Genomic DNA, 144179 nt, shown 5'->3' on the forward strand with positions numbered 1-144179 from the left:
TGGAAAATATCGTACTATAGAGTTTCCCAGACCGCAGCGCCATCTGTTGTTGAAAATTGTAACTACTGTAATTTCGAAAGTTTGTCTGCCTGAAAATGTACTGTTGTCCCAAGCATATTGCAACAAACGGTGTATTTCTATCGCTGCTCGTTTAGTTTTTATTGCCGTTTCAAATATACCGGTCATTTTTGAAACACTCTGTACTTTAAGCATGGCGGCACGCTAACAATTTACAGGCTTAACTGTTTCGGCAAATGCTTACACCCATGTCCCGAAAGCCAGTAACCATGTCCTTTTCGACGTCAGAAAAATCACTTCTTTTCCGTATTATGAGAACGATTTTACTGTTTTCCGGGTCCCCCGCGATACACTTTATATACCCTCCACTGCTAGTGTTTCCACCTGCTGTCTGTGAGTGGTTGTTGCATTTAACGTCGAACACGAGCGGTAGTCGCATTAATGTGATTGACCCGTGTGGAACTTAAATGTGGTGTCCGAAATGGTACAAGAACAACGCCATCGATGGCCGACTTTAAATTCAGTGTCACAGGACAAGCTTATGACTCAAAATTGAATGTTCAGCTATGCTGCTAAGAGAAAATTATAAAAGTGGAAACAGACTCTTACAACAAGGAAACTCGCTGAAAGCGAGAGGTCTTCAGCAACTCCAAGAAAATAGGAAGCGCTTTTGTAGCTTGTTGAACCGCTGGTAAAAATAAGAACGCGTCAGTCGTCACAATGGGAATCTACCGGGTGATCAAAAAGTCAGTATAAATTTGAAAACTTAATAAATCACGTAATAATGTAGATAGAGAGGTAAAAATTGACACACACGCTTGGAATGACATGGAGTTTTATTACAACAAAAAACAACAACAAAGTATTGTTAGACGCGTGAAAGATCTCTTGGGTGCGTAGTTTGGTGATGATCGTGTGCTCATCCGCCACTTTCGTCATACATGGTCTCCCATGTCGCCACACCTCAGTCCGTGCGATTATTGGCTTTGGCGTTACCTGAAGTCGCAAGTGTATCGTGATCGACCGACATCTCTAGGTATGCTGAAAGACAAAATCCGACGCTAATGCCTCACCATAACTCCGGACATGCCTTACAGTGCTGTTCACAACATTATTCCTGGACTACAGCTATTGTTGAGGAATGATGGTGGACATATTGAGCATTTCCTGTAAAGAACATCATCTATGCTTTGTCTTACTTTGTTATGTTAATTATTGCTATTCTGATCAGATGAAGCGCGATCTGTCGGACATTTTTTGAACGTTTGTATTTTTTTGGTTTTAATAAAACCCCATGTCATTCCAAGCATGTGTGTCAATTTGTACCTGTCTATCTAGATTATTCCGTGATGTTTTCAGTTTTCAAATTTATACTGACTTTTTGATCACCCGGTACTTTGAGGAATGCTAATTCAGAACAACAAATGGTATGTAGTTCTGGAGAACGCGTACGCTGTATAGAAGCAAAAGAAGAAGCAATGCACCGAAACAGATAATAATGTAGTTGGGAGCGGTTCATTTACACTATTCTCAAAAGCATTTGTAATACCGTTTAGCAACATTCTGAAAAATAGCAGTTCCGTGAAATCAAAGGCTTCGTTTAGAGCACCTGCTGAAGAAGTGTGCTTAAATCAATAACAAGTGACAACAATTTGAAAAATAAAGGGATTACGTCGTTGTAAATGCGAGCAGTAATAGCCGCACTTCTAACACACTGTAACTCAACCTCATCCGCTTTTATCTTAACTCCGCTTATAGCTCACTTGTCAGCCATGTGATACAGGAAAATCGCTACTGTCATTTTCTCTCTGACACGAAGCACAATGACAGTTTTGCAACTCTACTGCTATGTTTGTATTTAATGTGGAAACTCAACGAGTTAACAGAAAGGCAGCTGCAAGCGTAATACGATGTGAAAAAGTATGATGAAGGTAGCCTTTACTCGCTGGATCGCAAATCAATGGAACGGAAACGAAAACAGCCAAAGGGGAGAGCGTTGGTGTACAGCTATTTTTCCTGCATTTCAGTGCACATTTACTAACACGCTGGGACATGCGTGATATAACCGAAGTGCACGTGATTGGTGCGACGAAAATGATTACATTTCCATTCGGCAATAGCAATGAAAATGTACCTTGTGCAGTCCAGGCGACCGTACAATGAAAAGCTTTGTTGACGTGATGACGATACTTCAGCCATGTATAAGTTGACAGCCGCTAGCAGCCCGTGTGCCACTGATGAATTTGTGTGTCTAGTCGGTTAACAGTCGATCTATTCTCCTGTTTACGTTCGATGAGACTGCAACGGTATAGTTCGTCAGACGTTATGCTTCCTAAACATTTTTTTATTTTCTCAACATTGTTATCGAGGGGTCTCTGCAGTACTTTTTATCGCATATTACAGGCTTATAAAGCTAGTGCACATCTAATACGAGTGTCTCTAATTGAATCGGTCTTCTCTAAAAGGGCGTAAGACAAGAAAACTAACTTAGTGGTAAATTTAAGAAAAAAGCTGTAGTAGAAGAAAGAAAAAACAGGAATAAGGGAGTCTGCTCTATAAACCAGTAGTATAGCTGCTCCTTGATTGGTGTATACATGAACTGTTACATGAATACAAATACATACAATGTTTTGGAGCCGGCCGGGGTGGCCGAGCGGTTCTAGGCGTTGCAGTCTGGAGCTGCGCGACCGCTGCGGTAGCAGGTTCGAGTCCTGCCTCGGACATGGATGTGTGTGATGTCCATAGGTTAGTTAGGTTTGAGTAGTTCTACGTTCTAGGGGACTGATGACCTAAGAAGTTAAGTCCCATAGTGCTGAGAGCGATTTGAATGTTTTGGATACTTAAAATGTGAAAACATCAGCTCTTTAAAAAAAATGTGTTCATAGGACGAAGACTCAGAACAAACTGTTAATATTTGGCCATATTAGTGAATTACATGTTATAAAAACGACTCCAAGCCACAGAAAATGAACACCATGCTTTTAAACTTGAAAAGGAAACGTGAAGAAATACTGGAAACGGTGCATAAAACTCAAGACTTTTCACTTGTGATGCACTGTTCCCCAGTCATCGTCATGTGCTGTAATACGGTCAGGAGACCAGCTCAAAAGTTGCTCTCAGAATTGTATATCCTGACTAGGAATTTACCACTGCATCATTTCTATGTCTTAAACTTTTTGCACTTTAATAGGCACCCGTCCTTTTGGGTAGGCGGGGTTTGTTGGTAGAGGCAGAGGATCTCGTTGGCGTGCCGTGAAGAATGCGTGACTCATTAACCCGTTAATACACGTCGAACCTTTCATGAATCCCGCTCTGGGATTTGCATACACAAGGGGAAAGAAAGTGATGATTGCGAAGTTATATCTGCCACATCTTTGCTCGTTCCTTTTTTCATCATCAGAAACTGCCATCTTCTTATATTTTTTCCACCAGCCATCAAAGGCCATAATGACGGATGTGGCAACTTCTATAACTAAATATTTTTTAAGTTTTGTTCTACTTCGTAGAATGTGCTGTGTTTTTTGATGAACAGCGAATATCCTGTTACTCTGTCGAAGCTTCTTTGAAACGAAACCAAAGCCTCGATCGCACGCTATAAAGCTGTGTCCTCTCACTGAGAAATACTGTTGAACAAGTCTGAAACGTCCAGAATCTTTCAGTGAAAGCGGGAATCTAGAGAGTGCTTGGTTATTATATCTGCATAGTGGAACAACCACAGAACAGTTGAAACGGTGTGATATTTTCGGATAGTGAAATAAAAGGGAACAGACTTCGTTGGCACCCTTTCCACCGCTTCCTTCATAATGAATATACTAAGTGCTTGACGTTTTATTTACGTCCTGATTGTCTGCACTCACCGGATCTTTGGCTTCTGTACAGTTCTGAAAGGGCGCATGTCGGTGACGTAAAACAAAAGGTGATTTTCAATTCCACGTTACAAGGCAACCGAACGTGTTACAGACGCTATTTTGGACACAAGTAATAGATCTACCCCCCATAGGACATGAACCGCTATAAAACGCGACGTCGATAAAGTAATTACTTACGCTCCTTCAAACAAGGAGGACTCAGTTATGCTGAAGGCATAAATTTTCCTCCAACAGATTCCTCATTGCATACACCTGAAACCAATTCTTCTTAGTTCTCTATATGTCTCTTTCTTTCGCTACAGCTGCCACATTGTTTCCTTCTATTGCCATTCCTGTTGTCTCGTCTTCTCTTCAGACTTATTTTTCTATGACTGTGGTCTCAAATATCTCTGGCTCCATGGCTAGTTTCTTCCCTAGTGCTACAACAGACCAAGGGAACAACGTATTCCAATTGGTTGTAAACATCGTGTCATAACAGATGAGATATTGGATAAGGATACAGCCCATTCACTATTTAAATTGTTGCTATTTTAGGGTTACGGATCAAGTGCGCAACCCATAGCTAGGATTTACGGCCGCATATGAAGAATAAATGACTGAAAATGGATGAAATGCATCCTCAACATGAATGACTCGTAACCGAAAACAGTCAGGTACACGAACGTCAAAAATTATCCAACGATAATGGATACATAATAAGTACTCATTCAAAACTGAGATACCCTTAGAATGGCTTTTTGGAACTTTCCTAAACATGAAAAGGACAACTGGTGCCAATTCGTCAAATGAAAGCTACACACAGTGCAACAATAAAAATCATGTCTTAAATTTCTATTTCTTAACCAAGTGGTGATTGTAAAGTTCTCGTGTTACTTTGATGCCCAACTAACGAATTAAACGAATTAAACTGTTGTTAGTAGTAGTAATAGCATTAATAGAACATCATATAACAAGAGCAGTAGTTCAACGTAATTTTGAATGAGGTGTTATCTGCAAAAAAGAATTTCAGAAGGGATGAGAACTTACACGTAACCAGGATGCCTAACACAGTGGATACGGCAGGTAAGATAAATATCCCAGTTCAGATAAAAAATGTTAAAAAAACAGGTTTTCCTTTGTCAGAGGCACAGATAAAGTATCTTTAACTTTAGTCTCTATGTTCCTTTAATATGTAGTCGTCTGCTGTGCCAATAATTCTTATCTTACGCAGTCTTTGATTCAAGCTCACCATTTATTCAAAGTACTTCACATTCTTTTATACAGGACGGTTAGCAATAGCACACAAAAACTCGCGAAAACGTTTCTATTGTATCATTTAGAGGTATACAGCAAGTTGGATTATCTTATAAAAACGTATTTCATCAGTGATATTAGTTGCCCGCGGATCGTTTTTTAAATTAAAAATTGACTCACAACATAAATAAGTATCAGATTCTTGAAATGCGAGCTTCAAATTGTTTATAAAATTTGGGTATATATCTGTTGTTTGTGATTTTTTAAACACTTCTCTACTAAAGAGCTTCGTCGTCTTACTGTATAAAGGACTTTCCTCTGTAATGTCAGGCGTCGTAGTCATCGAAGCCACAATGAGATGGTGACTATGTGGTGTGGGTAGGAAGTGTCGCGACCGGAATCATACGGACTTCAAGAGAAGAGATGGTGGCGTAAAGTACAGATAGCCAGATTTGGCGCCAATGTGGTGGGCCTAATACAGATCTCCTCACGACTGCTGTCTGAAGCTGAGTATGTGCATTAGCTCGACAACTCATTTGACACTCTTCATCAGGAGCTGGCTATGTTCCGCCACAGTGCTTCTGCCACTCCGTCTTCACTTGTTAACAAAAAAATAATCTTTTCACTTACTATTGGTTACCCGTCTGGAGTTTACTGAAATAAATTAAAGGAATTATACCTGATTCCTTTCGCTTTCATTTATAAAGCATCTTCCGTGTTTACTGATGTTTCTTTACATCTTATGCTTCTTCCCTCTTTGCTGGCAGAGGCTGACGTCGAAAGCCTACGATTCACAGTAGGAAAGAAGCAGAATATGTAAAGAAACACCAATAACCATGAAAGATGCTTAATAAATAAAAGCGAAACGCGTTTGGTGTAATTCTCTTTAATTAAACTCAAGACGGATAACCAATAATAACTGATTGTAACAGCTGCTGCCGATGATTACCTTGCAAACAAACGTATTAAATGATCTTTTTCCCCCCTAGAAGTCCTCAATGCTGTTATCTACACCTTTCATTGACGCATTACATGCAAAGACTGGTCAGAGGTGCTGGCCAGACATTGACTAGAAATCCGGTCTATGGGTTGTTTCAAAGCATTAAATTCTGGATCTCAATGGCATTCAGCCACTGAGTATCCGGACATGTATCACACAAATTGTACAAGTTTTCCGTGCATTTCATCAGAATTGGTAAAATTTAAGGCAGTAAGATATATCGAAAAAGTATCCTGTCATGCCATACATTGACTTGGAAGGCTTACAGTGGAAGATCTTGGGCTTTCAACAAACACGTCTCTTACACGGTTACTCACTCAACGTCAACTCCATTTACGAAACGATTCAATGTACGTTATCCGGCGGTTCCCGTAATTTTACCAAACTGTCAACGAACTAGACACCGACAAAGTTCTTGATGAGCATAAATAAGCCAAAAGTGATGGTTTTCGTGCAGTGTTAGACTTGAATAGGCCCAGCTATTACCTTCCACCAACGGAAAAGTTATCAGATATCTTGAGTCCAGATCGACGCTCACTGCTTTACATGCAGACTTTCTGAATAAGGAATTTCATAAGCGATAAAATAAAATTTAGTAGCTAATCCTTTTGTTTCACTTGTTTGGGTGTGAATATTAATCTAACTTCAGCACTAAAGTAATGTTGTAGACCCCTCAATATCTGAGAAACAATCATGTACCAGAGCAGCTAAAACTACTTAATTTGGGATTTTCGTGACATTCTCGAACGACACAAGGAATCTCAAATTCCTATATCCAGAGTTCTTCCGGCTCAGAGTACCGGGTCCGCAGCTCGTGGTCTAGTGGATAGCGTTGCTGCCTCAGGATCACGGGGTCCGGGTTTCGATTCCCGGCCGGGTCGGGAATTTTCTCTGCCCGAGGACTCGGTGTTTCTGTTGTCGTCATCATTTCATCATCATCATTATTCGTGACAGTGGGTAGATTGGACTGTGTAAAAAAAGTTGGAGTGTGTAAAAACTGGGCGCGCAGTTGAGCGCCCCACAAACCAAACATCATCATCAGACTACCGGACTGAAAGGTACCTAATTCAGTCCCAAAAATAAGAGACATGAAAATACATCTACTGAGAATAACTGCTACAAATTCCAAAACTACCCATTTTTTCACAGTCTTGTAAATTGTTGAATTTCTCGAGGATATCCTGCAAGCAGCAGGAGACATAGCTTTTGATGGGCTACGAGTACATTTCTTCCCTTTCATTACCACTAATGTACCTGACGCCGCTAGACTATCAGTTCCATTTCAGAGCAATATTATCGTATTAACAATTCAAATGGGTTCAAATGGCTCTGAGCACTATGCGACTTAACTTCTGAGGTCATCGGTCGCCTAGAACTTAGAACTAATTAAACCTAACTAACCTAAGGACATCACACACATCCATGCTCGAGGCAGGATTCGAACCTGCGACCGTAGCGGTCGCTCGGCTCCAGACTGTAGCGCCTAGAACCGCACGGCCACTCCGGCCGGCCTATTAACAATTTATCGATTCCTTTTGACAACGTCTCAGTGACCTTTATGCTGGCATACTATATTTAAGTCCTGTACTATATTGGGGAAACAATGCAGATAACAGAATGAACTGTCGGAATTAAATTAGTGAAAGCGGATCAGCATTCAAATTTCGAAATCTCGGTTGGTAGAATCACTGACGGTGAAGTAGTAGGTTGTTGTTCGTGCCCGATCGACTATTCAGGTTTTATCTGTGAGGAAGTTTCAAGCTCATGATTGCTTGTTTGCCATTAGGAAATAACGCACCATGCCATCTTACGCAAGGACGCTATTAATTTCACTCTTGTGCACCTTACATTCGCACACACACACACACACACACACACACACACACACACACACACACAAACTGCAGTGTTACGTATGTTCTGAGTTTAGAAGACTAACTGCGAAGGACCTACCATTCCGCATAGCAAAATTAATTAAAATAATACGGTCGTCAGCACACCGGTATCTGAAACACAATGTGCGTCTCTGACAGTGATATTTAGTACTGAAAATAGTTGGTGAACCGGACGATGTTGTGAAATGAAAACATTGGTAAAACACAATCTGGTTCGTATATTACGAGAGATGAGCTTGAGAAGGCATTAGCGTGGTGCCTTGAGAGAGATACTCCGTTATCCACAAAATGTCACAACGTACAATAAATTGCAGATTAGTTTCACCTGTAACGTTACATACTGTGATATATAAATAATCCGTAAATAATTAGATTCGAGGAAAGCGTGTTGATGATCTGTTTTGACAAAAGATACCCAGCTCTTTGCCGTAACCCTGCAAGAGTCTTATACCGTAAATGCCACGAGAAAAATCAAAGTTCCTACTTGACGTATATTACTTACGTGTTTAGAACGACATTAAGCCGTACTGACATCTGGAAACAGTTGTATCGGAATTCCGTAAATGCAGTGTGATAATCCGACATTCAGTGAAGTGTCTCTCTTTCCACCGACTTCCTAAGTATCGCATGATTCCTCTCTGCCCTAGCAGTTTTCAGATCCTTCCTTCCAGAACACTATGTTGATTTTCCATTAAGTAAATCTGAAGTACGCTAAAGAAAACGCTAAACGTGATGGATGGAGCTAATTTTTTCAACAATGTAATGAAGTATCACTAGGAAGACACTAATGGATCGGGAGAACGGAAAATGACAAATCACTTAAAAGCTCATACAGTGATTTGTTAATAAAATATATTCAAAGTTAGCCCCTGCTATATAGCAACAAAAATGTATTTAAAATTATTCCACGGTACTTAACAACAAAATTTGTACTTCTGCATTAAATACAATGTTATAGAAAATGAAATTCTCGCGAATACATTAGATACATTGCCATTGCGTTACCAGTCTCATAAGTTGTACTATGGCGAGCTACTGCAAAAATAAATGTCTTTCTTCGGTTAAATAGTTAAGAGAGTCCAAAATTACAGTAAGTCATGCTTTTGTTTCCTAATCTGTCAATGTACAACAAAATATCCAAGATACCTTATTCCGGAACAATGTAAATATATACGAGTTGTACTACACAAACTCTGACCAAAAGACGTGAGAGTTACATGTCTACAGCGTTAAATAAGCTCGTCGGAGATTAAGTTTCATAATTTGTACATCCACAAGAAAAAAATATTTTATCCTCGCTCGGATCCCGGAAAATTAAACAGGCAAGGAATATTGCATCTCCGGTTATGATATGGGAGCACATACTGCTTCGACGCTTGCTTTACGGCACATTTATCTAACAAAAGAATTCTGTCCTTCCATGGCTAGAGTACACAGTGGCAGCAGCTGTGTCGAAATGAGAGGGAAAAATATAAAACGAATTGCGAGCATTAAATTGCGCTTTCTTTCCTCCTGTTTAACCTAAAGAATGTAATTTTTCGAGTGCTGAGATAGAATCTCGCCCGCATCTCGTGGTCGTGCGGTAGCGTTCTCGCTTCCCACGCCCGGGTTCCCGGGTTCGATTCCCGGCGGGGTCAGGGATTTTCTCTGCCTCGTGATGGCTGGGTGTTGTGTGCTGTCCTTAGGTTAGTTAGGTTTAAGTAGTTCTAAGTTCTAGGGGACTTATGACCACAGCAGTTGAGTCCCATAGAGCTCAGAGCCATTTTTTTAGATAGAATCTCCATATATTGCAAAATTATACACGCATACTACGTTCGAATTTGCAAATCATCCCCTCCCCCCAACCCAAAAAAAAACAAAAAAAAACAAAAACAGAGAAATCTGTTACTTTACAGCGTACACACCAGTACTCGTTTCTGCCACAAGCGAAAAGCCTTACTACCGTCAAGCAACTTCTTTACATTCCCTGTAATCTTTTAGGTGTAATGCAATAATGTGGTTAAAAACTGATAGGCGCACTGTAGGTTCGTCATTAATGCGGCTACTTATATAGTGACTCGGGTTTTTTGCCAGTCCACAAGATTCCGAGAGGTAAGCCGCAGTGGGGATTCAGACGAGAGCGAATGATAATAGGCGCTACGGACTGCACCAAACTCTTAAGGCATCTGTTCAATAATGCAGTGAATTCCCGCTGAGGCACTCAGGGAATTTGCTCAATAATGCAGTGGCTGGTGCTGAAGCGTGCGCATCCATGCGGGGGGAGGACAATCACACTCGGGTGCAGACCCGTCGCGGACTATCGCCTTTATGTGCGACTCGCGGGTAATCTACGGGCGTTCTGTGTGTGGGCAGCACCCTACTGTTCCCCGGCGACCGCCGTGTGTGGGTGGCACGTCGCCGTGCGGCAGAGACAGCGTTTGGTGCCGCCGTCTTTGCCAGCTGAGTCGTGCTTTATTCCGCGGATCACACATTGCCGCTTTCCTTCCCCGTGCCATATGCGCGGATTTTCGTGTGAGCGGCTTGTACACCTACATCTGCCACGAAGTGTCTGGTGAGGCGAACGGAGTGGGCCGGTAAAATTTTACACCCTTTCTAATTAGAGCCTGTTTAAGGCCCAAGCGGCACTATAGTTGAATTCTTTTATCTTGGCGGCTCGCGCATGCCCGCCCAGACGCGGGAGATTGCTGCGTTGCCAGTTGCACACGACGCACGCGCCAATAGAAGCAGCGCCATAGTATAGCATAGTTCACAAGCTTACGTTTAGGGGGGAGCGCGTAGTTCATGAATTGAAGCCACCACGGCCGCATTAACCCTTTCGCTGCTTCAAAGACGTGCTCCCTGCATTCTGCGATGTGCGCGATTTTGTCACTGCTCTGCTCGCCTGTGCAGACACATCGTGTTCCGACTGCTTTGACACTCTTATCATTCGATTCCACAAAAACTATTTGGCCCAAAAATTAGATTTTTACACATCATCTTGACTGATACCTTCCCCCTATAAATGACTTAATTTTGTTTCGATGTCCAACGCAGTTATTATGCCCCATTAAATATAGTAAATTGAGATAGTGTTATACAGTAAATTTTATATGAAATTCTCATTTCATTCTCAACATTGTGGCAACTAAAATCGACCATACGGAAAGTATACGCTACGGACTTCTACCTTTGCAAACTCTTCAAAATTTCGTGCAAAGGTTTACTACATTTAATGCTGCATAATAACTGCGTCGAATATCGAAACAAAATTATGTCATTTATGGGTGGAAGGTACCAGTCAAGAAGACGTGTAAAAATCAAATTTTTGGTCCAAATAGTTTTTGTGAAATCGAATGATAAGTGTGTCAAAGCAGTGGGAACATCATGTGTCTGCACAGGCGAGCAGTGCAGGATGACAAAATCGCGCACAGCGCGGAATTTGGGGAGCACGTGTCTGCAGCAGCGAAAGGGTTAATGAAGAGACAAAGCACTAGAAATTTCAAAATTTGCATTCAAACGAATATAATTCGTGAAGTAAGGCACTTCGATATTGTTTTTAAATAATGAAAGTATTAAGCACCACACAACGTTTGAACTCACATCCTTTCATGCAGAAGCCCAACACTTTTTTTTTTTTTTCGCCAACAAACAAAAATTAAATATGCCTCTGAACTTTGTGTAAAAAAAATAAAATAAAAGGAAAAGGAAAGGGTATAATACTTTATTATTTTTTTTTATTTGTTGTTCATTTTGTTCTTATTTTGTTCTTGTGTATTTATTTGGATACGAACGCAGGTCTCCTGTCCACTTTTTGTAATCTTTTTTTATTTATATAGATATCAATGTGCGAACAGTCATAGTTAATCAAGCCTGGAAAACTGAAACAGAATGAAGATGCCATCGAAGATATGAAACTTAAATAACATGAAAAGAAAGCTACCACGTCGTAGTGAGGCTTCCTAGCGACTGCGCCCACTGATAAAGATTGTTCAAATATATGCTCGTTTGCGGTTCGTTCTGACCTCATCTGACGCTGCCGGGAACATTCCAGCTGCACGGCGGGCTGTGAAAGGCACCCCATAGATAGTTCGCGAAGCACTGTCGATATCTGGTATGCCCGGAAATAGCATGATGTCTTTCTTGCAAATAGAGCCAGAAGTCAAGGAAATTCTTGTGTCCGTCACGACAGAGGTAATGGACTGCATGTCCACGTATCCAGTTGACAGAGTTGGTTCGAGTCTTGGGGTAAAATGTCTCATCCGGAAACAATAACGTGCGTGCAGATATATGCTCCGGCCGAACTCGCAAGAGATAAGCCAGCATCTGCCGCACTAGGTGCCAAACCGCTTCCGCCTCTCCACAGCTGAGGCGGTGCTCGTCAGAATCTACTGTATTACAACCCACACAATTGGGAGATTCTGCCATGTGGATATTGTAGAGACGTTCTTGCGTCACCAGATTCCCATTAACGACTACGTACCATTGGGAAACAACATCGGAATCAAGCATGGCGTCGTGGACAGTCTTCCACACCACGCGCCATCGTACGTCAGGATATTTTAGTTCGACCACATTAAGGGGGCGGCGTTGCAGCATGTCATAATAGAGGCGTCGAGTCGTGGCCATTTGTGGTGTCGTGAGCGCGACACTGCAATAACTTTGTTCTAAATAGAAACGTCCTATATAAAAGAGGGGCGCTGGGATATCCTGCAGTGGCACCGGCGCTCTTAGTGAAGCAGGTCGTAGCGCCGTCAGAAGCAGACTCGTGAGGCTCGTAGGACAACGGCGCAGCAGACATAAATGTGAGCTAACATAGAGGGCAATGGCCCTATCATGGACTTGTACTAGGCCGAGACCACCTTTTTCCTTGGGGAGGGTAAGAGATACGTATCTGATCTTCAGTAACATACCAGCGGTGACGAAGTATCCCAGCGCTGCCATAATGCTACGAGCCAAGGGCTTCGGAATGGGTAGCGTTTGGGCGACATGCGGGATGCGGGACGCAAGGTATACGTTGGCATAATACACCCGCTGAACGATGTTGAGGGATCGCAAGCGCTGATTTGCAATTCTGGCCCTAATTTGGTTAAGAAGGCGTCGATAATTGAGCGTCGTCGCGCGTCGCATGTCGTTCATGAAATCTAAGCCCAAGCAGCGTACAGTATCACTGAAGCGTAATGGGGCAATGTGTTCCTGCGGTAGCCCAATTCCGATGCCCAAGGCGACGGACTTGTCGACGTTGATTTGGCTGCCAGAAGCTGTACCGTAGGTTGCAATCCAGTCCAATGCCGCGGCCATGTCGTCAGCTCCACGTATGACGATCATCAAATCATCCGCATATGCGGTGCAACGATAGATGGAGCCGCCGAACTGTATCCCAGTGAGCCTGTCTCGGAGACCACACAACAAAGGTTCTAAGGCCAATGCAAATAACAATGTTGATAATGGACATCCCTGTCGTACTGATCGGCGGATCGGCATGGGTGCCGTCAGTCTTCCATTGACAAGAACTCGAGAAGTTGCACCATGTAGTAGGCGTGTCAACACTGTGATAAAGGGGTCGGGGTATTCCATGCGCCGTAGAACGGCCGTGAGGAAAGCGTGGCCCACACGGTCAAAAGCCTGGCTAAAGTCTATAGACGCGAGGGCTGCCGGCAAACGTCTCACCCGTGCAAGGGAGATGAGTTCTCTGTAACGACATAACGCATTTCTGATGTTGTTGGGTCCCCCCAAGGACGTCTGGTCACCGGACAAGACGTGCAATAGTGTGCCGCGAATACGTTCCGATAGCAGCCTCGAAAAGATCTTGAAGTCGCTGTTCAATAACGTTAAGGGACGATAATCACGGACATGATTCCGTCCCTTCGGCTTATGGATGGGGACAATCAGACCTTCCAAGAATGGTGCAGGCAATGTTATACCCGGGGACATCAATTCCTGGCAAATTTCAATCAAACACGGTAGCAACAGGTGTTTAAAGGTTCGATAGAACTCTAATGGTAATCCATCGATTCCCGGTGATTTATGGGGAGCACCTTTACCAATGGCGTCGAGCACTTCCTCTTCTGTCACTTCTCCCAGTAAAGTCGGTACCATGTCTGATGGAACTGTACCGTGGACATGTGATGAAACGGTGTCTACCGTTGCCATATCAGGGAGCACTGCTGAATAAAGTTGAGCGTAATGCCCATAGAAGGCTTCCGCTATATCTGCTTGTTCCACCACGTGTCGACCGTCGTCGGTTATCATGTCGGTTACCAGTGCCCTACTGCGCCTCCTGCGTTCTAGGAGCACGTGGTGCATAGATGGCCTTTCTGATTGTATCATGTCTGGAGCACGCGACCGTATAACAGCGCCTTGTAAATGATGGCGTGCTAAGGAGACGAGCTGCGCTTTCGCGCGATTGACTATGATCTGCCTGTCAGGTGAGGGCTCCATAGCAAAACATTCCCGTAGGACGGTGTAATAAAAGTTTTCCGTGCTCCTCCTCCATGCCGCTGCTTCCCGGCCGTAAGCCATGAAGGTGCGCCTAAGAGCAGGCTTCGCACATTCAATCCACCAACTGAGGGTCGATCGGTAACGACCACGACGCTGTAAGGCCGTGTTCCACGACTCTTCGATAGCACCTTTACATGCCGGCTCGTCCAGATGGGCGACGTTCAGTTTCCAGGGGGGCCTACTGCGCCACACACGTGCAGGTTGGAGGGCAATGGTGCAAATATAGGCTGTGTGGTCGGTGAATGCAGTGGGCCAGAGCTCTGCTCCTCTCGTCGCCGTCGAAAGGGTGCTTGTGACGTAAATCCTGTCCAACCGACTTGATGAATGGCTTGTATAATGCGTGTAACCAGGAGCGGGGCCATGGATGTGGCGCCACGTGTCAATCAGGTGGAGGTCACGCACTAGCATTTCCAATTCCGCACACGGGACGTGATGTGGCTGCTGATAAGACGGAGATAATGTACAGTTAAAATCTCCGCCGATCACCATATCGTCTATGCGACCCATAAATAGACGCGTAATATCTTCCGAAAAAAAGCGGGCCCGATCTCTCCGTCTCCCTGATCCTGAAGGGGCATATACATTGATGAGTCGTACACCGTTGACAGTTATTGCCATGGCTCTTGCACTCGGTAAGTACAGTACGTCCGTAGCCGCTAAACCGTCCCGTAGCAGAACAGCCACACCACAATCGGTAGAAGAGGCGTGGGAGATGTGGGCGGTATATCCGTAGAAGTCAGGGAAACTAGCGACACAGAATTCCTGTAAGAGGGCCACGTCGATGTCCGCCGCATCAAGCATGCGTTGTAGCATTGTCAGTTTGTGTGGTGCCCTTATCGCGTTGATATTGATTGTGGCAAGGCGAAAGGTGTGCTGCCTAGCCTCTTCACCTAGGGTAGACGCCATGGCAATCAAAGCTAACCGCAAGAGATGCCGGACCCACCAAACCCGTCACAAATTATGAGTCTTTCACGCGAGGAGTGGCATCCGCAATGCCGCCCCCTCCCTTGTCACCCGTGCCCTCGTCAGGAAGTTCCTCAACATCGTCCGACCACAGTGGGTGCAACACGACGCTGTGTAGCTGATCGGCACCTAAATCTCTCTCACGTACGTCGTCTGTGTTAGAGGTAGACTGAGCGCCATCCATCGACGCGACCTGCCGCGTTTGTGGTGCAAGAAGTAACTGGGCACTCGTAGTATGGGCAAGTGAACCGTCTACACCACTTAGATCCTCAGCAGGCGCAGCATCCATGCCGTCTGATGAGATGTCACCTTCTTGACCGGCCGTGTGTAGGAGGCAATCGTCAGAAGGGGTTCGCCGACGTCGCTTGCGTCGTCGAGGCGAACGTTGCTTTCGAACGTGGACATCCGTATCCGAATGTGGGAGGCAATCCTGCGTCGTATCACCTTCCGCTAGGAAAGCCGCGGTCGGGACAACGTTCGCGTCCACGTCCATCGCGTTCTGAATGTTATGTTGCGTCTGGAGTTCGTGAGACTGTTGCAGCTGTTGTTGCTGTGGAGGGGGCGACATATGGGTTGGCACCAAGGGTCCGTCCTCTTCCTCCCTTGGTACTTGTGGCGTCGATGGATGTGTCTGCTCGCCCGTTTCGTCCTCAACTACGGTGCGCATCGTCGTCTGTGCGTACGTCAGGGGCAGGATTGTCGTCCCCATCGGGGAAACGGAGTCTCCCACTGGTATCTGCGTAATTCTACGTTGTAAGCAGCTCGATCGAACATGGCCTTCCTGCCCACATCCGGAACAGGTACGCGGTTGACCGTCGTACATGATGATTGCACGACAGCCACCGATGTTCAAATAGGACGGCACATGTTTCTTGAGCTCAAGTTTAATTTGGCGCACACCATTGTAGACCTTATACGTCGAGAAAGTTTGCCACTTTTCTGCAACGTGGCTGATAACATTGCCATATGGTCGGAAGGCGTCCTTGACAACTTCCTCTGGGACCTCGAAGGGGAGCTCAAAAACCCGTACAGTCCTTAGGCCCATGCCTGCATGATCCACCGTCACTGCACCGATATGCCCATCAGAATGTTTGAATCTGAGAGTGTTCGAGTATTTAGAAACCACTGTCGTGCACACCTCTGCACTGGTCATTTTAACATAAACCACGCTCGCCGTTATAGAAAAATGTATTCCGACGACAGTCGCCGGATCTAAACGTAGATCGTCGCGTATGAACTGTTCTATTTCATAGACTCGACGACGCGCGTGATCCGGTTGGAAAGTAATTTTGATCGTATCGTGTCGCCATGTGTGTGCCATAGTCGCACTGAACTTGGAACAAATACAACTCGCGCCGCGAGAAGGTAAACACAAGCAAGCGCTGACGGTCGCGCACGGCGGGGCGCAGCGGACGTCCTCGCCCCACCGCAGCCGAAAGCAGACTGACACTTAAACCGTTGCGCTATCGCGGCTCGTCGAACTGCACTACGCCATGAGGACTCTAACATTTCACGCAAAATACTGACAACGTCGAAGTACAATAGGAAATAAACAATTGCTGCTGTTCTTTATTGCGAAAAAGCGGTTAGTGAGATTGATACAAACACCTTTCCTTGCTATAGGCCTGAATTAGGAGTCTTATTGCTTGTTTGGTTCAATTAATTAATAGAATATGAAGCAATTGGTATAAAGAATGCTTTTTCCAAACTTTCTATAAAAGAAAGTCTGCTATCAAGACATTGCTTTTGTTCTATTACTTTATTTATGACTGAACGTTTCTAAAACTGAAGACACTCGCCCATGCTCTGCACTGCAGTCGAGATCTGGCAACGTCGTTCTCTGTTCATTGGCTGACTGTGTTTTGTGACGTCAGATGCGCAGAACGAACCTGAACGCGGCCGCCAACATAAATGACGCGCACTTTAGTGGGCGATAGCGAGACGATTGCGCTCTTGTGGATACGAGGTACCACAGATTTTAGTATCACAGGTTGTGTTACTTAGTACAACTGTATTTGGAATGTAAATTTTCGGTGAGATCCGATCTACAGTGGTGGGTAAAACATAAGGACGAAAACAACTTTCGCATTACGTATCACTTCCAATAGGTCGAAGAAACTTGCACCATAGATAGAAATATCTGCTGCAGTGAAATACAGTACAGAAGGTAACTGAAAGAAACACGCAATGATACGAATGTAAGTGACACTTTTATTCAAAAATAATAATACACTGAAATCACCACGATTTGTAATGGTGGGGCATGGTTCTCAGTAGGCTGTATGGTAACCACGGGCGACAACGGTTGCTCCGCAACGTGCTACCATGCTGGCAGCAAGGTTGGTAAGCAGTACTCGTGGTAATGCGTTCCACTGCTCCACCAGCGCGATTGACAACTGGTAAACGCGCGATTGACAACTGGTAAACGGTCGCTGGTGCACGTGGACGTACTACAGGGCATCGTAGAAGTCGGTGGAACAGGCGCGTCAGTCCATTAGCCGGATATGCTGTGGTTGGCAAAGCTTCTCCATCTGCGTAGTTCGATGCAGTCGCTCATTGTAATCCACAAAAATGGAGCCAGAGACGATTTCACCTCTGAAAAGACGCGAGTTGGGAAGGAGTACAGTGTTCGAGAACTGATTTGATGATCAGTATGACCTTCCAACTTTACGCCTTCCGCACCATAATACGAGGGCAGTTCAATAAGTAATGCAACACATTTTTTTTCTCGGCCAATTTTGGTTGAAAAAACCGGAAATTTCTTGTGGAATATTTTCAAACATTCCCGCTTCGTCTCGTATAGTTTCATTGACTTCCGACAGGTGGCAGCGCTGTACGGAGCTGTTAAAATGGCGTCTGTAACGGATGTGCGTTGCAAACAACGGGCAGTGATCGAGTTTCTTTTGGCGGAAAACCAGGGCATCTCAGATATTCATAGGCGCTTGCAGAATGTCTACGGTGATCTGGCAGTGGACAAAAGCACGGTGAGTCGTTGGGCAAAACGTGTGTCATCATCGCCGCAAGGTCAAGCGAGACTGTCTGATCTCCCGCGTGCGGGCCGGCCGTGCACAGCTGTGACTCCTGCAATGGCGGAGCGTGCGAACACACTCGTTCGAGATGATCGACGGATCACCATCAAACAACTCAATGCTCAACTTGACATCTCTGTTGGTAGTGCTGTCACAGTTGTTCACCAGTTGGGATATTCAAAGGTTTGTTCCCGCTGGGTCCCTCGTTGTCTAACCGAACACCATAAAGAGCAAAGGAGAACCATCTGTGTGGAATTGCTTGCTCGTCATGTGGCTGAGGGTGACAATTTCTTGTCAAAGATTGTTACAGGCGATGAAACATGGGTTCATCACTTCTAACCTGAAACAAAACGGCAATCAATGGAGTGGCGCCACACCCACTCCCCTACCAAGAAAAAGTTTAAAGCCATACCCTCAGCCAGTAAAGTCATGGTTACAGTCTTCTGGGACGCTGAAGGGGTTATTCTGTTCGACGTCCTTCCCCATGGTCAAACGATCAACTCTGAAGTGTATTGTGCTACTCTTCAGAAATTGAAGATACGACTTTAGCGTGTTCGTAGGCACAAAAATCTGAACGAACTTCTCCTTCTTCATGACAACGCAAGACCTCACACAAGTCTTTGCACCCGAGAGGAGCTCACAAAACTTCAGTGGACTGTTCTTCCTCATGCACCCTACAGCCCCGATCTCGCACCGTTGCATTTCCATATGTTTGGCCCAATGAAGGACGCAATCCGTGGGAGGCATTACGCGGATGATGAAGAAGTTATTGATGTAGTACGACGTTGGCTCCGACATCGACCAGTGGAATGGTACCGTGCAGGCATACAGGCCCTCATTTCAAGGTGGCATAAGGCCGTAGCATTGAATGGAGATTACGTTGAAAAATAGTGTTGTGTAGCCAAAGGATTGGAGAATAACCTGATGTATTTCAGTGCTTAATAAAACAACCCCTGTTTCAGAAAAAAATGTGTTGCATTACTTATTGAACTGCCCTCGTACCTTGGCCCACTGAAACTACTATGTTGCGCAATGTTCCAGGCTGTGTTATCTACCCTCATACTGCGAAAAATGGGAACACGTGATGCACCTAGGGAAATTGTCGAACATGATCGTTTTGGGGGTCCAGGTGTTGTATTGTGAGGAGGCATAATGTTGCATGGGAATACTGACTTCCAAATCTTCTAACATGGCACACAAACCCACGAATGTTATTGTGACATTTTTAATCGTTCTCCCTGTGCGTCTTTAGAGACCTGCCTCTGGCCCAGACTTCTTTTTTATGAGTTACAGCGTGCGACCGCATAGCAGGTGGTGGATCTCTAAGGGGACGATATTCGGGGCATCGACTGGCCTGCCGTTTCCCCCGAGTGCGTCTGCGATGCGCTGGGGAGAGGAGCCGCTGCGCAGCCACGCACACCAGCTACTGCCCCGCAGTGGGCTACCACGCTGGCGGAATAATACTGAACACTCTTCCACGGGGCCTCCTTATTAGACACGTGGTCAACATAAGAGCACGTTGCAGAGCATATGTTACCGTCCGTGGTGATCACTGATCACACAGCCTGTTACGGAACATGTCGCGACTTTTGTGATGTTTTGGGGTCCATCATACATTGCGGAGAGTTGAGTGAAAGGTGTAACTTTGAAGAAAAGTCTCATTTCCGTTCACCTCACTGCATATTTCTTACAGTTACTGTGGTGTCACAGCCAGACACCACACTTGCTAGGTGGTAGCTTTAAATCGGCCGCGGTCCATTAGTACATGTCGGACCCGCGTGTCGCCACTGTCAGTAATTGCAGACCGAGCGCCACCACCCGGCAGGTCTAGAGAGACGTAGTAGCACTCGCCCCAGTTGTACGGACGACTTGCTAGCGACTACACTGACGATGCCTTTCTCTCATTTGCCGAGAGACAGTTAGAATAGCCTTCAGCTAAGTCCATGGCTACGACCTAGCAAGGCGCCATTAACCATATCTAGAGAGAGTCTCACTTGTATCATCACGAATGCTGTATACAAATGATAGATTAAAGTTAAGTATTCCAGAAGCTACGTACTTTTCTTTATAGCATTCATTACGTATCCTGTTTCCGATTTAGCACCTGCGTGAGTTGACGCGTGCATTTCGGCCTCCTCTTTCCCCACAGTGTTGGCTCTTCTGCCAACACTACAGTTACTTTCTGTGGCACACTGTACCAGCTTCTCCATGTATGGTCCAAATATCTTCGAGATATTTTACTTGGCAGTGAAAAATCATGCGGTATTTACTTTCGTCCTTAAGTTTTGAACTCCAGTGTAATTCGCCTCAAATTTCACCCAAGAGATACCTTTAATGTGATACTTCACTGTTTCAAGCCTTTATGTTTTACGAGTTGTGTTCCATGTGTCGATCTCCCGTCAATTAATGGAATATCTCTGTGTCATATCAGACACAAATTTGCATACCAATTTTCAATTACTTTCATGGTAAATTTCCTGAAATTCAACTATTTAATGGCGATTTTTCTTGACAAGTAACTTACCATGTACGCAACTAAATAATATTCTGATATCTGAAGTGTCAATATAAAATCAAATTATAGTTTTTTTCTGTTTCTGTCCTTTATCGTGAAAAGTGGAATAATTAGTAAATTATAGGATAAAGTTGGTTTATTAAACTAAAAAGAATAACAGACATTTTATATTTTCACTTTTTCGACTCGATTCGATCAGTAGCCTATCGTTATTAAAGCTAGAAAAATAGAATAGGTATAATTGGCTTGGTTCAAATGGCTCTGAGCACTATGGGACTTAACATCTACGGTCATGAGTCCCCTAGAACATAGAACTACTTAAACCTAACTAACCTAAGGACATCACACAACACCCAGCCATCACGAGGCAGAGAAAATCCCTGACCCCGCCGGGAATCGAACCCGGGAACCCGGGCGTGGGAAACGAGAACGCTATCGCACGACCACGAGATGCGGGCAGGTATAATTCTCCTTTCCCTAAGTGCTCTTAAATGTATTTGGAATCACCTTAAGTGGAAATTGATTCTTCTTTTAATAGTTAGCAATGGAATAATATTCACAAATTTATTTGTGTTGCAGAAGTATTTCTAACTAGCAATTATTTTAAAAGAAAAAACAACCCATTTCGACGATCACTATGTTCTGATGTACACTTTGCAGCCAAAACATAGACACATCTGCTTAACAGCTTGTTTGTCCGTATTTGGTACGAAATAAATAACTGATTCTGCGTATGCGGGATCCCACAGTTTGTTGGTAGGTTTGTGGCATCAGATGTCTAAAGCGCAGGTCACGCAGTTCGCGTAAACATCGGGCCGCTGATCAGCGTACGCGGTGATGGCGCCCGGTCGCGAGCCAGGTGGGTTCCACAGGATTTACATCAGACGATGTGGCCGCCGAGTCAGCGACGTGAGTTCACTCTAATGTTCCTCAGACCACTGTGGCACGGTTCTGGCTCCCAGAGACGAATAATTATACTGCTGAAAGACGACATCGCTGTTGGGGAAGACCGGTACCGAAACGGAAGATAATAGAGAGAATGTCGAAATACTGAATTTGGTCTTTCGAAGTTGTTTCACCGCGGAAGATCGTAACACTGTCCCTCCTCTCAATCGTCGTACGAACGTCGAAATGGCAGATATTGACACAGCCGATAGCGAAATTGAAAATCAGTTACAACTACTTCGTAGTGGAAAGGCGTCAGGACCATATGAGATACCTATAAGATTCAATAAAGATTATGTGAAAGAACTTGCCCCCCTTCTACCAGTAATTTATCGTAGATCGCTTCAGTAACGAAAGGAACCTAACGACTGGGAAAAAGCGCAGGCCATTCCCGTTTATAAGAAAGGCCGTAAGACAAATCCACACAATTATAGACCTATATCGTTGACGTCAATCTGTTGTAGAATCATGGAAAATGTTTTATGCTCAAGAATTCTGACGTTTTTGGAAAATGAGCATCTCCTCTATAAGAATCAACATGTATTCCGGAAACACGGATCCAGCGAAAATCAGCTCGCTCTGTTATTCCATGAGATCCCCAGCGTAGTGGAAAACGGCTCTCAGGTTGATGCCGTGTTCCTTGATTTAAGTAAGGCATTTGGCACCGTCATGCGTTGTCGTTTAATGAAAAAAAATACGAGCTTACGGAGTATCGGAGCAGACTTCCGACTGGATTCAAGACTTCCTTGCAGATACAATTCAACACGTCGTTCTTAACGGAACAAAATCGACAGATGTAAAGGTAATATCGGGAGTACCACAGGGAAGTGCGAAAGGATCGTTGCTGTTTACAAAATACACAAACGATCTTGTAGATAGCGTTGGATGATCTTTAAGGATATTCGCAGATGATGCAATTGTCTATACCGAGGTACCAAAGCTAGATGAGAGTAAGAATTTGCAGAACGACCTGCAGAGAGTTGAAGAATGGTGCCGGCGCTGGCATTTGAGCCTGAACAAAAATGAATGTATCGTATTTCGAATACATAGGAAAAGAAATCCATCACCGCACAGCTAAACTATTGATGACAACAGCTGGAGACAGCGTCTGCCGTAAAATATCTATGCGTACCTACCCAGAGCGACCTTAGTGGAATGACCACATAAAACAGATAGTGGGAAAAGCCGATACCAGACTCAGATGCATTGGAAGAATCTAAAGCAAATGTAGCTCATGCATGAAAGAAGAGATTTATAAGCCGCTTCTTCTCCCTATTTTTGTGTATTGTTCATCTATCTGGGATCCCTATCATATAGGGTTGATAGAGGAGATAGAGGCATTACGGAGTTGTTTAACTCCACTGGCAGACGTTACAAGAGAGGCGTTGCGCATCACGGAATCACGGAGAGGTTTACTATTGAAATTTCGGGACAGCACTTTGGGGGGGGGGGGGAGGAGTCGTACAACATATCACTCCCCCCCTCCCCCCCGCACACACACACACACATCCATCTCACGTACTGACCACGCGGAGAAAATTCGAGGAATTAGAGCCAATACAGAGGCTTACCGACAGTCATTCTTCCTACGCACTACTCGCCAGTGAAACAGGATTTTAGGGAGCAGATAGTGGTACCGAAAGTACCCTCTGGCCCGCACCATTAGGCGGCTTGCGGAGTATGATGGAGATGTAGATGAACTCCAAATTCGACTATTTCTGCGACTTCACTGCCATCCTAGAATTTCAGTTTATGATTACCCACAACTCTTGACAGTAGACGTTACTGACACACCAGCATGAAGTGGTAACTGGGGAAATCACTTTGTCGGACTCTATGGAGGGCTAAAACCGATACTCTGATACGCCACCTGTCAGTGTTCGAGGAACAGATCGGCGATCGGGTCCTGCCTATGCAATGGCGGAGACACCCTGCATTAATTGTACGAACTGAAAACAATGAGCACAAAAAATACATTTTTAATAACCAGATACTGTGCTCTAATTTATCTGAATTGTCATCTCACCTTTCGAGCTTCCGAATGTCGGAATGCGTTTTGGATAACCGCGTTATTTGGCCTAATGCGCGACGTCTCTTTTGCGTACTTTGCAGTTTCTTTGATCTTCGCTTAGGATAAGCGATAAGGTGGTCTAATATGAATTACGTTCGCTGGCCTTCTTCCTCTGTGGGTCTAACGCGTGAACACAAGCGACCGCAGACGACTGGGATCAGCCGTGTAGCCCTCCCGAGGTACTGACCAGCGGATCTTCACTGGAAGCGACCAACGCTCAAGTCCGCAGCCACAGTACGGTCTCATCGATCAGTAGTGTTTTGTCCCTGAACGACCTGCAGTTTCCCACATTATATTTCATTCTACTGCCCTATTGAACTTGAATTACCTTTGTAGTAGCGCCTAAGGCAAACTGTGAGAAAGTGCACGGATTCTCACGACTACAGGAAGATTTTTGAAACCATGCCGATCCATAAAAGCTGGGCTGACTTTTAAAAAGAGCAGGGGGCGGTTTTGTATGTCGTTCTTTCCAACACAGTCTTTTAGGAGCTCTGGTCTGAAGTGTGCTATGCTGCTCTCCGACATATTTATGCTCTATGATGAGCTGAGGTGAGCATAAAAATCTCCGAAGAGACGACAGTGGATATCAAGTCGAGCAGAGGAAGCAAAAACGTTAAGATCACTCATATCAGCCTATCAGCAGGGCGGGCGCTGCTCCGGTTGTGTCATCGTTAACTGGAACACTTGTAAGTAGGCTGTTTATATTTTCTTATTGGCAACGTTACGTAGCACTCTGTATGAAAATCACTGGCTGTGCTGTGTGCAGTCTGTGGCCAGTTTGCATTGTTGTCTGCCGTTGTAGTGTTGGGCAGTTGGATGTGAACAGCGCGTAGCGTTGCGCAGTTGGAGGTGAGCCGCCAGCAGTGGTGGATGTGGGGAGAGAGATGGCGGAGTTTTGAAATTTGTAATACTGGATATTATGAATTGCTATGTATATTATTATTTTTCAACACTATTAAGTGTTGGGCAGCTGGATGTGAACAGCGCGTAGCGTTGCGCAGTAGGAGGTGAGCCACCAGCAGTGGTGGATGTGGGGAGAGAAATGGCGGAGATTTGAAATTTGTAAGACTGGATGGCATATATATTATGATTATTAAGGTAAATACATTGTTTGTTCTCTATTAAAATCTTTCATTTGCTAACTATGCCTATCAGTAGTTAGTGCCTTCAGTAGTTTGAATCTTTTATTTAGCTGGCAGTAGTGGCCCTCGCTGTATTGCAGTAGTTCGAGTAACGAAGATTTTTGGTGAGGTAAGTGATTTGTGAAAGGTACAGGTTAATGTTAGTCAGGGCCATTACTTTGTAGGGATTTCTGAAAGTCAGATTGCGTTGCGCTAAAAAATATTGTGTGTCAGTTTAAGCACAGTCCTGTATAAATGTTCGAAGGGGACGTTTCACACTCTATGCGTCGGCACCACTTGAGGAACAAATAAACAAACGTGGCAGCCATAGACTCCCAAAGGTCAAGTACCGAGTAGCTATAATTAAATGCAGCTACTCAGAGACGTCCAGTATGGGACGCAATTATCGTATGGAGGCGATACTTCGTAGATATTTTAATGCGTTGATGCTGAACCGATTTACAACATGTTCGTAGAAGATTGTATTAAGGAGGTTTCTCACTGGGACAACTACGTTAGGTGTTGCCCCAGCTTGCTTGAATACTGTGGTCTCCACACAGCTGCGCTCTTACAAAGCAGGAATCACTCGCTCTACAAGGAGGTCTCGATAACGTGCAGACTTCACGGTACCTCTGACAGACGCTCTGCGTGTTTTCTCTTCAAAAAAGAACGGACCGAGAATAAAGGTACTTGTGAGTCCACACCGCACAGTCACATAAGGCGAGTGCAATGGCTCTTTGTGCACAACACGACGTTTAACAGTACCGCAAATTCGGCAGTTATATGCATTCACTGCACCCCGTGGTGCAAAATACGTTCGTCACTCTACAGAACATTGTCCAGCCACGTGTCATAAACTTCGATCCATCCAGAAAACTAAGAGCAAATTCACAATGTTACTGCGGATCATGAGGTTTCAATTGCTGCACTGTGTGCATCTTTCACAAACAAGACCGCTAAACTTACTACACTCCTGGAAATGGAAAAAAGAACACATTGACACCGGTGTGTCAGACCCACCATACTTGCTCCGGACACTGCGAGAGGGCTGTACAAGCAATGATCACACGCACGGCACAGCGGACACACCAGGAACCGCGGTGTTGGCGTCGAATGGCGCTAGCTGCGCAGCATTTGTGCGCCGCCGCCGTCAGTGTCAGCCAGTTTGCCGTGGCATACGGAGCTCCATCGCAGTCTTTAACACTGGTAGCATGCCGCGACAGCGTGGACGTGACCCGTATGTGCAGTTGACGGACTTTGAGCGAGGGCGTATAGTGGGCATGCGGGAGGCCGCGTGGACGTACCGCCGAATTGCTCAACACGTGGGGCGTGAGGTCTCCACAGTACATCGATGTTGTCGCCAGTGGTCGGCGGAAGGTGCACGTGCCCGTCGACCTGGGACCGGACCGCAGCGACGCACGGATGCACGCCAAGACCGTAGGATCCTACGCAGTGCCGTAGGGGACCGCACCGCCACTTCCCAGCAAATTAGGGACACTGTTGCTCCTGTGGTATCGGCGAGGACCATTCGCAACCGTCTCCATGAAGCTGGGCTACGGTCAGAAAGGTCACGTTAGTAGTAGTAGACGGAAAGTCACCGAGTAAAACAGAAGTACTATCCGGTGTTCCCCAAGGAAGTATTATAGGCCCTGCATTGTTCCTGATCTATATTAACGGCATAGGAGACAATCTGAGTAGCCTTCTTAGATTGTTTGCAGATGATGCTGTCCTTTTCCGTCTTGTGAAGACATCATGTGATCAAAACGACTTGCAAAATGATTGAGATAAGATATCTGTATGGTGCGAAAAGTGGCAATTGACCCTTAATAAGGAAAAGTGTGAAGTTTTTCACATGAGTACTAAATGGAATGCGCTAAATTTGTAATACGCGATATGTGACACAAATCGGAGGGCTGTAAATTCAATTAAATACTTAGCGATTGTAATTACAAATAACGTAAATTGGAACGCTCACATTGATAATATTGTGGGCAGAGTAAACTAAAGACTGCGATTCATTGGCAGAACACTGAGAAGGTGCAACAGGTGTACTAAAGAGACGGCTTATACCACGCTTGTCCGACCTATTCCGGTGTATTACTGAGCGGTGTGGGATCCGCATCAGGTGGGACTGACGGATGACACCGAGAAAGTACAAAAAAAGGGCAGCTCGTTTTGTATTATCGCGAAATAGGGGAGATTGTGTCACAGACATGATACGTGGATTGGAGTGGCAATCATTAAAACAAAGACGTTTTTCGTTGCGACGGGATCTTCTCATAAAATTTCAGTCACCAGTTTTCTCCTCCGTTTGCGAAAACATTATGTTGGCATCCACCTATATAGGGGAAATGATCATCACGATAAAATAAGGGCCGGCCGAAGTTGCCGTGCGGTTCTAGGCGCTGCAGTCTGGAACCGCGAGACCGCTACGGTCGCAGGTTCGAATCCTGCCTCGGGCATGGATGTGTGTGATGTCCTTAGGTTAGTTAGGTTTAACTAGTTCTAAGTTCTAGGGGACTAATGAGCTCAGAAGTTGAGTCCCATAGTGCTCAGAGCCATTTGAACCACTTAAAGAAATCAGGGTGTAATGGTTCTTTATTTACGTGACCATTACGGCACTCCAACTCCAGTTCTCGATACCAGTAATATCGTACTACTTTTCTGCGAAGTATTCCAATATATTTTTGTGACAATATTCACATTTGGTTTTATTAATGTATAGGTACTCCGATGTATCGATATATTACAGTGATATGGTTCTTGTGTGTATTCATTTCTGTGAGACTGTGATAATCTTTGACTTACTTGTAACCGTTTTGGCACGAATGCGCACAGAGCAGTCTTTGTTTCACTTTGCAGAAGTTAAGCTGTTATTTTGCTTTGTAAAAGAACAGTCAAGTCTTGTGTTTCGTTAGAGTAGAAATTAAATATATGAAGATTGGTTCAAATAGTTCAAATGGCTCTGAGCACTATGGGACTTAACATCTATGGTCATCAGTCCCCTAGAACTGAGAACTACTTAAACCTAACTAACCTAAGGACATCACACAACACCCAGTCATCACGAGGCAAAGAAAATCCCTGACCTCGCCGGGAATCGAACCCGGGAACCCGGGCACGGGAAGCTATATGAAGATTGATACAAAACTGTTTTCTTGATGATGTGACAATTAAGAGGAAGTATACGTGAACTTACAAGAAGTTAAAAAAAATGTGGATCATTGTTCTGATCTGGGATTGTATGATCATTAAGAACTTCCTGAAAAACGCATTTGTTAGGTCTTCAAACATTGCTAAAATACAGATCTGGACCTTTTAGCAGTCAAAGTGTAATCACCCTAGAATCAACAAGACGAGCCATAACAACTACGACGAAATCTATGTGGGAATCCATTCTAGATAAGTGCCAAAATTAATGACTATTTTTCAGTGACTTCATTATTTCCATTCTGGCGATACCATCTACAGTTAATAACTTTGTTGGTTCCCGATAAAGCGAACATATGCTGCGTGAGCAACATTACTAGTCTGATGTCTAACCTACTTTGCAAGTGGTGGTATTGTTAGAAGGGCTGGCACAGAAAAATTTAAGTGCTCGTTTTTCCCATGTGCCGTTCGAGAGTGGAACGGTAGAGAGACAGCTTGAAGGTGGTTTATTGAACCCTCTGCCAGGCACTTTATTGTGAAGAGCAGAGTAATCAGGTAGATGTAGATGTAGAGGTTACAAGAAAGTTACGTGGGCGAGCGTTATCCTGTTGGAAAGCACACTCAGGAACGAGGCTCGTGAATAAGAACAAAACAGATAGAATCACCAGACTGACGTCAAACTTTGCAGCACCAGTGCGTGGAATAACCACGAGAGTGCTGCAGCTGTCATACGAAGTTGCACCCAAGACTATAACTACAGATTTAGGTCCTTTGCCTCAAGCATTCAGATAGGTTGGGCACAGGTCCTCAAATAGTTTCCTTCTAAAGAACAGACGGCCATCACTGGCAACGAGGCAGAACCGGCTTTCATCAGAAAACACAACACACCTCCACCTTGCCTTCCAATGGGCTCTCGCTTAACACCACTGACGTCGCAAATGGCTGTGGTTTGTGGTTAGTGGAATGCACACTACAGAGCGTGTGGCTCAGAGCTGTCCTTGAAATAACGGATTTTTAATATTTCATGGTGTTACAGTGATGCCAACCGCTGCTCAAAGTGCTGCTGCAGATGGAGGACGATGCGCCAGAGCCATACGCAGAACACAATGGTCTTCTCTCTCGGTAGTGCCACGTGGCCATCTGAAGCACAGTCTTCTTGCAACCGTACTTTCCCCTGACCACCGCTGTCAGCAGTCATGCACATTGGCTACGTTCCTGCCAAATGTTTTTCTATTTTCGCAGAAGAAACGTCCCATTTCTCTTAATCCTATTACGCGACCTCGTTGCAACTCAGTGAGGTGTTGATAATGGCGTCTTTGTCACCTTTAAGGCATTCTTGACTAACATCAGCTCACCACGTTTACTCTCAAAAGTACACTCGACAGCAAAAAATGTGGTTCACCCTGAATTCCAACGTTTAGGCTACATCTGAATCTACGCAACCAACATAGCATATCTGTGTTGCACGTCGTCGCCACCCTCCACAGTACAGTCGTCGTAAGGTACACAATGGGTACCGCTAGATACTACTAGAGAACACCAGTGTTTATGACAGTCCATCCAGATGTAAAGTAACACGATAGAACAGAAGAAATCAGACAGTCCTTAACGTTTGTAAACTAAACTTAATTACAATAAGTGACATTTCAAACGTTATGGCACAACTGATTTTGTCACACAAATCGTTCAGTAACCCTTAGGCACAATTAAATATTTGAGACAGTATATGGATTTATAAAGTTGTATGGCAATTGGAAGGAAGTTATTTGCTGTCTAAAAGGTTTACCTAACACATGCTGAATGTCGTTCAACGTTCAACGGGGAGTGGTTTCGCATCAAATTTATGTAATAATAAGCAGTTAAAAGAAAACATGATTAAAAACATGATTAACGGCGGCAAGCACTCTACGGAAATCCCTACATTAACAGCGAATCACAGGTAATATTGTTTACATTACTAATTAACAGTTACTTGTATACAAATTTGTACTTTAAATGACATGACCAACGTCTTCGATCTGGATCCAGATGCAAACCCAGAACGTAAGGCCATTGTTAACCAAGCAAAGCTTAGTGCCTTATGGAGACTCGATCGCTAGGCAGGAAGAGACGTCAAGTATTGACGTTTGCACCAGTATCAGTTATCAGTTCTCGACTTGAACGTAAATGACGATAACGTTTGTACGAAACCAGGAAACCTAACATGACAATTACCTTCTTGGCAATTAACCTCGAGAGACTTTGTGTATTGTTGCAGTGTCAAGGAACAAAGGATGCACATGTTTAAAATTGAAATGCCATCATGTAATGCTGGTGACAAGGGTGCGAACTCAGCACCTAATCGGATTGTTAAATAAGTACGTAAAATCAGAATGTAGATATCACAATTTGTCACCAGTAGTGAGGTTGGAACCTTAAATGACGACTGAAGTTGTATTGCCTGACCAGGATTCGAACCCGGGGCCTACCTCCGTCGTTGTCTAACGTGAAACAGACGAGAAATGTCCAATGTTTGTCCACCATTAGCGAGATGTGCGCACGTTTAACTAGAAATAAGGCGACGAAAACGTCTATGCTGACAGAGTCGAACGCCGCGCACATGATTATGAAGAAACGTTAATAATCAAATTCTTAAGCAGAATTAGCTAGGAGTAGCATGTTTAGTTGCAAACCTTAAGGCCTTTCACATCCCTAGTAACGTGTTGTCTAATATCTGCGATATCATGGTGTTAATTTACAAGTGGATTGGCTGCCGTAAAGAGCTATGTTCTCTAGTAGTCGTGTATCATTGAGATGTAAATGAAGTGCCTCAGCAGAAAGTAATTTCCGTCGTGCAGCACGTATTGTTTCAGAGACACTGAGTACATATTATAAGTGCACAAAAAGTGTATTATATACTACGTATATACTATTATTTGGAGAAGCTGCCGCCAAACCTGTTTACTTTTACATTCTGCTTAGTTGTCGTGGTTTTATTAAGGCAACATCTAATGCAGTGCGCTTACAAGAAAGAACAGTTTCCTGCGTCATGCTATTGCTAGCTAAGTGAAATATTTTGTTTAAAATGAATGTATTTTTGAACTTATTGTTCGTCAAATATTTGAATGAATCGTCAACTGTAGGTGTGCCTGCACATGTTATAGCATAATAGCTGTAGCTGCGTTAGTTTACACTACAGGCTTGGGCAGGTTAGGTGTAACTTTTGATCCTTCAAGGGGTGATCGTGGCCTTGCGGCCCGGGTCTGTACTAGCCGCGGCTCGCGAGCTACGGGCCAGCCAGGCTGGCCGAGGCGAGACGCAAGTGAGCGAGCTGGCGGTGGCGTTGGTGGGCCAATAGCCCGGAACGAGCCAACACGGCTGCGCCGCATGCCTCTGCCTCTGCCACTCCGTTTGGCGTAAATATGTTTACCTCCTCTCCTGGAATCAGTATAAGAGCGGCAAGCAGAAATACACATCGGGCTGTCTGCCGTAATGGCTCACTGGGAGAGGTGTATTCGAGATAGAGTCGTCGCTCTCATTGAATAAGGAGGATGTTCCATCAGAGAAGCTGGCAGACGGTATAGCGTACCACATACCACTACAACGAGATGGTGGAGGATCTGCCTTGAAAGAGACGCCACTAATAGGGCTCCTGGCTCAGGCAGGAAGAGAGTGAGCTCACAGCAGGAAGACAGGCAACTAATGTCTAGGAGCAGAGAAAATCCCTTTCTGAACGCGAAGCAGTTGCGGCGGGAGACCAACTTCCCCGGCTCCAGTGACACGATTCACCGAAGGCTGAGGGTCGCTGGACTGCATGCACGGCGATCCGCCGTGAAACAAGAGCTCAACGAAGACAACGTTTCACACCGGCTAGCATTTGCGGAGCTCCATGTGAGGGCGTCGTGGGACAACGTCATTTTCACTGATGAGAAGGTGTTTTCCACCAGTAACGACGGTCCACGAATCGTTTACAGGCCGCAAGGGACTCGCCGTCTACGCGAATAAGTAACCACGATGAGAAGAAGTGGCCAGCTATCTGTTACCTGCTGGGATTTGATTTCTGTGAGAGGGGCGGGAATTCTTCACAGGGTAGAAGGAACTCTGGACAGCGTGCATTACGCCACATATTGGAAAATGTGATGCTTCCGTCAGTGCGAATGCTGCACGCCGAAGGGGATGTCACATTGCAAGAGGACCATTCTCCCATTCACAAGTCTGAATTTGTTCAGCAGAGGCTCTCCACGATTGGCGTCAACGTCATGGGCTGGCCGCCACGGGCGGCTGATGTAAACCCCATGGGAAACATGTGGGCTGAGGTCGCCACAGCATTAACAGAGAACTGGCCACGAAACCAACCAACTACTGCGGACGCTCTTTGGGACTACGTCCTGGAAGCCTGGGAGGAAGTTGCTTCTTGAAGCTGTTACGTCCTACGACTTATACATTCTATGCTAAGAACAAAGTAATGAAGGATTCTGGATAAAATATTAGAGTCCTTAAAATGTTTTGTTATGTCTTCTTTTTCGTCATTTGTTCTTATTGGGACCTAGTGGAAGATCGCGTGGCAACAGAAAAGATACAATATGGGTTAGTTTTCCTTTGAGTTGCCTTTTTAATTCAAGTGGGTTTCTTCTGAATATACAGTTTTTTAAATATTCTATTTTGATTTCATTTATACCCTGTCTAGATATTAAGTAATCAGCGTAGATGGATTCTGTCACAGTAGTTTTTGTTGTTTCAAATACATCTCTCTCTTCCCCTCCATCCATGAATACAACCTCCGTCCTTCACACAATACGGAAACGATTTCATATTATGTTTACTCGTTGTTAATATCTCCTCTGTTCTCTCTCACACCCTCTCTCTCTGACACTATCGCCGCATGTGCCGTCCTATTCCATTCCCCAAAACCTTTATAAGCAAATCTAGCGGTTTCCATTGACGTTACATTTTCTCTTTTAATTGCTGCTGTCTTTACTCTCTATCATTCCTCTCAACACCTATGAAACCGTATTCTTTGATCTCCCCTTCCCTATAACCCATTCTTCGTTCTGAGAACAGTCCTCCATTATCTCTCGGTCCTAAGACAAAACGAACTGTGGCACACATCTAAGTAAGCAATACTTTGCAAGCATTTCACGCTTATATTTTGCACTTCTGCACTTCTATCCATTCCCACATCCCGCCCTCCTTCCTGTTACGCGTCCATTGACATCTGAATCTACGTCTAAATGAATACTCTGCAATTCATAATTATGTGTTTGGCAGGGGGTTCTGTGGTCTGGTGGATTAATCTTGTATTGATGTGTAAAACGTGTAGGTTCACATCTCACTTCAGGAGTAGATTTTTAACACTCACATGTAACTCTCCTTCACCCCTAGTAACGCCAAGTGCAGAACTCCTGTAAGCTCCGTAGTTCAATATCCGCAGTAAAGATAAGAATCCTTCGCTCCCGATTGGGCATTCGTTTGAGCTGTGACAGATGGAGAAACCCCGTAAGGCAGAGACTCTGTCACCAGCAAGCTGTCGTAAACTAGAAAACGTATTTCATTTAATGAACCAATGACCATGTAAGTTCATTAGGCTCTTACTTTATTTGAAACTGAGACGTTGAGAATTGTAGTGCTGGACTGGGTTTCGAATTCGATTTCACTGTGTTCCCCAAGATTGCAAACTCTTCTAGGCCTCCTCGAAAGGCACCTATCTGGTTTAGAATTCTGATCAGCACAAAATATTCATTATTTCATTTCAAGCCCTAGCATGTGCACTCCGAACGACTAGTGAAAAATAGTTGCATTTTCAACGTCTCTTCGTGCGTTGTCGGATGTCACGTGTTCATTTCAGTTCACTGCCACATGACGAGGTTTTTATCACAGCATTACAAGATCAAACGTTTGCTTACATGTTCCTTCAAGTTCAAACTGTTGTGGATTGGCAAGACAGCCAATCCTCTATGAGGGAGCCGAAAGGCACGCGTTTAAGCTCACGCAGGCTGGCGTGAGGTCTGGAACAGGACAAGGAATTTATAGTAGCAAAGAACGTTCGTAGCTGCTGGAATACTTAACTTTAATCCATAATTAGTGGACATCGCTCTTGACGGTACATGTTTTACAACATCAATAGTAACTGGTAATGGCGCCTTGCTAGGTCGTAGCAAATGACGTAGCTGAAGGCTATGCTAACTATCGTCTCGGCAAATGAGAGCGTATTTTGTCAGTGAAGCATCGCTAGGAAAGTCGGCTGTACAACTGGGGCGAGTGCTAGGAAGTCTCTCTAGACCTGCCGTGTGGCGGCGCTCGGTCTGCAATCACTGATAGTGGCGACACGCGGGTCCGATGTATACTAACGGACCGCGGCCGATTTAAAGGCTACCACCTAGCAAGTGTGGTGTCTGGCGGTGACACCACACAAACATACCTATCCATCCTACTGACGAGAACGGATTTGTGTTTGACGTTGTGTTCTTTGTGATCACTAACGACGATATGTTGTGGATTCAACTTCTAGCCAGCAGAGTATTTTCCATCACATCGTTGAAAGTACAAACATGCCACTCCTAGGTATTATTGGAAACGAATTTGATAGTTAAAGTGTCTTGATGACCACGTGTGCGGGGTTTGAATTCCATTCAGCACAGGACTTTTCGTCGCCTGATGTCTAGCTAAACATGCGCACATCTCGCTACAGGTGAACCAACAATAGCTATTTATCGTCTGTTCCTGGCTAGAAAACGACGACGCTAGATGCTGGGTTCGAATCCCAGTCTGGCAAAAAAAAAAAATTCTATCGTCATTTAAGGTTCCAACATCTCGCTATTGGCGAAAACATTTAATATTTAACTTCTGATTTTACGTCCTTCGTTAACAATCCGATTAGGTGCTGGAGTCGCATCCCGGTCACAAGCTTTACATGATGGCCTTTCAATTTTAAACATGAGCGTAACTTGTTCCTTGTGAATGACACCATATTAAACGGCGTTGGGGGTATTTCCAAGGTCGGTAACTGTTATGACATGATTCCCAGTTCAGTACAAACATTTTCGTCATTTATTTCAGGATCTGAATTGATAACTGATGCTGGTGCAAACGTCTATACTTCACGTCTCTTTATGCCTAGTAATCGATTGCCAATAAGGCACAAACAAATCTTAGCTTAGTTAGCAATGGATATAGGTGCTGGGTTTGAATCCAGGTCCAGAACAACGACGTTGGTCAATGTTATTTAAAGTTCAAATTTGTGTACACGTAGATGTTGATGTGTTACAAGAACAGTGATATTACTGGTGATTCGCTGTTAATGTTGAGATTTCTGTAGAGTGCTTGTTGCCTTTAATCGCGTTTTTTTCTTTTTTTTACTGGTGCGTCCAATATCCAGTTTCCAGAGCCACTCGCCGTTGAGCGACGTTCAGCACGTGGATGGAAAACCTTTTCGAGAGCGAAAAACTATTTTCCAATTGCCATACAGCTTTGTAACTCCATATATTGTCTCAAGTGTTTAATTTTGACTAAGGATTACTATACGATATATATAAAATTATCCATTTTCAAAATGTTCAAATGTGTGTGAAATCTTATGGGACTTAACTGCTAAGGTCATCAGTCCCTAATCTTACACACTACTATCCTAAGAACAAACACACACACACACACACCCATGCCCGAGGGAGGACTCGAACCTACACAGGGATCAGCTGCGCGGTCCATGACTGCAGCGCCTTAGACCGCTCAACTAATCCCGCACAGCAAATAATACATTTTCTCAGAACTTTTGGAATGCCACTTGTTGTAATTAAGGTTAGTTTATGAGTGTTATGGGGTGTCTCATCGGTAAGAACGTGTTTTCTAATATGTTTTGTATGACGATATTAGTTGACGCTTAGACTGACTGCCATAAAGACTTTTGGTCTCTAGTAGTTTCTTGCGGTACCCATTGTGTGTAGTCAAACGACTGTGCCCCATGGGGTTTTGGTGTTTAGAGGACCTGCAACACAGCTACGTTATGTTGGTTGTATTCGGCAGTGACCCACTTTTTTTGCTGTCAAGTGTACATATCGCTCACAGCGTGTATCTAAAGCAAAAACTGCACCACTCGTAAGCGACTGGCTCAAAACTGGAACAGACATCATCTTTCTGATGTAGAAATACGAATACCAACTTTACCAACTTTCATTCATGTTCTATATCTCCTTATTGGTGTTGCGGATTTTCCGTCAGTGTACATTAAACCGATGAAGTTAAAATGAAGAATAGCTTACAATGTACAGTCTACACGCACAATACAGCAGTCTCAAGAAGTAGACCTATGCATGACAATGGAATGAACGTGTGCAGAAGAAAAATATCAAATATACGAAACAATGTAACAAAACTGGCAATTGCAGATATTTGACAGAAATTTTATACAGTGGACTCGACTCAAATTTATAAATACATCAACTTAAACATGAAACTTAGTAAACTAGAGGATGCAAAAGCTATACACATCGTACTTCGATGCATAACAAGAGCAGGTGATGAAAAGTGGAAATCTATCACCTTCCCCACAATCGGGGCAGCAGATAGATTAACACTGAAGACAAATAATCTGCCCACGTATATTAAAGAATTAAGTGAACTGATGTGTAAAGTTCGCCCAAAAAGATTGGAACGACTAGATTTACACAACGTGTATGGAGACCAAGTATGCACCCATGGACGAACTGAATTCGAGCGCCGACTCCCAACCCGCAAGTAGGGCCTACTACATCCGAACAACCTTTCCACAATGCCTTTCAAAATTCTACAGAGTCATGCAATTAGAAGTCCCTTCGTAATGCCTGAACCTAAAAAACAAAATTCAGAAGGAACGGGAGCTAATCTATTGCATATTCAGGAGCCACATCTGAATAATGGGAAAGATATCCACCCATTACTCCCTTCCCTCCATCCCCCTTCCTCCCCCCCCCCCCCACCGGGATATGAGCTACTTCCTTCCATGAGAAAATGCAAAGGCACTTACTTACAGGTAAACATAGGTATAAAAATTAAGAAAACCTCGGAAATGTGTAACGAGCACTTGGCTTCTATCGTATTTTGATATCGAAACAGTGAATGGATTCCGATAAATGTATATGCGCAGCACTCTGTGCACATATATCCGTATACTGGAAAGAAAAGAAAGCGGATAACTGCACTCATAGTAATATTTTATTGATAAGGGCAGGTATATATGCGAGACGTGACCTCTTTTTGACAGACACACAGATGATAAAGGCCAGAAGATTTTAGACGTTATTCCAGAACTTGACCTGTTTGTGGCGAATAGTCCAGGACAACTGGAGACATACGACAATGGAGCCGGCGCAGCTGCTAACATAGTCACTACACTGTCAAAGAGAAGAACTATAATACACTCCTGGAAATTGAAATAAGAACACCGTGAATTCATTGTCCCAGGAAGGGGAAACTTTATTGACACATTCCTGGGGTCAGATACATCACATGATCACACTGACAGAACCACAGGCACATAGACACAGGCAACAGAGCATGCACAATGTCGGCACTAGTACAGTGTATATCCACCTTTCGCAGCAATGCAGGCTGCTATTCTCCCATGGAGACGATCGTAGAGATGCTGGATGTAGTCCTGTGGAACGGCTTGCCATGCCATTTCCACCTGGCGCCTCAGTTGGACCAGCGTTCGTGCTGGACGTGCGGCCAACACCGCGGTTCCTGGTGTGTCCGCTGTGCCGTGCGTGTGATCATTGCTTGTACAGCCCTCTCGCAGTGTCCGGAGCAAGTATGGTGGGTCTGACACACCGGTGTCAATGTGTTCTTTTTTCCATTTCCAGGAGTGTATAATTTCCGAGTAGACAGTCAATTCTGGAGTGACCAGAAGTGGTCACAAAATAAATACATTCGTTATTAACAGTAGATATAATACCGATCAAAATCTAATTACGGCAGAATTCAACCTTAGGAAAGCAAATGGGATCCAGCTACGTGAAATGGTATCGAGTGTCAATATAATATCAGGCAGTATAGGCCTCAGGTATCGAGCAATAAAAGAACTAATACAAAACGAGGATCTCGAATGTATCGCTAAAACTGCCATCACGTAATTAAAAATTGTGCCATGATCACCAGAGATGACGGGCATTAGATGACGCACGAGGCGAGTTGGAAGGAACTAACAGAGGTCCACCACCGCAGCCATCAAGGTAGCCCAACAAGCACATTACAGATACCTTATGTTATGGAATGGAAAAACTGGTAGAAGCGGACCTCGGGGATGATCAGTTTGGATTCCGTAGAAATGTTGGAACACATGAGGCAATACTGACCTTACGACTTATCTTAGAAGAAAGATTAAAAAAAGGCAAACCTACGTTTCTAGCATTTGTAGACTTAGTGAAAGCTTTTGATAATGTTGACTGGAATACTCTCTTTCAAATTCTAAAGGTGGCAGGGGTAAAATACAGGGAGCGAAAGGCTATTTACAGTTTGTACAGAAACCAGATGGCAGTTATAAGAGTCGAGGGGCATGAAAGGGAGGCAGTGGTTGTGAAGGGAGTGAGACAGGGTTGTAGCCTCTCCCCGATGTTATTCAATCCGTATACTGAGCAGGCAGTGAAGAAAACAAAAGAAATATTCGGAGTAAGTATTAAAATCCATGGAGAAGAAATAAAAACTTTGAGGTTCGCCGATGACATTGTAATTCTGTCAGAGACCGCAAAGGACTTGGAAGAGCAGTTGAACGGAATAGATGGTGTCTTGAAGGGAGGATATAGGATGAACATCAACAAAAGCAAAACGAGGATAATGTAATGTAGTCGAATTAAGTCGGGTGATGCTGAGGGAATTAGATTAGGAAATGAGACACTTAAAGTAGTAAAGGAGTTTTGGTATTTGGGGAGCAAAATAACTGATGATGGTCGAAGTAGAGAGGATATAAAATGTAGACTGGCAATGGCCAGGAAAGCGTTTCTGAAGAAGGGAAATTTGTTAACATCGAGTATAGATTTAAGTGTCAGGAAGTCATTTCTGAAAGTATTTGTGTGGAGTGTAGCCATGTATGGAAGTGAAACATGGACGATAAATAGTTTGGACAAGAAGAGAATAGAAGCTTTCTAAATGTGGTGTTACAAATTGAAGATTAGATGGGTAGATCACGTAAGTAATGAGCAGGTATTGAATAGGATTGGGGAGAAGAGAAGTTTGTGGCACAACTTGACTGGAAGGAGGGATCGGTTGGTAGGACATATCCTGAGGCATCAAAGGATCACAAATTTAGCATTGGAGGGCGGCGTGGAGGGTAAAAATCGCAGAGGGAGACCAAGAGATGAGTACACTTAGCAGATTCAGAAGGATGTAGGCTGCAGTAGGTACTGGGAGATGAGGAAGCTTGCACAGGATAGAGTAGCATGAAGTGCTGCATCAAACCAGTCTCAGGACTGAAGACCACAACAAGAACAAAACCACTAGGATCTATGACAGTCAAGCAGTTAGTATGCTGTTCGCTAGCTGTACACAGCGAACGTGAGTGACTGCAAAGACGTTACTGCCGCACCTAGTAACTTAACAACACAAAAGACGTGCATAACGGACGGGAAAGGGAAACTGACATTGACCAGTGGAAGTACATTAGAATGAAAAGAATCCGGGATACTGGATTGGAGCCCACATCAATTTGGTCCATGCTGAGCAAAAAGCTACAATCGTGAACGGAATGACATTCAAATGCTGTAGTTTGTATGATCAAATTTCGTTACGCAGTAGACTAATAATGACTGCCTCGGAAAGAATACAAGCTATTCTTAAGGGTAAAGATGTAAGCCGCTAAATGGAACACCATCGTGGTACAGAACAGTAAAAAACAGACATAAAGCTCCTGTTTTTGCGGTTGACAATGACACGTAATATAAAGTTACGCAAACTTCTCCGCATGCATGACAACGAAATGCGACGGAAATACGTAGATTCGATGTACGTGCACAGACAAACATCTGATTACAATTTCAGAAAAACTTGGATCATTCATGCAAGATAAAGAACTTCACAAAGTGAGCAAGTCAGTAAGGCATTGGTCCACCTCTGGACGTTAAGCAAGCAGTTATCCGCTTGGCATCGATTGATAGTTGCAAGATGGCCTCCTGAGAGATATCATGCCATGTTGTGTCCAACTGACGCGTTAGATCGCCAATGTACCGTGCTGGCTGGAGAGCTGTGTCCATAATGTTCCAAACGTTCTCAACTGGAGAAAAGATCCAGCGACCTTACTGGCCAGCGAAGGGCCTGCAAGCACGAAGAAAACCATACAAACTATCGCCTTGTGCGGTCGGGAATTATCTTGCTGAAATGTAAGCCCAGGATGGCTTGTCCTGAAGGCGCAGAACATCTTCGACGTTCAACTGTGCTGTAAGCGTCCCGCGGATGACAACCAAGGGGTCCTGCTACACTGAATAGCCAGAGGAACTGGTACACCTGCTTAACATTGTGTAGGGCCCCTGCGAGCAAGTAAAAGTGCCCCAGCACGACGTGGTACGGACTCGACTAATGTCTGAAGTAGTGCTGGAGGGAAATGACACCATGAATCTTGCAGGGCTGCCCATAATTCCTTAGTAGTACGAAGGGGTGGGAATCTCTCCTGAACGAGTTGCAACGCATCCCAGATATGCTCAATTATGTTCATGTCTGGTGAGTGTCGTGGGCAGCGGAAGTGTTTAAACTCAGAAGAGTGTTCCTGGAGCCACTCTGTAGCAATTATACATGTGTGGACGTTGCGTTGTCCTGCTGGAATTGCCCGAGTCCTTCGGAGTGCACATTGGACATGAATGGATACAGGTGATGAGACAGGATGTTTACGTACATGTCACCTATTAGAGTCGTATGCAGACGTATCGGGAGTCCCATATAAGTCCAACTACACACCCCACACCATTACAGAGCCTCCACCAGCTTGAACAGTCCCCTACTGATATGTGGGATCCATGGATTCATAATGTTGTCTCCATACCGTCCATGTTCATCCGCTCGATAGAATTTGAAACATGTTTCCAGTCATCAACAGTCCAATATCGGTGTTGATGGGCCCAGGTGAGGTGTAAATCTTTGTGAGGTGCAGTCATCAAGAGCACACGAGTGGGCCTTCCGCTAAGAAAGCCCAATCAATGATATTTCGTTGAATGGTTCGCACGCTGACGCTTGTTGATGACCCAACATTGAAATCTGCAGCGATTTGTGGAAGTATTGCACTCCAGTTACACTGAATGATTCTCTTCAATCGTCGATGGTCCAGTTCTTGCAGGATTTCTTTCCGGTCGCAGCGATGGCTGAGATTTGATGCTTTACTGGGTTCCTGATATTCACCTAACACTCGTGAATTGGCCGTACGGGAAAATCCCCACTTCATCGATATCTCAGACACGCTGTGTCCCGTCGGTCGTGCGCCGACTACAACACAACGTTCAAACTCACTTAAATCTTGACAACCTGCCGTTGTAACAGCAGTAACCGATCTAACCACTGCGCCAGACATTTGTCTTACATAGGCATCGCCGACCGCAGCGCAGTATTCTGCCTGTTTATCTCTGTATTTGAATTTGTATGCCTATACTAGTTTGTTTGACGCTTCAGTGTATGAAATAAAATGGCACCCCAGACCACCATTCATTGTTGTCGGCTTGTAGGCCGGCGTCTGACAGATTGGTATCCCACAGTTGTCGGGAGCGTCTCCGGACTTCTCTTCGGCCTGGAATCTCATTGTCTCGATTAGAATTGTCGTCAGTGATGAGTCACGCTTCGAATTCAGCTCCGATCGCCAGCGAATTTAAGAAATCATCCTATATTTCTGTATCGTTTGTTTGTCTGTACATGTACATCACATATCACATCTGCCGATTTCTCTCCCGTTCGGATAATCCTTCGTGGTCGTTGCCTCTTCCGTTTTTTTCGTTTTAGTGTAACTTACGCCCCTTTCTGAACTTCATGGAAATCTTATTTCATTTCTGACCACACAATGAAATCCCTAATCATAGTATCTTTATTAAAGGAAGACGTCGAGGTAACTCAGTTGTGGGCTGCTAGGTTTGTTACTGGTAGCATCACGCAAGTATTAAGGAGCTGCTACGGAAAATAAAATGGGAATCGCTGGAGGGAAAACGACATTCTTTTCAAAGCGCACTACTGAGAAAATTTAGAGAACCGGCATTTGAGGCTGACTGTAGAAAAATTCTACTGCTGACAACTTACATTTCGTACAAGGACCACGAAGACTGTATTATAGAGATTAAGGCTTGTACTTAGGCATACTGATATTCATTCCACCCTCCGTGAATTTATGAGAGGAACAGGGAAGAAAATGATTAATATGTATGTATATGTATATGCAGACGTAGACGTCGAAAGTGGATGTAAGGACATAAACCTGGAAGTGCAGTTAAATACGGGAAATAATGAGTCACACACGTTACCTGTAGATTTGGTGAAGTTCTAATGACGAGCCTACCAGCAACCGACACTACAATGAACAATGAACAATATCCTTGACATGGAATAACACAGTATACTTATAATGGTACAGCAATATTATTCCACAGGAAATAAAACAATGATTACAAAAAACATTTCCTTATGTTAACATCTGTACTAGGAGTTTAAAACACGGCTGGTAGAAACAAGTCGCTAAAGATTTTTTTTGACATTTATTGGAAATGCATGTATTCTTCACGTTTCTGTAGATTTTTGGTACTGTGCCGTACAGCGTCATTTACAAGTAGGTTTGAATTATATACACTCCTGGAAATGGAAAAAAGAACACATTGACACCGGTGTGTCAGACCCACCATACTTGCTCCGGACACTGCGAGAGGACTGTACAAGCAATGATCACACGCACGGCACAGCGGACACACCAGGAACCGCGGTGTTGGCCGCCGAATGGCGCTAGCTGCGCAGCATTTGTGCACCGCCGCCGTCAGTGTCAGCCAGTTTGCCGTGGCATACGGAGCTCCATCGCAGTCTTTAACACTGGTAGCATGCCGCGACAGCGTGGACGTGAACCGTATGTGCAGTTGACGGACTTTGAGCGAGGGCGTATAGTGGGCATGCGGGAGGCCGGGTGGACGTACCGCCGAATTGCTCAACACGTGGGGCGTGAGGTCTCCACAGTACATCGATGTTGTCGCCAGTGGTCGGCGGAAGGTGCAAGTGCCCGTCGACCTGGGACCGGACCGCAGCGACGCACGGATGCACGCCAAGACCGTAGGATCCTACGCAGTGCCGTACGGGACCGCACCGCCACTTCCCAGCAAATTAGGGACACTGTTGCTCCTGGGGTATCGGCGAGGACCATTCGCAACCGTCTCCATGAAGCTGGGCTACGGTCCCGCACACCGTTAGGCCGTCTTCCGCTCACGCACCAACATCGTGCAGCCCGCCTCCAGTGGTGTCGCGACAGGCGTGAATGGAGGGACGAATGGAGACGTGTCGTCTTCAGCGATGAGAGTCGCTTCTGCCTTGGTGCCAATGATGGTCGTATGCGTGTTTGGCGCCGTGCAGGTGAGCGCCACAATCAGGACTGCATACGACCGAGGCACACAGGGCCAACACCCGGCATCATGGTGTGGGGAGCGATCTCCTACACTGGCCGTACACCACTGGTGATCGTCGAGGGGACACTGAATACTGCACGGTACATCCAAACCGTCATCGAACCCATCGTTCTACCATTCCTAGACCGGCAAGGGAACTTGCTGTTCCAACAGGACAATGCACGTCCGCATGTATCCCGTGCCACCCAACGTGCTCTAGAAGGTGTACGTCAACTACCCTGGCCAGCAAGATCTCCGGATCTGTCCCACATTGAGCATGTTTGGGACTGGATGAAGCGTCGTCTCACGCGGTCTGCACGTCCAGCACGAACGCTGGTCCAACTGAGGCGCCAGGTGGAAATGGCATGGCAAGCCGTTCCACAGGACTACATCCAGCATCTCTACGATCGTCTCCATGGGAGAATAGCAGCCTGCATTGCTGTGAAAGGTGGATATACACTGTACTAGTGTCGACATTGTGCATGCTCTGTTGCCTGTGTCTATGTGCCTGTGGTTCTGTCAGTGTGATCATGTGATGTATCTGACCCCAGGAATGTGTCAATAAAGTTTCCCCTTCCTGGCACAATGAATTCACGGTGTTCTTATTTCAATTTGCAGGAGTGTACATAGTTTATTTTTCATATTGTTTGTGTCGAAATACCTTAGTTGCAATTTTAGTCTGCTTCCTCGGGCTGTGTACGTCCTGTAGCGGAATAACCAGCGTGCATGAGTGTCGTGCGGAGGACCTGGGTTCGGTTACCAGCACTGTCAGGATACTCATTGGTGGGAATAGTGGTATGCGGTGCACTCATCCTTATTAGGCCAAAAGAGGAGTCAACTGAATCTTAAATAGCGACTCCAAGGTATGGGAAGTTGACAACGGCCTGAAGAGCTGTGTGCTGACCACATGACCCTCCATATCGCATCCAATTGACGCCATATGGCAGAGGATGACACGGCGGACGGTCGGCATCACACGGTCCTCTGCGCATGACAGTGGAGCGCCCTTGTTATTTCCTTTCCGTGAGATGTGCATTGCGAAGAGTTGCCAAAGACTAGTTGAAAAAGATAGCAACGTAATAAGTTCAGCGTTTAGAATATTGGTCACCTCGTAGAAAGAGCACGCTTTGGGGCGTCGTATGGGGTGTACAACTGGTAGCAGGGACCACATGACCGTGACCTAAGTCCTGACAGGGAAATAGTGTGAATTTTGCCAGTGGGCAGCGTGTAACCGGTGCAGTAAGGTAGGCAGAAAGACGTTTCGCTCTTGGTCATATGTTGTCCACACCGTGAATGAAGTTTCCAGATTTGGTGTTGATAAAAACTGGAATGTCCAGTGTGTTTATAGGGAACGGTGTACCGTCCGCATGTACGTAATATGGAAACTGCGGTCGTAAAAAGGACCAGATTATAGTGTCACCCCTTTTCAGTGATAATCGGTTTTATATTGAATAGGAATTGTTCCTCACAGCGAAAGCAGGTGCACCTGAACCAATTTCTGAGCCAACATCGCGAAGAGAACTGTATGTAACAGACTTTAGGAGTCAGGTACGTCGCAAGTGGCTGTTGCTCAGTGACATATAAAGCTGCATTTCTACAATGGGCCAGGAAACACAAAAATTGGTACCTGCTCACTGGTGGCGTGTAGTGAGTCGCGATTTTGCCGCGAGCGCACTCACTGCTGAATGAGGCACTCAACCCATGACATGTGGAAGCGGTAGTTATGGCTGTAGGTCGTTGTGTCATATTTTAGGTGTGTTCTTTGGCACCTGATCATTAGTATCTGAGGATCCCAGGTGTGGTTCCCAGCTCGGTCAGAGATTTTCCCCACTCTGGGACTGCGTGTTGTGTTTCCCTTATCTTCGTATCGTCATACTTGACACTAAAATCGCTTGTACGGCGTCACATGGCCAATTTAGGCCTATGTCAGTTTATACCACTATTCGGCTTGACCCTGATGAATATTCTGAATTGTAGAAGCACACTGTCGTACCGTCTTTTCATTGTTGAGATGGCAGTGTTGAGATGTGCCAAAGGCTAATGAACATACACACACACACAGACGAGACAGAACATTACGAACACTTCCCACCCCGACGTTGGCTGCCGCACGGTAGCTTTGAGAGCACGTGACTGCTGGGTAACAAAACTATGTAAGCGGAGCAGTTAGGGATGGGGGATCACACTAGCGAGTATATGGGCTGCAAATGAGGATATCCATAGAGAATAACGACTTGGACAAACGGCGGATTATTTTACGCAGAGCCTGTGAACGAGTATCTCGAAAATGTTGAACCTGGTTAAATGTTAACTTGCTACTGTCATGAGCATCTACGGAAAAAGATAGATAGACAATGAAACTACCACTAGGCGTTAGATGGTTTGACGTCCACGACTCTTCACAGACCGTGGTGTTAGGAAGCTTTTCTGCTCTGTAAAGTAGGATAGATGGTGATTTGTGGGATCTCTTCAGAAAGAGCTCTGTGCTGATGCACTCACAAGTGTTTCGGACCATACCGTTCATCGTACGTTGTTGAACATGGAGTTCCGCAGCAAACTTCCACTATATATTCACATGTTGACGCAACGGCAGCGTCAATTACGATTACAGTTTGCCCAGGACCATCGGGATTCGACCGGCGATCAATCGAAACCTGTCTGCTCGTCGGGTGAATCACATTTTCGCTACAGTAGGTCGATGGTCCTCTTCATAAACGCCGTCATTGAGGTGAACGGCGGCTCGAAACTTGCAACGCTCCATTCACTCTGGCTGGTAGGAGCAGTATTATGCTATGGGAGACATTCTCCTGCGCTTGCATAGGGCCTGTGGTAGTAATCGAACATGCTAACAGCTGCGAACCACCTGCACCTCTCCATGCTTGATATGGTCCCCGACGGCGATGTCATGTCTCTGCCGTATAATTGTCCGTGTCAATCGTGCTACCATGCTACAGTGATTTGAGGAACATGATAGTGGAACTCACGTTGATGTCTCGGCGAACAAATACTCCTGATGTAAGTGCTATATATTACGGGGACAACTCTGTGTGATGCGCAATTGACAATTACATGTCACGGAAGGGGAACCCGCAAGTATAAAAGGAGACGAGGAGTACAGCATTGTCAGTACAGAAGCAGTCGACTGTAAGTGATGTGACTGTAAATGTAGGCGCGTAGGAACCATCACAGCCAAGCTAAGACCAATCGGACATCATATACTGACGCTAAGGGACAGTTGAGCATTGCTGAGGCTGTTCGTAAAATCCACATGCACGCAACAGAAGGAATCACCTGCGAGTTCAAAAGTGATATCAGTTCTTCAACTATCACAATGATAATTCATAGGATTTTACAAATAATGGCGTACAATGTTCCACCGGCTCTTCATAACCAACATATTTATTTAGTTTTGTGAACGACTGTTGAGGTTCTATAAAGAGCAACGTCTTTGGAAAGTACATGACTGGACCCGAATGATTTAGAGTGATGACTCACGCTATGACCTGAGGCAATCTGATGGATTCGTTTGGATTTGGCGAGTGTCTCGAGATCGTTACCTGCTACCGTGTGCCGTGCCAGCAGAGAAGTATGACGTGGAGACGATTGCCGTGTGGTGTCCTCACTGCACTCAAATAAACGCCAAATGCAGAAGTATGCGAAAACATTTTACACCCGCGCCTATTGCGCACAGTAGAGGAACGGTGTGCAGTCGACGCTTGTTTCTGTTTGCGTGACAGTTCAACTTATCATAAAGCAGCATATCTGTAGGATAATTTTTTGTGGACAATGAAATTACTGACATGTACAGGCGGCCCATATTCCATATCTCTGGAATGAATTAGAATGTCGACTTCGCTTGAGACCCTAGCGTCCGACATCGCTACCTTCTCTGGTTTCAGCTCTTGAAGGAAGAATCGACTGCGAGTGCTCGACAGGTGTTCAGACACCTCAGTGAAAGCTAGCTGTCACAAAGTGGAAGCGTGGACGCACCCCACATAATGTTTTCTAAAACTTGTCCAGTTACTTCTCATCGGTTAGTGCGTATCCGATTCCGAATCACCTCACATCAAACTACAGTTCCAGCAGAGCAGGCAGAGTTATTAGAGGCCAAACGTTTCCACGCTCAGTGCAGGAATTCTGCTCCGATACCATCACAATACTCTGCATAAATTGTCCTTATGTGTTCTGTTCCAATGGACTCCATAGATACTGTGTTCCCGTATCACATCCCAAAAGAAACTTAGTTTTACATTTCGTGTGATTTACAAAATCTTGAACTTATGAATCATCGCGTTCCTTTGAACAATAACTGTGCGCGAAATGCTCATAAAAGATGTCATAAAACTTGACGGTTGATTACCATTGGCAAGGGACGGGAACCCGATTATCCCGTTAATGTGACCTCAAGGAAAGCATCGAGGCCCGCCGACAGGAACATCGAAGGGCAAACCTCGCCGCACCACAAAGTTTCACGGCTACACGACGGATTCTCGGTAGGAGGGAAGGAGGGAGGGAGGGAGGGAGGGAGGGAGGAGTATGGAGATGAGAGGTGAAGTTTGGCCTCGAAGCAGCATAGTAGGCAATCTTGCCACAGAGGGCTTTACCATATGCACTAGAGAACCCGTTTTAGGCAGGGCCTAAGAAACTTAAATCGTAAATTACAGAGACTATACATTGCAGTTATGTAAGAAGAAACATATGTTATGGAACTAGAAAAGAATCGAAGACTCGTAACTTGACAGCACTGCTTAGTGTATTCATCTCTTGGTCTCCCTCTACGATTTTTACCCTCCACACTGCCCTCCAATGCTAAATTTGTGATCCCTTGATGCCTCAGAACATGTTCTACTAACCGGTCCCTCCTTTTTGTCAAGTTGTGCCACATACTCCTCTCCAATCCTATTCAATACTTCATCATTAGTTATGTGATCTACCCATCTAATCTTCAGCATTCTTCTGTAGCACCACATTTCGAAAGCTTCTATTCTCTTCTTGTCCAAACTATTTATCGTCCATATTTCACTTCCATACATGGCTACACTCCATGCAAATACTTTCAGAAACGACTTCCTGACACTTAAATCTATACTCGATGTTATAAAACTTCTCTTCTTCAGAAACGCTTTCCTTGCCATTGCCAGTCTACATTTTATATCCTCTCCACTTCGACCACCATCAGTTATTTTGCTCCCCAAATACCAAAACTTCTTTACTAGTATAACTGTCTCATTTCCTAATCTAATTCCCTCAGCATCACCCGACTTAATTCGACCACATTCCATTATCCTCGTTTTGCTTTTGTTGATGTTCATCTTATATCCTCCTTTAAAGACACTGTCCATTCCGTTCAACTGCTCTTCCAAGTCCTTTGCTGTCTCTGATAGAATTACAATGTCATCGGCGAACCTCAAAGTTTTTATTTCTTCTCCATGGATTTTAATACCTACTTCGAACTTTTCTTTTGTTTCAAAAAAATGGTTCAAATGGCTCTGAGCACTATGGGACTCAACTGCTGAGGTCATTAGTCCCCTAGAACTTAGAACTAGTTAAACCTAACTAACCTAAGGACATCACACACATCCATGCCCGAGGCAGGATTCGAACCTGCGACCGTAGCGGTCTCGCGGTTCCAGACTGCAGCGTCAGAGCCGCGCGGCCACTTCGGCCGGCTCTTTTGTTTCCTTTACTGCTTGCTCAATATACATATTGAATAACATCGGGGAGAGGCTACAACCCTGTCTCACTCCCTTCCCAACCACTGCTTCCCTTTCATGTCCCTCGACTCTTATAACTGCCATCTAGTTGTAAAAATTATAAATAGCCTTTCGCTAACTGTATTTTACCCCTGCCACCTTCAGAATTTGAAAGAGAGTATTCCAGTCCACATTGTCAAAAGCTTTCTCTAAGTCTAGAAATGCTAGAAACGTAGGTTTGCTTTTCCTTAATCTTTCTTCTAAGATAAGTCGTAAGGTCAGTATTGCCTCACGTGTTCCAATATTTCTACGGAATCCAAACTGATCTTTCCCGAGGTCGGCTTCTACCAGTTTTTCCATTCGTCTGTAAAGAATTCGCGTAGTATTTTGCAGCTGTGACTTATTAAACTGATAGTTCGGTAATTTTCACATCTGTCAACACCTGCTTTCTTTGGGATTGGAATTATTATATTCTTCTTGAAGTCTGAGGGTATTTCGCCTGTCTCATACATCTTGCTCATCGGATGGTAGAATTTTGTCAGGACTGGCTCTCCCAAGGCCATCAGTAGTTCTAATGGAATGTTGTCTACTACCGGGGCCTTGTTCGACTCAGGCCTTTCAGTGCTCTGTCAAACTGTTCAAGCAGTATCTTATCTCCCATTTCATCTTCGTCTACATCCTCTTCCATTTCCATAAAATTGTCCTCAAGTACATCGCCCTTGTATAGACCCTCCTTCCACCTCTCTGCTTTCCCTTCTTGCTTAGAACTGGGTTTCCATCTGATATTCATACAAGTGGTTCTCTTTTCTCCAAAGGTCTTTTTAATTTTCCTGTAGGCAGTATCTATCTTACCCCTAGTGAGATAAGCCTCTACATCCTTAAATTTGTCCTCTAGCCATGCCTGCTTAGCCATTTTGCACTTCCTGTCCATCTCATTTTTGAGACCGTCTGTATTCATTTTGCCTGCTGTATTTACTGCATTTTTATATTTTCTCCTTTCATCAATTAAGTTCAATATTTCTTCTGTAACACAAGGATTTCTACTACCCCTCGTCTTTTTACCTACTTGATCCTCTGCTGCCTTCACTACTTCATCCCTCAGAGCTACCCAATCTTCTTCTACTGTATTTCTTTCCCCCATTCCTGTCAATTGTTCCCCTATGCTGTCCCTGAAACTGTGTACAACCTCTGGTTTAGACAGTTTATCCAAGTCCCATCTCCTTAAATTCCCACCTATTTGCAATTTCTTCAGTCTTAATCTACAGTTCATAAGCAATAGATTGTGGTCAGAGTCCACATCTGTCCTTGGAAATGTCTTACAATTTAAAACCTGGTTCCTAAATCTCTGTATTACCATTATATAATCTATCTGATACCTTCTAGTATCTCCTGGATTCTTCCATGTATACAACCTTCTTTCATACGCTACAAAAATAGCATCCACCTAATGGAAATTGTTAACGTTGCTTAAAACCTGTCCCTGTATGTCTGTTCTAAATAGGCCATATTGCACGTGGCAGATGCCCTTCAGATCAAAATCAGCGATGAAATGCGATAAATCTGTGAAGATAAAGACGTCAGCGGCGATGCGTCAGCGACGAAAGGGGCTTTGACGACGAAAATGAGGGCTTGTTAGTTCAAAGTAGCAGAAATCGTCCAGCTTCGTCCCTTTTTATACGATAAATACTTGTCAAACATTAAACACCTTTTTTCTCGAAACCATGTTTTTCGGCATAGACAGCGTGCCCACGCTGCAGTTTTCATCCGATTTGAATGATTTTTCGTCCCCCATGAAGCAAATTGACTTCTCTTCAACTAATCGTAGCCGACTTTTTATGTCGATATTTAGTTTTTTCGGCAAAAAATTCGGGTCCAAATAATGCAATTTTTTTTTCAAACATCTATAATTACGCAATTTTTTTTGTAGGTCCCTACAATGAATTAAAATTACATCTTCAAAAAACAAACAATGGAAAATCCACGATGGAATGTAACAACATTATGAAAAGAAAAGTTGCTACTACCATATACAGGTAGCATACATGCTGAATCGTAGATAGGCACAACAAAAAGACTGTCACAATATGAGGATTCGGCCAACAAGTCTTTGTGGAAAACAGATGACACACACACACACACACACACACACTCACACACACATACATTAAATAAGTTTAATGTGTATTGTCCAACGGCGACACTTTCGTGAAATTGGAAATTTGTCGTAAATTATATCGGACCAAATTGCTGAGGTCAGCACTCCCTTGGCTTACACACTACTTAATCTAACTTAAACTAAGTTACGCCAAGGACAACACACACTCCCGTGCCCGAGGGATGACTCGAACCTCCGCCGGGGATAGCCGTGAGAACCGTGACAAGGCGCCTAAGACAGCCCGGCCAATTTCGCGAGCACAACAACATAGGCAGCGAACAATGCTATAGTCCATAAAATCTTCTTTAAATAGTGCTCTGAAGCCCATGTAAAAGACATTTCGAATTGAAACCACGACCAGCTGCTTAACCATTTTGTTGTTTTCCAGCTAGTTTCGACACTGGCATCGTCTTGCGGACGCTGCTGCTCATCTTTTGTGTACACTTTCTGACAAAAAAAAGTGACGCACCCAGATGACATAATCGGATGTCAGTGAAACTCCGTACACGTACACACCATCGACTGGTATGTAAATGAGATAGCGCTGTCAGTACCTGACAGCGTTCGAGATGGGCCTCAGTGGTCTTCCACTTGGTCACCTAGTCGAACCATGCAACATCGAGATTTGTGGAGCATTCGGATGTGACAGTGGTCCGGTGATGGACTGCATGGAGACTTGAGGGCAAGCATACTTGTCGTGAAGGTTCCGCTGGACCACGTTTGACCGCCACAGCAGTGGATCACCTTATTGTTCGCGAAACACATCGAAACGTTTTTATATCCACACCTGCCCTCCGAGAAGAAGTAATGAACTGCGTGCTTCATTCTGTGTCGTAACGCACCATTTGTGATAGACTAGTAGCAGTCGAAATAGAGAATTAAGGACCTGTGTTTAAGGATGCTATTAACACCACAACACGAACGGTTGTGTTTGTAGAGGTGCTGTGATCCTAAAGCTTTGATCAACAGCTTTTCATTGTGTTCAGCGATTGTGAACTGCGGTTCTACACAAACTGGATGATAATCAGATGGGAGAACGGCTGCGACAAGGGGAATTGTACCATTCTCCAATGTTCTGGACAACACAGCTTTGTTATTCCTGTGTTGTGGTGTGGGGAGGTGCAACGTCATGTCACGGATGATAGTGAACTGCGGAACGCTGACGGCACAACGTAACTTCATGGACATACTACGTCCTCACACGTCTTCTCACGTCGGGCAGTTTCGTTTGCTCCTCAATTTCTGTGTGTTCCAAACTATTTGTCAGGCAGTGTATATTGAAGACGCATGAGCTGTAACGCCACCTTGTGGAACACCCGATGTTACTTTCGCTTCTGTTGAACATTAGCTGTCTGGCATAACGTACTGGGTTCAATTAATCAAATATTCCTCGAGCCAGGCACATATTTGTGAGAACGCTCCGTGGTATCTTATCTTGGTTAGCTGTCGAGCGTCTTCACAAATCCAGGAAGACGATGTTTACCTGGTGATGTGCATCTGTTGTCGGTGGCATTTCCTGCATTTTGGCCCGATCCACGAACGATGGCAGTTCGCGCATAATGTTGGCGATTCCAAGCGACAGTTGCAGCGCACGCATGGGCGTGCTCCCTGCTTGAAGAAAGCGTATATCCTGCAAATTATGTCTCTCGGTTACCTCTCCAGAGTTTATGATGTACCTCCACTATCAGTGAAGACAAGTCGCAACAAATGGAATAGAAATTCACTAAACAGCTCGCTACGATCACGTTTAGTGCTTTCATTGCTATAGCATTCGCAGCAGAGTGCTCAGAACACTTTTGAACGCTCATTGACTGTCGGAGAATGCGTCAGGTAGATGCGCAGAACAAGCCTAAACTCGACCACCATCGTTCGTGACTCCAACTGTAGTAGTTTTATCCTGTGAATCCGGGAAGTTTCCTTAAGAGTAATTTGTTTTCGTGCAGGCTCGCCATAATGTTTGAGCTCAGAATCAGCTGCAGCACAGCGACACTTGTCAGCAGTGCTGTGCATCCGTTTTGTGACCCTGTCTTGCAAAGAGAGGGTGGCGTGCGCTCTTTCCGATCGACGATGGACAGTTCGCTTCGCTGGCTATTCTCTATAAATACGGGCTAGAAAAGAAGCCAAGTCCGTGACGTTTTCTGTGTAAAGTGTAGCTGGAACCCCGCCAGGGTCTGGTGCCTTCGTCGCTTTAAGCAGTGTTAATCGTTTTTCAATACCAGCAGTGCTATTATCGATATCTCTCATTTGAGAGTCTGTGCGGCGGTCAGCCATTCATACTCTACAATCTTCTCGCTAAGATGGGAGATGCAGTCTAGGGAGAAAATTTTGGCACAGCACAGAGAGGTGTTGAGTCGACAAAAGCAACTTGGACTTGTGATCCTTGGGAGAGCCTGCGGCGAGCAAACTGTACCACCTATTATAAAATACACAATGAAGAGCCGAGAAAAGTGGTACAGCTGCCTAATATCGTATAAGAGCCCCGCGAGCACGCAGAAGTGCTTCTATAGGACATGCCATGGACTCGGCTAATGTCTGAAGAAGTGCTGGACGGAACTGACACCATGAATAATGCAGGGCTGTCCATAAATCCGTAAGAGTATGACGGGGTTGGAATCTCTTCAGAACAGCATGTTGCAAGGTATCTCAATTATGATCAATAATGTTCATGCCTGGGGAGTTTGGTGGTCAACGGATGAGTTTAAACTTATAATCGTGTTCCTGAAGCCACGATGTAGCAATTTTTGACGTGTGAGGGTGTAGCGTTGTCCTGCTGTAATTGCCCAACTTCGTCGGAATGCACAATGGACAGGAACGGATGCTTACGTACGTGTCACCTGTCAGAGTCGTTTCTAGACGTATCAGGGGTCCCATATCACTCCAACTGCACACGCCCAACACTATTACAGAGCCTCCACCAGCTTGAACAGTCCCTTGCTGACACGCAGGGTCCATGGATTCATGATGTTGTGTCCATATCCGTACAAGTCCATCCACTCGATACAATTTGAAACGAGACTCGTGCGACCAGGCAACGTGTTTCCAGTCATCAACAGTACAATGTCGGAGTTGACGGGCCATGGCGAGGTGTAAGGTTTGTGTCATGCAGTCATCAAGGGTACACGACCGGGCCTTCGGCTCCGAATACCCATATCGATGATGTTTCGTTGAATGGTTCGCAGGCTGACACTTTTTGATGGCCCAGCATTCAAATCTGCAGCAATTCACGGAAGGGTCGTACTTCCCTCCCGTTGAACGATTCTCTCCAGTCATCGTCGGTCTCGTTCTTGCAGCCTCTTTTTCCAGCCGCAGTGACGTCGGGGATCTGATGTTTTACCGGATTCCCGATATTCACGGTACACTCGTGAAATGGTCGTACGGGAAAATCCCCAATTCATCGCTACCTCGGAGATGCTGTGTTCCAACGCTCGTGCACGGTCTGTAACACCACATTCAATCTCACTTAAATCTTGATAAGCTGCTATTGTAGCAGCAGTAACCGATCCAATAACTGCGCCAAACAGTTGTTGTCTTACACATGCGTTGCCGACGGCAGCGCCTTATTCTGCCTCTTTACATACCTCTGTATTTGAATACGCATGCCTATACCAGTTTCTTTGGCGCTTCAGTGTACAAGGTGGTTATAATTAAACTTTCGCTACTTCAGGCAGTGGAGACGGAAAATTATCCACCGCGTGGGTACGCAACAGAATAGGACAGATGTTCACATTGTGCGCTGCAGGTTCTGCATTGTTAGCAGTGTTAGTTTCATGACTTGCAGGTACGCGCAGGTTGGCTTCTGGTACCGCGACGTACACTGAAACACGGGCATCAGTGTAGATTATAGTTGCAGAAAGTCAACAGAAGTCTCAACAAGATGAGCAGGACGTTCCTTGTGAAGCTGTTATATATATATATATATATATATATATATATATATATATATATATATATATATATATATATATATACACTCCTGGAAATGGAAAAAAGAACACATTGACACCGGTGTGTCAGACCCACCATACTAGCTCCGGACACTGCGAGAGGGCTGTACAAGCAATGATCACACGCACGGCACAGCGGACACACCAGGAACCGCGGTGTTGGCCGTCGAATGGCGCTAGCTGCGCAGCATTTGTGCACCGCCGCCGTCAGTGTCAGCCAGTTTGCCGTGGCATACGGAGCTCCATCGCAGTCTTTAACACTGGTAGCGTGCCGCGACAGCGTGGGCGTGACCCGTATGTGCAGTTGACGGACTTTGAGCGAGGGCGTATAGTGGGCATGCGGGAGGCCGGGTGGACGTACCGCCGAATTGCTCAACACGTGGGGCGTGAGGTCTCCGCAGTACATCGATGTTGTCGCCAGTGGTCGGCGGAAGGTGCACCTGCCCGTCGACCTGGGACCGGACCGCAGCGACGCACGGATGCACGCCAAGACCGTAGGATCCTACGCAGTGCCGTAGGGGACCGCACCGCCACTTCCCAGCAAATTAGGGACACTGTTGCTCCTGGGGTATCGGCGAGGACCATTCGCAACCGTCTCCATGAAGCTGGGCTGCGGTCCCGCACACCGTTAGGCCGTCTTCCGCTCACGCCCCAACATCGTGCAGCCCGCCTCCAGTGGTGTCGCGACAGGCGTGAATGGAGGGACGAATGGAGACGTGTCATCTTCAGCGATGAGAGTCGCTTCTGCCTTGGTGCCAATGATGGTCGTATGCGTGTTTGGCGCCGTGCAGGTGAGCGCCACAATCAGGACTGCATACGACCGAGGCACACAGGGCCAACACCCGGCATCATGGTGTGGGGAGCGATCTCCTACACTGGCCGTACACCACTGGTGATCGTCGAGGGGACACTGAATAGTGCACGGTACATCCAAACCGTCATCGAACCCATCGTTCTACCATTCCTAGACCGGCAAGGGAACTTGCTGTTCGTACAGGACAATGCACGTCCGCATGTATCCCGTGCCACCCAACGTGCTCTAGAAGGTGTAAGTCAACTACCCTGGCCAGCAAGATCTCCGGATCTGTCCCCCATTGAGCATGTTTGGGACTGGATGAAGCGTCGTCTCACGCGGTCTGCACGTCCAGCACGAACGCTGGTCCAACTGAGGCGCCAGGTGGAAATGGCATGGCAAGCCGTTCCACAGGACTACATCAAGCATCTCTACGATCGTCTCCATGGGAGAATAGCAGCCTGCATTGCTGCGAAAGGTGGATATACACTGTACTAGTGCCGACATTGTGCATGCTCTGTTGCCTGTGTCTATGTGCCTGTGGTTCTGTCAGTGTGATCATGTGATGTATCTGACCCCAGGAATGTGTCAATAAAGTTCCCCTTCCTGGGACAATGAATTCACGGTGTTCTTATTTCAATTTCCAGGAGTATATATATATATTAAAAATACTGCCATAGTGCTGCTTTTCGTAGCGAGTATCGACCCAAAAGAGGAATGCTGTAAAGTCCTCTTTCTGCGCTTGGGTTGTAGAACATGATTCGTAAGTTCGAATTAACTGGCGATTTGGGAATTGTTCCTGCGTGAGATTGACGGAACATTGCGCAACAAACTGTTGAAGGAGGTAGTGTTGCCTTGGCTGAGAATGCTGGAGGCAATGTGCGATCTTCAAGCAATGCGCGAGTTGTGTAACGACAGCTGAACATTCCATGGTTCTTCATTGTTTCGGGCAGCAGTACGGCAGTCTATATTTCGGTGTCAGGCTATCGTCGACGCAAATGGTCGTGACGCTGAGCAACTTTATAAAGCTGGAACGTAAACATGGCACGCAGTAAACAAATGTTACCCTATCAGGAGTAAATTAAAATGTGTGTCCTTCTATGGTTCGTACGTTAATTTGCTTTCTCATATCCTTACAAATTTTTCCACAAAATTCTCTTTTCCTACCATGACTTGGGGTCCCTCTCAAGTAGCGAAAGTTTAATTATAACCACCCTGTATCTGAAACCGATGAAACACTCGTAATTCATCAACAAAAAGGGTTCAAAATGGTTCAAATGGCTCTGAGCACTATGGGACTTAACTACTGAGGTCATCAGTCCCCTAGAACTTAGAACTACTTAAACCTAACTAACCTAAGGACATCACACACATCCATGCCCGAGGCACGATTCGAACCTGCGACCGTAGCGGTCACGCGGTTCCAAACTGACGCGTTTAGAACCGCACGGCCACACCGGCCGGCAACAAAAAGGGTCAATGATGACAAGTGTGAACCATCAATTTAGTAAGACATGGTTGCAGAAGACTGCAGAATACTCTGTCTGTTGTAGAGCGTCGAATTCATTCTGGAAACATCCCCCAGGCTATAGCTAAGCCGTATCTCCGCAATATCCTTTTTCCCAGAAATGCTGGTTTCGCAGAAGTAGTTCTGTGAAGTTTGGAAAGCAGGAGATGAGGTACTGCCGGAAGGTGAGCTGTTGGAACTGGTTCTGAGCCTTGTTCGGGCAAAACAATCCACGTTTGGCGGCATTGCGTGCTGAGTTCCGCAGTGTGCAGCGTATCGTTTGTTTACTGCGGAGCGTCTTTTGTGCCGCAGCGAAGTGCAGACAGAACTTTGAGTACCATATCTTCCGAAAGGAGAGAAAGCTTTAAATTAACTCTTTTTTGACAAAGAGAGAGAGAGAGAGAGAGAGAGAGAGAGAGAGAGAGAGAGAGAATAAACCGCCACTGCGTATTACGGTATTAATCTTCTGTATCATATAGATTTCCACATTTATGCCATTATCAGGTACAATGGAAAAAGTTCTTCGACCATGAACATGTCATGTCTGTTAAGGCAGTCCAAAGCAGGTAAACAAGACTAACACATGGCTTTAAAGCAACTGTTAGTCTCGCTTACCTGTTTTGGAATGTTAAGACACGACTTAGTCTTATTCATCGGCTATGAATTGCCTTAACAGACTTGACATGTTAATGGTCTTAGAACGTTTAGCGTTGTACTTGATAATGGCATAAAATTCGACCCGAAATCTAGACAGCACAGAAGATAAATACAGTAACACACAGTGAAATGGCGGTTTATTTTCTCAAAAACTGCATGACTGTGGCTTCATAGTAACCGAAACTTTAATTGAAATTCAGTTTTGAATGGAACACCGGAAGCTCTACCCCTCACGCTATTTGCAAATGGGTGATTAATGACGTACCGTTGCTTGATGTGAAACTGTTGGGTACTCAAATTCACAATACTGTGGATAGTGTGTATGAAAAATTTATAAATAGCGACGTTTGTGAACGAATAGACAGGAACGCCAATGGGACGACAAAATTTAAGAATAATGATGGGTGAGTTAGCGTAGTAACAACAACGTGCGCAGGTCTGGGCTTGCGATCTATGAGTGTCTGTAATTTATAGTTCGAAGTGTCCCTCGAAAAGATCAGAAAAATGCTTAGTTTATTTGGGACAGTTTATGGTATCAGAGAGATAGTATGGTCAGAAGACTTTTGGTATGGCAAGCTGAGTGGAAGCAGAATAGCTAAAGTAGAGTTACGAAAGCACATACACCCTTATGTCACTGTATACCGTCACGGAGCGTATGTTGTGTACGAAAAACAAACCATATGCAATTGCACTAAACACCTGAGTGGAAAATGTGACCGTAGATGCCCTGTACGATTGCATATTGAGGAATTCAACCTGAAGCAATGGTACATGCAACTCTTCTGTCAGTGCTGAATGGCCCAACTACCGACACACCGGGGCCTGGCAGTCACTAATGGCACAAATAATGAGGAGCATCGGAGGGCGCCTATGAAAGTGGAAGAGAGTGCGTGGATGGCAGCGAGCGTCAGTGAAACTACCGCCGCAGAGCAACGGAAAGGAATGGATGGCGGTATAGCGATCAAAGTAGATTAATAGACGAAACTGCTATCGTCGTCACTGCCAATGTACGGAACAGGAGCATATAAACGTCCCTATGGAAGTGGAAGAGGATGTGGAGACGGTAGCAACCGTTGGTGATGGTAAAAACACAAAACCAGAAAACAAACACGATGACGAATCTGTGTCCAGTTAAGGTACCATGCTGAAGAACGCCGTCGCAAATGGACGCGCTACCAAAAACCTCTCTTACACTGGGACAATTTTTCACAACATTCCTGATGAAAGCACAAACCGACAACAGTGCCGTGTTCATAGGAGATACGGCAAGCAGTGAAGAAGCAGAGAAGACAAATTCAAACTTGGGTCTCTACTATCCAGAAACATAAAACGGAAAGAAAGACAATGACTTCGAGAAATCTCTGTGTTACATGCCAATTAATTTCGTGAACTGCAAGAAAAGACTGACGAAGGAAATATTATATCCTCGGAAGACTAGCCACTGGACCAACTGGGTGTAGCCCAATTTTCTGTTGAATGTGACTTCTCCAGTGGTGAATGTAAGTTTGGATTGTGGACTGTGTCAAAAATATGGTACTGAATCTAGGGAGCATTCTTCTGACTGAGTGGAAGTAAACTCTGTTCTGGTACTTTTGACTTCTAAACATGATATTTTTCCAATTCTTAAGAGTCTGTGTTACGCTAAAAGAGGTTTAACAGTTCCACCTGTCGGCATTTTTACGTTAGTTCTAAAGAGAATTGAGAGTTCTCCTTTCCGTATTTTGTTTGTAGCTGTGTAAAATCTAAGGATGCTCCATGGTTTTAATGTACTGGCAGAAAAATTATAAGGATAATGTTGAAATGGCTTTGTACTATGCACTGAAAGGAGAACAACGCGAATAAAATAGTGAATTACGGGTCGACTTTGAGTGTTAAATATGAGAGATCCAATAGTGCTGTAAATATTAGGTAAAAGAATTTTTCAGGAATATCACTTATGACTGAGAATCTCTTGTGACTGAAAAAGGCACTCCGTCTTCAGGCCACAAGTGGCCCATCGGAGTCCATCCGACTGCCGTGTATCCTCAGTTGAGGATGCGGGTAGGAGTGGCGTGTGGTCAGCACACCGCTGTGTTTTCTTTGACCGGAGCCGCTACTATTCGGTTGAGTAGCTCCTCAATTGGCATCACGAGGCTGAGTGCACCCCGAAAAATTGCAACAGCGCATGACGGTTGGAGGGTCACCCATCCAAGTGCCGGCCACACCCGACAGCGCTTAACTTCGGTGATGTCACGGGAACCGGTGTATCCACGGTGGCAAGGCCGTTGCCTCTCTTGTAACTGAGGAGTGGTGCAAATTATTCTTTTGTTTCTGGCTACTAAATATGGCTGTTTTCTTTTTTTGTGTAATCGTGTACAACCAGTGCATAGCGCATTTTGTACATAAACTTAATGGCATGGAAATTTAAAACATCAAGATATGCCACGAACCGCGCGGCAAGCGCCATAACCGAATTTCCCAGAAACTCTGATCAGTGGAAAAGGAGTCAAAATAAGCGAAAACGTGTCTCCCCTTATCCGCAGATACTTTGTCATTTCCGAGAAAACGACGATTAGAGTTCTCAAGGTACTTTACATGCCTTTTAACGGGTAAATTGTTCAGCCTAGGTGGTAGCGTAGTGGCTAGCGTTGTGTCTTCACAGTTTGTCGTCCCACTTTCGAAACCCGATTATTACTTCTGTTTTAGTTTTCCACTTGTCTACCCATGTCCGCAGATCATTAGTGTAAGAATGTTTTCGGCGTATATAGAAATAACGTTGACTCGTCTACTAATAGTATGTCTGGTGAGTAAATTAGTAGGAAAACAAATAAAACTGGCCAGGTGCGAGCAGGACTCGTGCACCGAGAGTTCCACACAGACTTAACTACGTACAGAGGCAGTTCACCCATCCCGCGAATCGATGGATTTCGACGATTTTTGTGTTATTATCGACATACATAGTGCAAAGTTTTAGTTCACGAATTGCAAAACATTCCAGAATGTTTCGTGTCACATAATTACAAACGTGAAACTTTTAATTGTTTTTCTTTACTTGTGCTCTTAAACATTTCTTCTCGACCAATATCATGGTCGCATCTAGGATTTCAATGAGTTTGTAATGTGTTTTGAAGTTTATAATAGTTTTAATGAGGTTTTCATGAGCGAGTTTTTGAGTATCAAAATATGTTATATAAATCGCCGTATGTTTTGATTGCACTAACTGAGAATCTTAACATTTCTGCACCAACAAAGGATGATAGGTCTGACTATGTGATATAACTTTAAACTTGATGCACCTACCTGTTTCCGAGCAAATGGGTCTTAACAGACAGGTGGAGAAACAGTAGGATCAAAAACGACACAAAAATTTTTCCTTTGACATAATTACAAATTAAGAATTATAGATATTCCTTTATTTGTACTGTGGAATTTTTCTTCTTTACCCGTTTTATGATTCAAGGGCAACAGTAGGTATCTTATGGATTTTGATGAGTGAGTTTTTGAGTGTCGATATTTGTGATATAAATTGCCGTACCTTTTTATTTCATTAACTTAGAAGCTAACAGCTATTATACCGTCAAGTAACCACATATGTTAGCATGTGACATAAATATAAAAATGATACGTCTACCCCTTCCAGAGGAAAATGGATCTTAAGAGACGGAGCGACAGACAGACAGACAGATGAAAAATGACATTTTTTTCGGCTAATGTAAGTGCAAATTAATAATTTTCTAAGTTTTCTCTTTGGTTGTAGTCTGAAACCTTGTTTCTTCTCAAATTTCATGATTGTAGGCTTAGGGGAAGCATCCAGTAACTTTTTATGGGTAGATTTGCGAGTCTCGAAGTATGTGAAATATGGTCTATGACCATATCTTTTGATTGCATTTATTTAGAAGCTTCACGGCTTTACGCCACCATGGGAACATAGACCTTAAAATGTGACATGAATTTCAACTTGATACGTCCTCCTCTTCCTGATAACAAGAATTCTGACGAGTCGGACAGACAGACGGACAGACGGGCTGAGGGACGGACAACAATGTGATTCTCTAACCGTCTCGTTCCAACCGATTGAGATATAAAACCCTAAAAACAATAAATGAATGAGAAAATTGCTTTTGGTAAAATTCCTGTAGTGTATAATAATTCATAATCAACTGAAAGCGCCAATTTTCGGTAAGTGATCAGTCGTGCATGGTCTGCTGAGAAATTATTGCCAACGAGTGCAATCTCCAGTAATGTTTACGAAGTTTTTATCCCAATCAGAGTCATGCGGGGAATTATCACTGTGCCAAAACTTCCCTTAGCGCCATGCTAGTGTTGTTCGGACCTTTTATGTTACGAATGTTTCTATAACTGGCGTCATCCGAGAGAATGCATCAAAGCTTTTTGAAAAATAAAACATAAGAATAAGATATAAGAATTATTATAAGAAATGGTAGAAGAATGAAAAATAAGAAGATGAGAATTTAAAAGATTGTAATCCCTGAACATACGAGATAAACATATATTACACTCCTGGAAATTGAAATAAGAACACCGTGAATTCATTGTCCCAGGAAGGGGAAACTTCATTCCTGGGGTCAGATACATCACATGATCACACTGACAGAACCACAGGCACATAGACACAGGCAACAGAGCATGCACAATGTCGGCACTAGTACAGTGTATATCCACCTTTCGCAGCAATGCAGGCTGCTATTCTCCCATGGAGACGATCGTAGAGATGCTGGATGTAGTCCTGTGGAACGGCTTGCCATGCCATTTCCACCTGGCGCCTCAGTTGGATCAGCGTTCGTGCTGGACGTGCAACCGCGTGAGACGACGCTTCATCCAGTCCCAAACATGCTCAATGGGGGACAGATCCGGAGATCTTGCTGGCCAGGGTAGTTGACATACACCTTCTAGAGCACGTTGGGTGGCACGGGATACATGCGGACGTGCATTGTCCTGTTGGAACAGCAAGTTCCCTTGCCGGTCTAGGAATGGTAGAACGATGGGTTCGATGACGGTTTGGATGTACCGTGCACTATTCAGTGTCCCCTCGACGATCAGTGGTGTACGGCCAGTGTAGGAGATCGCTCCCCACACCATGATGCCGGGTGTTGGCCCTGTGTGCCTCGGTCGTATGCAGTCCTGATTGTGGCGCTCACCTGCACGGCGCCAAACACGCATACGACCATCATTGGCACCAAGGCAGAAGGGACTCTCATCGCTGAAGATGACACGTCTCCATTCGTCCCTCCATTCACGCCTGTCGCGACACCACTGGAGGCGGGCTGCACGATGTTGGGGCGTGAGCGGAAGACGGCCTAACGGTGTGCGGGACCGTAGCCCAGCTTCATGGAGACGGTTGCGAATGGTCCTCGCCGATACCCCAGGAGCAACAGTGTCCCTAATTTGCTGGGAAGTGGCGGTGCGGTCCCCTACGGCACTGCGTAGGATCCTACGGTCTTGGCGTGCATCCGTGCGTCGCTGCGGTCCGGTCCCAGGTCGACGGGCACGTGCACCTTCCGCCGACCACTGGCGACAACATCGATGTACTGTGGAGACCTCACGCCCCACGTGTTGAGCAGTTCGGCGGTACGTCCACCCGGCCTCCCGCATGCCCACTATACGCCCTCGCTCAAAGTCCGTCAACTGCACATACGGTTCACGTCCACGCTGTCGCGGCACGCTACCAGTGTTAAAGACTGCGATGGAGCTCCGTATGCCACGGCAAACTGGCTGACACTGACGGCGGCGGTGCACAAATGCTGCGCAGCTAGCGCCATTCGACGGCCAACACCGCGGTTCCTGGTGTGTCCGCTGTGCCGTGTGTGTGATCGTGATCATTGCTTGTACAGCCCTCTCGCAGTGTCCGGAGCAAGTATGGTGGGTCTGACACACCGGTGTCAATGTGTTCTTTTTTCCATTTGCAGGAGTGTATATAGCAAAAGGATGATACTTATTTTGAAACCCAGTTGTATTTTACTATTAGTATAACGATGTTGCATCCCCTAAGTTAATAAGAAACATTCATGTAGTAATTTTCTACTGGCATTGGTAGATGAATGAAAAATAAATAATAACATTAATCGTGTTTCGACCACAGGACGCTAAAGTGAGAAGAGCGACAGTTGCCACTGCGCTACCACTTCGTGTGGGCTTATCGCGCGCAAAAAGGCATCCGAAATTACATCGAAAACGTTGACCGTTGTTTTCTTAGAAACGGCCGAATATCTATGGATAAGCCGAGATAAGTGTTTGTTTATTTTGACTCCTTTTCTATTGAGCGAATTTTCTGGGAAATCGAGTCATGGCACTTGCCGTGTTGTCTCGTTAGTGTCAAAACTGGACTCAAATATTTCAACATAGATGGTGCGGTAGGTCCTTGGTGGTCCTCTTTACGAGAGTTTCCTTGTGGCTGTAAAATTTGTATGTAGAAGTAGCTGTTTCTGTGTACCGGTACTAAAATGCAAGTAAATGCTTTCAATGAAGAAAAGAAGGTAGCACATTCGATACAGACACACCGAGGTCCAGTCTCGGTCGCGTACACAATTTTAATCTGCCAAGAATTTTTCATGACGCCATGATTTACCGTAGAGTATAAGTTTAAGAAAGGCAAACTTACGTTTCTAACATTTGTAGCTTAGAGAAAGTGTTTCACATCATTGCCCGGAAAATTATCTTTGTCATACTGCTAGAAGGGATAAAATAAAGGGAGCGAAAGGTTATGTAGACCTTGTACAGAAAGTAGACAGCAGTTATAAAGAGCTGAAGGACATGAAAGGGAAGCATAGCCGAAAGCCAACCGTGACAGGGCTGTAGGCTGTCCGCAACGTTTATCGATCAACGTATCGAGAAAACTGCTATGGAAACCAAGCAGACATTTGGAAATGGAACAGAAGTTGTGCGAGAAGAATTAAAAAGTATGAGTCCAGAACGAGATTTTCACTCTGCAGCGGAGTGCGCGCTGATATGAAAATTCCTGGCAGATTAAAACTGTGTGCCAGACCGAGACTCGAACTCGGGACCTTTGCCTTTCGCGGGCAAGTGCTCTACCATCTGAGCTACCGAAGCACGACTCACGCCCGGTCTCACAGCTTTACTTCTGCCAGTATCTCGTCTCCTACCTTCCAAACTTTACAGAAGCTCTCCTGCGAACCTTGCAGAACTAGCACTCCTGAAAGAAAGGATACTGCGGAGACATGGCTTAGCCACAGCCTGGGGTATGTTTCCAGAATGAGATTTTCACTCTGCAGTGGAGTGTGCGCTGATATGAAACTTCCTGGCAGATTAAAACTGTGTGCCCGACCGAGACTCGAACTTGAGACCTTTGCCTTTCTGCCAGGAAGTTTCATATCAGCGCGCACTCCGCTGCAAAGTGAAAATCTCATTCTGGAAACATCCCCCAGGCTGTGGCTAAGCCATGTCTCCGCAGTATCCTTTCTTTCAGGAGTGCTAGTTCTGCAAGGTTCGCAGGAGAGCTTCTGTAAAGTTTGGAAGGTAGGAGACGAGATACCGGCAGAAGTAAAGCTGTGAGACCGGGCGTGAGTCGTGCTTCGTTAGCTCAGATGGTAGAGCACTTGCCCGCGAAAGGCAAAGGTCCCGAGTTCGAGTCTCGGTCGGGCACACAGTTTTAATCTGCCAGGAAGTTTCAAAAAGTATGAGGTTTGTGAAACGCCGTGGTTCTTTCAGACACGGCACTGGACTCGGAAGAGTATTTGAACGGATCGATAACCTCATGAAAAGGGATTGTCAGTCAATTATCAACAGGATTTTTTGCGATTCCGTCCAAATAAATAAGGAGACATGGACGGAATAAAGTTAGAAACTGCGACACTAAAAGCAGTAAATAGGAATTTTACTTGGGCGGCAAAATAATTGAGGATTTTAGAAGCAGAGAGGGCGGTGGTATAACATCAGCGACAACGGTGTGATTAGGAGTGGCACAGGCAAGTTTGGTAGGACTGCTCATATTCTCCATTTACTAAAATGATAAGACGGACAGCGTGAGCTGCAGTCTGCAACTAATTGCTGATGACGCTGTACTGTACGGGAAAATGCCGTCGTTATCTCACTGCAGGACGATAAAGCATGACTTAGGCATGATTTTTATTTTCTATGGTGAATTTCAGTTTGCTATCAATGTAGAAAAATGTAAGTTATAGCATATGAGTAAGAGAAACAATCCTGTAGTGTTAGAATACAGTATAAGTGGCTTGTCTGTCACAGTAACGTCGAGAAAATGCCTGAGGGTAAACGGAAGGAGCGCGTAGAGTCTGCAGCAGGGGTGGAGAATGGTCAGATTCAGTTCACTGGGAGAATTCTAGGGAAGTGTACCTCGTTTGTAAAGGAAAACGCTTATAGCACACTTGTGTGACCCATTTCTCACCACAGCTCGAGTGTTTGGGATTCCCAGCAGATCGGATTAACAGAAGACGTACAAGCAATTCAAAAAGACGGAAGGAATATTGAAGTTTTACGTTCCATCTACTGCATGGTCTTTAGAGACAGAACACAAGAGATGTGGAAGAGAGGAACTATCCCGGAATTTGAGTGCAGCGACTGGTGGAAACCACTGAAATTCTGTATCATGGTGGCGTGACGTGAATTAGAATCACCGTCCTACTGTCCTTTTTTTGTTGTTGATCTCATTTTGTTCGTTAAGGTTCGTTCTATTTGTTGGGGACGGACGTCCCGTGACGCTTGTTCAAGTTCATAGGTGACCCAGAAACTCAGCTTTTAGTCACAGAGGGCACCCAACCTTGTGACCGGACACGCTGAGCTACCGTGCTGGCACTTACTGGATCCGATTCCAGTGTGCTAACCACTGTTCCATCTCCCTCAGTAAGCAATTCAGCGTCGTGCTGCTAGGTTTCTTGCCGGTAGGCTCGATCGACTCGCGAGTACGACAGAGATACTTCATAAACTGTGATGGCAATTCCTCTAGGGAAGAAGAAGTTCTTTTCGCCAGGTATTAGGAGTGTCTTTCAGTAATTAATGACCCACTTTTTTAAAATAAAAGTCATTAATACGCGTAGATAAAGTCCTTGTTGGTGCTTCACATTTGATGTTTGTTCTGTGCCCCAGTGAAGTTTCGAGCCTTTCTGACAGATGGCGTCAAAATGGCGTCTACACACGACTCCCGTTACAAGCAGCGTGAAGTTATCGAATTCTTGGTTGCAGAAAAAGAAACTATGTTGAACATCCATAAACGTTTATGTGCAGAGTATGGCGATGCTTCAGTTAATAGGAGTGCAGTTGGGCGATGGTTAAAGAAAGTTACAGCCTCAGGAAATTCAGAAAAAGAGCTCCATGATCAGCCGCTCTCGGGACGTCCTGTCACAGCCACTACTCCAGACATGCTGAATCGTGCGGATGTCATAATTCGTGCAAATCGGCGGATCACAACTCGACAATTGGCTATACAGTTGTCGTTCAGCATTGGAAGTGCGTCTGCAATGATCTAGACTCCCGGATGTTCAAAGAGGTGCTCATGATGGGTTCCATGGCTGCTCACAGCGGACCTCTAGATTCAAAGGAAGACCATTTCATATGGATTGTTGGAGCATTTTGAGACCGACAGAGAGGCCTTTCTGCCATGGATCGTTACTGGCGACGAAAGCTGAATGCACCACTTTGAGCTGGAAACAAAAAGGCATTGCATGGAGTGGCGTTATGCTCATTCATCAAGAAAGAAGAAATTCAAGACAACCCACTCTGCTGAAAAAGTCATGGTGACAGTCTTCTGGGATTGTCTTGGCGTCATTCTCGTGGATGTGATGCCACAAGTGTCAACCATCAATACAGAGGCATACGTCAAGACTCTGAATAAACTCAATAACCGTTCCCGACGTCTTAGATCAGACTAGAATCAAGCAGAAATCTTTCTCCAACACGATAATGCAAGCCCACACACAAGTGTGAGCACCTGGGAACACATCGACAAATTGGGTGGACATCATTGCCTCACCAAACCTACAGTCCAGACCTGGCAGCCTCAGGCTTCCATCTTTTTGGGCCGCTTAAAGATTCTCTACGGAACACAATTTGAAAATAAAGAGAGTGTCAGTCATACAGTAAAAACATGGCTGCGCGTACAGCACAAGAGCTTATACCAGCAGAGAATACATGCCCTTCCACGACATTGCCGTACGGCCATAGAACGTGATGAAGACTACGTAGAAAAACGGGGAATGGAGAAGACATATTGATTTATATTGTCACCAAATTCTGACTCTTAACAATAAATATGTTCTGAGAAAAGAAAAGTGGGGCATTGCCTATTGAACGACCTTCGTATTTCGAAATTTTATAGAAATAGCATTTGCGGCTGACTGTGAAACTATTCTGCTGCCGCAAACCTATGTTTCGAGTCAGAATCGCGCAGACAAAGTGAGAGAAACTGGGGTTCGTACGGAAGCATGTAGTCAGTCGTTTCTCTCTCGCTTCATTTTAGACTGGAACCGAAAGGGAATGTCTAGCACTGATAGAAAGCATCCACCTCCATACACCGTATGGTTGCTTGCTCATATGCACATAGATGTAAATGCAGATTGACAATACCAACGAAAGTATTTCTTCGAGAGACAAATTTTGTTGATGTAGAATGTAAGTTTAAATGACAGTATGTCTTTCTTGAAGATATTTGTTGGGAGTGTACCACTGTACGTAAGTAAAATGTGCACGACAAATAGTTCAACGAAGAAGAGAAAGAAGCTTCTGAAATGTGATGCTATAGTCCAGACGGGAAGATCGGTTGACAAGTGAGGAAGAACAGTATGGAATTAGGGAGAAAAGAAATTTATTGCAGGAACCGACTAAAAGAGGAATCAGTTGACGTAACATCCTGAGGAATGAGGGATAGTGAATTTGTTAGTAGAATGAAGTGTGTAGGCAGGTACAAATTGTAGTGGGAGACAGCAGTAACTGGAAGTAGGTGTCAGTCTCGTAGAAATGAAGAGGCTTACACAGGCAGGCCAGTGCGGAGACCTACATCAAACAATTTCTCAGACGGAAGACCACAAAACAATATTTACAATTACACAATATTGAGAATACTTACCTGACTACTAACCTTACGCGTTGTCATGCGCACTCGCCTCAGTAGATGAAGCTCGGTAGATAATTCAAATGAGATTAGAAGTCAAGAAAAGCGGATATATTACTCACCGGGAAAGAAGATAATTCCATTTCAGTAGCACCTATTTTTCATATTTTATGACGGTTTCGACAACGAACCGTGGTAAGGAGAGTTCTACACTCAATTTATAGCGGTATCGGTAAATATTGTCTAACTGTCAACCACTATTAAAACGCTAGTTGTGAAGAGCCGGAGTGCCATCTTGAGTGATTACTAGCCTGTGGAAAATCTTCAATAACTACTGGTTTTCTAGTTCCATAACCTACCACAATTTAAACACAAGTAGTCCTGACCACGGGAGTCAGTGCTGAACGCGGTTTCATTTGGGGAATCTTGCCAATGTGCACTGCAATTAATGTTTCCCTCTAGCGACACGTCAGGACTATTATACACCGCAGTGTCAAAAAATTATCACGAACTGCTGTTGTCTGTATGGTGGATCCAAACTCCACCGACTTTGGAGGATGAATAAAAACTGAAGTTCTGTGCCACTGTTCGCCTGGAGACCCTAAGGATAGTTTCAGCCCTATGCTGGAAAGGGACTTTTTCTGCCGCGCCAAATGGTCCTTTTCCTTGCAAATATGAGACACTAATGTCTTATGTGTAGTTGTGGTGCGTAGAGGGAGTGTAACTCGTGCTTTATGGAAGCATCTGTGGTGTTATGTTCGCGTTGTATGATCACGATAAGAGAAGGAAGATGGAAAAACTCTTGAATAGGATTAGGGATGGCACCAAGTCTAACAATAATCCGAGACAGACCGCCATTAGCCGCACCACGTGCCCTCAATTCACAGGACATCGGGGAGAGGTTTGGACTTTAATACGCGACACTGGCGCAAAGAGTGGTCATCAGGAACTCTATTCCACCACGTCTCCACCTGTTGCCGGCCGTGTGCTGCCAGTGAAAATTTCCTCTACCACCTGGATTCCAACCAGTTTATGTCCGAATCGAGCTCCACCACACAAGCGTGTGTTACTAATCTCCGCTACGGAGGATGGTTCCACGTGGTATTGGCGTTCCACATGGTAGTGTTATACGCCCTCTGCGGTTCCTTATCGATGTAAACGACTTAGGAGACAATATGAGCAGCCGTCTTAGGTTGTTTGCAGAAGATGTGTTTCATCGTCTAGTAAAGGCATCAGAAGGTCAAAAAAAAATTGGATAACGATTAGTAAAGATATCTGTATGGTGCAAACATTGGCAATCGACCCTAAATAATGAAAAAAATGTGAGATCATCCGCATGAGTGCTAAAACTAATCCATTAGACTACGGTCAAGTGATAAATAAGTCAAATCTGAAGACCGTAAATTCAGCTAAATACCTGGGAATTACTGACACACAAAAAATGGTGTGGGGAAGGCAAAAGAAGACTGCTGTTTATTGGCAGAAGACTTACAAAATGTAAAAAATCAACTAAAGACACTGCCTACACTACGCTTCTCGGTCCTCTTTTGGAGTAACGCTGCGCGGCCTGGGATCCTTACCAGTTGGGATTGAAATGAAATGAGCGTTTGGCGTCATTGGCCGGGAGGCCCCCGCGGGGCAGGTCCGGCCGCCTTGGCGCAGGTCTTATTACATTCGGCGCCACATTGGGCGACCTGCACGCCGGATGGGGATGAAATGATGATGAACACAACACAACACCCAGTCCCTGAGCGGAGAAAAATCTCCGACCCAGCCGGGAATCGAACCCGGGCCCGGAGGACGGCAATCCGTCACGCTGACCACTCAGCTACTGGGGCGGACACCAGTTGGGATTAACGGAGTACATCAAGAAACTTCAAAGAGGAGCAGCACGTTTTGTACTATCCCGAAATAGTGGAAAGACTGTCACGGATGTGATACAAGATTTGGGGTGGACGTCATTAAAGCAACGCGTTTTTCATTGCGACGGAATCTTCTCACGAAATTTCAATCACCAACTTTCTCCTCCCAATGGGAAAATGTTTTGTTGACGGCGACTTACATAGGCAGGAACGGTCATCATAATAAAATAAGGTAAATCAGTGCTCGCACGGAAAGATATATGTATTCGTTTATTCCGCACGCTGTTCGAGAATAGGATAATAGAGAATTATTGTGAAGGTGGTTTGATGAACCCTCTGCCAGACGCTTAAGTGGGATTTGCAGAGTATCCATGTAGTCGTAGATGTAGACGGTCTTTTCTGAGTGTTTGGTACGATAGGGTTGTGGCCGTCAGTCTCCGGTTGCAGAGTAATAGAGCTTTCTTCAGGTTCTGACCCCTGTCCCCTTCCTTTATGTGAAAATACCTTCACAGCAGTGAAAGAGACAGTAACAAGCAATGACCCAATCGACAACACAAAACACACAGAAATGGCACATCTCAGGGCCGTAAAGGTGCTGTGATGTAGTTGCCATCGCCGCGACAGAAACTTCGCGTAACGTCGTTATGAGACTGTTCAGTAGCATTCAGTGACACCTTACGACCGACTCTAACCAGCAAGCTCAGCCGCACTGCTGTCTATCAACCTTAATGTACAATTAATATTGCCGTGAATATTATTCCGAAGGCCGGCCTGTGTGGCCGAGCGGTTGTAGGCGCTTCAGTCTGGAACCGCGTGACCGCTACGGTCGCAGGTTCGAATCCTGCCTCGGGCATGGATGTGTGTGATGTACTTAGGTTAGTTAGGTTTAAGTACAGGGTTATTACAAATGATTGAAGCGATTTCACAGCTCTACAATAGCTTTATTGTTTGAGATATTTTCACAATGCTTTGCACACACACATACAAAAACTCAAAAACTTTTTTAGGCATTAACAAATTTTCGATATGTGCCCTTTTAGTGATTCGGCAGACATCAAGCCGATAATCAAGTTCCTCCCACACTCGGCGCAGCATGTGCCCATCAATGAGTTCGAAAGCATCGTTGATGCGAGCTCGCAGTTCTGGCACGTTTCTTGGTAGAGGAGGTTTAAACACTGAATCTTTCACATAACCCCACAGAAAGAAATCGCATGGGGTTAAGTCGGGAGAGCGTGGAGGCCATGACATGAATTGCTGATCATGATCTCCACCACGACCGATCCATCGGTTTTCCAATCTCCTGTTTAAGAAATGCCAAACATCATGATGGAAGTGCGGTGGAGCACCATCCTGTTGAAAGATGAAGTCGGCGCTGTCGGTCTCCAGTTGTGGCATGAGCCAATTTTCCAGCATGTCCAGATACACGTGTCCTGTAACGTTTTTTTCGCAGAATAAAAAGGGCCGTAAACTTTAAACCGTGAGATTGCACAAAACACGTTAACTTTTGGTGAATTGCGAATTTGCTGCACGAATGCGTGAGGATTCTCTACCGCCCAGATTACCACATTGTGTCTGTTCACTTCACCATTAAGAAAAAATGTTGCTTCGTCACTGATAACAAGTATCGCACTGAATGCATCCTCTTCCATGAGCTGTTGCAACCGCGCCGAAAATTCAAAGCGTTTGACTTTGTCATCCGGTGTCAGGGCTTGTAGCAACTGTAAACGGCAAGGCTTCTGCTTTAGCCTTTTCCGTAAGATTTTCCAAACCGTCGGCTGTGGTACGTTTAGCTCCCTGCTTGCTTTATTCGTCGACTTCCGCGGGCTACGCGTGAAACTTGCCCGCACGCGTTCAACCGTTTCTTCGCTCACTGCAGGCCGACCCGTCGATTTCCCCTTACAGAGGCATCCAGAAGCTTTAAACTGCGCATACCATCGCCGAATGGAGTTAGCAGTTGGTGGATCTTTGTTGAACTTCGTCCTGAAGTGCCGTTGCACTGTTATGACTGACTGATGTGAGTGCATTTCAAGCACGACATACGCGTTCTCGGCTCCTGTCGCCATTTTTCTCACTGCGCTCTCGAACGCTCTGGCGGCAGAAACCTGACGTGCGGCTTCAGCCGAACAGAACTTTATGAGTTTTTCTACGTATCTGTAGTGTGTCGTGACCATATGTCAATGAATGGAGCTACAGTGAATTTATGAAATCGCTTCAATCATTTGTAATAGCCCTGTAGTTCTAAGTTCTAGGGGACTGATGACCTCAGATGATAAGTCCTATAGTGCTCAGAGTCATTTGAACCATCTGAACATTACTACGAGACAGAACCGAGTGGCGCCGAATGCAAGCTTGAGGCGAAGAGTGAAGTGGGCATTTGTGCATCCAGCAGCGAGCGCTGCGACTGAGTGGAGCACATTTCTTTGCAGACAGGAAGCACTTCCAATACTGGCGACAACTGCAATACTGTGCACATGTTTACAGTGCAATACGTACTTTGAGTGCAGTACGTTGGGCCGTCAGAATGGTGCCGTAAATCTAAACTGAAGATTACTCCTTAACAAATCGAATTACAGTGGAACGGAACATGTTATGGTCTTCAGTAGGGGCATATAGGACATGTTCGGGTGAGGCGTTGCTGGTATTAATGGGGCTTTGTCCTCTTGATATGAAAGTAAGCTTGATACTGGGTGAAAAAGGATAAAATTGAGAGAACAGCTGAAATCTTTGGAGTTATAACAGAGGGTATGATTACGATTAAAAGGGGGGAGGGGAGAGGGAAGAACTGTGATAGGAGTCCTGGGAGACTGATGAAACGGGTCGAAGGACATACCAACTGCTGCCAAGCATTAGAGAGTATTTACATCTAAAGCACTTTCAACCTAGCAGTGGTCTGTTGCAGCTTCTCATAGGACATGGGTCATACAGAACATATCTGTACCACTTTGGGACGCAGATTATACCCTCGCGTGACTGTGAAACGCTGGAGGACGCCCCTAACCACCAGGATTAGGAATGGCGAGCCAGCCCCGGATCAAATCAGCATTGCGGTTTGATGACGAGCGTTAGTGAACTACCCAGCGTGGATGTGGCTTTTAGGCGGTTTCTCAAATACAAATAGGTAAAGACTAGGCTGGTACCCACGTCCCCCTACGGAAACATTAACAACAAGGTATCAAATTTGAACTCGAGATTTACTCTGGATTTAGACAGACGAGGTACACAGAATCCGTCCTGGGAAGAATGTTGGCGTCAGGAGGGCCAGCCAGCCACCAGCTTTCACCGACATTGAAAAAATCCATGTACGAACGCTGACCCGGTACAGAAACGGAAGAAGAAGAAGAGGAGGAGGATGACGGACACGAATGAAAATATCAGATGTATCGGAATGAATCTCTAAAATACCAGCCAGGACCATGGTTGGCTTACACCAAAATACTCAGAAAATATTCCTGAACTACTGCTGTAATGTTGTGGATGGGATTCGGATTCATGCTACAGGATAAATGTGGAGCACAAAAGCAGCGTAAAGGCGCTCAACTGGCCTGAGATCTGGAATCCAGCGAGGTACTTCGAACTTTGATCGCATTCCAGAAGTCGTTACAGGAATTCACGGAACGAGAACGTTAGCATTACAAAATTTTGACTGTTTATTTATACCGAAGAGAATCTTATGTCGACGACACAATTTCAGCCAGATTTACAGAAAGATGAAATATCTTTTCTAGTGACAACACCGTTTTCCGTCGTGAGTGGTGTAAAAATCACGTACCGATTGCCTCGGTGCAGCAAGTGTGTGTGGGGAGTGAAGTAGACGTAATGGCGTGCTGTTAAAACGTCACTAACGACTGTAGAGAAAACTCCTTCTTCTTCTTCTTCTTCTTCCTTGCTTCCGTTAGAGCTTGCACCGTCTTTCATACGGGTTCTGCTCAACTAACGTTTTAACAACTTATATATTTATTTATTTTAACATTGCTGCCAGACGCCGTTCCTGCCATTGCAGTCGTCAGTTATATTAGAGGGAAATCGTGTGCATCCCGTGTCGGAGAATTATGTATACTACGTCCTACGTGTGATCGTAGTATTTTTTTTAAATCCGCCTTATGAAAAATAATATTTCTTTATATTCGCCCAGACATTCTTGGGCCACCTTAACTTTCATCTTCTGTTGGGCCGTAATTTTTATGTGCATAGTATAATTTAAATTTTATAATCGTTTTCCTATTGTAAGCCTAAAATTACGCCATGTGTATTTTCGTTGGTTTGCCTCAATTGCCCAATTGAAAATTACATATCTATCAAAACCATATTTCTGCACATCGGTTTTTGTGCCCTTTTTTGTCGATTTGACAGAATGTCATCTACAAAGAAGTCATCAAGAAAATCTGTGCAATTTTGAAGCCTATTTGTTCGTAGGTAGTAATTATGAATGTAACTGTAATTACATTTTCTGTCCTGTTGTAGATCTCTGGTTAATATCTCTTTCTACTGATATTAATTTCGCTGGCCACACTCACATATACTTCACACAGATTTTCCACAAAAACATGATTTGTGCAAATATTTTTGTGTCCACCCCATCCCTGTTTCCAGGTCTCTCTCTCTCGGTCTCCTTCTCTAACTCCCTCTCTCGTTTTCTCTCTCTCTCTCTCTCTCTCTCTCTCTCTCTCTCTCTCTCTCTCTCTCTCCCAATAGTACTCACGGAACATTCAGAAACAGCTCCGATACAAAACGTAAGGCAAGCGATGAGCAGCTGAGTAGTGACAAAACATAGCACATCTCAATGAATATGGAATCAGCTTCTGTTAAAAAAAAATCAGCTTCCGTTGAAAATACTTGTGAAGTAGATGCGAGTGTGAAATTACGTAAAAAATGATGTAAATTATGTAATAAATAGCAGTAGAAAGAGATTTACCCAGAGATACACAACAGCAGACAATGTAAATATAATGACATACATAACCATTACCCACAAAAAGTAGGCTTCAAAATTACACAAATTCTCTTCATTACCATTTGCAGATAACATGTTGTCAAAACGACAAAAAAGGCTACGAAAACCGATGTGTAAAAATGCAGTTTCAGTAGCAATGTGATTCTCAAGTGAGCAATCGAAACATTTCAAAAAAGACTTATATAATTTTTTGCCTCTAATAAGTTGACGATTACAAATTTTGTTTTATACTTCTTTGTATTATACGCTACAGAAATCAGTTTCAACCTACAGAAGATGACGCATCGGTGTCGAAGCATGTCTGCGTGAACAAATAGAAACAGTGTTTTGTACGAGGCTGATTTCATTATGAAAGGAAGAAATTAAATCACAAACACGGAAAAACGTGAAGAGAAGCTTCAAATCTGATCAAGGTGATTCAAAGCCATGATAAGCGTATTTTAACAGTTTGTGTAACTTGTTGTTTGATTCAAAATGTGAGCATCAGACCAGCATTTGCCTAAACAAGCATAGGAAACAGCCTAAAACAACCTTCCCGGCAGGTCAGTGCACAGGACACCATATATTATCACCCATTTAAATTCGATCTGGGTCTAGGTCACCTTCCCATACCACAAGCAAGCGCTGTGCATTACACTATATGGGCAAATATTACAAAAATCCCAATTTCTGATGTTTTATTATACAGTAATTTATTATCAGAACAATATAAGACATTGCACAATTTAATTTGACCTGTACAGATCTGCAAGGACGTACAGCAAGTTTCCATTCATGACTAGGTATGTGACAGCAGATAATGCAGGCCATTCTATTCGAATACAGATTCGAAGGGAGACGTACACAAGACAAGAACAGTGTAGTCGTTGACTATAGGTTTTTTTTTAAAGGGAACTTATTGATGAAATGTTGATTGTGGGGCTGGACAACAGATTTCAGGATCATGTCTTGACACTGAACAATCACTCTCAATGCCGATGAAAGGCTTCCAACATTCATGTAACAAAATTTACATCATAATGTATGAAGCGTAAATCAATAACGAACTTTAAATAGACTAATTCATACTGATACACATGGCCATAGCTGCGATTGAGTTTATAACTTTTTGATAATGAACAAACAAAAATTATAAGTTTTTAATGATGTGAACAATACACTGCTCCATTCAAACATATTATTGCTTGAGATAATTATTTTATCCGATTACTTGGTTAAAGTTTTACTAGAAGAAAAATTCGCTGCCAATAGTCAAAGTTGAGAAATTCCTACACAAAACGAAACAACAATGTGTAAACTGAAGTGAGTAATTATAAATATGAAATATTATATGTACTGCACTGTATCTTTGTTTTGCATATTTTGTTTTACAACATAACTTGATATTGGCAGTAAAATTACAAATTAAGAAAATAAACATAAATGTAAGAATGAAATAAGCTCAATGAAGTTCGCTTCCTGATCATGCATTGAAGTCACTATTCGAGGTTCCTTACTTGGCAAATATCTTGGGATGTCTATTCATTAGTATCAATATGTATTTATTTTGGAAATATCGACATTACTTTTAATAGGGAATATAAATGAATGGATGTATTGGTTCAATAAACGTTATAAAAGTAATACAACTTGAATTAAAAGTTTAGATACAAATAGCATTAAAAATATATGGTGATAACTCTGTTGAATATGTAAGCATGAATGATGATACACATTAATTTATGAATTTATGATTATTTGTGAATGGCAAATTGATGGTAATAATAATTATCAAACTGAAAAAGCAGCAAAAATAAAAATGGTTACCAGGTAATTTAATCAAGTTATTATCAATAATTGTAAACGTAGAATATATTTAGTAACATTTGTAAATGATTTACCATATATAATTTGGAAGAGTGAAAAATGTAAGAGAATCCCCTCTTCGTTACGCATCTATTCTTAAAGTGTTTGTAAATCACTAATCTTTCAGTAGATATTGCTAAGCCCATTATACCGAAGTTACCAAAACAATTCAGGAAGTGAACTAAGATGTTGTCATAAAAGGGAAATGCATAAACATTATAACAGACTGCATAGCTATGTCAACATATCACATTTCAATGAATTTATTAATAATATAAAAATAATGCCTGACAAGGATCTAATGGCATTTAGCTTAATAAGTGAATTAAATTTTAGAACAGAAAATGAACAAAAAACGAAAAACATTATGTATAATTTTCTACTGAAAAAATATGTAAGTATATTGGAATATGTAACGACAAATGTTTGTAAAACTACATGTAGTATACATATTACATTATAGTTTTTAAATGTCTATTGGTTCTGCTGTAGTTACATATAGTAATTCTCCGTTTTCATAATTCCTTGGCTGGTCATTTATGATGTCGTTAATTAAAAAAGTGCAGAGTTGAAATGACATATGCTATATCAAATAGGTTCAGTTTCATATATTTATGTTAATATATGTTTAGTTTAGGTATTTTAAACATTAATTATTATATTCATTAATATATTTTTAAAGATTACATTCATTAACATATTTTATTACTTATTGTTTTGTTACTACATTATATCCTATTATATTACGTTTGAAAATTCTGTTCAGTACTTGTATCATAATCATTTTGTTTGATTATTTCAGTTTTCTTATATACTGAAGAGCCAAAGATGGTCGTAGACTTGCCTAATATCGTGTAGCGCCCTCACGAGCATGCAGAAGTGCCGCAACACGACGTGGCATAGACTCAATTATGTCTCAAGCAGTGCTGGAGGGAACTGACATGAATCCTGCGCGTCTGTCCATAAATCCATAAGAGTACGAAAGGGTGGAAATCTCTTCCGAGCAGCATGTTGGAGGGCATCCAACACATGCTCAATATTATTCATGTCTTGGGAGTCTGGTGGCCAGCGGAAGTATCTAAACTCAGAATAGTGTTCCTGGAGCCACCCTGTAGCAATTATGGATGTGTGGGGTGTTGCATTGTCCTGCTGGAACTGCCAAAGTCCGTCGTAATGCATAATGAACATTAATGGATACAGGTAATTAGAGAGGATGCTTACATGCGTGACACCTGTCAGAGTCGTATCTAGACATGTCAGGGATCCTATATCACTCCAACTACACACGCCCCACATCATTACAGAGCCTCCACAGCTTGAGCAGTCCCCTGCTGACATGCAGGTTCCATGAATTCTTAAGGTTGTCTCCATACCAGTATGCACATCCGTCCGCTTGATACAATTTGGAATGAGACTCGTCGGAGCAGGCAGCATGTTTCCAATCATCAACAGCCCACTGTCGGTGTTGATGGGCCCAGGCGAGGTGAAAAACTTCGTGTCGCGCAGTCATCAAGAGTTCACGAGTGGGACTTCGGCTTCGGAAGACCTCATGGAAGATGTTTCGTTCAGTGTTCCGCACACTGACACTTGTTGATGGCCCAGCACTGAAATCTGCACCAATTTTCGGAAGGAGATTTGATGTTTTACCGGATTCCAGATACTCAAGGTACATTCGTGAAATGGTCGTAAGGGAAAATCTCCACTTGATCGCTACCTCGGAGATGCCATGTGCCATCACTCGTACGCCGACTTTACCAACACGTTCAAACTCACCCAGATGTTTATAACCTGCCATTCTAGAAGCAGTAGCCGATCTAAAATCTGCGCCACACACATTTCTTGTATAGGCGTTGCCAACCGTAGGGGCGTATTCTGCCTGTTTACATATCTCTGTATTTGAATGAGCATGCCTATACCAGTTTGGCTCAAATGGCTTTGAGCACTATGCGACTTAACTTCTGAGGTCATCAGTCGCCTAGACTTAGAACTACGTAAACCTAACTACCCTAAGTACATCACACACATCCATGCCCGAGGCAGGATTCGAACTTGCGACCGTAGCAGCCACGTGGTTGCGGACTGAAGCGCGTAGAATCGCTCGGCCTCAGCGGCTGGCGAAGTAAACATATATTCCTAGTGAAATTCAGAAAAACATGGAATTTCTGAAATAGTGAATAGGATGATGTGGGTTGCATAAAGTGATCAGACGGTCAGCATGCTGGAAGTGTCATTTATAGCCCAGGTAGCGCACTGATTGACACTTTTTCGCATGAGGGTTTCAGTGTACAATATCCCCATTCTATACCTCAATCATGTGAGCAACAGTAGGTGATGAGTCCCTGAAAGTTATGGGTTATTGGTGATTATGTTTGGGACAACCAAGAAATCAGTAAGTGGAAAAGTCGGTAAGTGAGGATCTAATGGATTGCTGTGTCAAGAAGTGATCTACGAATACAGTCACTGAATGCTGGTCCCTACTTTGATTGGATCATACATAGAATTCTTCCTACACGTCGGTCAGGCGGCCTGATGTTGGTGAATATTGTGGGTTCCGCAACCATATAACAACTGGAAATTTACACGGCTGAATGTGTTCTGATCCGATATTTTTTACTGGGGGAAGTGTTGTACTGGAAGTTAGGGTATCTAGAAAAAGATACTCGGTGTTTCAATCCAGTGACTGATTTTGGAATCACGTGAATAAATGTGCACTAGGAACCACCTTGAGCAGTTTTAGGCATTTTGTACTGATTCTGTTAGTGTAAGACATGAGGTTGTGTTTTGTGCAGAATTTGTGAATTTTCGTTTTAGGAGTTCTAGTTGTATGAGTATATTAGAATATATTAAAGTTATTTGGAGGATATTGGTAATTTTTCAATTACAGAGTTCCTTAGTGAGTAAAATTCTATGTACCTGAAACTACTTGCACAGCATGTCGACTGTTAAGCCGTTCTTCGTCGGTCACGCAATCTCTTGTACCTTGAAACAGAAGGAAGTCTTCTTCTCCGCAATACTCGGTACTTGTAAATGAACTGAGCTTCTTTACGATCTTGACAATTTTCCCTGCCATCAAAATCGAAATTAGTGTTAGTTGGCAATTACTTTTATAACAAAGCTTTTTAAACTTGTTACTGGTTTCGAAAATATTTCTTCTTAATTTGATTTTATTTACTGATTATTAGTTTGTAGGAGAGTAATAGTGTTACACACAGACTATTAGCTATAGCACTGGGAAGATTTTTTCAGTTGCAACTCTCTTAAAATTGAATGGGATATTTGTTGCTGGGTACAGGGCATGTTTTACGCAGGTGTCCGAAAAGTGTTCCACGGTACAACACTCTCCCCTACTCAAACTGCCTCCATTCGACTAATTTTGCCTCTTGGCGGCCATTACGACAGACTGTACCAACTGCACACCTTCGTTGTGTGTGAACAAGGTGGGCAAAGGAACACCTGGAATGAAATTTCGATCCATGGCCCTGAGTCATCTCCACAGACCAGTACGGGACTGGTATGCTGATCATAGTTGGCGTGTGTGGAGGCAGTCGCGTCACAGTGCTCGATACTGTCCCATAGACCTGCGTGGTTCAGCAGAAACGCGTATGAGTCATATTCTGGGCCGGTGTCATGTCTTTGGATGTCGAAAGCCCCTTGTTGCGAACCAGGCTAATTCGAGGGCTGTTCAGTATCAGCTCAAGAATATCAATGCCATTGTCCAACCTTACAATGAAAAATTCTACTACAGGTTCGTCTTTAAAATGAATAATGAAAGCATCCAACACGTAAACGCTTTCTTCCTACAGACAAACTGGATCTAACTGCTCAGCTCATGTCAACTACCGAAGTGAACACGATGGAACATGTATGAGACCAAATAAAATGTGCAGTATGTCCTTGCAAGACCACTCCTAATACGCTGAATGACATGTGGAGGGCTGCCGTTATAGACTGGGACAGGCTTGATCAAAGACATCTCGATTACGTTGCGGACAGTGTTCATGGAGGATCCAAGAATGTTACAATCTACAAAGTGGAACAACACAGTTTTGGGTGCTACGCAGCAAGCAGAATTTGATTTCACCAATATGAAAACAGACGCACTTCCAATGAACTGCTCTTACTCTTGTTTTTATTTCACAGAACAGAAAAGATATTCATTTTTTAGTTTCATAATGTTTATTCTTTCATGCCCTGGAAGCCTTAAAACTAAACTCACAAATGTATGGAAATGGGAAAATGGACCGAAACATTTTTGAACAGATTAGTGACCCACTCGGGCTTCACACAGGTAGTACTGAGTTTCTACGGCCAAACGACTTGCTTGTAAGATGCAGTGTTACACACAAACCGTTCTCCTGTATCATCTCTTTATTAGTGAAAACTGTATCAAAATCCCCACGGTTGATCCTGAGATTATCTGTATCACACAGACAGAAAAATGTGAACAAAGACTTCAGTTTATAATGTGTGTAATATCTAATGTGTCCCATTCTAGGGAGATATCTGCAAAAGAAGGAAAGTACTGATAATCACACAAGTGTACTGAAAACCACAGCACTAACGCTTCTCAACTTCCTATGACTCAGAAAAAGAACAAACACCAAATAAATGAAATTTCTTCAGCAGTGAAATTAGGTTACAGCTCGAAGTTCACAAAATAAATAAGCTCGACAGTGCCTGATGTACTGAATAACTTTAAGTAAACAAACAAAGCAATATTCAGAACTTTTAATTTGAATAGAAAAAGATTTCCTCGGCTCGGTTTCAGTTTACAGAAACGACAAACGCTAGACGAAACATTACATAGCTACTTCACTTGCTGAAGTACCGAATATCGAACAGCAACAGAAATTTATAAGTTCGACGAAGACAGAAAACTTCAAGTCTGACGTTACCTTATCGATCAGTAGAACAACAGCACAAGTGATACTAAGACCCAGTTGAAGCGTCACTGAACACTTAAGAGTCCCAAGGTCGTGGAGGTGGGGTAGTATCCAGAGCGGCAGATGAGTCCTTGCGGCACGTAGATGTAGGTCTTCTGGTTGGTGGCTGCGATGGAACTCGTCTGATCTAAATTACCTCTCACGGATGGATAATTTTGGGTCTATTGTTCGTACAACACACAGCGGATGCAGGAAGAGGTGTGATTTGTCAATGACCTCTATCGTCGCCGTGTACACCGCCTTGTGGCCTGGCTGTAGCTCTGTTTATGACCTCTGCTGACCTGTCTGCTGAGTTCCCGGGCTATGAAGTCCTCAGTCGCCTGCAGCCCGCAGACCGTGTGTGTTGTGCGTGGTTTCGTCCACTCCTGGTGTCTTGGGCGCCACAGCAGTATGTACACAAATGCTTATTAATTTGGATATACCAAGTAACTGATATCTAATTCCCTGTAGATACCATGTAATACCATGGGTACAAAAGAGTAAGCAAAGGAATAGCACAACGTTGGTAAACATATCGAATTTTTGTGTCTGTTTTCATCTACATGCTTTATTCTCCACAAGAAAAATGTGTACATACAAAATAGTTACCAGAACAAGTATGTGTGTTTACATGTGTGACAAATGAATGCCCATTCCATACTGTCCTATTGTTCCCTGTAGTGTTGTGATTTCACAGTGTACTACAAGCAGTGATAGGATACATGCTGTATGGTTACTGCACTTCAGTTCCTGAGGTGCAGATGTCAGCGTGCCCATCGTTTACACGGCTCTAAGAGTGGACATATACGTAGAAAAACTTGCGAAATACTACCACTGAGAGAATCAGGTTTATGTTTGTCTCAAATTAGGAAACAATGTGGCGTGTCTAGAGGAATAGTGAAATACACCCTTCTTCGTCACAAGTCGACGTGCAGCAATAAGGACCTACCGCGACCTGGACGATAAATTCATCAGAATTACTAGTAAGGTCGATAGGTTCAAAACGGCAGCACAGATTCGTGCATAATTGGTAAAAATTAACCTTCGCTGCACTGAAGAAGATAGTGTGGTGTAGCAGTATATTCTATCTACGGTTAAATATGGTGGGGATTCTGTTATGCTTTGGAGTATTTTACAGGATTTTCAGTTGGCTGCACTGTGAAAATAGAAAGGTGTACGACCAGCATACTTTTGTATCTTATGATACCACGTGGATTGCACTTGATAGGGAAAGGCTTCACATTACAACAGGATAATGACACACAACATCGGTTCGGCATTCTGTAAGATGTACATTGCATCAGAGGAAATCAGAAGGTACTGAAAGATATGGTGTGGCCGTTCCAAAGTCCTGAGTGTAATCCTATTGAAATGGTCTGGGATGAAGGGAACAGACTTACCCGGAAAGTTCGCATAACAAGGGAGGAACGAAATGGCTCTGAACACTATGGGACTTAGCTGCTGAGGTCATCGGTCCCCTAGAACTTAAAACTACTTAAACCTAACTAACCTAAGGACATCACACACATCCATGCCCGAGGCAGGATTCGAAATTGTGACCGTAGCGGTAGTGCGGTACCAGACTGTAGCGCCTAGAACCGCTCAGCCACCCCGGCCGGCCAAGGGAGGAACATCTCTGGAATGTTGTTAAGGCATTGCGCAGTTATATGGACTCGAAACACCTACAAAAACTTGTTGATCACAATCTGTTAGTTTGTGAGTCAGTCATTAAATGCATGGGTGGATACTCTGATGAAAGTAAAATATAATAATTCTGTTCGTGTAATATAAGTTTAAGTGTGTACAATTATATTTTTCGAGAAATAAAGTATAGTTTGTGTTGATATTTAATATGTCACATAACAGTCATTGTTCATTGAAATTAGTATTATACATTATATGCAAATGTTTCGCAATTTCAGAATTTGGTTCAGTAACTAGAGGAAATACAAAGAAGTGACAATAAAATTAATACTCACACCTACGACTAAAGTGGGAATAGAATTTGCGAGCAGCACGCCTGTAGTCAAATACCTAAGTAAGCACAAAAGCCTTTTCAATCTTTCTGTGATATCAGTGACAGGTTGCATGCCGACGTGTCCCAGACAGAATATTCTCCTTCGGAAGCACAGGTACATCTCGTCAGTTCATCTACTTCTTTTGTCCTTTAGATTTGATCCTCGTACGTTAGAATTCGATATCCTTATACGTTACATCCCTGCAAATGAACAAATGGTATTTTTACGTAAGAAATGAATCTTCACATGGTCGCCCTGTATATCTCTTGCTTAGGTGCCGGAAGAAGAAAACCAGTATTTAATATTCCGAGGACGACGAAATTGCCAGAGATGGAGGACAAGTTGCATACGAGGAGTAATGGGAATAAACTGGGGGTGATCCTTTCTGAGGAGACCTTCATCTTGTAAATTCCTGAGAGATTGCAACTCTTGCCTTTTTGGCGTAATGTTTTCATAAACTGCCCTACCATTCCACGTGTCACGACCACGACGACAGGACGCTTCAAAACAGGGAGTACTTCGCTACAGAATGAGACAGTCATTCTAGAAAGGACCCCTGGACCAGTGTCGGCCTGGCGTGCTAGCCAGCATATGTGGACAATGCGCTGCATGCATGCGGTCCAAGGCTCGGCTTGAACCGGCGCTGCTAAGAAGGGGACCGGACAGACATCCCCTCACTTATCTGTTTCATAATGACAGGTTGTGTAGGGCACACAATTAGGACCACAACATTCGTAAACAGTAAGACGAAACTCTCAACCGTTTCTGATAAAACCGAGTTAGAACATTCTGTGCATGCTTACACATTTCGTATGGTCTGTGCTAATCAAGGATTACGCAGCCAAGTGAGTAAGTTTCATAAGCACGAGGACTGTACCGAATCTTTTTTTTAATTCCACGTTATTATTGTTGTGTCTAGACAAGACAGTCTAGACACAATGAGAGGAAGCCGAAAGGCACGCGCTTAAACTCATGCAGGCTGGCGTGAGGTCTGAAACAGGATACGTAATGAATGCTATAAAGAAAAGTACGTAGCTTCTGGAATACTTAACTTTAATCCACATTTGTAGAACATCGCTCTTGACGATACATTAATAGAATCTCAATATCAATTGAATACGGAGCCTTGCTAGGTCGTAGCAAATGTAGCTGAAGGCTATGCTAACTATCGTCTCGGCAAATGAGAGCGTAGTCGTCAGTGAACCGTTCCTTGCGAAGTCGGCTGTACAACTGGGGCGAGTGCTAGTACGTCTCACTAGACCTGCCGTGTGGCGGCGCTCGGTCTTCAATCACTGATAGTGGCGACACGCGGGTCCGACGTACACTAGCGGACCGCGGCCGATTTAAAAGCTACCACCTAGCAAGTGTGGCGTCTGGCGGTGACACCACAATTATAACGACAGATATACGAGTTACGCTGCAAAACTGATCGATAACCGAACACCGGCTATGAATGTAACCTTTTTTTTTTATAGAGACATTGAAAAAACCATGCAAATGCGTCCATTACAAGCACTGTATGTCGTAATATGCATTCTTTCCCGTGTTTCTATTACCAATCTCATCCTGATTCTTGCAGTGCACCGTAGGTTAAACATTATACTTACCAGCCATACAGATAAAATAACTAAACTGATTTGATTGAAAGCTCTTATGTATCCTTTTTTCCAATCTCATTACGAAATTTGTTCTCCTCTTTTACAATAAAGACTATGAAAATATTAAACGGATCATTTAATAATGACATTTCGCACAGTCTTAAGTGCAAGCAGCGATACAAGGACCTCGCGCTCTTGAAACTAACCAACCAACACTCTCAGCTGCCGACTACTCCAGTACTTCCGGCCATGTAAAATACACTGAAGCGTCAAAGAAACTGGTATGGGTATGCGTATGAAGATAAAGAGATACGTGAACAGGCAGAATACGGCGCTGCGGTCGGCAACACCTGTATAGGAGAACAGGTGTCTGGCGTAGTTGTTAGATCGGTTACTGCTGCTACAATGGTAGGCAGGTTATCAAGATTGAAATGAGTTTGAAAGTGGTGTTATAGTCGGCGCACGAGCGATAGGACACAGCATCTATGAGGTACCGATGAAGTGGCGATTTTCCCGTGCGACCGTTTCACGTGTGTACCGTGAATACCAGCAATCCGGTAAAACATCGGATCTCCGACATCGCTGTGGCTGGAAAAATATCCTTCAAGAACGGGACCAACAAAGACTAAAGTGAATCGTTCAGTGTGGAAGAAGTGGAACTATTCCGTAAATTGCTGCATATTTCAATACTGGGCCATCAACATTGTCAGCGTGTCCGACATGTCCGAAAGAACATGACATGACCTGCAGCCGTCTAGAATTCTATGTTAATACCTTAAGCTGCTGACGGGCGTTGATACATATCAAGGGGGACAGGTGAAAATGTGTGCGCCGACCGGGACTCGAACCCGGGATCTCCTGCTTACATGGCAGACGCTCTATCCATCTGAGCCACCGAGGTCACAGAGGATAGTGCGACTGCAGGGACTATCCTACGCACGCCTCCCGCGAGACCCACTTTATATGTCCACGTACTACATTCGTAGTGTATCTACCCAATACATTCATTACTCGTGGAAGACATTCTTACCAAGTCCTGTAAGAGTTCGGGTAATATGTGTGCGGACATGTCCGCAAGAACAGACACCATTTCCATATAAGTACATAGTTCTGGCAATACCATCCATGACCGCCCTCTTCTGTGTTGATGCACACATATTACCCGAACTCTTAGGTAGGAATGTCTTCCACGAGTAATGAGTGTGCTGGATACGGACACTACGAATGTGGAGTGTTGACATATAAGGTGAGAATGTGGGTCTCGCGGGAGGCATGCGTGAGATAGTCCCTGCAGTCGCGCTATCCTCTGTGCCAACGGTGGCTCAGATGGACAGAGCGTCTGCTACGTTAGCAGAAAATTCCGGGTTCGAGTCCCGGTCGAGGCACAGATTTTCACCTGTCCCCGTTCATATGTATCAACGGACGTCAGCCACTGAAGGTAATAATGTATAATTCTAATTTCATCGTTATGGGCTTTCAGAGTAGAAGTTCCACTAGTATACCCTTGATGACTGCCTTTTTTAGACTGTGAGGCAAAATAACTGATGATTATGTGGCTGCCAGAGTGACGAAAATCTCCGAAATCGTATGCATCTCTTTTTATGCAAACGTAGGTAGCAGATAAAAATTTTGTTTGTGATCCATCTTTCTGAGCCGCATGCAAGCCATTCAGTGTTCCTTGCATGACTGCATTGCCATCTAAGTGTGGCGACTCTACAGTTTCCCCCTGTTCCCGCCCCTCCTTCCTCCCCCACCTCCTCCTGCTCAGAAAGCACAAGCCATTCCACCGAACTATCCTCTGTTTCGTGAGTGCTACTCCTGTAAGGTATGCAGGAGAGCAATTTGTAAATAATAGCCGGCCCGAGTGGCCGAGCCGTTCTAGGCGCTACAGTCTGGAACCGCGCGCCCGCTACGGTCGCAGGTTCGAATTCTGCCTCGGGCATGGTTGCGTGTGCTGTCCTTAGGTTAGTTAGGTTTAACTAGTTCTAGGGGACTGATGACCTCATCAGTTAAGTCCCATAGTACTCAGAGCCACTTTTTTTTGTAAATTATGGTAAACGCACTGGCGTAAGTGGAGTTATGGGGGCCGACCCCGTGTCGTGATTCGGTTGCTCTGTCAGCAAGAGTCTGCTAAAGCTAGGGTCCTAGATTCCAATCTCGGTCTTTCTTTCGGTTTCAAGGTTCAAAGAATTTCCAATACACCGGAGACTCTGCTGTAGGGTGGAACACTGACTATAGAACAATTCAGCTCACTCCATCATCGAAAGTCACGAAAAATTTAGATCCAGGCGGCCAAAGATCGTTTCGTACTTGTGCCCTCTCAGAATGTGAGCCACTTGCCTGAACCCCTGCACCACCTCGCTCAGTCGAAGTGATGCATAATAGTCACAAACAGGTAGCAGCCTACACATTATTTCGTAAGTAAAGGTGTTTTTCGTATTCTTTCAATTCAAATGATCACTGGCTGATTTTCGTTGGTGTTGTTCTCTAACTCATACTATATAGAGTTCACATTGACGGTAACTCAGTTATCTTAAAGTTTGGTGTATTACTATTATAGCAATGATAAGTCCAGTGCAAAAGTATAGGAAAATACTATTGTTGTACAATTATTTTTTCAATACAGAAATGTTTGAGCGAATCTGTCCGAATATGTAAAGTCATTTTTCTATAGTGACAAGTTAGTGACATATTTTTCAACTATGTACAGTACAGAAGAAGCAGAGAAGCAGTTTAATGACACTGGAGGGACAAAAGTCTGGTGTGTGTTCACGCTTTGTCTTTGTCACTGCTTTGAGTCTGCTGGGACATGTTGATGAAATGTCCTAGTGTCTTTGGAGGAACGCGAGCCCCTTTTTCCTCCAGAGGAGAAACCAGAGAAGGCACTGAGGTTAGACGCCGGGTTCTGGTCCAAAGTCAACGTCCTAACTAAGGCCAAAGGTGTTCCACTGGGTTCAGATCGAGACTCTGGGCAGGCCAGTCTATTACAGGAACATTGTTGTCCACAAACCATCGCCTCACAGGTGCTGGTGTATCAAGAGGAGCACTATCATACCGATACAGTCATCGACTCCAAATTATTTGTCTATTGTATGCAGGACACAATACTGTACAATGTGTCAATTCCGTCCGCATTTTCTTAAACGCAATAAGAGGATCACATCCCAACCACGAGAAACACGCCCACGTCAGAGTACCGCCTCATTCATACTACGCTATTGGCATTACACATGATGGCAGGTAACGTTCTCCAGGCAGTCGCCAAACCCAATACTCACATGTCAGATTGCCACATGGTATCGGGTGATTCATAACTCCAAATATCTCGTTTGCACCCATCCACTCTGCTGTGGCGTAGACATTCACACCACCTCAAATCGGTGCTGATCATTGACTGCAGAAATTTGTGGTTTATAAGAAGGTGCTCCACCACCTTACCACATTTTTAACTCCTTACGCGCTATCATCGCGTTATCTGGACTACAGGTGGCATTTTAAAATACGTGAGTGATTTTTTCCGATGATTCCATGTCATTGTTACAACCACTTACCGCAATCCTCGACGGTCCCTATCCGTCAGAACGTGAGGTCGGGCTGTCTTGGTTCAGCTGTGGTCCCTGCTTCTCAGTCACATCACCAGCCCGGCCGGGGTGGCCGAGCGGTTCCGGACGCTACAGTCTGGAACCGCGCGACCGCTACGGTAGCGGGTTCGAATCCTGCCTCGGGCATGGTTTGGGTAGTTCTAAGTTCTAAGGGGCTGATGACCTAAGAAGTTAAGTGCCATAGTGGTCAGAGCCATTTGAACCATTTTGAACATCGCCAGCAGTCCACACGGGCAGCTTTGGAAGGGTTTGAATGTCCTTAATGCAGTTGTTACTTGGGTTACATCTGACGACGAGTGCATGCTCGAAGTCACTGTGCTCTTTTGACTGACTCTTTCAGCTGATACTGCTGCTGTGTTGACAGCACAACATTCCCGTCACCTTTATTACTGGCGGGTCTGCCTCTCCTGACATCTAGTTGTAAGGTAGCAGAATAAATGAAGGTCAATTTCACACCTTACATAAGAATTTTATACATCGTAACAGAAAGGTGAATATGATACCTAACTTACTTTGGCCGTAATGAGCAGATTTGCCTATAGGTATGTAATGCGAAAGGCATGACACACAATTGATGGTACTAACACACCACTTCTATATAATGCATGTCAATGAGCAGAATGTGAAACAAGCAGAGAAGAAACGTTTTATGTGGAAGCCAGTGCAGGCAGACGCAGAGGCCGCATCATGGGAGGCACCACAAAAAGCTCTTAGGGGATGTCCCGTGGCAGAAGTCAGCTATCGGACAGGTGAAGAATACTGCAGAGCAAGTAGCGGGTCGCCAGAAGTAGGGCAGAAAGAAGCTTTAGAAAACTGCGTTTCGGAATTCCAAATGGATACAAACAAGATCGGTGACGCAGTTGATCACGTGAACAGCGAATGGTACACATGTGACTGGGCACGAAATGTCCGATTGGCGGAAACGAACTAGGAAAGAGTAAAGTGCCGAGATTTCGAGGCAGTTCAATGGTAGGGCCCTTACGATTGGCAGAGAGAGTTTCACAAAATAAGAGGAACGCACTTACTGGTCGAAAAAAGCCGTGACGTGGAGAGAATAAGAGAACCCAGGAGAGCCGGGGGGGGGGGGGGGGGAGAAGAGCTCGGCTACGAGAAAGACGAGAGTGAAATTTTTGGGGACTGTTCTCTGAACTGGTGTCAAGTGCAGAATGGGGTGCATAACGCTCTCTGTGACGCAGAGGAGAAATTTGAGTGAACACTGCGTTCGCTGTGGCTGACATTCAGCAAGATATCAGCTGAAGCGTCATTGAGCTCCCACTGTGGAGATACGAACCAGCCAGTTAGTTAGTTAGTTAATTGTCCTTGCGAGGATGGGTTAGGTTAGGTTAATGTTATATAACGTCCCGTTGACAACGAGGTCATTAGAAACGGAGCGCAAGCTCGGGTTAGGGAAGGATGGGGAAGGAAATCGGCCGTGCCCTGTCAAAGGAACCATCCCGGCATTTGCCTCAAACGATTTAGGGAAATCACGGAAAACCTAAATCAGGATGGCCGGAGACGGGATTGAACCGTCGTCCTCCCGAATGCAAGTCCAGTGTGTTACCACTGCGCCACCTCGCTCGGTCCTTGCGAGGACTGAGAGGACATTTTAATATGCATGCTTCTCCAGCTATGTGCGTGCATATCGCCATATGGCAAGACTAGGCATGAGTACATGTTTTCTCGCATAACGAGAAACATTGGGAGAGTTTCTGCTGGAAAAATCAGCGAAGGATTAATTAGTTTTTATAGGAATATCAGAGGACGAGAGCAGCCATGCAGACGATAGCTCATCGCACCTAAGGTAAATATCACGGGCAGAGGTGTAAACTTGTTGGTTCACCAGCTTGTGTCCACTGTAAACTCGAGCGACCTTGAGTAATCTTTTGCTCAACTTGTCACAAAACTAACCATCCTCTGTAGACTTGATTGCCATCGTGAATAGTACCGAACATTGAACCGGAATCGGATGATTTATCATTGTACTGGCCAACATCATGACGTAATCGTAAGAAAAATTTTGTAATTAAACTTCTAGTCAAAATTTACCATTGTGGGGTTTAGGATTATTTCACTTTCTCTGGACGAGATGCATTCGTTTCGCAATTGTCGTAACATTGTCACATTGTAAACTGTGTAAATACGTGTATGTCTGTGATAAGATTGCAACATTAAAAGAAAGTTATTTACAGCTTACGCAGTTGTTGTTTTAACATCCAAACCTTACATAGTCGTCAGTTCCGCATTACATAAGGATGTCCGGATGCTTTTGATCAGATAGCGTGTGCAGCGCAGCTGTTCAAGGCAACAAGGAAATTGCGAAAATTTTGAAGGCGTTTCAAACTTCCTACGTCTGACAATGACCAAACTCTGACGAATGGTAATCCACTTAAATTTACGAATGACAATCCGATATTGATAGCACTATAAGGTGGCATTTAATTAACTATTGTAAGATTTTTTGCTGTCTCTTCAAAAAAAGAAAAACAAAAACCTGAGTCTTGCTTCTCTACCGATCGAGAAGATGCTTTGGTTGAAATACTGAAATGACTTCTCGGAAACCGGAGAAACTCACATCGCTGACTGGCCGCTCTTATTTCGGTGTTCAACAGTTCCCCTGAATCGTTTCGAGAGATTACTAGGATGATTCCTCTGAACAGACGAAGGTGGACCTCTTTCCGAGTTGTGCAGCCTCCACTGACCACAACATCGATAGAATAATAAAAAACATATCTGACATTTTTCGTATACTTGCTATTACCGGCGTCGAACCAGATAAGACATTTCTTTCCTCCATTCCTTATTTTCATATGTTACTTCACAAGAGCGTGATGTTTTATCGTGTAGATATTATGCGTCCAATACATCTGCGGAAACAGCGGTGCATACGTAGTCGTATTTATATGAGAAGGAAAAGGGTATTCGTCACAACACAGTAAAGAATGTACGAAGTAGCAAAACAGAAATGTATCACACCTTGAGAAATACCTGTCGCACGAGAGAGAACGTAATATTGTACTACTTCCTCGCCCCATTAATTCCTATATACAGTGCTTATAAATTAGTTATACAAAAGTAAACTTTCACTGTAAAAAGGGAAATATCTTATAGAAATATTTGATACAGCACTGAATGTAGCGTATCTTCAAGTTTTATTTACAAATGTTCAGTATGACCATATTTTGTAACACGACAAATGTCCCTTCTGCACTTAGTTTCTTGCCAAATACTATCAAACAAGTCTTGATGTGTGGTGGCAACTGCTTGTGTCATCCTTTGTCACAGCACGTCGAAATATCCCGGAAGCGGAGGAACAAACACTCTGTCTTCATACACAGAAGTCCACTGGGGTTAAATCAGGTGATCGTTGTGGCCACGATGCTGTTCCACCGCGTCAAATCCCAGTCGGCTCGTTCCTACGCAAATATGCGACTGCTTCACGTTGATGATGTGAGGGCTCACCACTTTGCTGAAAAATAAATTCTGTGCCCATATCCTGTTGTAACTGAGTCATTAGATAATGTTCAGGCATGTCCATGTACGATATGCCAGTTGCACATGACTCGGCAAAACAAAACGTACGATAAATTTTCTTCCAGCTTACAGCGCAAAGAAATATCTACCTCTGGCGAGTCCCGTTCATGTTCGATTACGTGACGTGGTTTCTACTCACCCCACGTCCAGACATTATAGGGACTCGATTTACCGCAGGTATGGAATGTGGCCTCGACGTTGAACAGAATTTTATTGAGAAACTCATCTTCAGTCTGCATTTTGTTAAACATTTCTACAGGAAACTCAGCTGGTTTTCCTTTGTCACTTTCTCTTTAAGCTTGCGAGAGTTCCAGTTTTTGCGGTGTGAATGACTGGCGGTCCTGTAATATCTTCCACATTGTACCACTAGGCACATTCAGTTCGAATCTGGCACGTTTCGTTGGTTTACTTTAACTCCGACTGCCGAACTTGTTCAAATTCTGCGTCAGAGACGGCTCCCCGACACTGAGCCGTCGTCCTATGTGACAAACAAGCAATTAATAACATTTTTTCTTTGAGGTGGTGGCTTGCGATATTTAGTCCTGAATTATCTTTCAACTGTAGCAGCGAACTGCACACTTTCAGCACCGTTCTATGACTCTATGACGACTGTTGCAATAACTCATTCGCGTATGCCACATAGCAGCAATGTCATGAACCAACAGTGTTAAGCGGGAATAAAACTTGAAGATATACTGCATTCACTGCCGTATCAAATATTTCTGTAGGTTATTTACTCTTGTCACTACTAAAGGTTACTTTTGTAGGGTATAAATAATGTATAAATGAAACATCCTGTCAGATTAAAACTGTGTGCCGGACCGAGACTCGGACTCGGGACCTTTGCCTTTCGCAGGCAAGTGCTCTACCATCTGAGCTACCCAAGCACGACTCACGCTCCTTCCTCACATCCCCCAAGCTGTGACTATGCCATGTCTCCGCAATGTCCTTTCTTTCATGAGTGATTGTTCTGCAAGGTTCGCAGCAGAGCATCTGTAAAGTTTGGAAGGTAGGAGACGAGGTACTAGCAGAAGTAAAGTTGTGAGTACGGGGCATGAGTCGTATTTGGGTAGCTCAGATGGTTCAGGGCGGAAATTTTAATACTGCCGGCACGGTAACCAGCGTGTTCGGTCAGACGGTTAGCTGCCCTCTGTAGTAAAAAAAACTGAGTTAATGGATCAACGACGAACTGAAACGGGTGTCTTGCGACGTCCGCACCTTGCAGATACAACGAACGAGCCGGCCGGAGTGGTCGAGCGGTTAAAGGCGCTACAGTCTGGAACCGCACGACCGCTACGGTCGCAGGTTCGAATCCTGCCTCGGGCATGGATGTGTGTGATGTCCTTAGGTTAGTTAGGTTTAAGTAGTTCTAAGTTCTAGGGGACTTATGACCACAGCAGTTGAGTCCCATAGTGCTCAGAGCCATTTTTGAACAACGAACGAAAACGAACAAAATGAGACTAAAAAACAAAAGATGGTAGAGCACGTGCCCGCGGAAGGCAGAGGTCCCGAGTTTGAGTCTCGGCCCGGCCCACAGTTTTAATCTTCCAGGAACTTTCCTATTAGCGCACACTCCGCTGCAGAGTGAAAATCTCATTCTAGATTTTATAAATACCCTTGTATTAATGGTTATTTCTTTAAGAGTCCGAAATATCATATTTAACGCATGCTATAATTATTTTCGTTGGTTTCTAATTACCTAAACTAACACAGACGTGTGAGAGCTGCAATGCTTACCTAATTACTTCTTCTAGCGATATGTACTAATTCTGGAAGTGAATAAATTAAAATTCGGGATGGACATTAGGACAACACAGATTTTTAAACAGCTCACAGGATGTCTACTTTAGGTCAAGTTATTTAAAAAAGGTACACAGCGTACAAAGCAAATTTTACAGAATTGAAGACAAGGCCTCATTGGAACAAACTATGGAGCATAAAAAAGAGTTGCTGGAATTTCAGCATCTGTGAAATACATTACGTACCGGCGAATATATACGTAAAACGTTTTACGATGATTATCGGAAAATGCATATTTGCGATGCGTGAACACGGTCGCGTGCAGTGGCAAATATTTTTTGCTGAGCGGAGACGGATTCATCATGCAAGCTGTCTGCGCATAAGCACGTGTTTACCGCAGCCTGCATTCCCTACTGCTCTCGTACCGTTCCCCCGTTCGGTCTTCCGATTACATCAGCCCACCTAGAGCCGCCCTATTTTTCTCCTGAATATCCTGCTGTGTCATTCATTTATGTCGTGTTTACGCAGCACATTCCCAGTAAAAGCGGTGTATGTAGCTCGAGGGCGCGGAAACAGAAAACCCCATGGTGAATATCGCTGCGTGAAATACACTACTGGCCATTAAAATTGCTACACCACGACGATGACGTGCTACGGGCGTGAAATTTAACCGAGAGGAAGAAGATGCTGTGAGATGCAAATGATTAGCTTTTCAGAGCATTCACACAAAGTTGACGCCGGTGGCGACACCTACAACGTGTTGACATGAGGAAAGTTTCCAACCGAGTTCTCATACACAAACAGAAGTTTACCGGCGTTGTCTGGTGAAAAGTTGTTGTGATGCCTCGTGTGAGGAGGAGAAATGCGTACCATCACACTTCCGACTTTGACAAAGGTAGGATTGTAGCCTATCGTGATTGCGGTTTATCGTGTCGCGACATTGCTACTCGCGTTGGTCGAGATCCAATGACTGTTACCAGAATATGGAATCGGTAGGTTCAGGAGGGTAATACGGAACGCCGTGCTGGATCCCAGCGGCCTCGTATCACTAGCAGTCGAGATGACAGGCTGTAACGGATCGTGCAACCACGTCTCGATCCCTGCGTCAATAGATGGGGACGTTTGCAAGACAACAACCTTCTGCACGAACAGTTCCACGACGTTTGCAGCAGCATGGACTACCAGCTCGGAGACCGTAGCTGCGGTTACCCTTGACGCTGCAACACAGACAGGAGCGCCTGCGATGGTGTACTGAACGACGAACCTGGGTGCTCTAATGGTAAAACGTCATTTTTTCGGATGAATCCAGGTTCTGTTTAGAGCATCATGATGGTCACATCCGTGTTTGGCGACATCGCGATGAACGCACATCGGAAGCGTGTATTCGTCATCACCATACTGGCGTAACAGCCGACGTGATGGTATGGGGTGCCATTGGTTAGACTTCTCGGCCACCTCTTATTCACATTGATGGCACTTTGAACAGTGGACGTTACACTTCAGATGTGTTACGACCCGTGGCTGTACCCTACATTCGATCCCTGCGAAAACTGACATTTCAGCAGGATAATGCACGACCGCATATTGCAGGTCCTGTACGGGCCTTTCTGGATACAGAAAATGTTCGACTGCTGCCCTGGCCAGCACATTCTCCAGATCTCTCACCAACTGAAAACGTCTGGTCAATGGTGGCGGAGCAACTGGCTCGTCACAATACGACAGTCACTACTCTTGATGAACTGTGGTATCGTGTTGAAGCTCCATGGGCAGCTGTACCTGTACACTCCATCCAAGCTCTGTTTGACTCAATGCCCAGTCGTATCAACGCCGTTATCACGGCCAGAGGTGGTTATTCTGGGTACTGATTTCTCAGGATCTATGCACCTAAATTGCGTGAGAATGTAATCACATGTCAGTTCTAGTATAATATATTTGTCTAATGAATACCCGTTTATCATCTACATTCCCTCTTGGTGTAGCAATTTTAATGCCCAGTAGTGTATAATGTAAATGCGGCCCCGTGCACGCGGCATACTCCCATCATAGCACATCTTTTGGACCTACGTGAAAATTCAGTTATCGGATGTATTAATTTATTATTGGCAGGTAGCAAATGTGCTAGTGTAGCTGTTACATTTTTTAGAGCTCTGAGGTGTACTCGACATCTTGTTTCAAAGTTCCTACGTGTTTGTCCTATGTATACGGAATAACAAATGTTACATATGTTGACTTGTCTGTGGATGTTGCATCCGTTCTGAGATTTCTTAATGTTGTGTTGGCTATTCTGTATCCAATTTGAAGTCACTGTTTTCTTCAGTGTTGCCTATTTTCTGAACTTTTTTATTGTTGTATTTGAGTATGTGACATTTTGAACACTAACGGAGAAAATATTGCAACAAGGAGGAGTTGTGCAACGTAAATGGAAGTTGGGAGATGTGTTCCGAAATCTGAAAGATAATGTCTATTCAAATTTCGCGCCATTCGCGTAAATTCCTTTGAGATTCGGCATTTTGGTGTTAGTCAAGAACGCCTTTAAGGCGACAAACGCCATTATCAACAGCTTACTGACTTTGAACCAGGTTGCGTTATGGAGCTAGACAATGTGGATGTTCCTTCCGCGATATTGCACAAAGGCCTGGCAGAAATGTAGCCACCGTACACGATTGCTGAATGCTGTGGACGTGGGAAAGTACGGTCGCAAGAAGACTGGCTCCGGACAGTCACATGACAGTACCGAGAGGGAAGAACATCGTTTCAGCGTATGACTCTGGAGCATCGTAGCGCATCTGAAAGATTAATTTGATCAGTATTTGTGGCGACTGTGAACGGTCACAAATCGGTTACTTCAAGGACAGCTCCAAGCGAGACGCCCTCCATTGTGCACTGCACTGACTGCAGTCCACCGTCATTTGCGACTATCGGTGGTGTCAATCGAAACCTCGTTGGAGGGCAGGGTGATGGTCTGTCGCGTTTCCTGCTGAAAGTTGGTTTTGTCTGGATGCCAGTGATGGCATCAGGTTCTGCAACCAACCTGTCTGCGTGCTGGGCACAATGGACCTACACATGGAATTATGGTCCGGGGTCTGATTTTGTATAACAGCTGGAGCACACTCGTGACTATAGAAATTACTTTAGAAACAAATGTGATTGTTCATGTACAGCCTTATCGCATTTCCAGTCATGTTTGTGGAGGTATGTTGGCATTTCGCATTCTGAAATGTACTGGTGGGAATAATGGCGGGTTATCAGTCAACATGGTTATCTAAAATTGATTTAAAGATCTTACGATGGATCTGACAGTGATATATTTGACTCGCTCAAAGCAACTATTGGGCCACATATAGGATTACAGGTCATGGTAGTCATGGGATAGAATCGTGTCGGACCTCTTGTGCCTGGGGTAGTGTAGAAACTCCACGTAGCCTGGACTCAATAAGCCGTTGGAAGTCCATGTAGAAATGTCGAGCCATGCTGTCTGACTTCTTAAACTGACCACTTGATTATGACTATTGTGTTGGCAGAAGAGCCAACACCGTGTTGCTAGAGGAGGCCGAAATGCACGCTTTTAGTTCACGCATGCTGGCGTGAGGTCTGGAACATTACAATGTAAAGTAGTTGAGTCTAGTAAGAAAAGAACGTATGAGCTGGAATACTTAACTTTAATCCATAATTGGTGTACATCGCTCTGGATGATACATAAGTACAATCTCAATATAAACTGGTAATGGCGCCTTGCTAGGTCGTAGCAAATGACGTAGCTGAAGGCTGTGCTAACTATCGTCTCGGCAAATGAGAGCGTATTTGTCAGCGTAGCTTGGCTATCAAAGTCGGCTGTACAACTGGGGAGAGTGCTAGGAAGTCTCTCTAGACCAGCCGTGTGGCGACGCTCGGTCTGCAATCACTGACAGTGGCGACACGCGGGTCCGACGTATACTAGCGGATCGCGGCCGATTTAAAGGCTACCACCTAGCAAGTGTGGTGTCTGGCGGTGACACCACAATGACCCATAAATGTCCGATGTGATTAACGTCTATCTGGGTGGCCAAATCATTCGCTCTAACTGTCCAGAATATTCATCATACCAGTCGCGAACAACACTGAGGCCCAGTGGCATGGTGCGTTGTCGTCCATAAAAATCCCCGTCATTGTTTGTGAACATGACCTCCAAGAATAACTGAAATTGTTTCCAAATAGCCGAACATTTCCATTCATTCCCATTCTCAACATATCTTGTCAATGATCTCTACATTCCCTGTAAATACAACCAACACTGTTATGGAGCCATTACTAGCTTGCACACTGACTTCTTGAGAACTAGCGTCCATGGCTTCATGCGGCATCCGCCACACTCCTACTCTACCATCAGCTCTTACCCACTGAAATCTGGACCCATTTGGCCATGTTACGGTTTTTCAGTCGTCTAAGGCGCACCCGACATGGTCACGAGCCCAGGAGAGCCGCTGCAGGGCGATGTCCCCCATAGCTCTTTAACGCTGATTTTCGCCGCAGTATTCTAAAGCATACATTCGTCGTACGCCCCACATTGATTTCTGCAGTTATTTCAAGCAGTATTGCCTTTCTGTTATAACTGAGGACACTACACAGATGTCGCTGTTCCTTAAGGGGTCCGGAAAGGCTCAAAATCATGAAAAGTTCAATTTTTCCTTTTTTGCGTTTTCTGAATCTGCAGACTATTACCTTTTAATAGATATATAATTTATTCAATTCCGAAGACTACAACTATTTTTAAATTTTTTTTGAAATGTGTTCTACATGGGCGTGACCCACTGTGGCGCTGTTAAACTGCTATCAAATGGTGTTATTATTAACGTCCGTGTTCATCAGGTACATTTTAGTGATGTGAGATAAAGTATGTGTTGTGGCTAACCTGTGATGGTTCAATACATATCGCTGGTGTGATTGTCGATTGTTTCATGTTTACTTACTCTGTCGTTATCTCGAAATTATTCGTAATTAATTCTGTTTCTTGAATCTCTGTTTTGTTGAAGTATAATAATGAGTAAAAGTAAAGTTGCTGTTGCGACTTTCAATGATGGCAACATTGTAAGGTGCAAGGTATTTAGAAATATGGGAATGAAGATAGGTTCTAACATGGGACGAGCGATGCTTGCTTTAGACAAGGAACGCCTTCGGGCTGTAGACAGGGCTGTAAAGAGTCTAGAAATACAAGCAAGAGTAAACAGGAGGAGGAACAAGAGGAAGCTGGAGGAGGAGTTTGCAGAGGATGAAGATAATCCATCCTATGGATCTGGAATGCACTAAAAAGTTAATCCAATCTTTGTCGCTCGATTCCCAAAACTTTTATTTCCTCATACTAATTACATGTTTTCTAAGGATCTTCCAAACATATTTGTTTCAAACATTCAGTAAATGTTACACAGTACCTTCTGCATAATTTAACACAGCCTTTTTCCAAAAAAACTGTATATTTTTAAATATGTAAATAAAAAATTGCAAAATATGTTGTAAATTTTCATTACAATTGAAAAAAAATCATCTTTAATAACTCAACTAAAATTTTGTAAAATCCCTGTGTTAAGTTGTAGCCCATATTCCAATAAATAATCTGTAAAAAGTTCAACTTCCTACCTCAAATACTTTGTGAGGAAAGATGTAATTTATAAGCGTTATTTCAACATTGCAAGTATAGGGCGTTCCGGAGCCCCTTAAGTAAAGGCTGTCGGCCAGTGTGTTGTCCATGTTGAAAGGTAATGCCTGAAATCTGTTATTGTCGGCACACTCTTGACACTGTGAATTTCGGAATATCGAATTTTCTAAACGTTTTAGAAATGGAATGTCTCATGTGTTTAGTTCCAGCTACCATTTCGCATTCACAGTCTATTAATTTCCGCCGTCCGACCATAATCACATCGGAATCCCTTTCGCGACTGCGACCGGGAGCTGAGTTGCCAGTGCGACAGAATGTCAATACTAAGAGCCTCGGTTCGATTCCCGGTGGGGTCGGAGATTTCCTCCGCTCAGGGACTGGGTGTTGTGCTGTCCTAGTCATCATCATTTCATCCCCATCGGCGGGCAAGTCGCCAAAGTGGCGTCGGTTCGAAAGACTTGCACCCGGGGTACTGTCTACCCGTCGGGAGGCCCTAGCCACAGGGCATTTACATTTTTTATCCTTTTCACGTGAATCAGTTGAGTACAAACGACAGCTCTGTCAATGCACATGCACGATACTACCGCCATCTGTTACGTGCATATCGCTATCCCAGACTTTTGTCACCACAGTCTGTAGTACCTTTGCAGACTAAAGCAAAGCGTCTGTTTTCTTTGCTGTTCCATTCCATCTATTTCGTTTAGACTCAAGTCGCTATGAAACGGTCTTTGCCAACGGGCAACGATGTATCGATCGCCGCCAGCTGGAGAGAGTGCAGCGCCGCATCTTGCAATAGGAAGGCGCGGGCAGGTGGAAGAAGTTGTGGTCGGGGAAGGGAATGCGGTGGTTTACCGCCTAGCGGGTTACAGCGCTGCGTCGAAACTGTTTACGGTGGGCACTAGGTGATTCTATACTATAAAACATGCTGTGGGCAACAGCGGCAGCCAAGCAATGCCGTGGCGTGTTATTAAGCCGTCGTGCAGAGGCTTGCATGGAAATACGGCGCTCGCAGTGAAGGGAGATTCCTCGTAACAGCGGTCTGAGTTGGCGGCTTTATCAATACTGGGCGGCGGCATTTGGTGGCTGACTGAGGTGGAGTACGATCAGCCCTAAGCGTCCTTGGTTGCTGTCACACTGGTAAGGCGTGGGGTGCTGGTGGACTGTTATTCTGTGTCTTCTTCTTAAGTTGCCAATCCTAAGATTGATTTGCAGCAGCTCTCCATTCAGTGCGATTGTCGGCCAGCCTCTTCAATTCCGTGAAACTTCCGCATCCTAGGTCCTGCATTATCTGGCTTATGTACTTTCTTCTAGGTCTGCCTCTTGCCCTTTTGCCCTCCACAAGGCCTTCCGTTATAGTGTGGAGAAGACTTTCATGTCTCAGAATGTGTCCCATCCATATATCTCTCCTCTTCTTGACCGTCTTCCAAAGAACTGGAACTTCCTCCGCTCTCTGCAGGACTTCTTCATTTGTCATCCTGGCCGTCCATGGAATTTTTAACATCCTTCGCAGACACCACATTTCGAATCCTTCAATCCTTCTTGTTTCGTCCTCTCCAAGTGTCCAGGTTTCGCTGCCGTAGAGAAGCACACTCCCAACAAAGGTCTTTATTAACCGCTTCCTTAACGACAGACTTATCATATTTGATGTGAGGAGTCCTTTCCTTTTATAGAATGCAATCTTTGCCTGATTTATTCTACTTATTACATCCTTCCTACTACGACCATCTGATGTTATTCTGCTTCCCAAGTAGACAAAGTCTTGTATTTCTTTCAGCTTCTCTCCATTCAGCCTTATATTCGTAATTGCTTGATTATTTTGTTTGCTTGCAACTAAGATTTTTGTTTTTGACTTATTAATTTTCATGTTGTACCGTGTAGCAAGAGTGTTTTCCATTTCCTCCAACACTACTTGTAATTCTTCCTCATTTTCCGCTAGGACAGCAATGTCATCCGCAAAACGCAGCATATCAACTATTTTTCCCTGGATCCTGATTCCATTAGCTTTTCCTAACTTTTCTCTGACCTCGTCCATTGCTTTCTGTATGTACATATTAAAGAGGACAGGGGAGAGTGCACATCCCTGTCTCACACCCTGTTTAATTTTTGCTTGTTGTTGATGTTCGCCACATCTCACTATTGCCACCTCTTCTTTGTATATGTTCCATATCGTTCTCCTGTCCTTATACTTAGCCCTCGTTTCCCTCAATATCTGGAATAGCTTTTTCCATTCAACCTTATCAAAGGCTTTTTCGAGGTCAATAAATGCTATGTAAGTGTCCCTTCCTTTTTCCATTCTTTTTTCTATTACGAGCCTTAGGGCCATAATGGCTTCTCGCGTACCTCTCCCTCTTCTAAAGCCAAACTGGTCTTCTGTGAGCATGCATTCCACGTTCCCTTCAATTCTTCTGAGGAGGATGGTCGTCAAAATTTTTGATGCATGTGATGTTAGGCTGAGGGTTCTGTATTGTGCACACGATTTTGCTGGCATTTTCTTTGGTAATGGAACAATAATACACTTTTTGAAGTCCTCAGGCAGCTCTCCAGTATCATATATTTGGCAGATTAATTTATACAATTTATCTTTTATTTCTGTTCCAGCTGCTTTGATGATTTCTGCGGGCAATGAGTCAATTCCTGGTGCTTTTCCGTGCTTAAGTGCCTGTAGTGCCTGATCAAATTCAGACCTTAGTATGCTGTCTCCTAGTTCATCTTTATCTACTTCGTCCTCACTTTCAATCATGTCATCTTGTACGTTGCCTCCATATTCTGTGTGACTGAACAGAACTCAGCTTTGCTTCGCGTGATATGAATGAGCTGCTTCAAGTTTGTAAAACTTTGTTCGTTGCCTGTGCTTCGTTTAGTGTGTTACGCCCTACTCATGACAGCAATGAGCTTTGTTAGCCTTGGGTGATTCTGGCATGTCAGTATCCTAGTCTTCTTTTATTTATTTTATTTTGAAATAGGTGTTTTATTTTCATGATTGTGTTAAAGTTTCTTTTAAAACCTTTCTGTAAGGAGGGTGCAGCCTGTTCGTACAAAACATTTATGCCACTCATAAATTGTAGGTGTACTAGGAGGATCTTTAGCGTACTTGGACAGAAATTACGCTGAATTGTTGACGCCGACTTCGATTCTTCAAACCGAAACACACAGCTAGCACGCTGGGGTTCAGTGAAGGTAGCCAATTGTAACGCAACTGCCGCTAGCGCTTCATACGGTGCAATTCGGCACTAGCGTACTACTCGAGACAAAACTTGATTTATTTCCCTAAAAATTCACTCTACAATTATTTATGGAGGTACTATGAATTAGTTTATATGAATTTTCAAAATTTTAAAGTCCTTTTGGAAACATTCTGTGTTATCGAAACTCTGCAGTTTCATCAGTCGGCATTTACCTTCGTTGATGCGGGCACCAGATAAAGGGTAAAAGACATCCATCGTAGCATTGAGGAACGGAATCTAAGCGGGAGAGCCGAGTAACACCATCACATCATCCGAGTATGCGCACACGTAGATCGTCTCGCCCAGAAGCATCCGTCCTTGTAACTGAGCGGCGGTTCTTCGAAGCAGGGGCTGAAGTGATAGAACAAACAAAGACATTGAAAGCGGACTACCCTACGGATGGCAATCGGGGTTGTCAGTTGGACAATGACACCCTCCGAAGTTTTGAAACCCGTAAACAAATGATGTAAGACACTGTGTGGGTGTGTTGTGAACCCAATGGCTTCCAGCATCTGCAACAGGAAGCCATGGCTGACTCGTTAGAACGAGCAGCTACCGATATGACATCACGACATCCAGCTACTGGCCTCAGAATCGAATGACCAGATAAACAACTTTGACGGTCAGCAAAAATTTTCCCGAACATCGTAGACAGCTGGCTGTTCACCATCCTTGCCACAACCTTATAACAGACATTTAATAAGGTGATCAGACGAAATTTCTCATTTACAGCCTGACCAGAACTTATAGGAATTAACACAATTTAGGCAACTTTAATCGAGTCTGCCACAAACCCTCCTCTGAAGACTTTGTTTAAAAGCAATGTAAAAGCAGTGCCCAACAAAGGCCAAAAACGAATATAAAACTCCTTAGGCAGACCATCCAACCCGGTGACTTGAGAGAAGGCAACCTGACAATAAGGTCGTAGATATCGTCGACGACAAGTCTAATGTCTAATCATATGATATAAAGACGTCAAGTCATCCGCTGCCAAGGGACGTGGTTTGGATCGCATCTTTAAATCTTCCTTTTGATGAGATACATTAACCGTAACAATTGCGTCTTTACACGCTTGACGTCTGCGGTCCGTAGTGGAACCTGATGAGCACTAATATAATGGTCACGTAAGAGAGAGAGAGAGAGAGAGAGAGAGAGAGAGAGAGAGAGAGAGAGTAGTAAAATTCTTGCGTAAGTAAGTAATTCCTTCGTAATATCAACGTTTGTCTGAGCCTCTGCTTTTCAAGCTGAACCCATTTTTCCAAAGCAGAGGCGCCACTGAACGAAAACTACGGTCCCACACTTCCCGGATCACCTCACAAAGAGAGGGATCCCGGAAGTGTGCCACATTCAGCATCCTAGGTGATCAGAACAATTTCACCGACTGTCGCAAGTGGTTTAAAGTAACAGTCACTGTACAGTAGTCAGTGACGCCGCTGAGGATGATATCGACAGCCAAAATCCCATCACGTATCCCATCAGTTAAATAAAATCTATCAAGCTTACTGCTAGCAGTAGCAGTAAAATAGATATATCTGAAAAGAGTCGGATATTTACAGACCCAAACTTCTTCCAGTTTCAAGGGTCGAACTAGATCTGGTAGTTCTCGACAAAAATTAAAACTGGTACACTTATCTACAGGACGCGACATACAATTAAAGTCACCATCTATCAAAATATTCTGCAGACTTTTCCGTAAGAAATAAACCATCTCTTTCTTATAAAATGGGGCCCGGGGTCGATTCCCGGCTTGGTCGGAGATTTTCTCCGCTCGGGGACTGGGTGTTGTGTTGTGCTCATTATCATTTCATCATCATCAATGGAAGGCAACGGGAAACCATCACTGGAATCACTTCCCTAGACGCTCATGTGGTGGACCTCTCTGACAAGGCTTCCCGCATGACAAGAGCTGCCGTAAGGCAGAACACAAAGTTTTTTCCCTTATAAAATCTGGAGCGGTCCAAATTGCTTCCGGTACCGTGCGGTCCACAAAGCAGAATCAAGGTCAGGTGAAGGAAAGTATATCCTATTCCTCTAACATTATCCAGAACTTCAATACCTTCAATCGAAGTAACCTCCCAAAAATTATATCAGTCTCTGTGGAACATTTGGGAGCCACATTAAACACAGTGCAAAAACCAGGGAGAGAACAGCGAGTAAATTTACCTTGTTGTAGGAATACGAGATCCGCACAGCAATTACAGATAAACTGACACAGCTAAGAGAGCCGCAGGTCCGATTCCACCCTGTTAACATTCAAAGAAGGGAACGCGTATGTCTGCAATCTTTAATAACAAGAAACGAAGTTCGAGCTCCTGACAGCTGAATTAAGTGACCAATGTGTGTCAAGATCCACTGCTGAGGCCAGCATAGGGTGTGAAGCTCCCACCCCCTACTCTGGATTATTTATGTTTCACCTTTTCACGAGCCACCGCCCGTTCAAATTGGACACGTGCTGCAGAATGTGTATGAGACAATACAGTATCATCAGTCAAGGCAATTCTTGACATTCACCAAATTAGGTGTCAAACGAGGAGACACAGAGGCCCACTCTGCAGGACGGATCTACATACAGGAGAGAGGTCAGGCATCACATCTGAGTCGAGTGGTAGGCGTTCATGACCACCAACTGTGTCCACTGGAGCAAAAATAGTTGGTGTTTCCGACGTCACCTGAAAGGCTGACATCAAGGTAACAGATAATTTTAGGGGGCGACTCAATATACTGCTGTTGAATCACTGGAATATCAGAAGGCTCAACGACTTTCCAGCCCGTGGGTGGGTCTGGTTGAGTTACTTCAACTGCGGGAGGAATACTAGGAGAAACACTAGAGGCCTCAACAGCCGTTTTCGCACTACCAACCGCATAAAGAATGCAGGATTCTGCACTACAAATTACAGCAACAAACAAAGTTATTTCAGGGAGGGGTTGGTGAAAAGTAGACCTATCCGATTCCTCATCATTCTGCGTACGTTGTCTCTTATGTTGCACTGCGGACACTGCCGGCTTGGTAACAACAGTTTCAGGACCGTGGTCCGAGGATGAAGGTGGGAAGTCGGGAGCAGGAAGCGGCGAAATCCTCTGTTATTCCGTTGCTCACGGGAAGACACGGCACGAACCTCGTTAGCAATCGAAAGGAGATAAGCTAACGTCAATTTTCGACGCTGTTCAGATATGGACTTCAGTACGAATACCCACCCGGGCAACTATATCTAAGGTGGTCACTTTCATTACAGAGAAAGTGTGTCATCACTTGCCCATTATAGATTATATGAATGCGGTAACCACATACCTGTAGACGGAAAGGAATGCTACATTTGACGACCAACTCCAGCGAACGGACTCCGCTATAACATTGCAATCGGTGTTGAGTGGACCGACCCTCGCGTCGTCTACCCCTAAAATCCCGGCAAAGAAGCAGTACCTCCTTCACTAAACTGTCGTCAACTTCCGGCGGGAGACTGAACGCTCGGACATTGGTATGATACAGCGCCGCATTCGGAAGATGCACCATGCTAATGGCACCATCCTTAAAAGCAACTTGAGAACCGTAACTCAAAAGAAACCTATATGGTTGCAGTGGATCCAAAAACTTTAGAAGAAGGCATAGTTATCAGAATCAAAAGAGGTAGTATGAACCTGAACAGATATTACATGAACTGTACCAATGAGCCAATCATGAACTTGCAAATATCCGGGCTGCACTGAAGCTAAGTATCTTCTCTTACAAGGGGTGGCCACGATGTTGGGATTATGGATGTACATCAAACTTAGCACATCTTTAGTAGGCCACTAAAGCAACATAATGTGCAAGTAGTAAGGTGCAATTGTGTGGCAATTGCGAGAAAATCGCATTAGAAGTTTTACGTGCCTATTATGTAACTAATGTATCTGAGCGTAGGTTCCCGATGTTATAGTTCATGGTGGTCGAGTGGTTAGCGTTCGAGCTTTGCAAGACGAACGTGTATGGAGCGACTGCTTGACTGCCGCTCATACCTTCATTTTTGTAGTACAAGTCTAGAATCCGTGATGTCCAAAATATTTGCACCTACAAAGATGCGACATACACGAAGACACAAAAAAGACTGAGGAATTGTTTTCCACGCGCGCGCGACGCTGCGCTGCGGCGATAAACTCTCACTCTTCCAGCTCGAGTCGGAACTTTACGAGGCAGTTGTGCTAACCACTACATCACCGTGGCAACGGGGTTCTCACAGCTGCGAGGACTATCCTAATCAAATTCTCTGCCTATCACAAACTTCAGTTCATGCCTTCATCCCATTTCCCCTTATTATGTCGTCAGTATTGTCGAGGCTCTCCGATATTGAAATGGCATTCCAGCGTCCATCCTTTATCGAAGATAAATTCGAGACTCATGTCTCTGGCAAAACGTAATTCCATCAAATCAACAGATCACCTACGCCTGAAGTACAAGCAGCATTTAACCCATTACGTGCAAAGCTGGGATACTATTCCAGTATCGGACAGCATCAGAAGTACTGACGATTTTTTTAATCTGGGAAATGGGCTGAAGGTGTGAACTGAAATTTGCGTTAGGAAGGACGTCTGACTTGGGTAATACATGCGGCTATTGTAGTCGCAATGCCTCGTTGGTCTAATGGGTAGTGCATCTACCTAGTAAGCAGGAGACATGGGTTCAAGTGCTGCGGGCTGGGGTTCGGTTCCTCATAAAAACGACGGCTCGGTATCTGAGCGTGTTAGGTCAGAGAACTGAATGCTCTCTGTAGTAAAAAGAAACTGACTTGAGGGATCAACAACGAACTTCAGCGGACGTCGGGTGATGTTAGCTACGACCAAATAAAACGAAAAAACTGAAAAAAAGGATAAAAGGGTCCTGCCTTTGCCACAAATTTTAATTCACTACTTGAGCTTGTTTTCTAATAGAAGATAAATGTGATTCTCATATGTCTCTGGAAAAATGTTATTGCATCAGATCGCCGTAAACGATAATTCAGTAGTCATAATGGTAAAATAAATCTTCGTCTTCTCGGGGCCTTTGTCCAGCTACAACACGGGGTCGGCCTTGTTACTATTGATTTGGCAGTGTTAGTTGCACAGGGTGGCCGGATGCCCTTCCTGCCGCCACCCCAAACCCCCCGGGACAGAATGAGTGTACCCCAGCTGTCTGCGTCAAGTGTAACCTATACAATAGTGCGAAAGTTTTCAGATGTCTGCGAGTCGTGTAACTGAGGCGGGACGTGGGGACCAGCCCAGTATTCACCTAGAGGGATGTGGAAAACGGCCTAAAAACCATATCCAGGCTGGCCGACATACCGGCCCTCGTCGTTAATCCCCTGGGCGGATCCGATCCGGGGCCGGCGCTCCTACCAGAGTCCAGGAAGCAGCGCATTAGCGCTCTCGGCTACCCTGGCGGGTAAAATGGTAAAATAAATATCGTAAAGGATAATGTTGGTTTCGTAATGTAACCCACAATTTGCATAAAGTCAGAGGTGCTACATTTTCTGCTTGTGAAAACCATACTGTCCTAATATCTGTGTAGCATGTTTTGATTACGAAAACATTTTAAGTGATGATTTGCGTGTGTGTGATATTCTGTGCAATAGGAGAGGCGCCTGTAACAAACAGAAATAGTATCTTTAACATCAAAATACAAAAATATTCCAAGATTTATATTGTCCGATGTTCTGATCGCGTTATAACCTCAATGGCCTTGGGAGAGCCAGTCCTGACAAAACTCTGCCATCTGGTGAGCAAGATGTATGAAACAGGCGAAATACCCTCAGACTTCAAGAAGAACATAATAATTCCAATCCCAAAGAAAGCAGGAGTTGACAGATGTGAAAATTACAGAACAATCAGCTTAATAAGCCACCGCTGCAAAATACTAGCACGAATTCTTTACAGACGAATGGAAAAACTAGTAGAAGCCGACCTCGGGGAAGATCAGTTTGGATTCCGTAGAAATACTGGAACACGTGAGGCAATACTGACCTTACGACTTATCTTAGAAGAAAGATTAAGGAAAGGCAAACCTACGTTTCTAGCATTTGTAGACTTAGAGAAAGCTTTTGACAATGTTGACTGGAATACTCTCTTTCAAATTCTAAAGGTGGCAGGGGTAAAATACAGGGGGCGAAAGGCTATTTACAATTTGTACAGAAACCAGATGGCAGTTATAAGAGTTGAGGGACATGAAAGGGAAGCAGTCGTTGGGAAGGGAGTAAGACAGGGTTGTAGCCTCTCCCCGATGTTATTCAATCTGTATATTGAGCAAGCAGTAAAGGAAACAAAAGAAAAAATTCGGCGTAGGTATTAGAATCCATGGAGAAGAAATAAAAACTTTGAGGTTCGCCGATGACATTGTAATTCTGTCAGAGACAGCAAAGGACTTGGAAGAGCTGTTGAACGGAATGGATGGTGTCTTGAAGGGAGGATATGAGATGAACATCAACAAAAGCAAAACGAGGATAATGGAATGTAGTCGAATTAAGTCGGGTGATGTTGAGGGAATTAGATTAGGAAATGAGACACTTAAAGTAGTAAAGGAGTTTTGCTATTTGGGGAGCAAAATAACTGATGATGGTCGAAGTAGGGAGGATATAAAATGTAGACTGTCAATGGCAAGGAAAGCGTTTCTGAAGAAGAGAAATTTGTTAACATCGAGTATAGATTTAAGTGTCAGGAAGTCATTTCTGAACGTATTTGTATGGAGTGTAGCCATGTATGGAAGTGAAACATGGACGGTAAATAGTTTAGAGAAGAAGAGAATAGAAGCTTTCGAAATGTGGTGCTACAGAAGACTGCTGAAGGTTAGATGGGTAGATCAGATAACTAATGAGGAAGTATTGAATAGGATTGGGGAGAAGTTTGTGGCACAACTTGACCAGAAGAAGGGATCGGTTGGTAGGACATGTTCTGAGGCATCAAGGGATCACCAATTTAGTATTGGAGGGCAGCGTGGAGGGTAAAAATCGTAGGGGGAGACCAAGAGATGAATACACTAAGCAGATTCAGAAGGATGTAGGTTGCAGTAGGTACTGGGAGATGAAGAAGCTTGAGCAGGATAGAGTAGCATGGAGAGCTGCATCAAACCAGTCTCAGGACTGAAGACCGCAACAACAACAACAAGTCAGCTACAGTACAAGAGACACCAAAACGTCAGAAAAAAATTTTATGTAAGCAAATCCACTTGCAAATGAGAATAATTTCTCGAAGCGATTTGTGGTGAGCATCCATAAATAAGAAACTGGTGCAGTCTTTATTATTTAAATCATCAACATCAAATTCACTGCTTCAGCCAGTATTCATTATCACTGATAATGGTTCAAATGGACCTGAGCACTATGGGACTTAACATCTATGGTCATCAGTCCCCTAGAACTTAGAACTACTTAAACCTAACTAACCTAAGGACATCACACACACCCATGCCCGAGGCAGGATTCGAACCTGCGACCGTAGCGGTCTCGCGGTTCCAGACTGCAGCGCCAGAACCGCGCGGCCACATCGGCCGGCTCACGTACTCCCTCAACCCGTTAAGTTTCATTTCGTTTCGTCCTCCGCTTCTGGCTTCTTAGCTATTTTTGTCATGCGCTGTGTACTGTGGCTGACAGGCTGTACGTATTCATTTTGCACAACGCCGTTTCTCATTCAAGATGAGAAAGTTGCTAATCATCGGTTTTCCGGCGAAGGGGACAGTGTTTCCCATCCACAACACATACTTTTCTTTTCATGTCTAAGGTCAACATTGCCAATAACAGTTATGGAAACTCTAGAAATCAAAGCGCAGTTGATATCTGTCCTGAAAGTTTTACGACGGTTGGTGAAGGCCATTGATTGCTACAGTGCATATGTTCGCTTTGTGCGTAAGTCACCAAACTTGCGGTCTTGTATTAATATAAATTTATTTAGATTGGCCGGCCGGACTTTTGGACACGGTCCTGCGGACTGCGAGTTCACTCCCACTCTCACTGCGCCTCCTCGTCTGGTGTTGGGAAACAGAAGAGAAACGTGCCAGGTGCTAAAAACAGGGGCGTTTGTTGAGAAACGCTGTGAAATATCACTATTACCAATAATCTTTTTTATAACTTCTCACTTTCATTACCATACGGTAATTGTCTGCGCGAAAGCAGTGGTAATCACTAGTAGTGACTTCTTGTTTGAGAGGGTCGTACAAAATAAAAATCAGTGATACCTTCTGCAAGTGATAAAAAATTGTGATTATTCTGTAGGCCCTATGGACCTAAGTGACCCCCTCTCCCTCTCCCCCTCACTCCCTCTCCCCTCTCTCCCTCGCTCCCTCTCTCCCTCCCCCCCCTCTCTCTCTCTCACTCTCTCTCTCTCTCTCTCTATCTCTCTCTCAAACACACACACACACACACACACACACACACACACACACACACACACGCGCGCGCGCGCGTGCGCGCGCGCGCAGGACTCAGTTAAAACAAAAGTAGCGCAGAGGTAAAGGGCAACAGTAAGTGAGTAAATATGTCGGGTGTCCTGTCTTATCTGCTTCGAGTTGTAGAATATATGGATCGACGTAGGGCGGTGTAATGATCACGCGTCAAAAAATACGTACCCTGAAGGTACCATAAGCAATGTCTGAATTAGTGTAGTGTAAGGAACTACAGATGAATATGTAAATAACTGCTGAAATTCGCACAAATAACTCAAAAGTTAACAGTGCTTCAGAAATAGTGAATCAATAATCAGTAATAGGCTAGATCCACAATACTTATAAAACATCAATAAAGGACACATAGTTAGACATAGAGCAGACAGTAGGAAAACTGAATACCAGGAAAAACAATAAATAATTGAACGAAATTACACAAAATACCTAACGTAACAAAACACATAACTAAAAATGAGTTTTGTGTTATTTAATATGAAAATAATTACAAGAACAACATCCTAAGGTCGAAATATACAATATCTAAAACCAAAAATGAAGTATGAAGTTGAAAAAATATAGGAAACCAGAATAATTAAAGACGGAATGAAACTTTAAACAAGATAATTTAATCATTTAAGCAGTTGTGCCGATACAATGTAGGAAACCTAAAGCTCTTGTCTTCTATTTTCTTGAATATTGGAATTAGTGCATGTTGCGACATATTGGCAATGCAAATACTGTTCAACAAACGACAAAGCTCCCTTTAACTCCCTTTAACTCTGCGTGAATCGCAGCCCCTACTCTGTGAACTCAGCGCATCGCATCTGTTTTTGCTGCCATTGAAAAACAATGACCTTTCAAGTCATATAATAATGAGGGTCTAACCTCTCCCTTATCTGACCTTGCACCTCAGTGTTCTCATTGCTGTAATCATCAGTGACATGTATATCTAGAATGGAAAAGCTATTTGATGTAAAAAAAAAATGTCGTGGAATGTTCCCACTTTAGCCTTTGTAGTTAGGAGAAGGCGCTATACGTAGCCTTCAAAATGGCGTCTGTAGCGGAGGTGCGTTCCAGGCAGAGGGCTGTCACTGAGCTTCTTTTGACGTAAAACCATGGGATGTTGGCAGAATGTCTGATTATATATGGCATTGAACATAAGCACGGTGAGTCGTTACGGAGGCGTCTGTGATCATCGCAGCAGATCGTGCAAACCAGTGACTCCTGCAATGTCCGAATGTGTGGATAGTCTCATTCGAGGTGATGTACGGTTCACAATGAAACACCTCTCTCCTGTACTAGACTTCTCCTTCTCCATGATAACGCAAGGACTCACACAAGTCTTCTCGCTCCAGAAGATTCCACAAAACTTCTAAGGACTGTTCTCCCTCATCCTCACTACATCCCGGATCTCGCACTTCCGACTGCCAGCTTTTGTTCCCATTAAGGATGCACTCAACTGGGAGCGGTAAGAGAATGACTGGGAGATTATTGACATAGCAACACGTTGGTTTGTAGGTCTACCAGCCTCTATAAGATTCGGATGAGTGGTATGATGAAACAAAGAGCACGTTCACCATAGTGACGAAAGGAATTGCATACCCAGTGTCTGTTTATTTTGAAGAAATCCCCACGTGAAAAATTTCATGATGCTATTCTGTTCGAAACTGAAGGCGTTTCTTTTATGGATGTTTCTACTGAAAATTCTTGTAAAAGCTTCTGTACGCAGTTAAAAACAATTGCTGCACACCAAAAAGTTCCTGACCATCTGCTTCTGCATTCGACAAATTGCACTGCGGTCATTTTCCTGGGTAGCCGCAGCGACAGCTTCCGTTGGTCCCGACCACAGGCGAGCAACCGGCGGTCCCAGCGGACGCTAAATTGGGAAGCACGCCAGACGCCATGCAGACTCCGCCATTCAGAATCGCGCGGCGAGCGCCTATTTGCATCCCATTAAGGGGCTCAGAGCGGCGGAAGGCACGGCCGCGAAGCACGCGGCGTCCTGGTCCCCTGAGTGGGCGAACAAAACACTGACTTTCGCAGGTCCCACACTCCTCCCTCTGTGGGAGAAAGAGTACAGAGAGAGAGAGAGAGAGAGAGAGAGAGAGAGAGAGAGAAAGAGAAGAGCACAACGGGAGCTCTACACTTACGTCAGAGATTCTACAGCTGGAACATTGTTATCAATGAGTGAATCTAAGATCTGATAGCACTGCTACATATGTGGGACAAAGTATTATTAACACAGACATCTTTTGCACAGTTTATTATCTGACTTACGTCTGGTTTTCTCTTTATAGTGTAGTATCTCCAAAACGTTCTCGTCCATCAGTATGTCGTGGATAGCTGTTATGTTGTGTCGATATCTCGTCATATCAGACCTTACGTATTCCCAAAACGCATCCCTCTCAGATTTAGTTATAAGTTGGCACAGTGGATAGGCCTTGAGAAACTGAACACAGATCAATCGAGAAAACAGGAAGAAGTTGTGTGGAAGTATGAAAGAAATAACCAAAATATACAAACTGAGTAGTCCATGCGCAAGATAGGCCACATCAAGGACTCTCTGAGCTCAGGTGTGCTGTGGTCCCGTGGTCAGCGTGATCAGCCACAGAACGAGAGGTCCTTGGTTCAAGTCTCCCCTCGTGCGAAAATTTTAATTTTTTATTTTGACACAATTATCAAAGTTCAGGCACTCACACATAATCAACTTCGCTCTCCAAAATTCTAGGACATGTTCAGATGTGCTTGGACATATGCAGGATTTGACGGTCGACACACGGAAAAATTTGATAACGTTAAAAACATATGTTTCGACAGAGCACAGGGAAAACTGTGCGACTGTGAAACTGTTGTATTCATTTGTTGCAGTTTATGTGACAAACAAACTCTTATGTTTTCATCACTTTTTTGGGAGTGATTATCACATCCACAAGAACACCTAAATGGGGCAAGGTAGAGGAATCTTTTCACCCATTCGCCAAGTGTACAAGTTAGGTGGGTCGACAACATATTCCTGTCACGTGACGCACATGCCATCATCAGTGTCGTATAGAATATATCAGACGTGTTTTCCTGGAGGAATCGGTTGACAAACGACCTTGCGATTAAATGTTTTCGGTTCCCATTGGAGCGGCACGTCCTTTCGTCTACTAATCGCACGGTTTTGCGGTGAGGTCGCAAAACACAGACACTAAACTCATTACAGTGAACAGAGACGTCAATGAACGAACGGACAGATAATAACTTTGCGAAAATAAAGAAAGTAAACTTTTCACTCGAGGGAAGACTTGAACCATGGACCTCTCATTCCGCAGCGGCTCACGCTAACCACGAGACCATGGCGCTCCTTAGCTCAAATACTCCTTAATGTTACCTACATTGCGCATGGACTACTCAGTTTGTATATTTTGCTTATTTTTTCATAGTTCCACACAACTTCTTTCTGTTTTCTCGATTGATCAGTGTTCAGTTTTTCAAGGCATACCCACTGTGCCAACTTATAACTAAATCTGAGGGGGGTGCGATGGGGAGGTTCCCTTGTTAGTAATGAACATGAAGAATCACAACCGTAAGAAACTTCTTATTTTTATGAGGCTACCGGTTTAGGTCTGTTTTAGACCATCTTCACACCTGCCACCGTGATGGTAGATGGTAGTGGTGAAAGGAGTAGCCGCTATGTCTCAACGAACGCTAACTTAATGTTCGTGGAGACATAGCGCCTGCTCCTTTCACCGCCACCATCTACAGTCATGGTGGTAGGTCTGAAAATGGTCTAAAATACACCGAAATCGGTAACCTCATAAAAACAAGGAAGTTTCTTACAGTTGTGACTCTTCATGTTCATATTTAGAACAACTAATCGGACAAGTTTCCGCCATAGCCAAATACATAGACGATATTTTGGTAGCAGAAAACCACGGAGAAACTCACTCATAATTTAGAAGCATTGTTCACTGATATTAAAAAGTGAATCTACACTCCAACCTGAACCAGTGTGAATTCTTTGTAGATCAAGTAAAGTGTTTGGGGCATCTATTCAGTGCTTCGGGTATCTGCCCCACTCCAACTTATGTGGTGGCTATACAAAAGCTGCCTATTCCCAAGGATGTCTCGCTACTAAAATCAGTCCTAGGTCAAATTAATTACTACCGCCGCTTCATGCCCCAGGCAGCAGCCATAGCTGAACCATTACATCAGCTTTTACATAACAATGTACCACCAAACTGGACGGACTGATGTGATGAAGCCATCTATATGTTCAAGCAGGCTATTCTCAACCCTGCCTCCCTAACTGCAAAGCCATTGGTACTAGCAGCTGACGCATCTAATTATAGGGTGGAGTCGCTACTCTCCCACATTGCGCATGGGGTGGAACGTCCTATAGCCTTTGCGTCCGTAGCACTGCACTATGCGGAGAAAAACTACAGCCAATAGAAAGGTAGGCCTTGACCGTCATGTTCGGCATAAAGTAAATCCACGACTACGTTTATTGCCGTCAGTTCGCAATCCTCATGGACCAAAAGCCACTCCTGCCACTCCTCCACTCATCAGCAACACTTCCCGCTAAGTTGGCTCAACGCTTGCAACACTGGGCCCTGTTTTTGTCAAGTTACTTATACGACATTCAATTTCGCTCCACTGCACTCCATGCTAATGTGGGTCTTCTCTTCTGATTACCTGTAGGGGCATATCCGGCCTTCGACAAGGACCTGGGCGTCCGCTTCTACTTGAATGTTGCAGTGGAAGAAGCCCTCAATAAACTGCCTCTGGATGCCAACACCATGAAGCAACACTAAGCAAAGGACCTAACCCTCTACAAGGTCTTCAGATGGGTGCAACTTGTGTGTCCTACCAACAGAAAGAACCAAGACTTCTGGCCATCTTGAATTATTGCCATAATCTTTCTACATTACTGGGGGTCGTACTGCTCCAAGAGGAAAATGGGTGGACACATGTCATAACCCCCAGCTCGCTCCAACAGAGGGCTCTGAAACCCTCCACCAGTGTTACTGGGAGGGGGGGGGGGGGGGGGACGGCCCTCTCTAAGCAGCGGGCGTCAACGCATATACTGGTGAGGAATGGACACAGCCATCACAAAAATGAAACTTCCTGGCAGATTAAAACTGTGTGCCCGACCGAGACATCCCCCAGGCTGTGGCTAAGCCATGTCTCCGCAATATCCTTTCTTTCAGGAATGTTAGTTCTGCAAGGATCGCAGGAGAGCTTATGTAAAGTTTTGAAGGTAGGAGACGAGGTACTGGAAGAAGTAAAGCTGTGAGCACCGGGCGTGAGTCGTGCTTCGGTAGCTCAGTTGGTAGAGCACTTGTCCGCGAAAGGCAAAGGTCCCGAGTTCGAGTCTCGGTCGGGCACACAGTTTTAATCTGCCAGGAAGTTTCATATTAGCGCACACTCCGCTACAGAGTGAAAATCTCATTCTGATCACAAACATGTTTGCCTCTTGTACCACTTGCAAATCCCAGCATGCGGCCCCTGGCCACAGATGTTTCCAGGAGCCATCCACGTCGACCCCTCGGACCAGAATTAATCTGGATTTCGGTGGCCCATGTTTAGGGACAAAATGGTTCAAATGGCTCTAAGCACTATGGGACTTAACATCTGAGGTCATCAGTCCCCTAGACGTAGAACTACTTAAACCTAACTAAGTCAAGGATATCACACACATCCATGCCCGAGGCAGGATTCTAACCTGCTACCATAGCAGCAACGCGGTTCCGGACTGAAGCGCTTAGAACCGCTCGGCCACAACGGCCGGCTCTTTAGGGACATCTTGGCTCATTGTTACAGATGCAGGCTCAGGATACCCCTTCATCTCTCGAATGCCTTCCACAACTTCAGCGGCCACCATCCAGGCCTTAGCCAGAGTATTAGCCTTACAGGGACGACAAGAAACTACAGATAATGGTCCACAATAGGTACCTACAGAGTTCCAGGACTTCTGTAACATTAACGAAATCGCGATAGTCCATATAGCCCCGTTGCATCCAGCTTCTAATGGCCTGACAGAACGGTTTGTCACAACTTTCAAGAACAAAATGTCTAAACTCTGCCAGCATAATTCAGTCACTGACGTCCTTTCCCTTTTCCTATTATCTTAGTAGGGACACTCTCACAAGAGGTGTCACCTGCCAAGAAATTACCGTACTAATCTTTCGATCGTCCACCTGACGCTTCCATCACATCAGCCTTCCCGTCCACGACATCATAAGAATACCCTCAAGACCCAGTTCTCCGTTCACCGTCCCTCTTCTGACCAAGATGTCGCGCTACCAGGGGTTCTATCTTACCAGCTAGGCAGGTCTCGACGAGGACAACACTTCGGGGACTGTAGTGAGCCCGCATCTCGTGGTCGTGCGGTAGCGTTCTCGCTTCCCACGCCCGGGTTCCCGGGTTCGATTCCCGGCGGGGTCAGGGATTTTCTCTGCCTCGTGATGGCTGGGTGTTGTGTGCTGTCCTTAGGTTAGTTAGGTTTAAGTAGTTCTAAGTTCTAGGGGACTTATGACCACAGCAGTTGAGTCCCATAGTGCTCAGAGCCATTTGAACTGTAGTGAGAAAATTTAACTTGACATCAATCGTAATCGTAAAACAACTTAGCATTAAAGATGAGTGGACTACTAGCGGTTCAAAACTTAGCTTTTGATTCCACTACATAGTCTAACAAGTGACATCATTCTTGGCAGTAGCAAAAATAGCCTTTCATGCCATCTAAGAAGTACGTAAGAAGTATTTGTTAATTTGATGTTTAATCTGGAAGACAGTCCAAGTATATTCAAGTTGTTTGTTCAAACAATTAGAATTGTGTGAATAAAGAATTAGTCAATTCAGTCGAGCGTGTGTCCTGTGTTGGACATAAAACTTATTATACATATCTTCATTTCATTCTGATTTTATTATGCAAGTTCAGGAAAGGCGAGATATTTTACTCTGTAGATTGAAAAGATTGTACTGAAATTACAAGAGCTCCGTGTCTTACATACAAACCAAATTCTAATAAGTGTAAAAATGGCTGGAAACAGGATAGTGAAAGAAATATTCCACTATCTATGGATAACGAAACGGACAATAGCACCGATTGCGGAGATAAGAAGAGAAATGCAATGAAACAACACCAAAGAATCGGGAATAACTGAGCCAAATACAAAGCTGAGAAGGCTTTCAAGGCAGAATAAATAAGAAATCAGGAACAACATGGACAAATAAGGAAAGGAGAACATCAGGAGTAGACGAAGTACTGGAAGAAATAGCAGATATCAACAAAGAAAGAAGAGGCATTGCGCTTACAGCAAGATCAGGGTTGGATATCAATGAAATAAAAAAATTCCTCGTACCAAAACAAACCATCTTCCACTTGATGGTTTTCTGCTGATTAATTTTTTTCCACTCGCAAGAGCAGGACGGCTGCTATAGAACTAGTCCTTTTCAGCCAAATATCGCAGCAGGCTGGCAGTAGGGTGCAGGGGAATCCCGCGGGACTGCTACGGTCGCAGGTTCGAATCCTGCCTCGGGCATGGGTGTGTGTGATGTCCTTTCGTTGGTTAGGTTTAAGTAGTTCTAAGTTCTAGGGGACTTATGACCTAAGATGTTGAGTCCCATAGTGCTCAGAGCCATTTTTTTTTTTTTTTTTTTTTGCAGGGGAATCCCAATCAGAAATATTTGGCAGCGAATTTCCAATTGGGGAATTAGCCTGAGGACCAAGGGAGATCTCTGGGAAACCTTCATCGGACGGGGTTTTTTTAAACTGTTTCAATTTTTCGCTTTGACGCCATCATATCAATGGATTTTAAATATGAGTAATGCGGGCTCCGCTGTTTATCATAATCTGAACATGAAATAAGCACACGAAACAAGTCATTATTAATAAAATGCATGCAACATAGACTGTTTTCTACTTTTTGGAACATTGGACCAGTTATGTGTTTAGTAAAGTGTTTTTTATTTACTTCTAAGTCAATATGGTCCATTGCCTCAGAGAAAACTTATGTGTGTATGTTAATATGCATGTGTTATAAAAACCGTATGAGACCGTACGGGAAACTTTTTCAGCAGATGAAATGTAAACTTACTTGGACTGAGGAGGAAGATAAACACTAGCATTATCTTGTCAAAAACTTTCCGATGGCTAGGAGGATAAGGCTTTTGGTTTATCCATGGAATTGTAAGTTTTCTTAGATAGTGGAAAATATCATAAAACTTTTTAGTACTCAGTTATTCCTGTTTGCTAATATTTTACTCCAGACAGCTGCCTGTAAGATATACTTATCATATAAGCGATACCTTAAGCAGTTTGACAGAAACTGAGGGACACACAGCGTGTCTCAGTTCAGTTAGCACTGCTTGTGTGAAATTGCGGACTGCAGTGCTGTCTCGTGTCGAGTTGTGGCGTTGCGATTATTGAAGTTTCAACAAGAACCCTGTCTGACATTCGTCGGAAAATGATGGTGGATCAGTCCGCCATCGTAAATGGCTGAGAACTGGTCTAATTCGATTTGTAAACCGTGATACTGGCTCCCGGTTGCTTCCCCACGACAAAAAAGCGAAGATGCGAAGACTGTGCGCGACTTTTTCGTCAGCAAATGGATCGCAGTGCTGGATCACCCAGCATTCGCCAGATTTGGCTCCAACCGACTTCTGGTTGTTCTGCAAATTGATTATGACATTGAAAGGACATCGTTCGATGCAGTAAGGAACATATAAGAAAACTGTGCTGCAGTACAAAACGGAATCACAAAAAGACTACAGTGCCTATTAGAAAATATTTTGAAAACGATTTCAGTTATATTTGATTCAGAACCGTGTCTGACATTCGTCGGAAATTGGCGTTGGATCAGCGCGACCGTATCGTAAATGGCTTTAATTTTTCGTAGCCAAGGTCCTGCGGGATTGGGATACGCTGTGTATGAGTCCGAAGTGTTAGTTATTTATGGGGAAGGTTGGCTCTGAGCACTATGCGACTTTACTGCTGAGGTCATCAGTCGCCTAGAACTTAGAACTAATTAAACCTAACTAGCCTAAGGACATCACACACACCCATGCCCGAGGCAGGATTCGAACCTGCGACGGTAGCGGTCACTCGGGTCCAGACTGTAGCGCCTAGAACCACACGGCCACTCCGACCGGCTGGGGGAAGGTGTAAGTAGGCTGTTTATGTTTTCTTAGTGGCAACGTTACGTAGCGCTCTGTATGAAAATCACTGGCTGTGCTGTGTGCAGTCTGTGGCTAGTTTGCATTGTTGTCTGCCATTGTAGTGTTGGGCAGCGGCAGCTGGATGTGAACAGCGCGTAGCGTTGCGCAGTTGGAGGTGAGCCGCCAGCAGTGGTGGATGTGGGGAGAGAGATGGCGCAGATTTGAAATTTGTAATACTTTGTAATACTGGATGGCATGAACTGCTATATATATTATGATTATTAAGGTAAATACATTGTTTGTTCTCTATTAAAATCTTTCATTTGCTAACTATGCCTATCTGTAGGTAGTGCCTTCCGTAGTTTGAATCTTTTATTTAGCTGGCAGTAGTGGCGCTCGCTGTATTTCAGTAGCTTGAGTAACGAAGATTTTTGTGAGGTAAGTGATTTGTGAAAGGTACAGGTTAATGTTAGTCAGGGCCATTCCTTTGTAGGTATTTCTGAAAGTCAGATTGCGTTGCGCTAAAAATATTGTGTGTCAGGTTAAGCACAGTCGTGAATAAATAGTTCTAAGGGGACGTTTCAAACGTTACTGGGATGTGTAGAAGCGTTTGAAAAATTATCTAGCCTCAAAAAGCTTGTTTTCCAAAATTTTGTCCCCCAAGATCTCTGCACACAGCGTAACAGCAAGGTATGCTAATTTAAACTCTTGGAGTGCTGAAGGCAGAAATTTATGAATGTGAGCATCTGCATTTGTTCGTCTACGATGACGGCCATAATCTGCAGTTCTGTGGTGTGTGGACGCTGGGGTGGGATGTTACGAGGCGTGAGGCGGAAACATTTCTTACAGCGCCGCGCCAAACATCCTGCGACGCATTCGCGTTTGTTTATACCTCAGTCGCCGCCCTGGTCCTCGCCGTGACTCCGCATAGCGTTCCGGCCACATGAGCCCACCTCCAGTGCCGTCTTGCACGTTCCGCCGCGCTACCCTGAATTTTCCAAGTGCCTGCGCAGTGCTGCGCCAGATAAGCCTCAGCAGAGGCGAAGAGAAGCGCCCGGACTGAACTTCGTTTCGGGAAACAGGCAGCCTACACCTGCGGCTCCGTTCATTGGACGAGTTTCGTAACAACGTAAGAGAAAGGCTGCAGCAAGCAATACTACGTTACAAAGGAAAGAAGGAAGTTCAGTGTCTACGACGAGATCACTAACGACGGAAAGGTAGAGACGCAAATCAGCCGTACCCCTTTCAAAGCACTCATACTGGAATTTGCTTCAGGCGGTTTGAGGAAGTGCTACAAATTAATTAACTCGCTTGTAAATAAGATACGAGAGGCATACAGTGCTAACATTGGTACGTCTTAATACTGCTGCTAGATCTCTTCGCCGAAATTCTGACTCAAAGTAAATTCTATTCTGCATTTCGAAGCAAAGGATCAGCGATCAGTTATAATTTGCTTCACATGTAGCCATGCTGTTTGAGACGCCATATCAAGGATTACGCGGCCCCTCCCGCCGGAGGTTCGATTCCTCCCTCGAACATGTGTGTGTATGTGTGTGTGTGTGTGTGTGTGTGTGTGTGTGTGTGCTACGCTTAGCATAAGTTGATTTAAGTTTGTTTAAGTGGTGTGCAAGTCTAGGGACCGCTGACCACAGCAGTTTGGTCCCTTAGGAATTCACTCAAATTTGAACATTTTTTGACTCCCATATTTCAATTAGCTCGCCATGTAGTCTACAAACACCAATATTTTGGCTTCGTCTTCATCCCTGTTTTATACTGTACTAGATTTGAAACATGGCATTGCTCGGGTATTTATTCATTCCAGTCTTCTAATAGTCCTTGACTTTCTTTCTTTGGGGCAGTGAAAAATATTTCTTTTAATGAAACGATTATTATGCTACACTGCTCTGTAAATTGTTTGTATTTTATATCACTCACGATGAGCACATTTGGGCATATTCCATCAGTTGCTCTGTAGATACATAGGTAAGCGATGCTGTTAATATAATAGTATGTAAATATGATTAGAAAAGTTATATTGCAGAACATCGCGTTTTTCTATACATGTAACATCGTTGCAGTCATGTCCCGCCTTTTTTAGAATCAGTTCCCTGTCCACCTCCTCGTTCCCCACACTCTATCCACCTCCTCTTCTATTGTGTCTCTGCCCACATATTCTTGCCGCTCTCTCCCTGTCCACATCTCCTTCCACAATCTCTATCCACCTTCTCTCCTACTGTGTTCTGCCCACCTTTTCTTGCCCTTTCTCTCCCAGTCCACATCCTCCTTCCCCTCTTTCGATCCACCTCCTCCTCTACTGTGTCTCTACCCACCTTTTCTTGCCCTCTCACTCCCTGTCCATCTCCTCCATCACCACAAATTATCCACCTCCCGTTCTACTGTTTCTCTGCACACCTGTTCTTGCCCTCCCTCACCTCGTCCACCTCTGCCTTCCCCACACTCTATCCACCTCCTCTACTACAGTGTCCCTGATCATATTTTCTTGCCCTCTCTCTCCCTGTCCACTTCCTCCTTCCCCACCCTCTATCCACCTCCTCTTCTATTGTGTCTCTGCCCACCTTTTCCTGCACTCTCTCCCCCTGTCCACCTACTCCATCCCCACTCTATATCAACCCCCCCCCCCCTATTACTGTATCTCTGCCGACCTTTTCTTGTCCTCTCACTCGTCCAACTCCTCCAACCCCACGCTCTATCCTCCTCATCTACTACTGTGTCTGGCCACCTTTTCTTGCCCTCTCTCACCTTGTCTACCTCATCCTACCCCACTCTCTATCCACCTCCTCTAGTACTGCGTCACTGCCCAACACTTATCGCCCTCTCTCTCCCTGTCCACCTCCTCGTTCCCAAATGTCCATCCACCTCCATTTCTACCGTGTCTCTGCCCACTGCTTCTTGCCCTCTCTCTCCCTGTTCACCTCGTCCTTCCCCACTCCGTATCCACCTCCTCTTCCACTGTAGATCTGCCCACCTTTTCTTGCCCTCTATCTCGCTGTCCACCTCCTCGTTCCCCACTCTCTATCCACCTCTGCTTCTACTGTGTCTCAGCCCACCTTTTCTTGCCCTATCCCTCCTGGTCCACGTCTTCCTTCCCCACTTCCTATCCACCTTGTCCTCTACTGTGTCTCTTCCCACCTTTTCTTGCCCTCATTCACCCTGTCCACCTCCTCCTTCCCCACTCTCTATCTACTTCAACTTCTACTGTGCCTGTACCCATCTATTCTTGCCCTCTCTCTCCATCTACACCTCCTTCTTCTCCACACTCTATCCACCACCTCTTCTACTGTGTCTCTGCCCACCTCATCTTGCCCTCTCTCTCCCTGTCCACCTCCTCCTTGTCCGCTCTCTATCCACCTCCTTATCAACTGTGTCTCTGCCCACCTTTTCTTGCACTCTCTCTCCCTATCCACCTCCTCCTCCCCACTCTCTATCCACCTCCTCTTCTACTGTGTCTCAGCACACTTTTTCTCGCCTTCTCTCTTCCTGCCCACCACCTCCTTCCCCACTCTCTATCCACGCCCTCTTCTACTGTGTCTCTGCCCACTTTTGCTTACCTTCTCTGTCCCTGTCCACCACCTCCTTGTCCACTCTCTACCCATCTCCTCTTCTACTGTTTCACTACCCACCTTTTCTGGCCCTCTCTCCCCCTGACCACCTCCCCCTTACCCACACTCTATCCACCTCCTCTTCTACTGTGTCCCTTCCCACCTTATCATGCCCTCTCTCTCCCTGTCCAAATCCACCTTCCCCACTCTCTATCCAACTCCTCTTCTACTGTGTCTCTGCCCACCTTTCTTTGCCTTTCTCTCTCCCTGTCCACCTCCTCCTTCCCCACTCTCTGTCCACCTTCTCTACTACTGTGTCTCTGCCCAACATTTCTTACCCACTCTCTATCCACCTCCTCTTATACTGTGTCTCTGCCTACCCCTTCTTGCCCTCTCTCTCCCTGACACTTCCTCCTGCCAAACTGTCTATCCACCTACTCTAGTACTGTGTCTCTGTCCAACACTTCTTGCCCTCTCTCTCCCTGTCCACCTCCTCACTCCCCAGTCTCTATCCACCTCCTCTTCTACTGTGTCTCTGCCCCATCACTTCTTGCCCTCTCCCTTCCTGTCCACCTCCTCACTCCCCTCTCTCTATCCACAATCTTTTTGACTGTGTCTCTGCCCACCTTTTCTTGCCCTCTCTCTCCCTGTCCACCTCCTCCTTCCCCACTCTCTATCCACCTCCTCTTCTACTGTGTCTCTGCCCACCTTTTCTTGCCCTCTCTCGCCCTGTCCACCTCCTCCTTCCCCACTCTCAATCCACCTCTTACTTCCCCTTCTCCCTATCCATCCCTTCACTTTCTACCTAATCTAGGTCCTCATGTTTCTATCCATCCCCCCAGCCTATGCCCATCATCCAAAATCACTCCCCCTGTCCTTCTCCATGTCACCCCTCTCTATCTTTCTCCCTCTTACCTCTCACAGTTCATCTCCTCCCCATTGGTTTTGTGTCCATCTCGTTCTCTCTCATCTCACTATCCATCTCCATCATTTCTCTACCTCTCTTCACTTCCTCCTCCCCTGTCTGAGTGCATCTCTTTTCCTTCCTTTGTCCATCTCCTCCTCTCGCCTCTCTCTGTCCACTTTTGTCCTCCCTATCTTTTTCCATTTCTTCCTCCTCCTCTACCTCCTCATATCTGTGCCTGTCTCCTCATCCTCCCTTGCTGTTTCAACATCTCCTCCTACGTTCTCACTTCACGTTATCATACTCACCCCAATGGAGCCTGGAGATTCTTACATCTATATTATCTCTTTCCAGATTGTAACCAACACGCGTCCAAATTTGACAGAAATCGTTTCAAATGTTTAGGATGAGCTTTTTACCCTTGGCTTCGCTCCAATGATGTGTCGCATATATTTCAGACACATTTAACATATTTCACGCATATATACATCTGTACATCTGGCGATTTTCGCCCGGCAGTGTTCATTTTCACGAGGTTTAATGTTTATAACGCCGTATGTCCTGAACTATATACTCTACAATGAAATATTCTGCAGGGTCATTCATTGATATATGTGTCTACTGTCTACGAAATGTTATTTGGTAGCAAAGAACTAGTAAATTGAAACGTCATGCATAATGCGCAGCTTCTCACTCTCTCAGTGTTTGTGACGTCATATCTCTTGAACTGCGTGTCGTAAAATGATATATTTTTGTAGGTACATTCAGCTTCATATTAGTATGATGTCTGCGAAATGTGTTATGAATAGAGTTAGTAGTAAAGAAGTGATAAATTTAAATGCCATGCGTCACGGGGCAGTTTTGTTGCGTGAACAGTGAAAATGTAATAATCGACAAACTTTTTCTCTTTTCGTTGTTTTCTGGGAGTCGTCATCGAGAAAAAGTTTTTTTAAAAGTTTGACATTATATGTAAAGTTTGTTTCAAGTCTGTATAGTTCTCTCATTCCCAAATACTGGTCAACTAAAGTACACATATTCTCGCGTTATGGGATACATTGCTATTATTTCCCACCCCTACCCCTTTGATTGGTGGGTGGTCCTTACCAAAACATTGACTCGTTCCAAGTTTGGTTGAAATCGGGTCAGTACTTCAGGAACCGATGTAGAAAACACACACGCAGGTGAGTCAGGAGGAAAGGTTTTGACGTGTGATAGCATTAGTGATTCTGGACAAAAAAAATTTATGTTGACATATGCGCTACTCCGAATGGTTCCGAGATAGAACACTTTTCATGTACGTTTATACTTATTTTCTGTATTATTCATTGTCATGGTTTACAACGTACCACAGCTGTATAGAGGAAGTTGAGACGGACATTTTGATACAGGACGCTTGTGGTCTATCAAGTCGGAAACTACCTCAAACAGGCCTCCAAAAATTACCTAAGCTACAGCCCACGCGCGTCGCGCGATATTTTCAATATTCTCGCGATCTCTTCTCGCAAACAGTTAGCCCTAGGCAAAAAAAGGACCTTTTTTGTGGCAAATTTAATTTAGTTTCATTGTGTGCTGAGACCTATTTTCGTTGGAGGGGCGGTTTTCGAGTTATTCAAGGAAAACTTACAAAAGTGGTATAAACGTGTTCTATTTCGGAAACCCTTCACAATAGTGCATATGTCACTATGAAGTTTCTTGTTTGGAATCACTAATACTATAGCGCCTCAAAGCATGTACCTTTCCTCCTGAATCAGCCTGTATATATCCAAGTTCTTGAATTGGGCAACAGCCAAGAATAAGAAGAAACTGAGGACTCTCGGCGGTTACTGTCCAACCGATGTCGCGTGTCGCGGTCGTTTGTAACAGACCACGGGCTCCCATTTACTTTCTTTACCGAGTCAGGTGCCCGCAGCTCCACTAGGTCGCATTCAATGTCGTGATTAGAAGTCGTCGAAATGATTTGGATAATCAGTGGTTGTTTATGTTTTTTGTCAGCTCAAGGTTTGATTTTCAATGTAACTGCTGCATCCCACACCATCGACGATGTGTCTTACGTGCCCACGACGAACTCTCAACCCTTGTTCCTCCAACCCCACGCCCCTCCCTTCCTCCCTCGCCCCGATTTTTCAGTGAATCGAACACCCACGTCTAAAACATCGATTTCACAAATGTCAATGTTTATTACGCAACATTTCCCGAACCATATGTCGTATGATGATAAATTCTTGCAGATACATGAAGTGGTATACATGTGGATACAGCGCGAAAACATGTTGCGAATAGAGTAGGTAGTAAAGAAGTAATAAATTAAAACGGCAGCCTAAATGTTGCAGTTTTACTTCATGAATAGTGAAAATATAGTGAGCTATAAACTAGCTTCCTTACACTAACTTTTGGCGGGAGTCAGCGAGAAAAATCTCTACAAACGTGCAAATGATTTGCAGAACTTGGTCCACACTTCCAGTGTCTGTATGCACTTATTCTCAAATAGTAGACGAATATTATTTAGTTAATGTAAGTGTGGAGAGCTGCGCTGCTACAAAACATGTACACTTTTTCTAACTTTAATACACGACTTACTGTGTTAAACCTTTAACGTAAGATTATACCTCTTAATGAGTAGTTTACAAGGGCATGTAACATTTTTAAATTTAGTCAGTAATTTCATGAAACTATATTTTTACCTGTGGATCCACTCATGTGTGCATGTGCCTACATATTTCACACACGTATAAATGTTGTAGGGAGTTTCTTGTTGAATATAAGTAGTTTGGGATTAAAGGAGACAATTCACCGAAAAGCAGAAGCGGTGAGTTGTCAACAGGCACGCATAAGAGAAAGAAACTTGCTGGATTTGAGAATTATCCTTTGACGAGCTGAAGTGAAATACATAAACACCCACCCGCTCTCACATCCAAGAATACACACGCCTGTGCCCCTACATGGTGCCGTCTAGACTGGCAATGTCAGTACTATTTTGTGGCGGGTGGCTGGTTGTGGTGGTGATACCGTCGGGTTGGGTGGGTAGAGGGAGAGGGAGGTTGGGAACAAGAAAAAGGGTGGGTGGCTAGTAACTCCCAGGAAGGCGTCCAGTTTGATGGCTAGGAATATGGGAGCGAGGAATGCCTGGTATATGGTCTGGCACGACTGTTACGACTGACGGGAAGCGGCACAAGCTGAAGGCTATGTTTGGGGACGTGACTGGGAAGCGACGACAAGACAGAGTATGGGGAAACTGTTAGGTTGGAGGGTGCATGTACAGTGGGTTACATGAGGTTGAGGCCTGCATTATTATGGGAGCAGAGGATGTGTTGTAAGGATAGTTCCCATCTACGCAGTTCACAGAAAATGGTGGTGGAGGGAAGGATTCAGATACCTTGGTATGTGGAGCAGCCATTGAAATTGAGTATGTTGTGCTCGCTGCATGTTGTGCAACTGGATGGTCAACTCTTTTCCTTGAGAACTGTTTAGTAGTGGCTGGTAGTCATACCAACACAAAAGGCTGTACAGTCCTTGCAGCACAGACAGTATAGGACATGGCTGCTTTCACAGGTGGGATATGATCTTTGTGGTAAAGGTGTGGGAGTGAGAGTAGAATAGGGAATAGGCGTGGATTAGGATATTGTGTAAGTTGGGTAGACGACAGAACACCAGTTTAGGAGAGGTGGAAAGGATCTTGGTTAAGATGCCCCACATTCCAGAGCAGGATGACAGGTAATAGAAGTCCTGTTGAAGGATATGGCTCTGTTGTTCGTCTCTCATTCTGCCCTGAACTGAGGGGCAGCCTACCCAGATCTCTTCCAACCGCTCGTAAAGTGATGTTCCATCATCCAACTAGCCTCCACAACATTCTACTGCATCCCTGTGCCACTCCCACTCCGCACCCCTTGGCTCAGGGATCATATCTCCGTGACAGACCCATTCCATCCATGCAGACCTCCTACTCCAGTCCTATCACAGGATTCTCCTACCTCTGAGAGACCAGGCCAGTTGTGAAAGCAACCATGTCATATACCAACTCTGCTGCAAGCATTGTACAGCCTTTTGAGTTGGTATTCCTGCCAACCATCTGTCCTGCAGGATGAATGGCCACTGCCAAATTGTTGTCAAGAACAAAGTTGACCAGCTGGTGGCACAACATGAAGCTGAGCAGAACATGCTCAATTTCGATGGCTCCCTCACAACCCAGAGCCATCTGGATACTTCCCTCCACCACAAGCTTCTCAGAACTAAGCAGAGTTACTTTTTTCTTTTATGTGCCTATCGGTAACTCAACGCTTCTACTTTTTAGCGACTGGTATCCTTTCTCACATGTGTGTCTTATCTCTCCTTTAACCTGTCTTCAGTCTCCTATTTCTTACTCCTGCGTTCCACCTACTTCGTCACACCCTGTCACGCTTCTACCTCCCTCCTCACACCCTGTACCTCTTCCAGCAGCCTCCTCACAGCCATCTACTCCTTCACTTTACCCCAGTACACTCTCCCCTGTAGCTTTGGCCTCCTCACACCCTGCCCCTTTCCCACTTGACATTCCGTTTTTCTTCCACCTAGCTCCCCACAGCCTCATCTTTCTTGCTCCCCATTTTCTCTGTCCATTTCCTCCTCGCCCTCTCTTTGTCCATCTCCTGTTCATCCTTCTCTCTGTTCATCTCCTCCTCCCTCCTCTCTCTCCATCTCTTCCACTGTTGTTTCTCTCTGTCCATCTCATATGTAGCCCGATTTTCTCCTCCGCCCCTATTGGAACAGGAGATGGTTCTTACCCCAACAATACTTCTTACATACAATAACGTGTATGTGTACCAGGCTTGGTTTTAATGAATGCCATGGTTTTTAGGAGGAGATGTGGAATACACACACACACACACACACATCCATTCCTATATTTGTGTATGGTTTGATACATACACCGTAAATAAAATTTTATTTATCCCTGGTTGCCATTCGACAGGCAACCTGCAACCAATGGACTATCCCATAAAAAAAAAAAAATGGCTCTGAGCACTATGGGACTTAACTGCTGAGGTCAGCAGTCCCCTAGAACTTTGAACTACTTAAACCTAACTAATCTAAGGACATCACGCACATCCATGCCGGAGGCAGGATTCGAACCTGCGACCGTAGAGATCGCGTGGTTCCAGACTGTAGCGCCTAGAACCTCTCGGCCACACCGTCCGGCAACTATCCCATCACCTACACCTTTATATACATATAATCTGTATGTATATACAGATATCTACTGAAAATTTTTATTATTAGTTGTTGTAGTTGTTATGCAAAGATATTTAATTAACGCTAAATTATGACCCAACAGACTGAAAAAAGAGTGCCAGAATGCAGACAATACAGTTTCATTTTGTGGCCAGGTAAGATACCTAAGTAATGAAAGTCAAAGTTACAACAAATTCTATTGTTTATTACAGTAGCTGATGTAAACGTGTGAAAGAGTTGCACTGAAGTACAATATAAACATGTTCAATTATGTACACTGAAGCTTCAGAGGAGAGAAAGGACAGGACAAGTAAGGGAAGGGGTAATTGATGTCAGCTGCATCGAGATTTTATGCGGATTCTTTGGCGACGAGAGAAAACGCAAGCCAAACCGGGACTCTAACCCAAGATCTCCTGCACACTGTACAATTGCGTTACCCACTGCGCCAGTCGAGCACAGTATTCACCGCAACTGCACGGACTGTCTCGGCACGGTTCTCGGTCGACCCGCGCTCCCAATCACCGGCACCAGTCTGCAGAATCTGTTCACGTCATACATGCTCGCCACTTCGAGATTCCTACAGGAGCTCAAACGTAATTGTGGATTGACACTGAAAGTGGTCGATTCACAATCCGTCGAAATTAATTAATTATATGAATGAGTGGTGTGTGTTCTTTCGGACTTGGCCAAAGAACAGACACTGCAGGTTCATATTAACTGCTCAGTTATCCTAATCATTGGCAAAAGTTTTCACAAATGTGTGAAACATTTACAAGGGACTATGGCTGGCGGAGATTTAGATAAGGAGCTCGTAGTTAAATTTACTACATTCCTAGCATGCCTTTTGCATTTCCGTGATCCGATGACACTGATTTTCAAAAATTTGAACTTATAATGTTGTATGTTTAATGAACAAAGTAAGAGCATATGGACTATCAGACCAATTGTGTGATTGGATTGAGGAGTTCCTAGATAACAGGACGCAGCATGTCATTCTCAATGGAGAGAAGTCCTCCGAAGTAAGAGTGATTTCAGGTGTGCCGCAATGGAGTGTCATAGGACCGTTGCTATTCACAATATACATAAATGACCTAGTGGATGACATCGGAAGTTCACTGAGGCTTTTTGCAGATGATGTTGTGGTGTATCGAGAGGTTGTAACAATGGAAAATTGTACTGAAATGCAGGAGGATCTGCAGCGAATTGACGCATGGTGCAGGGAATGGCAATTGAATCTCAATGTAGACAAGTGTAATGTGCTGCGAATACACAGAAAGATAGATCCTTTATCATTTAGCTACAAAATAGCAGGTCAGCAACTGGAAGCAGTTAATACCATAAATTATCTGGGAGTACGCATTAGGAGTGATTTAAAATGGAATGATCATATAATGTTGATCGTCGGTAAAGCAGATGCCAGACTGAGATTCATTGGAAGAATCCTAAGGAAATGCAATCCGAAAACAAAGGAAGTAGGTTACAGTACGCTTGTTCGCCCACTGCTTGAATGCTGCTCAGCAGTGTGGGATCCGTACCAGATAGGGTTGATAGAAGATATAGAGAAGGTCCAACGGAGAGCAGCGCGCATCGTTACAGGATCATTTAGTAATCGCGAAAGCGTTACGGAGATGATAGATAAACTCCAGTGGAAGACTCTGCAGGAGAGACGCTCAGTAGCTCGGTACGGGCTTTTGTCAAAGTTTCGAGAACATACCTTCACCGAAGAGTCAAGCAGTATATTGCTCCCTCCTACGTATATCTCGCGAAGAGACCATGAGTATAAAATCAGAGAGATTAGAGCCCACACAGAGGCATACCGACAATCCTTCTTTCCACGAACAATACGAGACTGGAATAGGAGGGAGAACCGATAGAGGTACTCCAGGTATCCTCCGCCACACACCGTCAGGTGGCTTGCGGAGTATGGATGTAGATGTAGATGTATGTGCCAGAAGCGCGTATTCCTCCTCTTCATGAAAACCTTAAATGTCAACTGAGCACATCGTATCCTGTACCAGCCTAAGCCTATTGCAGACCTTACCATGTTTTAACAGTGTCTTTGTGTTAACTGCCAGAACAGCTGTTGACTCGTTACGTGCGCTTGCATAAGCACAGCCACCGCATCACGGGAGGTTTGCTCCAGGCAGTGACTATGTCGAGTATGACTCCTGCGAAACCCGAAAAGCTAGCTAACCCAGACTTCATGTCTTGCTCCAGTTGAGCTGCAAAGCGAAATAACGGCTATTCACCCTGAAGTCGGAAACCGAAGTCCGTGAGCAGAATTGTGTTTCTCCTGCAAGCAGAGATCGAAGTGTCTCTTTAGCGCCTCCTCGTAACATTAGCTACTTCTTGGCGAGACAGTCCGAAAGGTGTTACAAGTAGTTATCCTGTGACAAAGATCAATTTTGTTGGAGCGTCCTTCCACACACTAAGAATAAAAGCTGCCCGTAAAACCCGCTAGAGAGCTTCCCCCAGCTCTTAATAATTTTCCAAAACATACTACGCCAGAGGAGATTGTCCTATAAAAGGCCCATACTTTCGCGTTCAAAGTGCTATATGACTTCAGCTAAAGATAAGAAATTGTTTTGCCTCTGTCCTTTCAGTGAGTCGACAAAGCCCCTTATTCAATTCAATAGCATGTTTCCCCAAACCTCCTAAGACTCCTATCGGCTTTTTTCGCGAAGACTAGGCTGAAAGTAATATGGGATGAGGAAGCTGCGATCTCACATTTTATGAAATACTCGCTACTCTCGTTCCGTGTTCTGCCGAGAGAGAAGCGTCGTAAATGCCTTCCCATTTCTCCTTGTTGCTTTTACAGACACTGTAATGCCCAGCGGCTCATTGTCTTCGTATTGACAGACTGCCATTGTGCTCCCTGTGCGTTTCTGCACAAAGCCTGTTGCTGCCCGCTATCCAAGACATGCCACTGTTCTTTAGAAAATTTGTTACGAAGTCGGAACGACGCACAAGGGTCTAGAATTCCCCCAACTTGTGCTGGGACGTGGTAAGGGCTGTCTTCGGCCACAGGGAAGTTGCGTCACCACTGGTGGTGTATCGTCATCCATCTCCACAGGCGTCCCCCTAGCCACCTTAGCTGCACACAATAGCCGTCAGCGAACGCCGTCCTACCTATAGTCACCTTCTTTACAACCAGCATCACTGGTGCTCTTCCATGCACTTCGCTCTGCTGTCTGTCTATAAAATTGACAGCCAGCCAAATGAATTTCTCAAAAAGTAAAACAGATACAGGTACTTGATGTATTGGCAGCCACCATCGGTAAGACAATTAAACGAAGCGAAACGTGATTAATCTTTAATGAAAATAAAAGAATACGTTATTTGCAAATCAAATTAAGTAGATTTACGTATCTGGCTATAAAATTTGCATACGGAATGTGCATATTGTGAAAGTCGACGAAGCCATAAGTTTCGCCATCTTTCACCGTGGTCATGCGACTGTTTCATTCACTTAGTAATACAGATGTATAGGACTGGCCCAACGATTCATGCCCTAGACCAACTCTTCAACCATTGTTTTCAGCAACAATTCAAGTCCTAACCGAGGCGGCCCCCACTGGGTAGTGAACCTTAACTTCTTTTGCACTTGTAGTCCTCTTTTTGACCACCGCACGGGCAGCGCTTATCGAAGATTTGTCGTTTTATGGAAAGATAAAGCTGGGTTTAGAGTTTGTAGCTTTGGAGTAGGGAAGTCAGCGATGTGTGTTCAAACTGCAGTCACCATACAGGAAAAAAGAGTACGGCCAGTTTTATGCAGAAATTACCATAAGTAACTTTGAAGCAGATACCCTGGGAATAATGAGGCAACTTACGTCACTTAGCAAAAGCAAGTCTTCCGATACAGACTCTATACCAATTAGGATCTTTTCAGATACTTCTGATGCAATAACTCCAGTCATATACAACCGCTCGCAAGGCGAAGAATCCGCACCCAAACACTGGAAAGTTGCAGAGGTCACACCAATATTCAAGAACGGTAATAAGAGTAATTCGTTAAATTAAAGGCCCATATTATTAACGTCAATATGAAGAGGGATTTTGGAACATATATTGTGTTCAAACGTTATGAACTAGCTCGAAGGGAACGGTCTATTGGCACACAGTCAATACTGATTTAGAAAAAATCGTTCTCGTGAAACACAATTAGCGCTTTTCTCACACGAAGTGCTGAGCTATTACTGACAAGGGATTTGAAGCTGATTCCGTATTTATAGATTTCCATAAGGCTTTTAAGACTGTACCACACAAGCGACTTGTAGTGAAATTGCGTGTTTATGGAACATCGTCTCACGTACGTGCCTACATTTGTGATTTCCCGTCAGAGAGGTCATAGTTCGTAGTAATTGACGGAACGTCATCCAGTAAAGCAGAGGTGATTTCTGGCCTTCCCCAAGGTAGTGTTATAGGCCCTCTGCTGTTATTTATTTATAAAAACGATGTAGGAGACAATCTGAGCAGCCGTGTTAGTTTTTTTTTTGCAGATGATGCTGCCGTTTATCGTCTAGTAACGTCATCAGATGATCAAAACAAACTGCAAAACGATTTAGAGAAGATATCCGTATGGTGCAAAAATTAGTAAAACTTACCAACTGACTCTAAATAATGAATAGTGTGAGATCATCCATATGAGTGCTGAAAGGAATCTGCTTAACTTCGGTTACACGATAAATCAATCAAACCTAAAGACTGTAAATTCAACTAGATACCTAGGAATTACAATTACGAACAACTTAAATTGGAAAGAACACACAAAAATACCGTAGGGAAGGCCAACCACAGACTGCTTTAAATTGTGAGATCACTTAAAAATGTAACAGAACTACTAAAGAGACTGCCTACACTATGCTTGTCCGTCCTGTTGTTAGAGTACTGCTGCGCGGTCTGGGTTCCTTACCAGATAGGATTAACGTCGTACATCGAGAAAGTGCAACGAAAAGCAACATGTTTTGCGTTATCCCGAAATACGAGAGAGACTGTCACGGACATGATCAGGGGTGGACATCATTAAAACAAAGGTTTTTTTCGTTGTGGCGGAATCTTCTCATGAAATTTCAATCACGATCATTCTCCTCCGAATTCGAAAATATTTTGTTGACGCCGACCTACATAGGGAGACACGATCATCATAATAAAATAAGGAAATCAGAGCTCGCACGGAAAGATATAGGTATTCGTTTTTTCTGCACGCTGTTCGAGATTGGGATAATAGAGAATTGTTGTGAAGGTGGTTCGATGAATCCCCTGCCAGGGGCTTAAGTGTGATTTGCGGCTTATCCATGTAGATGCTGATCTAGAAGTTTACATTTTGATAAAGATTTGGTTTTCCTCTTCACGGAATTTATGTTTAGAAGCGTGAATTTCTGCGAGTTGCTTTTATTGAAATTAGACTTCGTTGAGTTCAGTGAGTATAGCGGCAATAAACCTGATTGTTAAGAGTCGCTTACACCACGAATGCTGCAACTGAAACCAGATGATTTTGGACACCAAACTCTACGTAAATTAATCAGGACGAACAGCTAAGCCCAGTTCTATAGTAATGGATTTATTTTCTTGGGAGAAAGCATTGTCATTTATTAGCCAAATGCATATGATTTTGACGTGTTACGAATATTTATTATGTTTGTGTTACATGACTAAATCAAAAAGGGTGACATTTAACTCAGAAACCTTTCATTTCAAATCTCCCAGAAATACAGCAGAGCATTTTTTCTGAAGTTTGTCCATAATTGTCTGATGAACAGTGATACTCATTTCCGGCAGAGGACTCACACATGCTATTTGTTCGTGCTGTCATACTCCTTATTAGATATTTGTTTTCAGTGACATCTTCATTTCTTACTCGATCAAACAATCTGATCTCCAGAGGTCTACTGGCACTATACATCATTTTCTTTCTATCTTTCCCATATTTGGCATCCGTACGTGGCTGTTCTTCAAACGTAGCTTTTCATGAGTCAGTTTCACTTCACAAGGTTGATATCTTATACGTCAATAGGTGTCTCTTTCAATAGAAAGTCATTTTGCCTTACACAATCCTTACTAATATATCTTTCTTGGACCTTCCTTCTTTATCTAGTCTAATTACGAGGCAATAAATCACAAACCCAGAGTTTTAGAACTTACTTAGGCTACCATAAGTAAGCGTACACTACGCTAGGTTTAGTTGTAAGCTTGGCTAGTTAATTTTATACCCGCATCACCAGTATGTTCGGTGTGTTGCATACCTAAAGGGCGTTACCTATCGCTTTGTTTGTCTTACTAGAGTCCTATGGAAGCTGGAAGTGGTGAACAGTCTATAAACTAAGTTAGGATATATAGAGGGCCACATAACCTACGGAACATTTTTGTCTTACATACGTATCTTCCTGTCACTTAAAAAAAGAGCATATATAGAAAAATTGAAACTGTTAATGTGTAATTCAGGTTTTTTCGGAATCAGTTGATTTTTTAACGTGAAACAGAGTGATATTGTAGTACAAATATAAAATATAAATGTTGATTTACCATATAGCGCTAGAAAACGCAGTTTCCTTGCGAAAAAGATAAAATTAAATAAATGTTTCCGTTACTCATAAAGAACTTCCGCATTTATCAATAATAGCAGGAAACTCTTGCTTTTCGTCATCCTGAAGAACATTCTACCGAACACAAAATAACAACGATAATAAATTTTCCGTGGATGTCCTTGTAATCTATACTTTCATCAAAAGTGATTGTTTTGGTTACCTGAAACGGCAGAAACTTTAATTACTGATGAAGTAAAATTTATTTTCTGTAAGGATATAAAATATATGGAACAACACTCATTGACGTGCGGTTCCAATTATGTGCAAAACAAACAACCAACGAAACAAAAGAAGAAAGAGAAATCGTTGGCTCCCAAGTTTCCTCTCTTACACGTTCGTTAGTGTTTCATTTCCTACCGGTACTCCTACCATTTACTGGGTCATTTAAGTGCGGTATCGAACCTGCCGAACCATAGCTTCGGTAAAGCGCAGTTCTACACTCACCCCTTCAATAGCCCATGCTTTTTCCTGCGACTGCAGCTACTCACCAACAAAGCTGAGATCGGCGTGTTGCTGGGGTACAGGCGTTATAACGAGGGCCTGCGTACACCGGTGATAGTCATCACATCGGCCGATGTGCTGGTATGTTTACAAGCCAGCTTACCGATGGATCCAGTGCAACTGACCGCCGCTGGCAGCACCACAGTCGTGTGATTACTTTGCTTGCGCCCAGCACGTGACGGCCAGCGCACGAAGCAATACTAGCCATTCGCCTGAGCTGTGTTGAGGGACCGCCAGACACCAGAACCGCCAGTTTCCAGTTGAGGCTCCGGTCCCAGGTGGTCAAACAGCAAGGAGCGCTAGTAGCAGCCCAGCTGTCACTCTCCTCCCATCACTGCTTCATCTAACTTTGCTATTCGGCGCCAATAAACAGTCCAGTCAAGCATCACACAGCCCAGTTGGAGTCAGAATCTGAATGAGTTTCAGTTGCTAGTCAGCGATAAATACTTCCACTATCAGAGGTAATTTTTCGTATTTAGTGAAGTACTTAGGATGCATATTCTCACAGGATGGCAACATAGCGAAAGAACTGGAAGCGAGGTGTAGCAAAGCTAATGCAGTGAGCGCTCAGCTACGATCTACTCTCTTCTGCAAGAAGGAAGTCAGTACCAAGACTAAGTTATCTGGGCACCGTTCAATCTTTCGACCAACTTTGTTGTATGGGAGCGAAAGCTGGGTGGATTCAGGTTACCTTATCAACAAGGTTGAGGTTACGGATATAAAAGTAGCTAGGATGATTGCAGGTACTTGTAGATGGGAACAATGGCAGGAGGGTGTCCACAATGAGGAAATCAAAGAAAACCTGGGAATGAACTCTATAGATGTAGCAGTCAGGGCGAACAGGCTTAGATGGTAGGGTCATGTTACACGCATGGGAGAAGCAAGGTTATCCAAGAGACTCATGGATTCAGCAGTAGAGGGTAGGAGGAGTCGGGGCAGACCGAGGAGAAGGTACCTGGATTCGGTTAAGAATGATTTTGAAGTAATAGGTTTAACATCAGAAGAGGCACCAATGTTAGCACTGAATAGGGGATCATGGAGGAACTGTATAAGGGGGGCTACGCTCCAGACTGAACGCTGAAAGGCATAATCAGTCTTAAATGATGATGATGATGATGATGATGATGATGATGAGTGAATTAGTGGGCAATGACTTTCCATATTCCTCGTGGAACTTATTCTAAAACAATTTACTTCGTGAATCATTCAGACTCGCGAGCACTTGCATCCCCAGTTAAGGCTAGGTTATCATTAAAAATGATCGAAAATTCGAGTTTTATTACATTTTTTTAAAAATAATGTGTGTGTAGAATGTTGAGACAAAGATGTGTCTTCATCGGCGCGTTACAGAAGTATCCACAGCCCATTGTTCGAAGCCGTGTCATGGCCGCCGTGGGGCGCTCTCAGCCAGAGACGTCTGGCTCAGGTGGACAACTTGTCGTGTCATGAGGCACGTTCACAAATTTATTGTGTTGTAGTATGCATGCACACATATTCGCTGAAAAAGGTGACGAACAGCGTGTTCCGGCTGCCGAACGCAGCATATACAGCTCAGCGAGTTCGGATTGTCTGGCCAAGAAGAACGAGGGAGCTGCTCTCCAAGAACAACTAGAGTTAGAGGAAGGGTTGATATAAGGAACTGCATTAGTAACGAAAACACTTTGTTGTGAAATTTTGATCAAAATCGATAAAAACAATTTTTCGTCCGCCGAACTGGATTAGCCATTTTGAATTTTGGAAATTTAAATTCAGATTTCTATTCTGCGACGTCAAAAATATATAACAGCATGCAGCCAATAGAAAATAACATCTATTTGTTATGAAAATTAAACGAATAACAAATACAAAAGTTTTTCACAAACTTTAAACTGTTTTTTTGGCGAGAAACAATTTGTCAAAACTGCGTCTAGCATAAAATAAAAACGCTTCAACCTATTAACTTCTACCTTTGACCCGCGAAAAGTAAACACTTTTCTTGGAAGCATATACCTACAATATACGAAATCTGTTAATATTAAATAATTTTGTAAGGCCATAATGAGAGAAACAAGCCCTCAAAACTCGAACTCAAGTAAACACCATATCATAAATTTAACTTTATTTCACTGTTGTTAGATGTATGCTCCCATAAAGTTAATGTAGTATCGACTGACATTATCCATTTTTGATTTCTGATAAATCATTAGGGGCTACACTCCATGCAGTCTACGTCCTCCAGACGCCCAGGCCCTTGATCAATCCACAACTACGGAATCATTATCTTGGCCAGGACAGCGCAAGTTGGTGTAACACTTCACCCTCAAACATGTCTACCAGTTGCACACACCACCATTAATCTCAGATTTATTTCTGCTTGTTGTTGTTGTGGTCTTCAGTCCTGAGACTGGTTTGATGCAGCTCTCCGTGCTACTCTATCCTGTGCAAGCTTCTTCATCTCCCAGTATCTACTGCAACCTACATCCTTCTGAATCTGCTTAGTGTATTCATCTCTTGGTCTCCCTCTACCATTTTCACCCTCCAGTCTGCCCTCCAATACTAAATTGGTGATCCCTTTATGCCTCAGAACGTGTCCTACCAACCGATCCCTTCTTCTAGTCGAGTTGTGCCACAAATTTCTCTTCTCCCCAATCCTATTCAATACCTCCTCATTAGTTAAGTGATCTATCCATCTAATCTTCAGCATTCTTATGTAGCACCACATTTCAAAAGCTTCTATTCTCTTCTTGTCCAAACTATTTATCGTCCATGTTTCACTTCCATACATGGCTACACTCCATACAAATACTTTCAGAAACGACTTCCTGACACTTAAATCTATACTCGATGTTAACAAATTTCTCTTCTTCAGAAACGCATTCCTTGCCATTGCCAGTCTACATTTTATATCCTCTCTACTTCGACCATCATCAGTTATTTTGCTCCCCAAATAGCAAAACTCCTTTACTACTTTAAGTGTCTCATTTCTTAATCTAATTCCCTCAGCATCACCCGACTGAATTCGACTACATATTTCTGCTTATGTGTACATTACAGCCGTACGTTAGCACAAGTTTCATTTCATTAACCACTCGACTAAATACGCGTTTACTTCAATCGACTAATGCAATGTCATCAATATACCCTGCAGATATGATTTAAAAACAGTGGTCAGTGGAATAATTTTTGTGCTGAAATAGATGTATGAATGTTCAAGATGCGAGTACTACTCAAGGAATCAGTACGACGTTCAGAAAGGCTTGCTTTATGAGGGCTGCGCCCAATTAGATAATATACAAAAAAATGTTGGTCCATTGCTTCAGTAACTTTTATTTTTAACGACGCTACGCCTTTCTATTGTTCTCCCATCATGTTTAGGTGGATTATGATACTTTTACACGGTCGAATTTGCTTGTACTATAAACTTTTATTTACCAGACAGCGCAGCGGCGGGCAGGTTACGTGGTCACATTTTCTACTTACTGCGTACCTGGGTGAATATATTTGCTGTATGCGATCACAGTGAACCTGCAGGTACTTTTAATTACACGCCATTCAGTGTTACGATGTTTATAAGTCTCACATTTCAGAAACGTTTGCCTCGAAACGGCAGCAAGCATCAGTTACATCTGAATTCGTATAGCTGTGCATTAAGTGCAGCTTACACATACATGCAGAAACTGAGGCGAATTCTTTCAGTGGTGTAATTAACGCTAACGTTTGTATAACACTGCAAGACGGCATATAATCACATTAGCACATCGCTTTCTGCCAAACAGACAACACATCCATATGTCACAAGCGAACTCAACCATGTAAAACTACCATCATTGACCTCAATACGATAGCATGAACTTGGAACCACGTTGTCATGTTAAAATTAAAAGTACAAATGAGTGAAGCAGCGCACCAGCAATAGTTTTTAGTGTATGAATCGTTACTATAGAGCAGAGTATGAGAAACCACAGAACGAAGTCGGCGATTGCTGGGGACGCAAAAATTGGAAGAACGCCTGTCTGCCTGCCCTTCCATGGCGAGCACTTACTTGTATTCCATTATCAAATTCAGACCCTAAGGGGCGGTAGGAGGGGGGGGGGGCCGAGGAGAGGAGAGAGCGCAGCAGTAGACCATGTGGAACACTGTTCCAGCGAGGCCGGCGCGTGCCTGCGTGGAACGTGAAGCAACCAGACATTGAGTTCCACCGCTCTAGAGTTCTGCTTTTGAGGTAGGGATGGAAAAGAGGCAGACAGGTAACAAGAGGCCGCCACATACAGCAGTGGAACTGCAGATACTACACTCCTGGAAACTGAAATAAGAACACCGTGAATTCATTGTCCCAGGAAGGGGAAACTTTATTGACACATTCCTGGGGTCAGATACATCACATGATCACACTGACAGAACCACAGGCACATAGACACAGGCAACAGAGCATGCACAATGTCAGCACTAGTACAGTGTATATCCACCTTTCGCAGCAATGCAGGCTGCTATTCTCCCATGGAGACGATCGTAGAGATGCTGGATGTAGTCCTGTGGAACGGCTTGCCATGCCATTTCCACCTGGCGCCTCAGTTGGACCAGCGTTCGTGTTGGACGTGCAGACCGCGGGAGACGACGCTTCATCCCGGCCCAAACATGCTCAATGGGGGACAGATCCGGAGATCTTGCTGACCAGGGTAGTTGACTTACACCTTCTAGAGCACGTTGGGTGGCACGGGATACATGCGGACGTGCATTGTCCTGTTGGAACAGCAAGTTCCCTTGCCGGTCTAGGAATGGTAGAACGATGGGTTCGATGACGGCTTGGATGTACCGTGCACTATTCAGTGTCCCCTCGACGATCACCAGTGGTGTACGGCCAGTGTAGGAGATCGCTCCCCACACCATGATGCCGGGTGTTGGCCCTGTGTGCCTCGGTCGTATGCAGTCCTGATTGTGGCGCTCACCTGCACGGCGCCAAACACGCATACGACTATCATTGGCACCAAGGCAAAAGCGACTCTCATCGCTGAAGACGACACGTCTCCATTCGTCCCTCCATTCACGCCTGTCGCGACACCACTGGAGGCGGGCTGCACGATGTTGGGGCGTGAGCGGAAGACGGCCTAACGGTGTGCGGGACCGTAGCCCAGCTTCATGGAGACGGTTGCGAATGGTCCTCGCCGATGCCCCAGGAGCAACAGTGTCCCTAATTTGCTGGGAAGTGGCGGTGCGGTCCTCTACGGCACTGCGTAGGATCCTACGGTCTTGGCGTGCATCCGTGCGTCGCTGCGGTCCGGTCCCAGGTCGACGGGTACGTGCACCTTCCGCCGACTACTGGCGACAACATCGATGTACTGTGGAGACCTCACGCCTCACGTGTTGAGCAATTCGGCGGTACGTCCACCCGGCCTCCCG

Source organism: Schistocerca cancellata, chromosome 3 (genome assembly GCF_023864275.1).
Source record: "Schistocerca cancellata isolate TAMUIC-IGC-003103 chromosome 3, iqSchCanc2.1, whole genome shotgun sequence".
Taxonomy (NCBI): Eukaryota; Metazoa; Arthropoda; class Insecta; order Orthoptera; family Acrididae; genus Schistocerca; species Schistocerca cancellata.